At 31.2% G+C, this 144,179-nt stretch overlaps 6 protein-coding genes and 1 long non-coding RNA gene across 8 annotated transcripts; 4 read left to right on the forward strand and 3 right to left on the reverse strand.

Moving 5' to 3' along the window:
* Positions 1–13,399: 13,399 nt before the first annotated feature.
* On the reverse strand, positions 13,400–89,536 carry LOC111684959 (dynein axonemal heavy chain 7-like). Of its 2 annotated transcripts, XM_046950123.1 has the most exons (30): positions 89,171–89,536; positions 87,255–87,557; positions 86,742–86,997; positions 86,419–86,634; positions 71,657–71,819; positions 70,995–71,228; positions 69,641–70,930; positions 69,291–69,580; positions 69,096–69,218; positions 67,515–67,668; positions 67,323–67,454; positions 66,627–67,262; positions 66,046–66,573; positions 65,536–65,982; positions 65,354–65,467; positions 62,608–64,124; positions 60,304–61,090; positions 59,979–60,161; positions 59,577–59,923; positions 57,648–58,383; positions 57,486–57,589; positions 54,105–54,470; positions 38,030–38,317; positions 37,556–37,971; positions 34,266–34,444; positions 17,376–18,752; positions 17,248–17,256; positions 17,159–17,176; positions 16,683–17,058; positions 13,400–13,442 (listed from the first exon to the last, which is right to left on the reverse strand). In XM_046950123.1, exons 1-30 carry the CDS (start codon positions 89,190–89,192, stop codon positions 13,438–13,440), a joined length of 11,616 nt encoding a protein of 3,871 aa, XP_046806079.1. In that variant the 5' UTR covers positions 89,193–89,536; the 3' UTR covers positions 13,400–13,437. The 2 variants fall into 2 exon arrangements, with proteins under 2 accessions (XP_046806079.1, XP_046806086.1); XM_046950130.1 differs by lacking the exons at positions 17,159–17,176; positions 17,248–17,256 and having other exon boundaries at positions 16,683–16,938.
* Positions 89,008–90,816, forward strand: LOC111684956 (elongation factor Ts, mitochondrial). The gene is made up of 4 exons (XM_046950133.1): positions 89,008–89,090; positions 89,436–89,709; positions 89,768–90,016; positions 90,082–90,816. Exons 2-4 carry the CDS (start codon positions 89,554–89,556, stop codon positions 90,592–90,594), a joined length of 918 nt encoding a protein of 305 aa, XP_046806089.1. The 5' UTR covers positions 89,008–89,090; positions 89,436–89,553; the 3' UTR covers positions 90,595–90,816.
* A 3,723-nt stretch (positions 90,817–94,539) lies between these two features.
* Positions 94,540–127,314, forward strand: LOC111689331 (villin-like protein quail). Its single transcript, XM_046953700.1, has 8 exons — positions 94,540–95,174; positions 120,717–120,926; positions 121,657–121,859; positions 121,920–122,505; positions 122,566–122,889; positions 122,956–123,975; positions 124,037–124,261; positions 127,105–127,314. Exons 1-8 carry the CDS (start codon positions 95,136–95,138, stop codon positions 127,216–127,218), a joined length of 2,721 nt encoding a protein of 906 aa, XP_046809656.1. The 5' UTR covers positions 94,540–95,135; the 3' UTR covers positions 127,219–127,314.
* Positions 127,315–127,372: 58 nt separating this feature from the next.
* On the reverse strand, positions 127,373–128,122 carry LOC124418507. The gene is made up of 4 exons (XR_006940039.1): positions 127,930–128,122; positions 127,787–127,865; positions 127,603–127,710; positions 127,373–127,530 (listed from the first exon to the last, which is right to left on the reverse strand). It is a non-coding gene; the product is annotated as an uncharacterized LOC124418507 (long non-coding RNA).
* A 4,884-nt stretch (positions 128,123–133,006) lies between these two features.
* LOC111689334 (enolase) lies at positions 133,007–138,161 on the reverse strand. Its single transcript, XM_023451806.2, has 2 exons — positions 138,006–138,161; positions 133,007–134,832 (listed from the first exon to the last, which is right to left on the reverse strand). Exons 1-2 carry the CDS (start codon positions 138,152–138,154, stop codon positions 133,524–133,526), a joined length of 1,458 nt encoding a protein of 485 aa, XP_023307574.2. The 5' UTR covers positions 138,155–138,161; the 3' UTR covers positions 133,007–133,523.
* A 1,506-nt stretch (positions 138,162–139,667) lies between these two features.
* On the forward strand, positions 139,668–140,519 carry LOC111689333 (exosome complex component RRP40). The gene has a single exon (XM_023451804.2). The coding sequence runs from the start codon at positions 139,803–139,805 to the stop codon at positions 140,490–140,492; it is 690 nt and encodes a 229-aa protein (XP_023307572.1). The 5' UTR covers positions 139,668–139,802; the 3' UTR covers positions 140,493–140,519.
* Positions 140,520–140,849: 330 nt separating this feature from the next.
* LOC111689332 (dehydrogenase/reductase SDR family member 7) lies at positions 140,850–142,515 on the forward strand. The gene has a single exon (XM_023451803.2). The coding sequence runs from the start codon at positions 141,004–141,006 to the stop codon at positions 141,967–141,969; it is 966 nt and encodes a 321-aa protein (XP_023307571.2). The 5' UTR covers positions 140,850–141,003; the 3' UTR covers positions 141,970–142,515.
* Positions 142,516–144,179: the final 1,664 nt, after the last annotated feature.

A 144,179-nucleotide genomic window follows, 5' to 3' on the forward strand; every position in this document is an offset into this window, starting at 1 on the left:
TTCTACAAAAGGTACTTTTTATGAGAATCTATAAAAGGGGACTTTTTGGTATTTTTTCGTTCTTCAAAAGGTACTTTTTGAATTTTCTATAATATTGAACCTAGAAACATGAAATTAAGCATGTAGAGCCCGGAGTAAATGAGAATCTATAAATGGGGACTTTTGGTACTTTTTCGTTCTTTAAAAGGTACTTTTTGAATTTCCTATAATATTGAACCTAGAAACATGAAATTAAGTATGTAGAGGATGGATTAAGTGAGAACCTATAAAAGGGGACTTTTGGTACTTTTTCGTTCTTCAAAAGGTACTTTTTGGATTTTTATATAATATTGAACCTAGAAACATGAAATTAAGCATGTAGAGCCCGGAGTAAATAAGAATCTATAAAAGGGGACTTTTTGGTACTTTTTCGTTCTTCAAAAGGTACTTTTTGAATTTCCTATAATATTGAACCTAGAAACATGATATTAAGTATGTAGAGCCCGGAGTAAATGTGAATCTATAAAAGGGGACTTTTTGGTACTTTTTCGTTCTTCAAAAGGTACTTTTTTAATTTCCTATAATATTGAACATAGAAACATGAAATTAAGTATGTAGAGGATGGATTAAGTGAGAACCTATAAAAGGGGATTTTTGGTACTTTTCCGTTCTTCAAAAGGTACTTTTTGGATTTTTCTATAATATTGAACCTAGAAACATGAAATTAAGCATGTAGAGCCCGGAGTAAATGAGAATCTATAAAAGGAGACTTTTTGGTACTGTTTCGTTCTACAAAAGGTACTTTTTGAGTTTTCTATAACCTAGAAACATGAAATTAAGCATGTAGAACCTGGAGTAAATGAGAATCTATAAAAGAGGACTTTTCGTTCATCAAAAGGTACTTTTTGAATTTTTTATAATATTGAACCTAGAAACATGAAATTAAGTATGTAGAGTATGGATTAAGTGAGAACATATAAAAGGGGACTTTTTGAAACTTTTTCGTTCTTCAAAAGGTACTTTTTGGATTTTTGTATAATATTGAACCTAGAAACGTGAATTAAGCATATAGAGCCTGGATTAAGTGAGGACCTATAAAAGGGGACTTTTTGGTACTTTTCCGTTCTTTAAAAGGTACATTTTGAATTTTCTATAGTATTGAACCTAGAAACATGAAATTAAGCGTTTAGAGCCTGGATTAAGTGAGAACCTATAAACGGTACTTTTTCGTTCTTCAAAAGGAACTTTTTGTGTTTTTTATAATATTGATCCTAAAAACATGAAATTAAGCATGTGGAGCCCGGAGTTAATTAGAATCTCTAAAAGCAATCAGGGACTTGAGTAAATGAAAATTTAAACTGGAATATTTTCTGGTACTTTTTGAATTTTCTATAATATGTATTGAACTTAGGAACATGAAATTAAATAAAATAGGTCCTTTGGTACTTTTTCGTAATTCACTGGTACTGGTACTTTTAGAGCTTTCTAAAATATTGAATATATAAACATAAAATTAAACACGCAGTATCCCAATTGAACGAAAATTGAAAAAGCATACTCTGGTACTTTTTTGTTCTTTTACTAATACTTTTCCAATTTTGCATAATATTGAACCTAAAAACATTAAATTGGACATGTAGCTTCCTGATTGTATAAAAATCTTTATGCGATTTTTTTGGTTTCTGGTTGAAAATTAAACATGCGTCATCCTGATTTAATGAAAATATATAAAAAGGCACTGTCTGGTACTTTTTCGTTCTTCAACTGTTTTTTCTAATTTTCTGTAATATTGAGACTAGAATCATAAAATCAAACTTAAAGAGTTCTCTAAAAGAGGAATTTTTGATATTGCAGATATATATACATTTACAATAATGATATTTATTTTATTCCATTACGATGAGGGTAGCGAAGCACACTGGGTATAGCTAGTATAGTATATATAATAGTCTATAGTCTAGTCAATAGTATAGTCTATAGTGTAGTCTATAGACTAGTCTATAGTATAGATTATAATCTAGTCTATAGTACAGTCTATAGTCTAGTCTATAGTCTAGTCTATAGTCTAGTTTATACTCTAGTCTATAGTCTAGTCTATAGTCTAGTCTAGTCTATAGTCTAGTCTATAGTCTAGTCTATAGTCTAGTCTATAGTCTAGTCTATAGTCTAGTCTATAGTCACTGCACCAGCCGGCTCTTATGTTGTCTGACTGACTTAAACCTGAAACCTGAAATACTACTCTTGAGGCTGGTGCATTTTTATCTTGCGGTATTTTGATTTTTGACCTTTAAACTGAACAAACGCATGTCTTCCACAAAGATAGTTAACTATCCAGCGTTTGACATCATTGGGGAGTGTTGAGTTAGTTATGTTTTTTAATAGCATCGAGTGATCAACCGTATCAAAGGCCTTGGATAAATCCAGGGCGGCGACGATGGTACGCTGACACGGCCGTTGCTGATTGAGGCCATTGGCGATCTGTGAGGTTATCTGTGTTTGAGCTGTTGTGGTGCTATGCGCTTCCCTGAATCCATCATTATTACATCAAAAGCTGAACAAAAAGAACAACAACGCTAAACGAAATAAAACACAAAATACACAAGGCATCTAAACCAACAGACATCTAAACATACATAACGAAAAACACAGAAAAACAAAAATAACAACGCAATGACGCCAACAGCATCCAAACCGTTGGTGGCCAAACACTACCCCGGGGTAGTTATGTTGTTCTCACTAATACATTCGCAATACGAATACTGTGAGTAAAAACACAAAGTAAACACAAAACAAAAACAAGTTTATTCAGTTGCTTGTTGCTTACAATATTATAAAAAACTAAATATGTGGAATATTGAGTGGGAGAAGGATTTTTTTATTCTGTTTAAATATATTTAAGGAAGCTGAGTGTATTGTATGTGGCCAAAAGTTAAAAAAAACCCATTCAAGTACACTTAAGCGTCATTATGCCAGTTGTCATTCCAATTTACATGAAGTAGTCGGAATTGCGAGAAATCAATTGATTTCAAAATTAAAATCTGATTTCAAAGCAAAGTACAATGGAATATTCAGCAATTATTATAATGAACGACTTTTTTCAGAAAATAGTCATGCGAAAGCAACATACGCGATTGCTTTGGCATTGGCGAAAAAGGTCGTCCATTTGAGGATGGGGTTTTATTTAAAGAAATATGTTCCGCAATTTTTCCTTTTTTTGGAGAAATAGGGACGCAAATGGAAAATATTATTAACGAATTGCCGTTGTCCCGCCAAACTATTGCTAGGCGCACAGAAAAAAAAACAAAAGAGAGAATTAAGCAATCAAAATATTTTTCTATATGTTTTGATGAAAGTGTCGATATTTCAGATACTAGTCAGATGATTATATGTGTCCGAACTGTCGACAATTTCTTTAATTCATTTGACGAAATATTAAAATTGGAATCATTTTATGGGAATGTCAACGGTAAAACCATATATGATTCGTTCGATCGGAATGTTTTATCTGTCGTAGAGAGTAGCAAATTGTCTGCAATCTGTACAGATGGTGCTGCTGTTATGGTTGGGCGTAAACAAGGATTTGTTGGTCATCTGTTAAGAGCCGGGATACAAGTGCCAACTTTCCACTGTATTATTCATCAACAAGCTCTGTTTGCCAAATCTATAGGCTTTACTGATGCTATGAAAACTGCAGTAAAGATAATCAATCGATTAAAAGGCGGTCATAATGCTCTCACAGAAAGTTAGTTGCGTTTTTAGAGGATATTAATGCGGAATATGGTGATATTTTATTATATACGGAAGTAAGATGGCTAAGCAGAGGGAAAAGTCTCGAACGTCTCTTTGAATTAAGAGAAGAAATAGCACAATTTTTACAGATCGAATCTTCTCCAAAAGACGCAGATCTTCTTCTTGCAATTAACTCTCCTGATTTTTTATTTAATTTAGCTTTCCTTGCTGATATTACTATACATATAAATAATTTAAACCTTATTTTACAGGGGAGAAATAAAAACATTGCTGATTTATATTATTCTATATGTGAATTTTCCAAAAAACTCCTTATATGGAAAAATCAAATTGCTCAGGAAAATTTGACGAATTTTCCAAGAGTAGCAAACATTTTTTCAAAATATCGGAACGTAGATAAACTTAACGAATTCAATGAAGAAATTAATAAACTCATAGAGAATTTTAATAATAGGTTTAAAGATATTTTCACCATAAATTGGGCTATTAATATTTTTAATAACCCCCATTCATGCCCACTTGAAAAATACCAGAAAATATTCAACAAGAACTAATTAATATGAGAGAAGATTTATCCATTCCAATGGATACTGGAATATCTTTCTGGAGTAACATTTGTCCCAATAAATATATAGCCTGTAGAGATTTAATGCTAAGATTATTTTCAATGTTTTCAACGACTTATATATGCGAGTCTACTTTCTCAGCAATGTCTCAAATCAAAAATAAATATCGGAACCAACTCACTGATAGTCACTTAGAGGCATTGCTAAAAATAAAATGTTACGATAAAGAAATTGATATTGAAAAATTGATTGAATATCATAATTCAAATATATAATAGAATTTTTAGTTTTTAAAAATTAAAGTTAAATAATTGCGATAAAAAATTTAATTTTATATTATAAAAATAATTTTTTATGTTAACTAATTTAATGAATTGCTGCAATATTTTTTTTTATTTTTAAGTACAATTAAATTAACCCATGTGATATTAAAAATCCGACTTCTTTATTATGAATATATATATATATATATTTTTTTTTTGCCCAAATATTTTTTTTGCACATATTTACATCAACACATACATCACACAATTTTAAAATCAACACATATATCAATACATACTTACACCAACACATACATCAGTACATATTTACATCAACACATACATCAGTACATATTTACATCAACACATACTTCAATACACACTTACTTCATCACATATATCGGTACATATTTACATCAACACACCAATACATACATACATCAATACATACTGACATCAATGCATACATACATCAATCCATACATACATACATACATATATACCTACATATATACATACATACATGCATACATACATCAATACATACTTACATGAACACATACCTCAAAATACATACCTTCCGTTATTCATTAAAATACAAATATGTTATATGAATAACACAAAATAAATACAAACAAATAATTTGTTTCAGTGCAAATCACACGTATTTTCATTTGTGTACTCTTTTATTTTTTCACTACAACATATGCGTTTTAAGCACTCTCTCGCTGGCCACCACTGATCCAAACCAAGGGTGCCCAAGCCCTATGCGCTTGGTACTCTTTTGTTTTTGTAAATGCGCTTAGCTATAGACAGTGTGTTTTCTATACACTTATATGCGTTTAACACTAGCAATACGTTGTTGTTGTTCTTAACAGTATACAAGCAAGAGTAAAACAACAACACTTTCGTATTCATTGCTAGTAAACATTGACGAGACGTAGACTTTGTTTTTGTTTATCGTTAAAAAATTGTTTTAAAAAGCACTTGGAAAAAATTTGTGTTAGTTTTAAATTTACTTACATTATTCGCATAAAAATTATTGTACAATAACTCACAATCTACTCTCATATAATTGAAAACGTTTTAAATACTTTTTTCTATTCATTAAAAAATATATTTTTTGTATGTTTGGATTCCAAACATACAATAAAATACACAGCTGAATAAAACCAAATACATCTACACACACGTGTACATCTTTTTCTATATACAGTGTTGTTGTTTACATTTGTTGATAAAATTTTCAGAGGTTGCCTCAGATTTGTCTCATTAATGTATTTAAAAACAATACATTAATGATCTTTTTATTTCTTATGTGCTAAAATTTAATGTATACTTTTATTCACAAAAAATAATTCTTATTCTAATGCCTTGGGATATACAATATTTTTTGTTTTACCCTCTAGTATAAATAAAAAACCCACATAACTATTTTCTAAACACAATAGTTTCCAGGATTAACAATATGTTACATATGAGAGATGCCAAGCAAATTATTGCAAGTTAGCCAACTTCTATCTATCTAAGAAAATTTGAAATTCTGCCCGTTATTTTCTAAAGTTATTCATATAAAATTTTAAGATTCTAGCTCTAATAGTTTCTTGGATATAAGATTTCTTCTATTTAAATCATGTGGGGGCTTCAAGCTCTCCAGATGAAAGTCCTCCAAATAGATAGATAGATAGATAGATAGATAGATAGATAGATAGATAGATAGATAGATAGATAGATAGATAGATAGATAGACAAACATAACGCCAACAATTTAGAATTGGTCTTAAAATAAAAATCTTAATATAAAATTATCACATTGCTCTTTCAATTTCAAACATACCTCCTGACAATCTTCTTCCGTAATACAAATAATCATTATCATCATTGCTCATACAATAATCGCCTCCCCTATCATTAAAGTATTGCGGAGTGGCCTGTTGGGTGGTAGTGGTAGTACTTGAAATTTTCTTATCAACTTGGGGACCATCATCGTCAGCGACAAACATGTTATTAAAATTTACACACATTTTTGCTGATTTTGCTGAAGAGCTTGATGACGACGTCAACGTTTTAGTTTTGTCTGATTGTCCATTGCCATTACTGCTACTTAAAGCAATTTTATTATTCCTTATTTGAACTGTACCACCATGGGGAGTTGTTGAATAATTGGTATCCCTTAATGGTCTATTTCGTTGAGTTCCTAAATTCATTGTTGCTGCTATTTTAGTTGTTATTTCTTCTTTTGATTTTGCTACTTATCTGGTATCTTTTTTCTTCGTTAACCTTTATAAGCCAATGAGTATTTTGCTTCTTTTTTCGTAACATTCACAGAAAAAGGTTTGCATTGACCTTAATTTTGTAAAAACGTTTGCAGTTTGTTGCCTTTACTTCACTTTATTAGTTTATAAAACCAATATATTGTATAGATTATTGGTCCAAAATAAATTATTTAAATTTCAATTTGTTTTAATGTCATTTTTTTAGTCTGTTTGCTTTCTCCCTTTTAAATGTCAATTTCACTTTTAGTTTGTTAATTTAGAAAATGTTTATGTTTTCCTTTAATCTCTTCTTATCGTAAATAATATTTATTTATGTTACTTTTCGTTTGCAGGTTTAGTTGTAATGTCTGCTGCTTATGAATCGGTTTACAAATCGATTTTAATCAGTAAAATTCCTGCTATGTGGGCTTCCAAATCCTATCCCAGTCTTAAGCCTTTAGGTGCTTACATCACTGATTTCCTGCGTCGTTTAGCATTTTTACAGGTAAGTTAATATATTTTCCTATTGTATTAAAAAAGAACTTTTTGCCTGTAACTAGGCAACATTTTATTTAGAAAGTGGGTTAGGATTGGTAGGATAAAATATTAAATGTTTATAGATACATGACCTTTCGTATAATGAAATATATTTGGGGTAATCATGTAGTTTGAAGAAAAAGAAAAAAAAGAGTTATACAAAAAGGAAATAAACACATTTGTGCTAGTTGTAAAATACTAAAGGGATAATACACTAAAAGAAAATGTGGGATTATGTATATATGTATATGCAAAGCTCTGAAAGAATTCATTCCCTAATTCTTTATTTAAAATTGAGTTATATTTTTAAGAATTAACAATTCTTTAAACTCATTCCCTTTGATTTAATTCCTAGAATTAATTCTTAAAGCATTCGATGTAGTTGAATTAATTCTCTAATGAATTAATTCCTATAGAATATTAAATTCCTTCTGAATGAATTAATTTTGTTCGCATTCAATTTGTTACAAATTGAATTTAAATTAATTTCAACAATTCCTATTGATTTTTAAATTCCCTCTGAATGATATAAATTTTGTTTGAATTCAATCTATTACAAATTGAATTTAAAAATTTTTCAACCATTCAATTTGAAATAGATTGAATGAAAGTTTTGTTTTATAATTCAAAAGCATTCTGTATATTAAAAATTGAATTAATTGCTTTTTCGTTCATTCAATTTTTAATAGAAGGAATTAAACAAATATGAATGATCATTCCATTGAATTCATTCCTATAAAGAATGAATTCTCTTACGAATTAATTCAATAGAAAATAAAGCCTAGGAATTCAGCTTTAGAATTTAAATTCAAAGAATGATTTTAAAGAATGATACATTCAAAAATTTAAAGCCGAATTAAAAATATAAGGGAATTAATTCCAAATATAATTCATTCTTTCCAAGCTTTAAGTATATGTATGTGTTTGCCAAGAAAATTATTACTGCTTTACTGTAGATAATTTTTTATAGAAAAATGTTTTTATATACCAAATTATATGACTGTTTGATCTATCTATCTATCTATCTATCTATCTATCTATCTATCTATCTATCTATCTATCTATCTATCTATCTATCTATCTATCTATCTATCTATCTATCTATCTATCTATCTATCTATCTATCTATCTATCTATCTATCTATCTATCTATCTATCTATCTATCTATCTATCTATCTATCTATCTATCTATCTATCTATCTATCTATCTATCTATCTATCTATCTATCTATCTATCTATCTATCTATCTATCTACCTATCTTCGTTTTGAAAACTGCAAAATTTTCATTATACTACTTTCGACAAAAAGTTCGTCTTGCTAAAGCCGGATAAACAGGCGTAATTCAAATATATTTTGGTAAATTGTAATGTGTATAGTTTAAAAATTATTTGAATCACGCAACTAAATTGCATAAATTTTAATCATTAAATACATAAATATTTTTCTTTTTAAATTTTTATCAACTTTCTTCCAACTCACTTCCTAACAGGTACCCACCAGCACAAAGTCGATAAATTAATTTTATCACCAAGTCAATGTAAACTACAACCCGCTGGCTTCGAATTCTTTGATCCCAAGAAACAAGTTAATGTCATCAACTTGCAACTGAACGATAATCAAATAAAAGCAAATGGCGATTGTCAGATGTTGATGCTGCCACAACGACGCAATGTTAAAAGCAGAACACGTGCCACACAGACACTGTTTCGGTGAGTTTATTATTCAAATTCAAAAAGATTAAAAACAAAAGCAAAATTGTATAAGAATACATAAAAACACAATCAATTTGAAGTAAATGCACACGGATATGAACAAATATGTGGCAGGATGATGTTGTATGATGTATGATTTGCTGAGAATTTCTTCCTAATGCTTTTAACAAATTTGAAATATATAATCTGTCGATGATAGATATAGAATGTATTATTTTATTTTTAGTAATAACTCAACAGGGTGTGGAATGGGGTGGTGGGTACGACGGAAACTTCACCAGATGTCGTCAAGATAATAACTTTAGCAACACATGTGTAGGTTAAATTGCGTTTTAAAATATTTTAAAAATTGTTAAAAAATTTAAATAACAAGGATTTTACAAGGAACATTTTTAAATATAGAAAATCTAGTCTTTAGTCTTAAAAATGACGTACGATTTAAGATAATTTAGATATTCTTTAAGGCTTAAATTATTTTAGTTCTGTTTAGAAAAATATCTATAGATCTATATATAGGAATATATACTTTTGAAGTGATCTGATCTTCTGTAAATAAATATAAGTTTTATTTTTTTAACCACCTATGATGGAAGCAGATATAACTCTTTATTAGGTCTACAAATATATATAATTCAAAGCTTATACAGGTCTGAATATAGACCTACATTTCAATAGATTGTTGCATTTGTAATTAATCGTAATCAAGTGATATACAAAAATACAGACTATCAATCCTAACAATCTCTTAGGAGCATCGTCTTCCATACCACCAATATTTTACAAACAAAATGATAATATTACCAACCATGTTTTCTTGATAGCGAGCATAAAAATTACAAACTATTTATTAAATCCTGTCAGGTTTGAGCTTAAAAGTTAAAAAAGGAAATATTTTATAATCCCCATTTAAAAATCCCTGAAAATAACATCAACCTACGCATTTCACTTTGACACCCTATAAAAACTACAAAAAACACTATACAATGTAGCAGGGATGGACAATATAATACAATTGTAGTTTTTATAAGTACTTTTTCACAACGAAAGACACAATGCTACGAGAATATGTTTAATGGAAAAAGGCCGTAGAACATTTATTTTAATCAAAAGACTCTTTTAATAGAAAAGTCTGTGGACTAACAAAAAAAATCTGATCCATAAAATGGTTAAAAGAGCTGTAGTCAAAAGTCAATAAACTAGTAAGATTAACGATACTTCTTAGTCCATCGACCATTCAATAAACTATTGTATAGACAAATCCATGGACTGGGCTATAAATTTATTTATAGAATATTCAACGAATTTTTAGTGGACTTATCAATAAAAAAAATGTATAGACTAGTCTGTCGAAATAGTTAACTATATACTGGTCAAAAGAAAGCTCGAAATACCACATAATTCACTAGTAAACAGACTAAGTAGTATGTTGTATTAATTTATAGATTAATGTTAATTAAATGTTACATTATACTTGCCCATAAAATAGTAGATAATTTATAGACCATTTAGTACTTTTTATTCGAAATACCCAGAAAAAAAATGAGGAAAAAATGTAGAATTTTCACCACAAATAACATACTTGAAGTATGTACTTCAATTTTGATGAAAAACCTATGAATTTTAACTAGCGTGTCAAATGGGATGTTGTTCATTTTTATACCCTTCACCTTCGTGAGAAGGGTATATATAAGTTTGTCATTCCGTTTGTAATTTCTATAATATAATTTTTCGACCCTATAAAGTATGTATATTCTGGATCCTTATAGATAGCGGAGACGATTAAGCCATGTCCGTCTGTCTGTCTGTCTGTCTGTTGAAATCAGTTTTTAGAAGACCCAAGATATCGGCGAGATCCGAATCTTTAATAATTCTGTTAGACATGCTTTCGAGAAGATCGCTATTTAAAATCAGCAAAATCGGTCGGTAAATAATGGAGATATGAGCAAAAATCCGAGACAACCTTTGAAAATTTCATCAAAAAATGTCATATTTTTTCATGCTTTGTTAAATAAGCAACAACAACACTATATTAGAAACAGATGTACACGAGTGTGTAGATGTATTTGGTTTTATTCAGCTGTGTATTTCGTTTTGTATGTTTGGAATCCAAACTTTGGATGTTGTTGGCGTCATTGAGTTGTGGATTTTGTATTTGTTTCGTTCTTGTGAATTCTCGTCGTGTATTTAGATATAGGTTGGTTTTATTGCGTTGTTAATTTTGTTTTTCTGTGTTTTTCGTTATGTATGTTTAGATGTCTATTGGTTTAGATGCCTTGTGTATTTTGTTTTTTATTTCGTTTAGCGTTGTTGTTCATTTTGTTTTGCTTTTGGTGTAATATTAATGTAGTCGGAAAAAATTTTAGAAAAACTAATATGTTTAAAATACACTATGGTGAAGGGTATATAAGATTCGGCACAGCCGAATATAGCACTCTTACTTGTTGACAACTATTTTTGACACGTTAAAACTAAGCTAAGTATATCAACCAAATTCATTGAAAATATTTATTGCTATTATAAGCACTTTGCTGTTGAAAATCAAAAAAATCGGTTTACGACGTAAAAAGTTATGAGTAAAAATTTCGGACTACCTCGAAAAAAATTAAGAGTTTTTCGTTATTTCTTTAGCATTTATCACAGAAACTACAAAAGATCATTCCATGAATTCTATCACTCATTATTTTGTTTCTGCCATGAATCAAGTATGTTGAAAATCATAACAATTGATTCAAAATTTCCCATAGTCCCCATACAAAGGCACATATTCCTATTCGTTAATAACTTCCTCAAATATATCAGTACAAGTACAAAATTTTCCCCATGTAAATATAATACGAAAATAAATCATACCACCAATGAAGTTTTGTATCGGTCCACAATTGGTCAAAGCTTCCATATAAGGTCCACTTCCAAACATATTTTAACGAGCATATTTCTTTGAATTGTACATTTATCGCAATAAAATTGGACTTGAATATGTTTTGTGTATATGTAAACCATTCTACCAAGATTTTTTGTGTATATGTAAACCATTCTACGAAATTTTTTTCTGATAGGTCCATTATTGGTCATAGCTCCAATATAAGGTCCAACTTCGAAAATCACTTAAAAGCTTATATTTCATTAATTAATAAAGCAAATGAGGTAAAATTTGACTTGAATTTATTATGTATGCACAGAAATCATTATACGAAATTTTTTCAATTGCTCCATAATTGGTCGCAATATATCAAACCTAATCAAAAATAGTTCCACACATGCATAAATGTTAGTACCCTCATTACGGAAATACATTTTTATCGAATTATCTTAAAATTAGATAGTTAAATGGGTTTTAAAAAACAAGCTTGATGGTGGAGGGTATTTAAGATTCGGAACAGCCGAATAAAGCACTCACTTGTTATTTATACCCTTCACCACTATAGTGGGTTTTTAAGTATACCGATCGACTCAGAATCACATTTTCAGTCACATGAGAATCACATGTCGTCCGTCCGTCTGTCTATCCAGCCGGCTGGCTGTCCATGTAAACCTTGTCGCAATTTTCAAGAAAATTTGATGAAATTTGAACCAAACTTGTTTTTTCGCACAAGGACGAAGCCTATTAAAAATGGTTGAAATCGATCCATTATTTCACCTAGCCCCATACAACCGTACCTCCCGATTTGGGCTTTTTATGCTATAATTATGTCAAATATACTATTATCTCTCTAAAAATTGCCACAAATAAGTCTTATATAAGTATAAATGACACTTATTTGACCCTAGCCCCCATACAAACCCCCCTTCAAAAAATTTATTGGTTTTTATCAATAAATTGCTTAAATACTATGAAATTAAGGTACAATTCAACATAAAAGTTTCTTTATAAAAAATTTTAAAAATGTACTCATGGTGTAGGGTATTATATGGTCGGTCATGCCCGACTATACTTTCCAACTTGTTTTTGATATATTTTTTAGTACCATTTAAAAAATTTCAAGTTTCCATACCTGCAACAAAGTCTTTGTTTAACTTTAAATTATCCTTAGAAAACTTCATCATTATGCCGATAATAATAATGATGGTCGGCACAGTCATCTACAACAGTCTTTTGATAACAAGGGCCATTAAGTTAAAAAAGAAATAACAACAACTGCAGTAAATAAGATAAATGTTAAATGAAGCTCTATAATTACCCTGATAAAAAAAATATATAAAATATAATACCGCCTTGTAGCTAATGTTATTGTTGTAACTCATCATCATCAACATCATCCTGTCTGTCCCTCTGCTTCGTTTTTCATTCCAACGTAATTATAATCATGATTTCTATGATAATGATGAAGTTGATGGTTAATGTTACAAGCAAAAATATCCAGTCAAGTGGAAATTATGCTTTAAATATAAAAGGAAAATTTTTAAATCACAAAGAGCCATTAAAAATAGATAGACGACGTATGAACATAAATTCATTTAGATTAATATTAATAACACAAAAAGCTTTTTCCGTTTTATACAAAAGAATCTTTTTTCTTCTTTGTTTTATTAATTAATATAGCGAATCATCAGCTCAAACTTTGCCCTATTTACCGGGTGTTTCTAATCATTCTGAAGAATTGGAAAATTTAGAAATATTCAAATTACCCACCATTTTAGCAGGCGATGGCCCTCCCGGTCTATATGAAGTGGAAGTTTTAGAAAGAGCACGCAAACGTTGGTCATTTGCTAAAGCTTTAAAAGAGAACTTTCGCAAGCAACTGCAGGAATCTAAAGAACAAGCTAAACTGCAAAAGCATGAACATATATTGGAAGCTTTTGAGTGGGAGCACTGGATTGAGCGAGAGGAATACATACAAGAATGTCAAATGTTAAGATTGGAATTACTGATACGTATGTTTGATAGAAGGGAACGTGAAATGCAGACAGCTTCCCAAGCTAGAATACAAAAAAGCTGCGAGGTAATAGAAGCCAAAAGAAAGGCAGCTCTTAAGAAAAATGAAATTGAGTATAATAGAGCTTTAAGACGTCTGGAGAGTAAACACAACAAACAACCTAGAGTATGGCGTAAAGAACATATTACCCAGGAACTGGGAGATCCTAGTTCCGAATTTTATGCCCCCAAAATGCGTTATGGTGCAAATCCAAGCCGTAGACATTTTACTGCTTCTAAAAAAGGTTTCAATATGCGTATGGATGATTTGGAGAAGAGAGCCATTAAAATGGATGCTAAAAACCTAAAGTGTCCCTTTGCCAAGCTCAGGGAATGGTCTAAGCCCAAAGAGGTCTTGCAAGAGGTGGAACAAAACTTTTGTTCGGAAACGAATCTGAAAAAGTTATACGAAAGCTTAAGGGTTAGTATTAAATAAACAAAATGAACAATTTTGGATCGATCCTTTCGAAATTTATGAGATTTAAAGTAAATATCCATATTAGGATTTAATACTTTCGGAAGAGTACATTTCATAAAAACTAATTAGTTAGTTATCTGAAATAACATAATAATTTTCTTTCCATTTCAGAATCTCAGAGAATCTTCTCGAATACAGAAATACACACCATTATGCTTAAAAGCCAAGCCCTCGGTTCAAGCAATAAAAGAAACAGTGGAAAAATCAATAAAACAAACAGAAGAAAATTCCCAGCAAGCTCTACTAATACACATACCAAAAGACAGCGATTCAATAACTAGTGCCAGCTCTATAGCTACAGATACGAAATTTTCTTGGAAGGAAATGGAACATATCGAATCTATGGAAATATTACGCCGACAAAAACAAACCGAACGTCGGCACATGGAAATGGTGCAAAAGGAAATGCGTAGCGAAGAGTTAGAAAATTTAATAAACTCTTATGAGGGCAATACCATTGGTTGGCTAATGCGTTTTTTGTCCGAGGAAATGTGTCGCTTAAAGGAGCAACGAAAATTACACTTTTTCACAATGCTGGCTAAAAGAGAGCGTTGGCGTCGTGAGGCGGCCGAGGCGGGTTTAAGGCAAAAAGAGAATTACATGCGTGAGGAATATGAGAAACTGTATGAGGAATGTGAGCAAATAAATAAAGAAACAACAGATAAATTTTTGGAGTCTATACTCGAGGTAGATATTAAAGATTATGCTGAGCAGAAAGCCGATCAGCAAATTACAGCAATTGCCCGAGAAATGGATAAAGAAATTGCCGGTTGGCTAGAGTCTTTAAAAGAAGTTCAAAACCCTTTGAACTATCATGCTCTCAGACATGCTTTAAAAGATATTGTTATGCCCGATGTGGAAAAAATTATGTATCGTTTGGAAAGAGATGACTGCATAGACTATATCATCAATGATGTTTTATTATGCAATGTTTATCGTTCTTTAGAATCTTATGATGTGTCATTTGGTATAGCCAATGAATTTGTAGATCGCCTTATAGACAATGATCTTTATCTCAACTCCCCCGATTGTAGTTCGGATTGTGAGTGCACAGACTATTGCTGTTGCTCTAGATCTCAACAGGAAGCTGCAGCTATTATAAGAAAAATCATACGCTATGCAGTACCCGGAAGACGTTGGCGCACTGAAGACGAACGTATCGCTTTTGAAAATGTTCGCGATTTATTGGATGATATTTTTGAACAGGTCATACCTAAAGGTTCCATTATTTCTCTGGATATGCCAAAACCTTGCAGTTTTCTACAGCATCAAGCTCACACTAATTTAGTGTGTTCAGAAAAAGATATGATCATTGAAGATCTTTCCGATGACAAAATATCTTTGGAATGTTGTCAAGAGGTAAAAATTAAACGTTTATGCTCTTTGCGTAAATCTATGTCTGCCGAAGTTACCAAATGCTTAAAGAGTGGCGAAAAGTTATTGCTAGTAGATCCCGATCAGTTATCAGCTGATCGTTCATTATTGCATATGGATGAATTAATAGAACCTGAACCTCAGCCGGAGCCACGTAAAGTTCATACTGTACCCAGTACCCATTTTATTTCGAGTGATTTGAAGTTTAATAAAACTCCAATATTTGCACAAACCTCTTCGGAAGAACTTTTAGAAAGAATGCAATTAGAGCAGGAAGATGTATGTGAGGAGGAGTTGATAGGTGAATCTTCTGCTCTTTCCTATGAAGTTTACGAAGAGCAATCGGAGAGTTTAGAGGCAATGGAAGATTTTGAAGAAATGAAAATTGAAGAAAAAGAAATAGTTATGGAAGAAGAACTTCAAGAACCGTTAGAGCCAACTAATATTACTTTAATTACACCAACTGTAAGTTTTATTGAGGAGCCAGAAAAGAAAATCATAGAGGTTGAATCCATACAAGAAAAAGCAGTTGAAAGTGCTGCGCCTTCGGGTGTACATTTTATGAAACAGCCAGAAGAGAAAATCATTGAGGAGGAGCTCATACAAGAAGATGATGCAGGTGGTGTAATAGAAGTAGCTTTCTCCTATGATCCCACTGTTAAATATTCAGTACCAGTGCCCTCTACTTATGATAATACGCCAAACGAAGAAACGTTTACAAATTCTGGATCAGATAATGAAAATAATTAGACAACATTCGATATATATATTTTTAGTATTTCATTAATTTTATAATTGATTATTTCTTAAATAAATATTTTTTTAATCTTTTAAATTACTTAACCCCACTTACCTTTAATAGCCTTGCGTAATGTAACCAAACTGGAACGTATTGTCGATAAGAGGACATTAAAACGTACCATTTCCTGAACCAATACTGTATTCATGCTCTGATGATAACTGGTCGGATAACGATAGAGTGCAGCATCACGATCAAAATCTTTGGGTAAACGTTGCAAAATATCAGTTGCTACATTTATGACAACCTCTTCGGGTGACAAACGTTCTCCGCCGCCCTCGGCATCATCGTTAGCATCGGCCGCTGTATCCTTGTGAGAGTAATAGAGGGAAATAAATTCAGGGCAAGTAGGACAGGTGGGTAGGAACATGTTTTCTGGATAACGTTTCGCTAGTGTTTCTTGGTAATAGGGTTGGGATTTTTTAATTAACTGTGTGTATGTGTGTGTACAAGGCCAGATTAGGTAGCATGTAAAGAAGCATTAAAACATTAGTTAAAGCTTTATTACTAAAAACTTTAATCAAACTTACTCGTTTTTCATGTAAATCCTGAGAGTGTTTTAAAATAGAAAAGGATTAAATGTTTAAAAATTCAAATTAAAAACTAAGCTAAAACTTACCACACGATCCTGGAGAGCAGTGAAAATAATTAAGTAGAAATTTAACAATAACAATAAAATAACCAAAGCTTCTTTTATAACTTGTAAGTGTTGGGGAAGGCTAAAGTAACCAAAAAAGGTCCACTTACCTGTGTTAATAGAGTATGACTTAACAACATATCCGTTTCCTGTTGATCCTTCATAATATCCGCATTAGCATGAAAACCAAATATGGCCGGTACAGTCTGTTGCGGTAATTCCTTGGTATAATTGATATAATTTTCCACTTCCTTAAACACTGGTATATAATATATCTGTTTATCGTCAAAATAAAATGGCTTTTCTAGATCCAAAACTTCCGGACAATAATATCTATTGAGTATAGTCTTCAAGGTACGACGATCCCAATCATCGGTAACGCGACCACCATAATTACATTCTCCCGTTAAATATCTCAAGGCATCATAGTTAACACCCTCATATTGATCCAAAAACATTTTCAGTTGCATTAAACTTATACGCAAATCGGTTTCATTGAATTCGTAGGGTATATTCCAACCTATAGGACCGAAGTAGCGGCGCTCTTGTATAACCGCATGGAAGAAACACAAGGAATATATCAGCTGCTTAAAAGTTTGATTTTGTTTACAAGACTCATACCACTCCGGATCTGAAATAGGATCCGATAGCATGGAACGCACAACATTGGATCTTAAACCTTTGGGTGGTTCATTGGTCATTTTTATGCCATTTTGCAATACCACCACCGGAAAATGTTCGGCCGGATAGGAAGTTAACCATAAACGAAAATCGGGATGTGTGGAATCGGGTACCATGCCCTCACAAATCTTTTCCAGTTGAGGCATAAAGCTTTTGGCTAAATGGCAATTTTGTAAAACTACCCAATTACCCAATTTTACACCTTCATCTATCATTTTAACTGCTATGGGTCCCTGACCTTGGCCCAATGATAAAGAAAACAAACGATTACTGCCAAAGCCCTGCTCATCAGCAAATTTCAATAAAGTAGCAGTAGGATCTGAACCAGGAGTCAATATAAATATCAGAGGTATACAGCAATGAGAATCAGCAAATGAGGCCGCCAAATCAAACTGGGGAGGATCTACAAACTTTTCACCCATTTCCGAGGCCACAAAACCCAATATAGCCGGCACTAATTTGTCAGGTCTAAAAACTCTCAGCAGCAATAATTTCTGAAATAAAGTCAAACGCTTTTGCCATGACAAAGGAATGGCCTCATTATCTTGCGGTGTGGACGAGTCAAATAACAACTTCCATTGCTCCAAATTAGCTACCACATCTTCACGTAATCCTTTGAAATTACTCAACTCCGATAAACGACATATTTCATTCCAACTTTGTATGCCCAACCATTTGGCTGGATTTTTGTGTGGGTTGTCCAAACCTATGCCGCCCGTTAGCAGAAACATCCATTCGGCATTATCGATTTTACCCTCTGATTTCATAAGATTTATATTCAAAATTAATGAAAATAGTAGTTTATCCTAAAAGGAAATGAAGCAAACAAAAGGAAGTAAAAAAGGAACAAAACTAGGATGTGTAAAAATACAAACATACACGCACTCCCTGTATGTTTAGCTATATTCTAGATATAAAGGCAAAGTAAAGGAAATAAACGTTTTTAACAAAAAAAAAAAAAGAAACTGTAAAGCCAATAGGGATTATTTTCGACTAGTAAATGATAAACATTTTAAATCCCAACAGCTGTTGCCGTACTAATATACTTATGTAAAATTATACAACGCATCCCATCTTGTTAAGACGAATTTAAAAATGGACATTATTAAATTGTATACTTTGTACGTATTTACGTTTAATAAGACGCTTAAAGTATTAATACCAAAATAGAGAGAAATAAATAAAGTTGCATTGATGATATTAGTATAGTAAAATTTTAAGAAAATAAACTACAAGAAATCTGATATGGCCAATTATAGAATAAGTAGTTATTAGATCTTATTGCAAAGTAGTATTTTTCTATTTATTATAGATTATTACAGAAAATAATTATTTACACTGCTACTTATCTGTAAAATTAATCGAAATTAAAACAAGTAGGTGTACTATATTCGGCTGCGCCGAAACTTAAATAACCTCCACCAGCAAGCTTTTTCTTGTTAAAACCCATTTAACTGTCTAATACTTAGAAAACTCAACAAAAGTTTTGTTTCCGTAATGAGGTTACTAACATTTATTCATGTGTTGAACTAATTTTGATTAAGTCCAGAAAAAGTTATATTAAGTTTAGGTTTTGGACCTCGTACGAATGTCATACAGATGCCAAAGGATTAGGAGAATGATTTGTGAATTTACAAATATATTCCTGTCGACTATTTTTCGTAGGATTCTATAGTTGTAACGAAAAGTCGGCTTTTCGACTTTTTTTGATTTAGATAAAAGTCGACTTTTCGACTTTTTGCATTTTATGAAAAGTTGATTTTTCGACATTTTTCATTTAAGTAAAAGTCGACTTTTAGACTTTTCAACTATAAGTATTTTATAAATAGTCGACTTTTTCCGACTTTTCGACTTTTTCCGACTTTTTGACAATTTTTGACTTCTTTTGACTTTTTTCCACCTATTTTTTGACTTTTTCGAATTTTTCCGACTATTTTAGAGTTTTTGACTTTTTTCCACTTTTTTAAATTTTCTACTATTTTTGACTTGTTTCTACAATTTTCGAGTTTTCGACTTTTTTCGGATTTATTCGACTTTTTTGGATTTATTCGACTTTTTTCGACTCATTGACCTTTTTTGACTTATCGACTTTCAGACTTTTCAGACTTTTTTTGACTTTTATTAACAAAGTCGACTTTTTGACTTTTTTCACAGACGATAGTCGAGTTATCGACTTTTTTGGAACAAAATAGTCGACTTCGACTTTTCGACTTTTTTCGACAAAAAGTCGATTGTTTGATTATTCGAAAGTCGAATTATAGAACCCTAATTTTTCCGACATCAGTATTTATAATGAACTAAATTTATTTGAGTGATTTTTGAAACGATTTTAATGTCTCTAAATCAGAAGTATGATCTATATTAGGTCAGTTTGAAAACATTTTATCAGAATGATCTATCTACACACAGAACATACTCATGTCATGGGACAAAAATTGGGCGGGCAAGTGTTAGGGTGCGTATCACCCCCATATAAATTAAATACAAAAATTCGTTTATCTGGGAAACCATTATAGTTACAATCTTAATTTTAACATCCATGTAAACCTTTTGGGTATTAAGTTGGCGGACTACCTATGAGGGGAGCAGCACCTCCCATATTAATTTAATACAAAAATTCGTTTATCTAGGAAACTAATAGAAATAAATTCTTAAAATTTTGTGAGAAGAACTTTAATATTAATTTGAACATTTTTAAGGAAAAATAGCGGATTCATTTTTCATACAAAATATACAAATGAAAAAAAGGAAAATAGAAAATAAGTGAAAAGTACTGATACATGGTAAAATATATAATTCAGGATAAGTTCAGTGGCGTTGCCAAGACTTAATATTTCTAGGTTCAATATCATAGAAATTTAAAAAAAGTACCTGGTTCCCACTTAATCCAGGCTCTACATAATGTTTCTAGGTTCAATATTAAAGAAAATTCAAAAAGTACCTTTTGTAGAACGAAAAAGTACCAAAAAGTCCCTTTTTATAGGTTATTACCTAGTCAAGGCCCTACATGGTAAATTTCATGTTTCTAGGTTCAATATTATAGAAAATTCAAAAAGTACGTTTTGTAGAACAAAAAAGTACCAAAATGCCCCCTTTTATGTGTTCTGGACTAATCCGGGCCCTACATACTTAATATCATGTTTCTAGGTTCAACATTTTAGAAAATTCAGAAAGTACCTTTTGTAGAAAGAAAAAGTACCAAAAAGTCCCTTTTGCGAGTTCTTACCTAGTCAAGGCCCTACATGCTAAATTTCATGTTTCTAGGTTCAATATTATAGAAAATTCAAAAAAGTACCTTTTGTAGAACGAAAAAGTACCAAAAGGTCTACATACTTAATTTCATGTTTCTATGTTCAAAACTATAGAAAATTCAAAAAGTACCTTTTGTAGAACGAAAAAGTACCAAAGAGTCCCCTAACCCGGGCTCTACATACTTAATTTCATGTTTCTAGGTTCAATATTAGAGAAAATTCAAAAAGTACATTTTATATAACAAAGAAATACCAAAAAGTCCCCTTTTATAGGTTCTTACCTAGTCAAAGCACTATATGCTACATTTCATATAATTCGATCGTATTTCCAATAGAATTATTGAAAATTCGGATCTCGCAGATATCTGGGGTCTTCTGAAAACTGATTTCAACATACACACAGACAGACATGGACATGGCTAAATCAACTTCGCTATCTATAAGGATCCAGAATATATATACTTTATAGGGTCGGAAAATTATATTATAGAAATTACAAACGGAATGACAAACTTATATATACCCTTCTCACGAAGGTGAAGGGTATAAAAATGAGTATGATGGATGTACTGTTTTTCGATCAGGATATCGGATAAATGTGAAGTGTTTAAGTTTTCCTTTTCCGGGTATGTTCAGGTTGTGTTCACGTTAAGGGACTTGTTTGGCAGATAGGTGAAATCGTTTACCGAAATTGTTTATATAAAAGAAGAAAATTTATGGAAAATTTTCTGTGTGAAGTCCAGTGTTGTTTTGAGTAAGATAGCGAACTAACGAACAAGAAGCCAAGGTTCGTATTCTGTGTGGACAATTTTGTGTTTTTAAAGCGAAAGAATTTTTTACATATTTCTTTGTGTTAAAATAATGAGTTTAAATGCTAGTTAATAAGTAGTGAAAAGCGGCTCTTTCAATATGTATATGTGTTGCAAACGGAATGACAAAATCAATATACCTCAATATTAAGATCTAAATTAAAAAGGAACAATATTTCTTATATAAACTTAATAATTCCTTCAAATATTTGCTTCTCAAAAATTACAAAATTCCACATCACCCTCATCATGTCTTCGTTAAAGATAGAATGCCACAAGAAAAATTTACATATGTATGTGTTTCTTTTTTTCTCTCCGACATAATACCTCCCAAATAAATATGTACAATTAAAATTCTTTTGAAAGGTATTTTCCATTTCATAAATCTCAAACAATAAATGAAGCAAGCAAAGAATATAAAAATAGAAACCCAAAAAGGTAAGAAAATACACAAATTGATAGTAAATTTGGGTAAAAGATGGAATGATTACATACTTCAATGCCTTCCTTTGGCTGTTGCCATTTTTTCTACCGTTCAAAGGTAGAAAAACTTTTTCCTTATTAAAAACACTTATTTATACTCAAATAAATAGGATTTTTTTTTTTCTTAACTATAGGTATCTGCAAATATTGGCATATTGAAGGAATGAATAATAGAATAAAATAAAAAAACACCTCCTTCGTATCTTTATAATATCAATCATTAAGTTCTTTATTTCGCTTTTATATCTTATAGATATATAAATGAAAAGACATTTATCTTATTACTCGTATATATAATAATAAATCTCATTAATTTTCTGCTTTTTTAACACAACTACACTTCTTTTGATTTACGTAGAAAAACACTCAAATGAAGCGTTTTCAGTGTATGTCACTTAGACCGATGTATATACGTAGTAGTAAGTATTTATTTAAATAAGTTGGAATCTTATTTCAACTTCTTAACACTCTAGATTAATTGATTGAAGAGAAATAAGTGTTTAAGTTCAAATAGTTAAAAAAACGAAAATTAAAATCGAATCATTCTCTTCATAGATATTTATATAGATCCATAAAATTATATAAATTCAGAGTCCATATAGTAAGATGATATAGATAGTTTCCAATCAAAAAGTTATGAAAGTTTCCAAAAAGGTAAAGTTTTTCAAATTAAATATAGACAATATCGGTTCACGTTTCCATATAGTCCCCACACAGAAGTTTTATACCAAATCTCACTTCCAATCTTTATAAGGATCGTTCTAAAAACAATCCTACCCTTCATATAAGATTAAGAACTTAAGAGTCATAAAAATCGAAATTTCTCTTACTCGCAGACTAAAAACATGGTTGTGGTAACCATGTTCGAAGAGCAACATATTATGGTTAAAATTATGATTGTAGTCTAAATATATTATGGTTATTGTAACAATTTGAAAATATCATGTTATGATTAATTGCAGTTGAAATATTTGATCATAATAAATTTTATTTACCATAATATTGTTTGTTATACATGCCAATAATATGATCCAGAGCTGCAAATTATTCATTTTTAAATTAATTCGTGAATTATTTGTGAATTGAATTAGCAAATTTTGAATTGACTCTATTTATATAAAAAACGAATTGAATTAAATTTGAGTCAATTCAAATGAATTGCAATTCGTTTTCAATTCAAATGAATTTGTCAAATGAACTGCAATTCGTTTCTAATTCAAATGAATTTGTCAAATGATTAATTTCCAATTAATTGTTATTTAAAGCTTTGATTAATAATTGTTGTTTGTGACTGAAAGTCAATATATTGTTCAAAGTTTCTTAGAGTGATCAAAAGGTCATTATTGTTTTGTGTAAAGATGTCTTCATCAAGTGATGATAAGTCGATGGATCCTACATCTTCTGTTTCACAAAAAACACGCGAAAACGATTGTTTAGTGATACAAATGAAGACAGGCCATCTTCCTCTAAAATCTCGCTCGAGTCTCTTTGTTGTAGGAATTTCCATTTTTTATTTCTTCTAGACCTGCTTTTGAATTTAATTGATTACAACTCATTTTTGATTTCATTCGCCAATTCCTTTTTCTAATTCGTTTGAATAAATTCAATACAAATATATTGAAAATGAATTGCAATTCATTTTACAAATTCATTTGAATTGGAAACGAATTGCAATTCATTAATTTTCATTCAATTCTCATTTTTGGGAAAGGAATTAATTCACAATTAAGCCAATTCGTAAACGAATTAAATCAGAAATGAATAATTCATTTACAGCTCTGATTTGATCCAATGTGATCAAAATGTTGTTAAAAAATATGTGTTGAAAAAAAAGTTTCCAAAAAAAGTAAAAACCTACAATAAATGTCACGATTTACAAATTTCAATAACATAACTACATTATTCTATACAAAGTGAAATATTTATAAATCTATTATTATAAACCAAATGAGAATTATTATACCCTCCACCTTTGTCATTCCGTGTGTAACACCAAGAAATATTCATCTGAGACCCAACAATGTATATATATTCTGGGTCCTTATGAAATTCTGAGTCGATTTAGCTATGTCCGTCTGTCTGCCTAAAACACACTCACGTTAAAACTAAGCCAAGGACATTAACCAAATTCAACAGTTTGGTATTGAAAATGGGAAAAAAATCGGGAAAAGTTATGAATCAAAATTTAAAACAACCTCGAAAAAAATAAGCATTTTTTACACATTCTGATGCAATTTTCTCGAAAACTATGCAAGATAATTCCATAAAAATCAGCATATATTTGTTTCTATATAAGAGCTTAATATCTGCTGAAAATCGCCAGAATCGGTCCAAAATTTCATATACCTCCCATATAAAAGTACATATTCCCGGAAAATAGGTTTTTTGTTAATAACTTCCGTCGCAATGTCGATATCTTCACAAAATTTTACAAATTAAAATCTTATGCTAATAGAATTCATTCAGAGTAAAATTTTTTTGGATGGGTCCATAATAAGGCAAAGCTCCCATACAAGGTCCCCTCCCGAAAATCACTTAAACACACATAATTCATTACCAAATTATGATATCCATATAAAATTTGGTACAAGTATTGCTCTCACATAAGGAAACATTATTATGAAATTTGTTTCCGATTGGTCCATAATTGGTCATAGCTCCCATACAAAGTCCCCTCCCGAAAATCAGTTAAACGCGCATAACTCATTACTAAATTAAGATATCGACATAAAATTTGGTACAAGTATTGCCCCATATGCATATAAATATTCCCGAAAATCACTTAAATGCGTATAATTCATTATTAAAGTTAGATATCCATATAAAATTCGGTACAAGTGTTTTTCTTATATACATAAATATTACCATGAAGTTTTTTTTAGATCGGTCCATAATAGGTCATAGCTCCCATACAATGTCTCCTCCCGAAAATCACGTGCGAAACTCATTATTAAATCAAGATATCCATATACAATTTCGCACAAGTATTACTCATATATAGAGAAATAATATTGTGAAATTTTTTTTCCTATCGGTCCATAACTGATCATAGCTCCCATTCATGTTCACTTTTGGAAAAACACTTAAAGGCACATAATTCATCACCAAATAGTGATACCCATAAAATATTTGGTATAAATACTATTTTTGTACACATAAACTTTATTTAAAAAATTGTTCATGATCGGTCCATCTTTGGTCGTAGCTCCCATACAAGATTCCCTCCCGAAAATCAGAGAAAACGCACATAACTCATAACTTAATACATATTGATATCCATACATTTAGCAAAAATATTGCTCTTATATAAATAAATTCATTATAAAATTGTTTTACGATCGGTTCATATTGGACATAGCTCCCTTACATAGTCGTTTTATAAAAATATCTTAAAAGCACATAATATATTTTCATAGTTACCTTCACTTAGTTTTTGAAAAAATAATTATTATTCAGTAAATCATACTTAAATTTATAATTCTCATAAACATGAAAATGATTACAGTAACAATAATATTCTTTAAATTGAATTAAAATAACTATTATATGTTTTTGATAACAATATATTGTTACAGTAAACATAGTTTAGTTTTAGTAACCATGTCGAACTATGTTTTTTCTCGGTGTGTACAAGTTTTATGACGGTGAGTTCATAATTAACTCTACCTCTTATATAAGGCTCTCATTCAAAAAAATTACTTTAACGCACATTAATGGCTTAAAATTATGAGAACAGCAACGAAATTCGATATTTAATGAGGATCGGACACTGTCAAAGTCTTAGTTCTTTATATAGTTCAATGATTCTACATACGGAAATGATTGTATCTACTATGGAAACAATTTTAAGCGATTTGTGCTTACCAAAATTCTAACATAATAAAATAAATTCAATTCTTTATATATTGCTTTAACTTTTAAAAAGATAAAGGAAATTTTTCCACTTATAACATTTTATCCAAATGTGTCCTTGGTTAAATGCTCCTAACTGTAACATCTTTGAAAATAGAATAATAAATAATATAGTGTAACGAGAAAATAGAAAACAAAACTTAATTTATACTTCTGTACAATCAGATCTTTAAAACCTTGTATGTTTCATATAATTTTTCCCCTTTTTAACTTAGCAAACTTTAGAGAAAATAAAACATCGTTATATCTTCACACTTTATAAATATTTGGCAAAACTAATTTAATCACTATTTTTGGTAAATATTTTTTTCAAGTTAATTTTACAAGAATTTTATAATTGCTAGAGTGGTTTAAATGTTACTTTTTTTGTTAACATAGTTTTTCTTTAACTTAAGCTACGTTCACACCTATCAAATATTTGACGAAAATGACGTGACCCTAATATAAAGTAATGTATTTTTGACGACATCAGTTAAAAATTTATTTATACAATTTAATAGAATGATTTATGTGTGCACTAAACATATGATAGTCAAATTTTATCCCGTTAAATTTAAAATTTAATGAAATATGATCGTTTAAGTGATTTTTGGAAGTGGATCTTATATGGAAGCTATGACTTATAATGGACCAATCCGGTAAAAATTTAGTAGAATGATTGATGTGTGCACAAAACATATTTAAATCGAATTTTATCCCGATAAATTTATAATTCAAAGAAATATGTGCGTTTAAATGATTTTCGGAAGTGAACTTTATATAGGAACTATGACTAATAATGAACCGATCCGGGAAAAAATTGGCAGAATGGTAGATATACACATAAAACATATTCAAGTCGAATTTTATCCTGATGAATTTATAATTCACTGAAATATTTGCGTTTAAGTGATTTTTGGAAGTCGACCTTATATGGGAGCTATGACTATTTGTGGATCGAGATACAAATCTTCTTTGGTAGAATGATTTATTTTCTTATAACATTCACATGTGCAAAATTTTGTAATTTCCGGAAATATATACCCTTGTATGGGGGCTATGGGAAATTTTTAATTAGTTGTTATGATTTTTAACATACTTGATCCCTGGCAGAAAAAATAATGTGTGACAAAATTCATCAAATTATCTTGTGTAGTTTCTGAGAAAAATGAGGAAGTCCGAAATTTTTACTCATAACATTTTACATCGGCAACTGATGTTTCCGATTTTCAATACCAAACTGCTTAGTGTAACAATAAACCTTATAATATAAAACCTTAGTTTTCGCGTGAGCGTGTTTTAAACAGACGGACATAGCTAAATCAACTCAGAAAACGATTCTGAGTTGATTGGTATACTTCAAGGTGTGTATAGGACCAATATTATTATAGAGCTGACGTTATTTTCATCGAATATTTGATGCTCTGAATATAGAAAAAGTTAATACAGATTTTTGTAGATTTTAAAATATCTTTAGGAAATCCTATAAAAATTTTACAAAACATTAATTCAATTGAGTAGCTGACAATAAAACGTAATTCCCATTTTATAGTCTACCCCGAAATGGGTTAAAAATATTGATTTTATTTTTGGGTCTTGGGTTCATTTGCAATTTGAAACATTTGTTTCTTTTCGTGGTTAGTGGAATCATATGTGTGTATTTTCTTTTCATTTTCTTATTTAAACGCGTGAATGCGTAATATTGAGTTCTGTCAAATTAACTTTATATGCCAAATGAAAAGAAATACATATGAAGAGAAATGAAATGTTCATGCGTATGAAAGTATTTCGGAATAAATTTTTGTTTATACGAAGGGACATAGAAATTTAAATCAAAATTTAAATTTTATTTAATATTGTTTCGATGAATGAAAATTTAAAACTTTGCAGTGTATTTTAGAAGACGTGTCTAACTAACTTACTAACTAACTACCTAACTAACTACCTACCTAACTAACTAACTAACTAACTAACTAACTAACTAACTAACTAACTAACTAACTAACTACCTAACTATGTACCTAACTAACTATCTAACTAACTAACTAACAGACTGACTGACTCACTGACTGACTAACTAACTAACTAAATAAATAACTAAATAACTAACTAAAGCTTTTCTGTTAAAAATATATTCAAAAATTTCCTCCATGAACAACTTATTTAAATCAGTCATAGACATTTAGAGTAACAATATGAAAAATATACAAACTTTCCATCTGTCGAATGTACTAAAAAACAAATAACTACATAATAATGTAAAACTTGCAACATTTTGTATACTCATAATGTTTCCATTAAAACCACTTATATACCAAAGTAACCGTTAACATCATTTGCTGCAATTAAGACTTTAAAGTGCATAAAATGGCGCACATCCGTTTTAAACGCCCATCCTAATGTGCAAATGTAGAGAAGATGAATAAATACACAGCAGCAGCAACAAAACAACAACAAAAAACAGTTAAATAAAACACAACGAACAAAAATAAAAAGATACAAAATAAAACTACACATCATACTCCTAAAGTATGGAGTTAAACAAAAACACATCATTACTAATGGTACTCGGAACTAACGCACAATGGGACAAAATACATATATTATTAAAAAATATAAACATTAAGTGTTCTGAGAAAAACTCTGGAATCTTGATAATATGATCCTGCCTGGTTTATGTTTTATGATTTGTTCCCGCTGTGCATAAAAGTGAAACATTTTACAATATATTTTTATTGTGAGTTGAGTGTTAATTGAAAAAATGATTGAAGTATATGATTTAGGTAACTCCAAAACTATTCCCTTGTAAACATTACTGGTGTACATGATCCGTTTAATAGTCCTGTGTAATGATGACATGGATGATGTTTAGTATAAGCTACACCGTTAAAGTGTGGAGGATGCGTTTGAGCTAATGTTTGTAATGTACAAAAAGTTTAGTCGCAGTTAGTTAGTTAGTTAGGTAGTAAGTTAGGTACATAGTTAGGTAGTTAGTTAGTTAGTTAGTTAGTTAGTTAGTTAGTTAGTTAGGTAGTTAGTTAGGTAGTTAGTTTGTTAGTTTGTTAGTTTGTTAGTTTGTTAGTTTGTTAGTTTGTTAGTTTGTTAGTTTGTTAGTTTGTTAGTTTGTTAGTTTGTTAGTTTGTTAGTTTGTTAGTTTGTTAGTTTGTTAGTTTGTTAGTTTGTTAGTTTGTTAGTTTGTTAGTTTGTTAGTTTGTTAGTTTGTTAGTTTGTTAGTTTGTTAGTTTGTTAGTTTGTTGGTTTGTTAGTTTGTTAGTTTGTTAGTTAGTTAGTTAGTTAGTTAGTTAGTTAGTTAGTTAGTTAGTTAGTTAGTTAGTTAGTTTGTTAGTTAGTTAATGAACCTTATATGGAGTTGTAAAAAATTATGTACCAAATAGAAAAAATTTCTTATAATGATTTATGTGCATACCTAAAAAATTCAAGTAAAATTTTACTCTAATTACTTTATTAATTAATTAAATAATGAAATATTTGCGTTAAATATATGGGAGCTATGACCAATAATGGACCGATCCAGAAAAAAATGGTTTACATATACACAAAACATTTTTGTGTTGAATTTTATCTCGATAACTTAATAATTCAATAAAATATATGGTTTAAAGTGAATTTCGGAAGTGGACCTTATATGGGATCTATGACCAGCTATGACCGTATCCGGAAAACATTTTGTAGGCTGATTTATATATAGAGAAAATGTTTTTGTGTCAAATTTAATTCAAATAGCTTAATTAATCTATGAAATATGTGCGTTTAAGTAACTTTCGGAAGTGGGCCTTATATGGCAGCTATGACCAATACTGGACCGATCCAGAAAAAAATTGGTAGAATGGTTAATATGTACATAAGACATAATTATAATTCAATGAAAAATGTGAGTTTAAGATATTTTCGGGCCTTATATGGGAGCTATAACTAACAAAGGACCAATCCGGCAAAAATTTGGTAGAATGATTAGTGTGTACATTTGCATATGTTTTATGTACACACTAATCATTCTACCAAATTTTTGCCGGATTGGTCCATTGTTGAATTTTATGAAGATAAATTAATAATTCATAAAAATATGTGTGTTTAAGTGAATTTCCGAAGTGGACCTTATATGGGAGCTATGACCAATTATGGACCAATACAAATCTTCTTTGGTAGTATGATTTCTTTTTGTATTATATTGACATGTAAAAAATGTTGCATTTTTATTGATATATTTGAGGGAATTATTAACGATAAACTAATTTCCGGGAATATGTACCTTTTTATGAGGGCTATAGAAAATTTTACATCAATTGTCATGATTTTTAACATACTTGATCCTTGGTAGAAAAAAATAATGTGTGAAAAAATTCATCAGAATTATCTTTTGTAGTTGTTGAGAAAAGAACTGAAGAATTACGAAAAAAACATAATATTTTTCGATGTAGTCCGAAATTTTTACTCATAACTTTTTATGTCGTGAGTCGATTTTGCTCATTCTCAATACCAAACTGCTTAGGATACCAAAAAATATTTTCGTTGAATTTGGTTGATGTCCTTGGCTTAGTTTTAACGTGAGCGTGTTTTACACAGACTGATATAGCTAAATCGATTTTCACAAGGAACCAGAATATACATATGTATGTTGGGTCTTAGATGAATAATTTTTTATACGACAAATTTATATATCACCACTGATGGTGGTGGAGGGTATACAAATTACAATTGTGTAAAAATAAATTTGTCCAACATATACCTCATTCACATAACACCAATGTGTTTTAAACATATCTGTGTACGCCAGGATGGTGGTTGTTTGGTTATTGTTTCTGACTTAGAGACAAAATTCTCTCCTGCTTCAGTTCCTGGTATACTAGTTGGTATTTAATGCGCCAAATGGGTATGAAATAAACATATTCGAAATGAACGAATGTGTTTGACTGCCAAAGCCACGTTAATATTTTGGTTCAAACAGCATTTGTCTGAATTCATTCAATATTCAATTTATCCATGTTTGGTTTCATGGAAAGTTTGTTTATTTATAGTGAACTCTTAACAAACGCGAAAAGTGCCTTTTTGGCGTTAATACAATTTGAATTTCTTTAATAAATCGAAATGTATAAGTTACGTGTAAATTAAATTAATTAAAAAATAATTAATTTAAACACATCGGTAGCTATTGATTTCAGCATAAACGATATGAGAAGCAGTTCGATAATGTTTTTTTGGTTTAGAAAATGAAAAATATCGATCCACACAAAGTCCTTTTCAAATTTACTTTAAAAGGTCATTCAAGTCGTTAGCACTTCAGATATTATTTTTACATTCATATGAATTTTGCTGACATTGATGCAAATTGAGTTTTGTTTAAAATACATACAATAATTTAAATTTTTGTACAACAAAACACTCTGCATGAAAGTGATTGCTTTTTGTATTTCAAAAAAATAAAAAAATAGAAATATTCCACAAAAAAATAATTTCTTTTTAAACAAGATTTTTTCGAAAATCCTTAGCGTATTGACATTTCAACACGGGCTACAGTTTCTATTAAACAGTAGCAGTTGTTTTTAGCATTGTTTTCAATAATTAAATTTCGTTAGAAAAGTACTTTTCATGCACATATTAAATAAAGTGTAGCGAAATACGAAAGCAAACTACAAATTTATATGAATAACAACTTGATATGTGTGCTAAGAGCATTTCAAAATAAAAATAACAAATTTCATGAAAATTTCATTATTTTAACTCTCTACACAGAGACAACTATCATTAATATCAATTCAATGTTAATTAACTTCATTTAAATGAAAAAACGAAAAAGTATTCATTCATATTCTATAATCTCTCTTCCCTAAACGTTACCCGTTACGAATACTAATGAAAACAAAAAACTAAAGCATGTATGAAAGTATAGTAGGGCATAGTCGACCATATGATGTAGACAAGATTATAGACTAGACTATAGACTAGACTAGACTATAGACTAGACTATAGACTAGACTAGACTATAGACTAGACTAGACTAGACTAGACTAGACTAGACTAGACTAGACTAGCTAGGTTCTATATTATAGGAAATTCAAAAAGTACCTTTTGAAGAACGAAAAAATACCAAAAAGTCCCCTTTTATAGATTCTTATTTACTCCGGGCTCTACATGCTTAATTTCATGTTTCTAGGTTTAATGTTATAGGAAATTCAAAAAGTACCTTTTGAAGAACGAAAAAGTACCAAAAAGTCCCCTTTATAGATTCTCATTTTCTACGTGCTCTACATGCTTAATTTCATGTTTCTAGGATCAATATTATAAAAAACACAAAAAGTACCTTTTGAAGACCGAAAAAGTACCAAAAAGTGCCCTTTTATAGTTTCTCACTTAATCCAGGCTCTAAACGCTTAATTTCATGTTTCTAGGTTGAATATTATAGAAAATTCAAAATGTACCTTTTAAAGAACGGAAAAGTACCAAAAAGTCCCCTTTTATAGGACCTCACTTAATCCGGGCTCTACATGCTTAATTTCACGTTTCTAGGTTCAATATTATACAAAAATCCAAAAAGTACCTTTTGAAGAACGAAAAGGTTTCAAAAAGTCCCCTTTTATATGTTCTCACTTAATCCAGGCTCTACATACTTAATTTCATGTTTCTAGGTTCAATATTATAAAAAATTCAAAAAGTACCTTTTGATGAACGAAAAATCCCCTTTTATAGATTCTCATTTACTCCGGGCTCTACATGCTTAGTTTCATGTTTCTAGGTTAAATTTTATAGAAAACTCAAAAAGTATCTTTTGTAGAACGAAACAGTACCAAAAAGTCTCCTTTTATAGATTCTCATTTACTCTGGGCTCTACATGATTAATTTAATGTTTCTAGGTTCAATATTATACAAAAATCCAAAAAGTACCTTTTGAAGAACGAAAAAGTACCAAAAGTCCCCTTTTATGCTTAATTTCATGTTTCTAGGTTCAATATTATACAAAAATCCAAAAAGTACCTTTTGAAGAACGAAAAAGTACCAAAAGTCCCCTTTTATAGGTTCTCACTTAATCCGGGCTCTACATACTTAACTTCATGTTTCTAGGTTCATTATTATAGGAAATTCAAAAAGTGAAGGAGTAAAAAATATCTACATACTTAATTTCATGTTTCTAGGTTCAATATTATAGGAAATTAAAAAAGTACCTTTTGAAGAACGAAAAAGTACCAAAAAGTCCCCTTTTATAGATTCTCATTTACTCCGGGCTCTACATACTTAACTTCATGTTTCTAGGTTCATTATTATAGGAAATTCAAAAAGTGAATGAGTAAAAAATATTGTTTGAATGTTCACTGGTTTAAAAGATATATGGGGTGCAAAAAAAGTACCAAAATACAGTTTTTACCCGTTTATTCCCTAAAGGGGCTGAAATTGAAAAAAGTACCAGACACCTGTCCGCTTATTTTTTAAATGAACGACGATAAGCTTTAAACTATTTTTGTATCTTTTCTAGTTTAGGAGATATGAGGTTACCGATTTTACCCGTTTTTACCCTTTTTTTATCCCCTAAACATTCGAATTTCCAAAAATCCCGTTTTAGTGGATCTATTTGGTGGGAGACCAACCTCCTGTCCAAATTTCAGCTCTTTAGCTTTAACCGTTTAGGCTGTGCGATGATGAATCAGTCAATCAGTCAGTCTGTCAGTCAGTCAGTCAGTAACGTTAGAATTTTATATATATAGATAGATAGAAGATAGATTATAGACTAGACAATACTCAGTTTATAATTGTGATCCGATTGTTAAATTTTTAATTTTGAGTGTTACAATTAATAGGCACAAATTTCAGAGTGTAGGGTGTTAAAAAATACTAGTGCGGTATAAACATATGAATGTACATTTCTGGTACTTACTCTCTCAAACAAACTGCGACATATATTCACGTACAGACTATATGTAAAATGTCCCCGTAAATCGTTTAGACGCTCCGTTATGTCATCAACTTTTTCCGTATTATCAATGGATGCTGTGAACAGTGAGACAAACCATGCTAAACTGTACTGATACATTGGATCAATATTGGCCAATTCAACTGTAATGAAAATTAATGAGATTTTGTTAGTTTTTACTATTTATGCTTTTTTCCTTTAGTCTTTGTTTGTTTTCAACATTTTTATAATTAAAAAAAAAAACAAAACAAAACTATTTAGTAAAAGGATTGTTTAAAATCTGTATAACATACATTTGTATGTATGTATGTATGTATGTATGTATGTATGTATGTATGTATGTATGTATGTATGTATGTATATATGTGCAAGTGAATATGTGAGCCATATTTGGTTTTGTTTTTGTTATTTAGCATAAATGGTCGGATGGATGGATTCAATCATGTCATTGACATGTTATTTAAATTATAGAAACCGCAGATATACAGATATTTGTTCTTTATTTGCATGTATGTATGTATGTATGTATGTATGTATGTATGTATGTATGTATGTATGTATGTATGTAATAATGTGTACATAAAATAAATTGGAGATTATACGTTATTAAGCTGCTCTCTATTGCTATTTTTAGCTAAATGTAAATTTTAGATATTTCTTTTGTGCAAAAATTTAAATGTGTTAAAAATAATATAATAAGCTTTAAAATTGTATAACTTGTAACAAAGTGAAATGTTAAAACCTGTATTAGTAGGGAATTAGCATTTATTTTTGCTATGGTTTATATTTAAAATGTTGTAATAGTTTTAAATTATTAAAAATATGTTTTTTTAGACACTCAAAATTAGACACGAACCGGATGATATACGTCTGAAACTACAAATTTAATGGAGAAAACTGTGAGATCCTGTGTCCTTTTTAAAGGACTTCAAAGTTATAGAAGTACATTTTTCAAAAAATATGTTAAAATAGTTCTACTGATCAAACAAAAAGAGTTTTAAAATATTTTAGTTATTTGTAGTTTATTCTGCCAGTATCAAAAGATGTAAAAAAAATCATATTTTTGAAAAATTAATATTGAAAATTTTAATAGATTTTTAAGGGTAAAAATTTTAAAAGACATTTTTGATAGATTTTCATCCTAATAGTATAAAATAAAAATAATAAAAAATATTTCCCAACTTGACATTAAATTTGACATTGTTTAATCAGTAGAAGTATTTAAAAATATTTTTTGGATAAATGTACTTTATAAAACTTTGAAGTCCTTTGGCCTAAATCATTTATAATTCAGAAATTTAATTGGGATTGTATTTTCTTTACTTTCATGAGTAAAAGAGCTTCGATGGCCCAATGAGGGCATTGCATTCGTCGTTATAAGATGGAAAATTTATATACATAACTTCTTTCGATATCAACGATAAGGCAAATATCTCGCATTCCATAAGATTTAGGGCAACCGACTTAAATCGTTATGATGACTATATCCCACAAGTGATCAGTTTCCCATTAGGCTACCGTATAGATATCAGCACCTTTAGTGAATTGTTAGCTCGAAGATTTTGTATTCACTTGAACGCTTCCGAGACTATAACGATCTAGTCATACTTGGCCAAAAATTGTCAATCTCAGTTGCAGATCGTCGCAGATCGTACTTCCCATATATCGTTATTAATTTTTTAAAATGTAGTTAAGATGAGATGTATATAACACTTTCCATAAGATTTTGCACTCAGACCGAGGGCAACCGAATAAAATCTTTATAATTACTATATTCCCATTGGACTATCGTATAGTATCAGGTACCTAATTAACGGTTATATGAGTCTGGTCTTGGGGACTTGTCGACTCACAAATAGCGTTGACATTCGAATCTATTGAAAACAAAAAAATGTGTGTAATAATTTAAGATTCCGCTGTGCTAGCTCTTCAGGCGAAAATTAGCGGTTCTTGGTCAAACATCAGTGAGATCTAGTGAATGGTTATCTCGGAGATTGTTTCTTTAATATGTGTATATCCTAAATTATCAGCAGCGAAATCTAAAACAGCACTTGGACGCTTCCAAGACTAAAACGACAGAGACCAAAAGTTGTCACTCAACTCAGCGACGAAATATTTTTTCCAAGAAAATAACTATCGGCCGCATTCGAACTGTTACAATCAATGACACTTGGAAATTCACATTTTTTCCAATAAAAGAACTATCGGTCGCAACCGAACTGTTACAAAAAAATGACACTTTGAAAAGTCAAATTAGTTTCATACCGACAGTAAACCACCAGATCCTAATGGTTATTACCCCTAATGGTTATTACCAGCGAAAATTTCAGCACTTGAAAGAAGGCTAACTTTAAAATTGGCGTCGTAGACCATTAGGTGCAAAATTTTGACTTTGAACTATTCCAGCAGCTAGACAATTAGCTAGTTAATGATCAGTGAATAGAGTAACGAGTTTAATGCCCCTAAGTCCTGCTTAATAAATTGCTTAGACATACAGATTTATATTAGCTAGTTGGTTACCTACATGATAATTGGTCGGTTAGAGAAACAACATGCTTAACGTCGGTTGGTGTCTCATATATCATACTGCTTGTAATATATGCCCAACATGAAGTCAGGTTCCACTATCTCCTACATAACCCATCCCGTAAGAGAAGCATAGAATCGAATTTTACGGTTCTCTATGTTAAAACAAACATTTAAAACGCCTACGTCATCTAATATATACCATCCTTTATACGATTTTTTTAATTTAAAGTATTAGTTTACCTCCGCATATTAGAAACACACTTGGTATACCTTTTTATCCGGCGGTGAAATGTTAAAAAAAAATAAATTTTTTATGACCACAATATTAAACGGAAATTAAAACTATAAACTCCTTTACAAAAACTGTTTTGGTTTTTATTTTGGTACAGATTGAATTAAAATACAATAACCAAACAGAAAAGTGCAATAAATCCGGATATTAGTTTGTGTATACAAATTCTCACACACTCGACCATGTATACGCAAGAGGCCCAGCAATTCTTTATAATCTCTCCGGATAAGATCAATATAGAAACTGAAGGGACGTGAAATTTAAAAATTAAAAATTTTGTATTGTGTCTGTTAACAACAATTTAATTACATTATTGGTGTTAGGTTATAAAACAACAATACAAACAGTTAATAAAATACCTATAATATTAAACTGAAAAGACTTAACAACCATCATTCTATCAAATTCTATTATTAATATTAAAATAACTTACCAATAGTAAAAAATAATATTGTTGAATGCTCTGCTATTGGTACATAACTCAAGCGGGCAATATCAATTTGTTTTTCTGTGGCTTCGGTTATAATCTGTTTCTCATTGATGTCATTGGCCAAGGCCTTCGAAGAGCTTAGAATTTGTACAGCAGTTTCATCCTCCAAAATATTTTCAGCAGACGAAAGTACTTCCAAAATTTGATCTTCAGTTTCTTTAAGCATACGTTTATTTTCAGCACCCTGTACAATAAGTGTATTCTTTTCGGCCTCCAAATCAGGTCGTTCTCTAGCGACTGTTATGCCCAATAGCTGATCTTGTAAACCTTGTGTGGTAATCATGAAATTAAGTAGCGTTACTTTGACCGCGACTTCTGGTAAATAGTGAGGATTGCGTAATTTGGTAGTCATATAGAATCTGAAAGTTAAAATTATTATATTATATTTAAAGGATTCTATATTCGACTTATACTTACTTAAAACTGTGATTATATTCTATAACCGAGTCGCCCAGTTTAATGCACAATGTACCGCCTTGCTTGAATAGTTGCTTAAGTAAAATTGATTCCAGTAAAGGATCTAATTCTTCTCCTATATTCTCTAGTAGTACGGGTAAACCGAATTGTATAGCATTTTCCAGAACTCTGGTATAATCGGGTTGATTAAGGCGTATTACACAAAGACGATTATTCTTTTCGAGATTTTTAATCCATTTATTGGCTTGTCCTTGCGGATCTATCATAAGAGGCCAACGGCGGGCGTTTCTGAAAGAAAAAAAATATATAATAAACAAGTAAGAGTTCTATATTCGGCTGTGCCGAATCTTATATACCCTTCACCATGATGTGTTTAAAGCCTTTTGTACCTTTTGAAGAACGAAAAAGTACCATTACCCTATCCGTCACATGTATATGGTGCCTTATTAAGTCTTATTATAAGCCAGTATACTGGCTTAAAAATACGAGTTTAGCTCTGAAATTCGATATAAGTTAGCTTTTTACGAGCAAATATCTACATATATAACGAATTTTATGAGAATCGGTCCATAATTAACCCCACCCAAATATAAGGTCTTCCTTAGAAAATAACTTTAACGCTCACTACTGGACATAAGCAAGTTTTTTATGACCAAAAATCCCCGTATCAAGTTTTATGAAAATCGGCCTACAGAAATTACAGTAATTACATTACTGTGAGCATTCTATTTACGGCATACGGTTTGATGGCGTAGTCGACTTTAACACTTTTATTTGTTCGTTATTCAAAAGGGACTTTTTGAATATCATATAATAATATAGAATCTAGAGACATGAAATTAAGCCAAGAGTAATAACCAGGTCAAGGATTTATATGCAAATGCCGTCTTTAGTCAGTAACTCAAAATAACTTTTAACTTGTTTTTTCCGAATCAAAGAATTTGCTACAAAATGCATAGATTTGTTGTTGCATACTTTGCTTTAAATTGCATATATTTAGCATATTTCCAACATTTTTATAGCATATTTTTTAATTTTTCTGAAACAAAAACAAATGCGGAAGGTAATTTTGAATTTGTGCTGCTAATTGTAACGTTCAAAATATCGGTCCTTAAAGTATCGATTAAGTATTAATTTCTGAGCCTGTCCATCTGTGCGTCCTTATAATAAGATGAAATTCTTGATGAAATTCTGTTCTAACATCTCTCAATATATATAATATTTCTATAATAATATATATAATATTTAATTTATATAAAAATTCATCAAATTTTATTAGAATTGCCATATATATATTATATATATATATATATTATATATATATATATTATATATATATATATATATTATATATATATATATATATATATATATATATATATATATATATTATATATATATATATATATATATATATATATATATATAAATATATATATATATATATTATATATATATATATATATATATATATATATATATATATACACGGAGCTCACAGTCAACGTAAAATTGGACTAGGGATTGGATAAGAGTATCAGTGTGCTCGGTAATAAATCCGCATACCGTCAGTGTATACTAGGGATCCCAAACGGGAATTCCCGATTTTCGGGATTTGAAAGTACTAAAAACCGGGATTTTTAAAATTTAATTCCCAGAGATTTTCGGGATTTTAAACTCCCGAAGTTTAAGTGCTTTTCCGCTAAATTTATACATTATAAAATATTAAATAAGACAATTTTAATAGTTTTTGATTAAAAATAAGCAGGATCATAAAATTTTAAACATTTCGGCCTATTTTTTATTCGAATTACATTATTCATTGAGTAATTTTTTAGACTTAATATGACTCTACTAACTTACAAGCTGAAATATCAAAAATAACAAGTAAGAGTTCTATATTCGACTGTGCCGAATCTTATATACCCTTCACCATGATGTGTTTAAAGCCTTTTGTACCTTTTGAAGAACGAAAAAGTACCAAAAAGTCCCCATCTATGGGTCCTCAGTTAATCCGGGCCATACAAACTTAATTACATGTTCCTAGGTTCAATATTGTAGAAATTGTAAAAAGTACCTTTTGAAGAACGAAAAAGTACCAAGAAGTCCCCTTTTACTGGTTCTCACTTAATCCGGGATATACGAACTTAATAACATGTTTCTAGGTTCAATATTATAGAAATTTCAAAAAGTACCTTTTGAAGAATGAAAAAGTACCAAAAAGTACCCTTTCATGGGTCCTCACTTAATCCTGGCCATACATACTTAATTACATGTTTTTAGGTTTAATATCGTAGAAATTGCAAAAAGTACCTTTTGAAAAACGAAAAAGTACCAAAAAGTCCCCTTTTATGGGTCCTTACTTAATCCGGGCCATACATACATAATTACATGTTTTTTAGGTTTAATATCGTAGGAATTGCAAAAAGTACCTTTTGAAAAACGAAAAAGTACCAAAAAGTCCCCTTGTATGGGTCCTCACTTAATCCGGGCCATACATACTTAATTACATGTTTCTAGGTTCAATATTGTAGAAATTGCAAAAAGTACCTTTTGAAGAACGAAAAAGTACCAAAAAGTCCCCTTTTATGGGTCCTCACTTAATCCGGGCCATACATACTTAATTACATGTTTCTAGGTTCAATATTGTAGAAATTGCAAAAAGTACCTTTTGAACAACGAAAAAATACCAAAAAGTCCCCTTTTATGGGTCCTCACTTAATCCGGGCCATACATACTTAATTACATGTTTCTAGGTTCAATATTGTAGAAATTGCAAAAAGTACCTTTTGAAAAACGAAAAAGTACCAAAAAGTCCCCTTGTATGGGTCCTCACTTTATCCGGGCCATACATACTTAATTACATGTTTCTAGGTTCAATATTGTAGAAATTGCAAAAAGTACCTTTTGAAGAACGAAAAAGTACCAAAAAGTCCCCTTTTATGGGTCCTCACTTAATCCGGGCCATACATACTTAATTAAATGTTTCTAGGTTCAATAATGTAGAAATTGCAAAAAGTACCTTTTGAACAACGAAAAAGTCCCCTTTTATGGGTCCTCACTTAATCCGGGCCATACATACTTAATTACATGTTTCTAGGTTCAATATTGTAGAAATTGCAAAAAGTACCTTTTGAAAAACGAAAAAGTACCAAAAACTCCCCTTGTTTGGGTCCTCACTTAATCCGGGCCATGCAATCTTAATTTCATGTTTCTAGGTTTAATATTATAGAAATTTAAAAAAATACCTTTTGAAGAACGAAAAAGTACCAGAAAGTCCCTTTTATAGGTTCTCACTTAATCCAGGCTCTACATACTTAATTTCATATTTCTAGCCAATAACAAAACATTAGTGCTGCTCTCGCTCTGCTGCTCTTGCTCTGCTTTGCTTTTATAAACAAATTACAATAACAATATTTACCGTATTGTTATGTATTTTGTTTTTTGCAGTTTCTGTCTGAGCATGAATAAAAAATCTAAATTTTATATGAAATTTTCAGAGGTTGTCTCGGTTTTTTGCTCATATCTCCGTTATTTATGGACCGATTTTGCTGATTTTAAATAGCGTTCTTGCCGGTCGTATGTCTGATAGAATTATGGAAGATTCGGATCTCGCAGATATCTGGGGTCTTCTAAAAACTGATTTCAACAAACATACAGACAGACAGACGGACAGACAGACAGACGGACAGACAGACAGACGGACATGGCTTAATCATCTCCGCTACCTATAAGGATCCAGAATATATATACTTTATAGGGTCGGAAAATTATATTATAGAAATTACAAACGGAATGACAAACTTTTATATACCCTTCTCACGAAGGTGAAGGGTATAAAAAGACGAAATTCAAATATCTATCTATCTATCTATCTATCTATCTATCTATCTATCTATCTATCTATCTATCTATCTATCTATCTATCTATCTATCTATCTACATATATATTTATATATCTTACATACCACTTAAATAACAATCTCTACAACTACCTCTAGAGCAATTAAGTTCAACATATCCTTTACAAATATTTATGCCTTGGGACTTTTTAAATGAAATTACATAAAACGACATAAGGTATAAATCCATCAGCCAATTTAAATTAGTTACATTAAACAATAAATAAAGAGGAAAAAAATAAAATTAAAGCAGCATTCATTTGCTGACAATAGCGACGTGGTGAGTTTTAATAAATTTGATGTGGCATTAGTAAAATAAAATAAAACTTTGCAATAAACAGCAACAGCAGCACCAACAATAATTCCAATCAATATAAAAAACGATTACGGTAATTTGGTTCGACAAAAACATAATTTGTTCCGCATGCATTAGTAATGGGAAACCAAAGTAATAATAAATTATAGGATGTGCTTGCTCAGCGCAGCACATTGCTTTGGTGTAGAACGCACCCTACAACCATGCACAGTTACAATTTAATCGAAAATCCTTACGGCCATGAGGAGATTACTGTGGCAAATGTAAAACGAAGGAAAAATAATGAATAAAATAAAATTGTTATTAAAAAGGAACTAATTTACTCGATATAATCCAAAGAAAAGAACGCACATGTTACCTATACACACACGAACATGAGCTTATATAGTGTATGTATGTAGATCGAATCATACACTCGTAGTTACAAATTCCATTAGCAATTCCAAATGTAAAGACATGGCATTGTGGGAGTATGTTTGGGTTAAAGCAACCATATGATAAAATTCCCAAATTTTCTACACATTAATATATGTACATATAAACATTCAGAAATACAAACGAGGGCGCTTTAAAATGTATCTTTTGCCAAAAATATTCACCTAGTCCTAGTCTAGTCCTAGTCTAGTCCTAGTCTAGTCCTAGTCTAGTCCTAGTCTAGTCCTAGTCTAGTCCTAGTCTAGTCCTAGTCTAGTCCTAGTCTAGTCCTAGTCTAGTCCTAGTCTAGTCCTAGTCTAGTCATAGTCTAGTCATAACATTAAAGGAAGAAGCATTAAAAGGATAAAAAAAGTGGATTTATTGATATCATCACAATTACTAATTTTAATAACCTTTAAAACTACCCATGCTTACACACACACATGACGCAACAAAAAAATAAAAGAAGAAAATCATTATTAAATTGAAATTGAAATGAATTTAATCGTATCTACAGTAAACGACAGACAACAACCGATGCTGCTGATGAAAACGAATAAATGACTGAATGCATGACTGCATGCATAAATGAACGTTCAAATGAATGATAGACTGCTGGCCTGCCTGGCTGTGTGGTTGAATGAAAAATAAATGATGCTGTTCTATGCGAATGTTTGTGTATTTATAAAGTGAACATTTTGATGGATGAATAAATATGTACTATGTATCTATTCATAACTCAAAGTTAGAGTTATGAATTGGTCGTTGGTTCTAATGAGAAATTGAACACAATTCTAACTATAAGTTTTACTGTTATTTTGTTTGTATGTTGTTTCAATGCTGCTACCCATAAGTTATTCATGGTCATTTTCAAACTTTATTATTTGTTTTTAATTTTTTGCACGCATATTTATTTATATCAAATTGACACATACTAAATAGAAACACTGAGGGAAATTTATGGTACAAAATCGGCTAAAGGAAACGCTGTACAAACGTATCACAAAGCTAATTTCCTTTTGTAAAAGTAATATTTGTTAATGCTAAATATTATTTATATTTTAAATCCCCAACCAAATGCAAATATTGAAGAATATACATATACCTTCTGAGTCCTTTAAATATTACAGAAAAAGCCATCCCACAAAGCAGATAAGTCATAGGGTCTGAACACAAGCAGAAACTTAACAGAAGTATTTATATCGGGCCATAGACTAGACTATATAATAGACTATAAAATATAGACTAGGAAGTAGCCCAGGACTAGTTCTTTCCAAAAAAATATAGTTTATATGCAATTCCAGCTCTGGATAATTTTTAAGATTTTTTGAAAAAACAAAAAATTTTGCCAAAAACTCAGAAATTTTTAAGTGTCTCCAACGGGTATTTGGAGAATACATGAATCGGGGTACCGGACAACAACAAACATACAGACAGACAGACAGACGGACAGACAGACGGACATGGCTTAATCATCTCCGCTACCTATAAGGATCCAGAATATATATACTTTATAGGGTCGGAAAATTATATTATAGAAATTACAAACGGAATGACAAACTTATATATACCCTTCTCACGAAGGTGAAGGGTATAAGGTATTTTGGAATTTATTTTTTTATTTTTATTTATTTATTTTTTTAACAAAATATCGATAGTGGCGTATTGTTTGAAAGGGGTTTTTAAAGCCGCTGGATGTATTATGTATTAATCATAAATAATCGTTTGCTCATAACTGACATATTTCAAAATATTAAAAATTATTATATTTTTTACTAATACAAAATAAAATGTATGTACCATTTTGCAAACTTTGCGCACCACTAGACTTGGCTTCAAAAAACATTTCAAATGATACCACATATTGTATATTTTGTTTAAGAAATACAATAAAATTTTAAAACATAACTAACTAAAAATGTACTTTTTTGTAAGCGGTCTAGCTCGCGAACGACTAGAAATATTTTTGGAACTATTATAAAACATAACAAAGTTTATTTGAAGCTGGGTAAAATATTGAATTTAACATGAAAAATCATGTCCCCCATAATATATTTTTTTGAAAACTGTCCAGCTTTCAAATGGACAACTCTTTACACACAATTTTTCTCAACAATAAATGGCTAAAGTAAATATGAGGCAAGGTACATTTCAACTTAAATGATTTATTATGAAAACTAAATCACGTTTTATTTTTGTAACAGGTGTAGGGTCGAGCCTCGCCCGACTAAAATTTCTTACTTGTGTTAAGCTATGCTGTGCTGTGAATTGAAGAACAAGTATATTTATGCAGATGTTTACTACAAGCCATTTTTTTCAGGATAATAAAAATATCATATGCAATAACAGACGCTCGTGGTCAATTGATATTTTTTTCCCCAAATCCCCAATGATTTTACAAAGTGCAAAAGAGTATATCATCAACTGAAATAACAGGACACTGGTTACTAGGCAGACATGATAAGATATCTGTGTTCCAGCTTAATGACACCCTGAGATTTCTTGCAGTTAGTTAGTTAGTTAGTTTGAAAGGAGTATGTATATTGTACATATATACATCAAATTCGAAGAAATATACCTAGGCCTCTATCGGACCTGTTCTACGCATTGATTAAGGAGCGCACACCACCTCCGGTCTACCAGACTACCTTCTCCTGAACAGAATTTTCACCAGAACCCAGAATAGCGAAAAGAAATTTATAAATTTACAATTTTTTTTTTTTCACTCGAATAGTCGATTATATATCAAAAATTTTTTGATTATTCAAACGAACGACGAATAAATGCTTTATTTGAATCTTCTATCTTCTAGATATATGAAAATGACCAAACAAAAAATTTACATATAGTTAATATAAAGAAATTTCTTCATATTTACTATATCCTATCGTTGTTTAGGGGTGGTAAATATCAAGACTATAGACTAGACTATAGACTAGACTATAGACTAGGCTATAGACTAGACTATAGACTAGGCTATAGACTAGACTATAGACTAGGCTATAGACTAGACTATAGACTGGACCAAAGATAAGACTATAGACTGGACTATAGACTTCACTATATACTGCACTTTAGGCTGAACATTATTCAAGACTATAGGCGTGACAATAGCCTACACTGGGACTAGACTTAACACTAGAATATTTTACCTTTCATTTTTTTTTGCAAGTGTCAGTGCACAATTTCACCAATTTCATTTTTTTTTTTTTTTGTTCTACAATCTGTCTCCATCACATGTGAATGTGTTCAATGAAAAATGAGGAATTTTTAATAAAAGAAAATCCCTTAAAGTTATAGCAAACACCGATCACTTCACATGTGTTTATTTACGACGATATCATTCCATATACGTATGTAACTAAAAGGAATTATAAGTCCCTCCAACCAATTGCAACAACATTCCCATTTCATAAAGCGTAAAAGTAAAATTGCAAATTACAGCAGTAGTTGTGTAGTAGATGTTGGCTCTGTGCCTTATAATACATTGTTTATATGGATCTTAAAATCAGTGGTCGGCACAAAGAATACAGGACCATAATTTTTAAAAAATAATCAAACAAATACGATGGTTTATGAAACTCTAAAGCAAGTATTTACAATTATTTTTAAATTATTTCCCGCCTCCTGTTTGCTAGGGTAGCCCATCACTGTTTTAGATGTCTGTTTGTGTGGGTTGTATGTTTTAATAGCAAATGTGCTTTAATCTAGCGTAGAACACATTAATCAATTTTTTGTTGTTGTTGTTGTTGTTGTTATTATTCCCGTTTATACGTTATCCTGATATGTGTATATGTATGTATGTCTGTTGGTGATTGTTCGCTATAAAGGCTGCTGCGACTAATGACTGTGTTATGTTGGAAGGTAGTTTGCCTATGTGATGGCAATAGTGGTAGTGGCAGAGTAGACATTGTTGACGTTGAGGTTGGATATGGAACAAAATAACATGGAACAACAAATAACTGTATTTACCACCTTACGGGAAAATTGGTACAGCACAACAGATGCGTTCTCTTCATTTATTTACATTTTTTTTTGCCTTTAATGTGTGTTTGCAAGACTTATGGTGGCATAACCCAGTAAACCTAATAGAAGAAAGTTGTATATTAATAACACTCTCTGACAGTCATATAAGTATCGATATGTATGCTAAATGCCGACTCACTTGGGTCCATGAGCTAGCCCCACCCAGGATGTTCATGTTCGAATCCGATATGAAATCAACTACTCTACATTATTAGTATTATTACTTACTAAATCGTCTAGATCTAGGTTTTCAGTTCAATTACCTATTAACTACTAAAGAAGTCATTAATGATAATTGGTCCCTAGCGTGTGCTTAATTTAATAATAGCTACCAACTAAAGAAGCCTCTCCCGCAAAAGCAGCAAAAGTCGTCTATATACACGCAGAGAAAAAATATAGTTGTGGTAACCATAATCTAAGAGCAACATATTACGGTTAGAATTATGGTTAAAGTTAAAACATATTATGATCGTATTTATTTATTTATTTATTTATTTATTTATTTATTTATTTATTTATTTATTTATTACCATAACCTAGCCTTTATAAGGCCATAGACGGTTACAAATTTCTACAAAAAAATACAACAAGATATTTACTATCAGAAACATCATATTATGATTAAATATAGTCCAAATATTTCATCATAATATAGTTTTATTAATCATAATGTGATGTTGTAGCATCATATTGTAGTTTCAAGCAACCACGTTATGGTTTCATGTAGTCATATAATGGCTTCAAGTAATCATATTATTGTTTCAAGTAACCATATTATGGTTACAAGTAGTCACATGTCTTCAAGTAACCATGTTATGGTTACATATTAAACATAATATGGTTAATTGAATGTGCTCGGCGTAAAATGTAATTATTTCTTAATTTTCTTTTAAACAAACACAAAACTTCCAAGCACTGATACTCCCATAAAAATATATATCCACACTTTAATTTTTCACAATTATTTTAACACTACATTTGATTAACAATTTATTTAATTTATTTACGGATAAACCATACAAATTTTACTTATATCTTAAACATTATATGGATAAACGTGTAAAATCCTACCATTTAATGGTTATTTGATAGATTAAATGATTATAAAAAATATAATATGTTTACATAATTATCATTATTTATTTGTTGTAAAAATAATTATTTTTCAGAGAATCTTTCTCAAATTTATAATTGTCATAAACATATAAATGTTTTCAGTAACTAAAATATTGATGAAGTTCAATAAAAGTAACAATTGTTTGGTTATGACAACAAAATATTGTTACAAAAAACATAGAATAGTTGTCCTAACCATGCCGAATTATGTTTTTTTCTCTGCGTCTAGTAAAGATCAATGTAAAGCAATGCTTTAGGGATGACGTTCCTATAGAATGAATATAATTTTTATTGTAAATTGTTCACTGGGTTTTAGTAAACGCATTTTCTACAGATTTGGTATGCGAGAAGGTCTGTAACGTGCGTATATGTTTTTGTTCGTAATAATACGTGGGCATTACAAACAAATTTTAATGCTTCAAGCGATCTATGTTTGTCCGTTTGTATGTATTATTTAACGCTCACCCCATACGCACTAACGCTTCTAAAGGTTTTACCTTAAAGCAAAATACAAGAAAAAAAAATCATGTTCAAAATATAACACTATATATCGCAGCGATTAAGCGTAGTTTTTGTGTTCAAATAGTTCAGATTTGGATATGTTGAATAGATATTGAGTTATTTTAGATATAATTTTAGCGCTACCATCACATTATGTGAAACAGTTATAATAACAAAAATTTAAACCCATTTATATCAAATTTAAGAAATCTAATTCAAATTTCGTAAATTTAAATTAATTTGGTACGGTCAAAATCGTATTAAAGTGATCGAAGATTTCAAAGTTTATAAAAATTTATTAATGCGAGATAACACCCAAAGTTAAACTTCTCAGAAATTTTTCTACAACGACATGTATTCCACAACTAATACTTGTCGCCTTGACGCCGCTTATGTGTTTCAGCATATAATCGTTTAATTTCAAAAGTGTGAGTGTGCGTTTGTTCAAAAATAACAAAAAATAAATAATAATAGTAGAAAATGTAAAAGTCACCCTTCTATTAAACGAATTTCACTAACAGGCATCAGCAGCTCTACGAACACACGCACACACACAGCATCCGTTTTCTTTAATTTCGTTTTTTATATTTTCTTCCTGTGTTCAATTTAATATCAAACGAACACATCAACATCAGATGCATGAAATTTCAAACATATATTTGATATTTTAGCTCAAACTACACTTACACAATCCACCTACATTTCTACCAATATTCCTAACATACCCACCGCCACTACCCCCGTTTAAATATTGGTGTAACATATAAAAGTGACATTTAATAAAATAAACCAGTAAACATTTTGTGTCGATTGCGAAAATCTATGATCAATTAACTTTCTTACAAAAAAAAATTTAGTTGAAAATCTTTAATCACTTAGTGAAAACATAAAAGTCCATTTATCTTGGAAAATATAAGAGATAGAGGCAAAACAGCAAAAATCTGTGAATATATGTATATTTCTCACCAAAAATCTATATTTTGAAAGAAAAAACAAGTATGAATGTATAGTCGGGCGTAGCCGACCGTATGTATGTTAAAAATGGGGATTATTAAAAAAATAAAGCTTTTGGTTTGTTTTTATACCCTACACCACTTTAGTGGGGAGGGTATATTGGGTTTGTGCTGATGTTTGTAACATACGAAAATATTCGTCCTATACCCACCTTAAAGTATACCAATCGGCTTAGAATCATTGTCTGAGTCGATTAAGCTATGTCCGTCCGTCTGGCTGGCTGTCCATGTATACCTTGTGCGCAAGGTACAGGTAATTGGATGAAATTTGGCACACTCCTTTTGGCCCAAGGACGAAGCCTATTGAAAATGGTTAAAATCGGTCCATTATTTCGACTAGCCCCCATACAAACGTACCCCCTAAATAGGGCCTTTTGGCTTATCATTAATTTAAATGATCTATTATGTTAACAAAAGTCGACAAAACTTAGTTTTATAGAACTTTAAATGACATATTTCGGAATATTTTTACTTTTTTTTTTTGGCAAAAAACAGATTTTTTACAAGAGGGCTCAAAGGAGAGTAGGGCAAAATATGGTCCTATCCTTAAAAATGTTGGTAGGGGAAGTTAAGTCTTCTTCAATATTATTTATGTAGAATTTAAAAGTGTTATTAGTGTTTGTAAGTGAATTTTGACCTTTAATTCATTTTCTGAAGGGGAGTTTGTATGAGGGATGGGGTCAAATGAAGCCCGATCATTACAAAAATCGGTAGCGTCATTTAAAGTTGTTTAAAACTAAGTTTTGTCGACTTTTCTTAACACGATAGATTATTTAAATTAATTATAAGCCAAAAGGCCCTATTTTGGGGGTACGGTTGTATGGGGGCTAGACGAAATCATGGACCGATTTTAACCAATGAATAGGCTTCGTCCTTGGGCCAAAAGAAGCGTGTGTGCCAAATTTCATCCAATTATCTTGAAATTTGCGACATGTACCTTGCGCACAAGGTTTACATGGACAGCCAGCCAGACGGACGGACATAGATTAATCGACTCAGAAAATGATTCTAAGCCGATTGGTATACTTTAAGGTGGGTATAGGACGAATATTTTTGTATCAGCACAAACCCAATATACCCTCCCTACTAAAGTGGTGTAGGGTATAATTAAAGACCATGGAAACTCTAAGAGTTAGAGCCAAAACCGTGCAAATCTGTGATCAATTATATTTCTCACCAAAAATCGACATTATGAGTGAAAACATAAAAGTTTTTTATCTTGGAAACTATAAGAGAACGAGTCAAAAACAGATAATATAAAAATCTATTTATCTTTTAGAAAGATAAGAGATAGAGAAAAAAGCATGAAAATCTATGATTACGTATATTTTTCACCAATATAAAGTCCGTTTATCTTGGAAACTAAAAGAGATAGATCGAAAACAATAAAAATCTGTGATCACTTATATTTCCCACCAATATAAAGTCCGTGTATCTTGAAAACAATAAGAGATACATCGATAACAATAAAAATCTATGATCACTTTTATTTCTTACTCAAATTCTATATTTTGAGTGAAAACATAAAATACCATTTATCTTGGACACTATAAGAGAAAGCGCCAAAAAAGAGGAAACATAAAAGTCCATTTATCTTGGAAACTATAAGAAATAGAGTTTAAACAGCGAAAGTCTGTGATCACTTATATTGCTCACCAAAAATCGATATTTTGAGTGATAAGTCTTTGTATGGGAGCTATGTCAAATTATGTACATAAAGACAAAATTTCAGAATTCTATATCTATATCATTACTTGGTAATAAATATTGTGGACCGGTCGTAAAACAATTTTATAGTGAATTTATGTATATAAGAGCAATATTTTTGCTAAATGTATAGATTTTAATATTTGGTTATGAGTTATGTGCGTTTTTTCTGATTTTCCGAAGGGAAGCTTGTATGTGTGTTTTTTTAAAGGGACCTTATATGGGAGCTATGATCAGTTATGGACCGATCGGAAAAACATTTCACAGTATTATTTCTTTTTATATGATCAACACTTGTGCAAAACTTTATATGGATATCTTAATTTAGTAATGAGTTATGTGCGTTTAAGTGATTTTCGGGAGGGGACCTTGTATGGGAGCTATGACCAATTATGGACCGATCTAAAAAAGCTTTCATTGTAATATTTATGTATATAAGAGCAATACTTGTACCAAATTTTATATCGATATCTTAATTTATAATGAGTTATAGGAGGGGACCTTGTATGGGAACTATTACCAATTATGCCCTATCCAAAAAAAAAATTAATCTGAATAAATTCTATTATCATAGAATTTTAATTTCTAAAATTTTGTGAAGATATCGACATTATGACGGTAGTTATTAACAAAAAACCAAATTTCCGGGAATATGTTCTTTTGTATGGGAGGTATATGAAATTGTGGACCGATTCAGGCGATTTAACGCAGAGATTAAGCTCTTGTTTGGAAACGAATGTATGCCGATTTTTATGGAATTATCTTGCATAGTTTTCGAGAAAATTACATCAGAATGTGTAAAAAATGCTTATTTTTTTCGAGGTTGTTTCAAATTTTGATTCATAAATTTTCCCGATGTGAACCGATTTTGCCCATTTTCAATACCAAATAACTTAGGAAAACGAAAAACATTTTGTGTGAATTTGGTTATATTCTATTACTTCGTTTTATCGTAAGCGCGTTTTACACAGACAGACGGACAGACGGAGAGATGGACAAAGATAAATCGACTCAGATTTTGATAAGGAAACAGAAATATATACTTTGCTGGGTCTCAGATGGTGTTACACACGGAATGACAAAGTTATATATACCCTCTATCACCACTGATGGTGGTGGAGGGTATAAAAAGAGAACATCTCTGATTACTGAAACATAAATGACTTAAGACATAAAATCAATCTCTAATCGAATTCACCAAAAAATGTTCAGTGGTTTGAACGACACCAACTGTGTATTGAAGTTGTAATTTTCATCTTTTCCATACGCATAGTTACAATGAAAGCTGCTGCTGAACTGAACATTACATCCTTTCGAACATTAGTTCTATTGTTGATATAAATGTTGTTTTTACTTTTTTTCTTGTTTTTGCTGTAATTAAATGAAATTTTCGACAAATACTTATATTTTACACATTGTTGTTGGTTGGTTACATTATGCCAAAGGCATCACAAAAATACATGGAGAACAAAAAAGAAGTAGGAAAACCTCCGTCTTTCCTAATTGTCCTACAACCTTGTTTCTTAAAACTCTTAAAATACATTTTATACTGTTTTCAATGTTTTTAGCCATAATTACCGTTACGCGTTTAATTTAAGTGTTATTTTATATTCGTCTAATGCTACGTGTTTACAGTGGAACTGCGTGTGGTTTGTATTAAGTTCTCTTTTAAAACAGGATAATTAGGATCAATATTTAAGGTGAGAATTAAGGTAAGTGACACTAAGTAAGACTAAGGCCAATTACATATTCACCTACAAAATGGTAAGAAACTATGTTTATATTTCTTTTAGTTCCACTGTATCACCTACATTTTGTTTTGAATGTTATTAGTTTTTTACATAATACTAATATTAACAAGTAATATTTCTATATTCGGCTGTGCCGAATCTTATATACCCTTCACCAAGTATGTTTTAAAAAACAGTTTTTATTTATTTTGTATCCTGCACACATGTCACACATAACATACACACAAACAAATATAAACTGTAGCAAAAAGAAATATTAACCGTTGTACTGTAATACCACCGTCAAACTGTATTACCAACCTCAAACAAATATGAGCTGTATAACCAACATATTACTGCTTTATCTGCTTGTTCTTGTTATACCCAACACCTTCGTGAGAACAATACAACATCCAAACATACAAAAAAATACACATAATATAAAACCAAATACATCTCCACACGCACATGTACATCTTTATCCAATTCACAGTGTTGTTGTTGCTTTTTTAACAAAGCATGAAAAAAATGTGGCTTTTTTATGAAATTTTCAGAGGCTGTCTCGGATTTATGCTCATATCTCCGTTATTTATAGACCGATTTTGCTGATTTTAAATAGCGATCTTCTCGAAAGCATGTCTAACTGAATTATTGAGGATTCGGATCTCGCCGATATTTGGGGACCTCTAAAAACTGATTTTAACAGACAGACAGACGGACATGGCTTAATCGACTCCGCTATCTACAAGGATCCAGAATATATATACTTAATAGAGTCGGAAAATTATATTATAGAAATTACAAACGGAATAACAAACTTATATTTACCCTTCTCACCAAGGTGAAGGGTATAAAAACACTTTTTTTGTCTGTACTATTAGAGGGATACAAAAAAGGACTAAAGGGAATAATAAGCATGACAACAGCGGAAGCAGAAACAACAGAAACACAGTAAAACACATCAGCAACATAAACTGATGCGTTTGTTGTGCTTGTAATAATAAAAAAAGTTTTGAAGCTTCGTGTTATTAAAGAAGCTTTGTAATTAAAATATCTTGTAATGTAAATGTAATTAATTTCATTTAATGCAAAAAGCGTACGAAGTATGTGGAAAAAAACTCTTTACTTTTTAATTAAGTGAATTACATCCCCCATTTAAGCAGCGTTTTTTTTTTCATATTACATTAATAGTTATACATAAAATACAATATATGTATGTATTTACATATATGTGTATATGTGTGTAATAACGTTGTAATCAAACGTTTTTGTGTAATTTTAATTTAATTATTTATAGTAAGAGTAAGAAATAAATATGTAAAAAAAATGAAAATGAAATTTAATACTCACTGCATCATTATGGCACTTTCAATGGAAAATGCATCAGTGGGTAGACCACATATATTCCAGTTACGTATCTCTACCGGTTCACCCAAAACATTGACCAACTGAAAATCTTGACTGCAGACTATACCAAACGAAGCACACTTCTCGGCCCATTTGCGAACTTGTTCAACGCGATAGTCTATGGTAAAGGGTCCCAGATAGGCCACCACCCCAGAAGAGATCAGTACATCTCCAGTTAAAGTGTTATAGGTGCGTCCCAATTGTTTAGCCGTTTCCGACCATCTGGTGCGTTCACCACCTAAACCGGAGATTAATTCCTGGGCTCTTTGTAACTTTTTCGTGCAAGCTTCGTGCTCAGCTTGTAGAACGCTATAAGACAGAAACAATTAAGAAATTATAGTCGGGCGAGGCCGACCATATGATATCCTACACCTTTTACAAGAAAAAAGAGTGATTTAGTTCTCATAATAAAGGATTTAAATTGAATTACCTCAGATATACTTAAGGCATTTATTTTTGGGCATTTAAGTCAAATTTTTATTGGGGGCCTTTTTATACGGGCTAGGGTCAAATGAGGCTCTATAATTATAAAGTTCATGAGGGTCACCAAGTCTAGTATATAACTTGGTTTTGCAGCTTTTCGTAGAGATACGTGTATATTAACCATAATTATGAACTTAAAAGTCCTATTCGGCGGGTTCAGTTGTATATTGACTAAGTGAAATAATGGACCGATGTTTATTGAATTATTTTCAAAATTGTAAACTGAAGTTTGATTATAAGGTTTACATGGACGGACGGACGGACAGACGGGCGGACACAGCTAAAACGACTCAGAAAATTATTCTTGTGTATGGTATAACAATTACTAATAAAAGCCACAAAAATTTTAAAAATCTTAATCCTGAGACCAAGTTATACTGTTCTAAAGGATTGTGCTGACAAATGTGTACGTTTTGAAAGGATTGAGCTGCTCTGAATTTAAATCCGAACTTAGATGTTCTTCATCAGATCGTGGATATGAGATATCATGTCCTTAAGTTGTTCAAATATTGTGAATATTACAAAAATTAAATTAAAACAAGTTAGAGTACTATATTCGACTGGGCCGAATCTTAAATATCCTCCACCAGCTACTTTTATATTTATACATTTCTATTTTATCGAGTATTTGTAGAAATAAGAAAAATCCCAAGTCTTAAATCTATTACAATTCTAAGATTTATTGAACATTACAAACGCCTTTTTCTTTACATTTTAATAGCCAAATTGATAATGCAAGTAGTTAAATACAATTAAAGCGTTTTTAGCGGCTGGACCTAGTATGGGAGATATGATCAATTATAGACCGATCGTAAAAGATTCTTTAAGCTACATTTCTGTACATAAAATCTATACTTCAGTCAAATTTTGTATCGTGATTTAGTAACAAGTAATGTGTGTTTGTGAACCGATCGTGAAAAAATCTTTCAATAGCTTTATTTGGTAATGAGTAATATGCTTTCAAGAGATTTTTGTAAAATGACTTTGTATGGGAGCTATGTCCAATTATGTATATAAGGATACAATTTTTAAAATTCTGTATCTATATCATTATTTGGTATTGAATAATGTGAATTTAAGTGATTTTCTGAAGGGGACCGAGTATGAGAGTTATGAGGAAATATGGACCGATCGTAAAACAATTTTATAATGTTATTTATGTATGTATATAAGAGCAATGAGTTATGTACGTTTAAACAATTTTCGGGAGGGAACCTCCCGGAAAAAATTCTCAGTAATATTTCAAGCGCGTTTATGTTATTTTCGGAAGGGAACCATGTATGGGAGCTATAACCAATTAAGGACCGATCGAAAAAAAAATTACAGTATTATTTTTGTGCATATGAGCAATACTTTTACCCAATTTTAAATGGATTTCTTAATTTAGTATTGAGTTACGCGCGTTTAATTGATTATTGGGAGGGCCCTAGTATGGGAGCTATGACCAATTATGGACCTACAGAAAAAAAGTGATTTTCGGGAAAGGACCTTGTATGGGAGCCATGACCAATTATCGACCGATCAAAAAACCTTTCACTGTAATATTTATATGCATATGAGCAATACTTTTACCCAATTTTATGTCGATATCCTAATTTAGTAATGAGTTATGCGCGTTAAAGTGATTTTCTAGAGGGTACAATTATGGACCGACCGGAAAAAAGTTTTAAGTAATATTTCTTCATGTGAGAGCAATACTTATGCCAAATTTTGTATGGCTATTTTTGTATGGGAGCTATGACCAATTATGTACCAACCGGAAAAAAATTCATAGTAATATTTCTTCATGTGAGAGCAATACTTCTGCCAAATTTTATATGGATATCTTAATTAAGTAATGAGTTATGAGCGTTTAAGTGATTTTCGGGAGGGGACTTTGTATGGGAACTATGAGCAATTATTTACCAAGCGGAAAAAATTGCATAGTAATATTTCTTTATGTGAGAGCAATACTTGATATCTTAATTTAGTAATGAATTATGTGCGCTTAAGTGATTTTCGGGAGGGGACCTTGTATGGAATCTATGTCCAATTATGAACACATCCAAAAAATTTTTCCTCTGAATGAATTCTATTGACATAAGATTTTAATTTGTAAAATTTTGTGAAGATATCGGCATTGCGACGGAAGTTATTAACAAAAACCCCATTTTCCGGGAATATGTACTTTTGTATGGGAGGTATATGAAATTGTGGACCGATGCTGGCAATTTTCAGCAGGGGTCAGGCTCTTATGCAGAAACGAATTTATGGTGATTTTAATGGAATTACCTTGCATAGTTTTCGAGAAAATTACATCAGAATGTGTAAAAAATGCTTATTTTTTTTAGGTAGTTTTATTTATAACTTTTCCCCGTTGAACTGATTTTGCCCATTTTCAATACCAAACTGCTTAAGATAATAATGAATATTATCAGTGAATTTGGTCTATTATGTTTGGCTTAGTTTTAACGTGAGCGTGTTTTAACCAGACAGACGGACATCTAAATCGACTCAGAATTTTATAAGGATCCAGAATATATATACTTTGTTGGGTGAATATTTCTTGGTGTTACACACGGAATGATAAACGTATATATACCGTCTATTACCACTGATGGTGGTGGAGGATATAAAAAGAATTATTTATTGTTGCGTCAGAACATGTTATTAACAATGTTGTGTAGACACTGTTACAACGTCCCAAAGTCCAATATCTTAAATCTCAGATTCGATAGGAAAAATCTGATTTCAGATTCTCTTTCAGCGCAGCTCATTCCTTTTAAAAAGTATACATTGGTCTCTGGGTTAAAAAAAAATGATCACCCTGTGTAATTTAATAAGAGTTACATCTCAACCTACCCATATTCTTTTAATTGTTTATCCAAAACTTTTTGTATTGCCGCCAAATTTGCCTCCACACGAGCTAATTGGGCCAATTTTTCATTTAAAGTTTTTTGGGCAGCCTATAACTCAAAGAAAGTTTCTATTTAAAAGGAATTTTTTTATTAAAATCCAACTCACATTATAGGTGGCTTGAGCCTCTGCTAATGCTATTTTCTTGGGAGCCACTACCTTAGCCACCACATCATATTTCGTTAAAGCTATAACCCATCGACACAAACCCTCGCAGGCTGTGGAAGCAGAACGTATTTTGTCGGGATCAAAGGCTTCATTACTTAAGACACGTTCTTGTAATTTCTTTATAACCGCCGGTGGTATATTATCCTTATCAAAGTTTAATAAACTATCCAGGAATTTAATATCACTTAATACGCGCTTCGAAGGACCCCAATAATCTTCGATCATACCGACACCACTAGGATTGGCTATACGTTCCGGTTTAACTTCCTTCAAAATACACACTGCTTCCATAACAATACGCACTCCTATAGGAGGACTTTTCATGGTTTTAACTACCGCTATATCGGCTGTGGTTAGGGTGTTTAAGGCTGCTAAAGCATCATTTAATATGGGCAAAGCTTCACCTAATTTAGCATCACACTCATCTTTAATGGCTTGTGCTACTTTGGCCTGCTCAGTTGCAAGGGTTTCATCCTTTTTAACCATTTCTCGTTGTTCTTCTGCCGCTTTACTATCCTCCGTTACTTTGGCTACTTGTATGGCCACAGTTTCTGAGGCTGCTTTTAATTTAGGCTCCAGAGCAACTAATTGTTCTTGCATAACGCCTACTTGTTGCGCTGCTATGTCCAGTTGGGAGATACCGGTAAGATAACGGTTTTTATTGGTCATAATGGAACTAAGGCGAGAAAAAAGGGGAAATTTTTAAAACAAATTGAACAACATAGGTCTTAATGTTAAAAGTCGGTATTAATTTAAATCAGAATTTCCTAAATCAAGAACAAGTAATATTTCTATATTCGGCTGTGCCGAATCTTATATACCCTTCACCAAGTATGTTTTAAAAAACTGTTTTTATTTATTTTGTATCTCTGCACACATGTCACACATAACATACACAAAACAAACTGTAGCAGAAAGAAATATTAACCGTTGTACTGTAATACCACCGTCAAACTGTATTACCACCTTCAAACAAATATCAGATGTAATTCCAACATATTACTGCTTTATCTCCTTGTTCTTGTTATACCCACTTACCTTCGTGAGAACAGAACAGCATTCAAACATACAAAAAAATATACAACTGAATAAAACCAAATACATCTCCACACACACATGCACATCTTTATCCAATTCACAGTGTTGTTGTTGCTTTTTTAACGAAGCATGAAAAAAATGTGGCTTTTTTGATAAAATTTTCAGAGGTTGTCTCGGATTTTTGCTCATATCTCCATTATTTATAGACCGATTTTGCTGATTTTAAATAGCGATCTCCTCGAAAGCATGTCTAACTGAATTATTGAAGATTCGGATCTCGCCGATATCTGGGGACCTCTAAAAACCGATTTCAACAGACAGACAGACAGACAGACAGACGGACATGGCTTAATCGACTCCGCTGTCTATAAAGATCCAGAATGTATATACTTTGTAGGGTCGGAAAATTATATTATGGAAATTACAAACGGAATGACAAACTTATATTTACCCTTCTCACGAAGGTGAAGGGTACAAAAAGACACAAAACTTAAAGAAGAATGATTTGTTAAAATTCCTGTGTTCCTATGTGTTCAAAAGCCATATTTAGGGGGTACTGTTGTATGGGGGCTAGTTGAAATAATGAACCGATTTAAACCATTTCCAATATTCGTCATTCTTAAACATGTTGAAAATTGCAAACTGCAGGTTGATTAAAAGATTTGCAAGGACGGATGGAAATAAACTAAATTTATTCAGAAAATGATTCTGAGCCGATTAGTATACTTCAAGGGTATAAAATTAATATTTCAATGCGTTACATACATCAGCACAAACCCAATATACCTTCCCAACTCAAGTGTTGTAGGGTATAAAAACAATGCTACTTACGTCCGCTTTTTATTCAGCAATGTCTTAAAGGTCTGTATCAATTCCAAATAAGAAGTAGGCGTAACATAATTATGTCTTTTCAATCTCAAATAGAATGCTTCCGATAATAATTGCGTTGAAGTATGAAACTCCATACACATATCAATAGAAGCCTTACGCTCCAAATCGGTTAAATCTTCTTGAGCTAAAAATCGTGTGGACACTGCTAGGAGAGCATCTTCAGGCCAAGCCTGAAACCAATCAATGGTGCAGCAATTAACTATGGAAGGGAATTTACGTATGCGCACACGCAAGGCTTCGCCAATGGGAGACATGGCCAGGACTATGTGTAATTGATCTTTGCAGGTCTAAAGGTTAAAGAAAAAATTAATAAATCATAGAAGATTATGATTAATAGCTTACTGTCACAAAGAAGTTGAATAAAGCCACTGGACTGCCATCGGTTTGTACGGCCTTATCACGTTGCTTATCAATTTGAGCCATTTTCTCCACTACTTCCACCTTCTCTTCATTCGAAAATAGATTTGGTACTTCGCCGGAGTTGAGTAAGTTATTTATATCCTCCAAAAACGATTCATCTTTGATCTAGAAAGAAAAAATTATTAGAAATATTGCAAAACGTTTGAAATATTACCAATATTTTCCTAACAACAACAATTAAGATACTCCATTCATTTTAAAATAATTAATTTTTAGAACCACCCTTCTCATTCAGACCACACTTTACCTGTACATCGGTAAACAAAAATACTCCATGCATTTCGGAGGAACTTATTTTACGTAATATAACCTTGATATCTTCATGCCATTCATTCGGTCCATATAATCGAGATATTTCCACTTGAAACAACTCATAATCACATATATGCGAAGCCAAACGTGTTAAGCTCTGACGTCCGGAGCCACCGACCCCAATCAGTAGAGCATGACTACGTGGCTGCTTTATAATGCGACAGATTCTCGATAAATGTTCCACGGCAAAACGAAAGAGTACCAAGTTCATGGGTTTCTTTGACATATTATTATACTCCACCAAATAGGCCTCAACCACATTACGCAACTCCTCCAGATCTTGAACTTCTATATAATTTTTGGTATCCGCTTTGGGATTAGTAAAATCACAATAGATTAAACGTCTAAAATCGGCTTCTGTTAGCTTTTGGCCTTTTTGCACCAAACGTTCAAAAAGCACCTCCGGTGATGTGGTAAAACTTTCTTGCATTTGTTCGCACAAAGCCTGGAATAACCAGGAACGATCTGCATCTTCTACCAAACGATCACCGTAGACTCGTTGTACTTCATGAACCCAGAGACGTCTCATGGAATTCATATCTTCAGTGGCTTCGGGTACCGATAGTAAAACACCTTGTATAACTCTTGCAAAGTCTCGTAAATTGAAGAGATAATGTGATTTAGCTGGTGTGGGTAAGAGATTAAGTTTAGCTTTATTATAGATTTTCAAAGTGGCATCTACAATTTCATCAATACAAGGATCAAATTCTTTGGAAAAACCTCTGTAAAACAAGAAAAGTAAAATATAAAAATTTTATTATTGAATATTTGATAAACTGAAATAAAGCCGCCAGCTGAACATTTTTATCTTCTTCGAAAAGAAGTTCTAGTTCGGTTCTAGTTCAGTTCTAGTTCAGTTCTTGTTCAGGTCTAGTTCAGTTTTAGTTCTAGTTCGGTTCTAGTTCAGTTCTAGTTCAGTTCTAGTTCAGATCTACTTCAGTTCTAGTTCAGTTCAGTTCAGTTCTAGTTCAGTTCAGTTCTAGTTCAGTTCTAGTTCAGTTCAGTTCAGTTCAAGTTCAGTTCTAGTTCAGTTCTAGTTCAGTTCTAGTTCAGTTCTAGTTCAGTTCTAGTTCAGTTCTAGTTCAGTTCTAGTTCAGTTCTAGTTCAGTTCTAGTTCAGTTCTAGTTCAGTTCTAGTTCAGTTCTAGTTCAGTTCTAGTTCAGTTCTAGTTCAGTTCTAGTTCAGTTCTAGTTCAGTTCTAGTTCAGTTCTAGTTCAGTTTCAGTTCAGTTCTAGTTCAGTTCTAGTTTACTTATAGTTCAGTTCTTGTTCAGTTTTAGTTCAGTTCTAGTTCAGTTCTAGTTCAGTTCTAGTTCAGTTCTAGTTCAGTTCTAGTTCAGTTCTAGTTCAGTTCTAGTTCAGTTCTAGTTCAGTTCTAGTTCAGTTCTAGTTCAGTTCTAGTTCAGTTCTAGTTCAGTTCTAGTTCAGTTCTAGTTCAGTTCTAGTTCAGTTCTAGTTCAGTTCTAGTTCAGTTCTAGTTCAGTTCTAGTTCAGTTCTAGTTCAGTTCTAGTTCAGTTCTAGTTCAGTTCTAGTTCAGTTCTAGTTCAGTTCTAGTTCAATTCTAGTTCAGTTCTAGTTCAGTTCTAGTTCAGTTCTTGTTCACTTGTAGTTCAGTTCTAGTTCAGATCTAGTTCAATTCTAGTTCAGTTCTAGTTCAGTTCTAGTTCAGTTCCAGTTCAGTTCTAGTTCAGTTCTAGTTCAGTTATAGTTCAGTTCTAGTTTAGTTCTGGTTAGTTCAGACTATAGTGCAGTCAATAGTGCAGACTAATTCCATATCATTTATAATACTAATCAAAAGTATGCATTAAAAAGAAAATCCCAATATATTTCTTGTCCCTAGAAATATTACCTGATAAAACATCAATATTTTATTTACTAAATTAAACCATAGCCAGTGACTAATAGTAATTTTTTCTTTAGAATTTTTCAGTTATACAACTATGAAATAACATGTAATAGTAATAACATTTTCCGAAAACAATTCTAGTCACATCAAAATAAATACTCCCAAATGATTTTGTGTTTCTATTCATATTGCGTCTTAAAGAAAATACGTGATGTAACGTTACACAATTAACTGTGTAGCGTAATAATAGACAGTCAGCCAACCAACTACATTTACTTCCCCAAGCACTTATAAATATTATTAGATTGAAAAAAGACCACTACGTGATGTTACACTTTCTCGCAATTTTACTGAACACCTTAGAAAAAGTAAAGATGATTTGGCATAACTTACCTGGTGTCCAAATGCCATAAAACAATTTTACTAAAAATGGTCTTTAAGATGTCATCATTAAATTCATCAATGGACAAAACGTTGAAGTGTCTCTGGAAACGAGGCGTTACAGTATTACCCGTTGAGGGTGGTCCCATGGCACAAATCATTTGCAGATCGATTAATTTCATGGGTAATATGGATTTGCGATCATACCACATCCAATGATCCAACATCATACGCAACAGTTCTATAGGAGGTTGGGCGCCATAGTTCTCCTTCAGAGGCATGGAAACGTCATCTACAAATATTACGAATTTTTTATTTAAGGGTGGTCCAAAAACCCCCTTGCGCCTTTTATCTAATTTAGACATAACAATATCTTGTGTCTGATTTGCCGAAGTCTGGGCCGAGAAATTTACGAGTAAAGGTTTGTAGACATTCAAATCCATTTTCTTGAGCATGTAATCGATAATATAACAACTTTTGCCTGTTCCCGTAGGGCCCACAAACATAACCGGTTTCGAATGTCTTACCAATAGATCCAAAAGCATAGTCATGCGTACATTTTCATTGGTAGTAATAATAATTTGATTAACGGGTATATCTCGTGGTATAGGAGCCGCAGCGGTGACATCATCCTGCCAGGCGCGCCATTTTCCTTTGCCTTCTTTAATAAATCTATAATCGAAGACAGAACCCTGTTTGGGTATGGGGAATATAAAAGGTTTTGCTAATACGGGTACATGCAACGCCTCCGGTATACCGAAGTCTTCATAAAGACTCTCAGGAAAATTCTTTTCCATTAAAGCACGAAATACTAGATTAAATTTATCTCTGCTATTCGCATCCAAAGAACCACCAATAGACCATATGCATGAAAATAAAAATACACCTTCAATCTGAGCTCTCATATCTAAATCCGATATATTTTGCACATATTTCTCATCTTTAAAATCATCCAGAAAGCAATCGAATATATTCATTAGTGACGTCATCAAATTGGCATCTGAAGTGGGGGCAATTTCAAAAAGATTCGCTTTTCTCACTATATACAGGAGTATAGGACAAAAACGATTGACCAGCGAAGTTATTAACTGCTTAGCTACTGTATGAAAACTTGCAGGTAATTTATTTTTCCAAGAAGTCACCAAAGGTTCCCAACCCAATGATGTGGGTTCTAAATAAATCATACCACAACGCGATACGGTTGCGGGAGAAGCTACCTCCAAATCCATGGGTTCAAATATTAAATTCGTTGTTGGAGAGAGTTGTATAATTTCACCAGACATTAGACATAGTTTCTTGTTGTCATCTAACACTGTGTTCATGTTTTCAATCCATATAGCATCCACAGGACCATCAAAAATCAACCATTTACGATCTGGTGTTTCGGAGACGGCAAATTGTCTATAGCTAACCGCCAAAACGCCATCACTCCATTCATGTGAAACCATATCGAATTGACCATACAGTTGACCCATTGTAATGGCTTTGGGATTGATTACCGTGAAAATTGCACGATTTTCACCAGCATTCTGAAAGGAAAACGAAGAAGGTTTTTAAATTTTCTAATCTTTTACGTCAATTATAAAAAAAATTATATCTTGTTAATCAACCATGTGCTCTACAGTTTCTAAGAATCGTTTAATTTTAAATATAATTCAGTATCTCACAAACTCTTGGAATTTCATAAAGAATTTTAGTCGGATTCAACTTTTCCGTGAACTTATAAACTACATTACTGAAAGCTGCATTATGAACTATAATCAAATCTAGAAGTGAACTAGAACAGAACAAGAACTAAACTAGAACTGAACTAGAACTATAACAGAACTAGAACTGAATTAGAAGTGAACTAGAACTGAACTAGAACTGAACTAGAACTGAACTAGAACTGAACTAGAACTGAACTAGAACTGAACTAGAACTGAACTAGAACTGAACTAGAACTGAACTAGAACTGAACTAGAACTGAACTATAACTGAACTATAACTGAACTATAACTGAACTATAACTGAACTATAACTGAACTAGAACTGAACTAGAACTGAACTAGAACTGAACTAGAACTGAACTAGAACTGAACTAGAACTGAACTAGAACTGAACTAGAACTGAACTAGAACTGAACTAGAACTGAACTAGAACTGAACTAGAACTGAACTATAACTGAACTATAACTGAACTATAACTGAACTATAACTGAACTATAACTGAACTAGAACTGAACTAGAACTGAACTAGAACTGAACTAGAACTGAACTAGAACTGAACTAGAACTGAACTAGAACTGAACTAGAACTGAACTAGAATTGAATTAGAACTGAACTAGAACTGAACTAGAACTGAACTAGAACTGAACTAGAACTGAACTAGAACTGAACTAGAACTGAACTAGAACTGAACTAGAACTGAACTAGAACTGAACTAGAACTGAACTAGTACTGAACTAGTACTGAACTAGAACTGAACTAGAACTGTACTAGAACTGAACTGAACTAGAACTGAACTAGAACTGAACTAGAACTAAACTAGAACTGAACTAGAACTGAACTAGAACTGAACTAGAACTGAACCAGAACTGAACTAGAACTGAACTAGAACTGAACTAGAGCTGAACTAGAGCTGAACTAGAACTGAACTAGAACTGAATTAGAACTGACCTAGAACTGAACTAGAACTGAACTAGAACTGACCTAGAACTGAACTAGAACTGAACTAGAACTGAAGTAAAACTAAACTAGAACTGAAAAGCATTCCTTACCCTCTTTTCCATACACTCCAAAGTTTCGGCCAGTATTCTGTAACAGGTTGTCTTGCCACCAAAAGGCAAACCCACTAACATCAAACCATGTCTTACCACTATCATTTCATACAACTAAAAAAGAAAGATAAAAACTTAATGAAAATCCTCTTTTTAAGAGCAAAATCCATTATTCAGTCAACCTGTTGAACTTTTTCCAAAAAGAAATCAGTACATTGTTTATTATTCTTTTCGCAAGCCAGCTGGCAACATTCATTTAACACCACATAATCTGACTCTGGCAAAACAGTACCCGGAAACAAATCTGAAGTAATGCCATGAAAGAGTGGAACATCTTGACTAAGAAACTTCGGTAAATTAACATCTTTGATAGAGCGTAAAACTAGAATATCTTCGTTTTCATCTCGATAGCGTAGCTTTAACGCACCAGCAGCTTTAAGAACGGATTTAACAGCACGCATGCCATAATCATAATGACACTGTGTGCTCAACTGTTCAGAACACAAGCGGTAAGTGGCCACAATTTTAACGGATAGAGGTTTAGCGCTTAAGAAACCGCAGGAATATAATTCAATTTCCGAGATAAGAGCATAATCTGGCACCATCATCGCTACCGAACGGAATAAGGCCTTTTAAAATAAAGAAGATAACTATAAACTAAAAGAATCTAACTTCTTAATTGGGTTTTATACCTTTAAATTATCGGGTAATTCCGATCTGCCAGCATAGCCGGGATTCATTGTAATAAATACCGCACAAGTGGGATCCAAAGTCAGAGTAGTGCCTTCAAATACCAAGGTTGGACTGCCAGAATTTATGCCACGTTGTATGGTTAGAATTTGCTGAGCTACCACAGATAATACCTCCAAATCTATGCGATTGAATTCGTCAAAACAGGACCAAGCACCACAAGAAGCTAAACCTTTGAAGAATTTACCCAGAGCCAAATAATCTAAACCATCTGAGCAATTGAAAACCACACATTGTTTAGCCACTGCCTTGGCCAAATCTTTAGTAGTCTCTGTTTTACCGGTGCCAGCTGGTCCTTCGGGAGCACCACCTAAATGTAAATGTAAGGCACTAAACAAAGTGCGGTAGCAACGATCGGTGAGAGGAGTGACCACCAAGCGTGTGGTATTGCCTAAATACTCATAGCCATATTTTAAAGAACAGTTAATCATGCGCGTATCCAAATTATTTTCTTCCCAATAATAACGCAGCTACAATAAGGAAATTTTTAAAATTTAAAATATTCAAATAGAAAACTCTTTACCTGACACAACCATTGAAAATCATTTAACTCCGAAACTTCTTTCTCTACAATCTCAGCCAAAACATCTCGAGCATGTACATCCAACACTACCAAGGCTCCCAAAGTAATACGATTTTGACCACTCAAATCTCCTCTTACCAAATCAACAATTTTACCTATTTGCTCTATATTTTTTTGTAAATAGTTTTGTAAACTTTTCCGAGGATTATCAGACATAAAACTCTCCGTAATATAAAAAGTCCAATAGGTTAACGATATCGATTGTACACATTGTCCCGGCCATACTAAAACCCATTCGTGTCTTACACTTTGAGGATAACTATAAAATGCTTCACTCATTTTCTTATGGATACTCTTTTTCATATCAATTTCCAGTTCCAGCAACCATTTCTCCACTTGACCTCTAGCTTTAGCGGTGGATATAATATCCACCAATTCCACCTCTTCACGTTCTGAGGAACGCATTACTGTAACCTCCAATTCTTCGGTGAATTTTAATGTAGCAATACCCTCAAAGCATTTCTTCAAATGAGGTTGTACTCTTGTAGGATCTTTTGTTTCGGAAAGAATTTCCAACAGTTCGTCGTTGGAAAGGAAAAAGAAACGTGGAAAATATAAACGTTTCTTTTCGAGATACTAAAATTGTATATTTAATTTAGTATTAAGTTTAAAATATTTACTTATTTCTTAACATACCGCATTTAAGCCTTTCTGTATTATCTCTAAAAGATTATAGGCCTTTTTAAGATTCTCAGACATTTTATTTATTTCCACAACTGTCATTACCCTCGAATCACTGTTGACTTGCTTCATTAATTCTTTCCAAATCTTTAATGAAAGGAATATTTTTATTCGAAAACTTAATAAATTTGAAATTTCAATTTATACCTTATCCACTGCACTAAAACGTCTTCCTTCTTCGGGCATTTGTTGTTGTATATCTGGACTTGAAAATATTGGTTCGAGATACATCCAAGTTGCTTGTACTTTCAACCAGTCATCCAATATATCTTGCAAAAGTATTAATTTGGCTTCCCATTTTCTGAAAAATGAAGTAAAACATGTTACATTACTTAACCAATAAAAACAAAAGCAAAGCGAATCTATATAAAAGTATAGACCAAGCGATCACTGAGTTGAATTAGGTGACCAGTACATTGTTTAATAAAAAGGGAATTCTGATTGTGGATAACAGAGCCTGCTTATAAGACATCACAATAGAGAACTCTAAGATTAAAACGTTTATAATCGTTTGTGTGATCAACCTTCTGAGAATTTACTATAATGTGCACGAACAAGTGGCGATGCTAGAAGATGAACGATGTGACATATAAAGTACCACGACTCTAGATCCACGAATCTTTCATGTCACTGAGGATATCAATATATTAGTTGATAAGTGTCAACCTTAAATGATGCTCCTGCAAGTCTATGCTTTTTATTGAGCCTTCGGAATATTATAAAAGGAAAAAGAATTGGGAATGGAATGTCAGGCCTGTGATTAAGATACTTTATACTTGGGAGAATGGAGAAAAAGGGAGCTCGAGGTAGTGAGAGAATCTTATAAGGCCTCTTGGAATAATGAAACAGTGAGTACAACCACGAAGATACTATGGATTGACCCTGATGAAAGCAAGACGAAAAATCTTCTCAAAATAAGCAAGTCTGAAGTTAGTATGATGGTACGTATTTTAAGTGGACACACAGGATTATGAGCACATCTATGTAAAATTGGACGTGCGGATTCAGACGAATGTAGAGCATGAGGAGAGAACAGTGAAACTCTGTAACACTTTCTTTACAACTGCCATTCATTCGTCGAAGTTAGATCCAAGTATCTTGGAAGTGATGTTATTCCGGAAATAACATTCCTGTCTAACAATGTTTGGAAGATTCTTGGGAATAACGATCAAGAAACTGAGTATATTTCCTTGAATTTGATGTAGTATACTCCTCCTATCAACCTAACCTTATCCAACCTTAAACAGTGATCGTGTGTGTGCTTGTCTATTATGGGACACTCTGAGATCTCTCCCTTTTGTTCGCAAACTTTACCACCAATCAGTCTTCAACCCAATGAAACAATAAAGCAGTGTTGTACTTAAACTTTACAAATATTCAGACTCCAACGATTCAAATGAACCAGGGTATTCGAAGATGATGAAATTGCTAGCTAAAATTAAGCTAGCTTGATCTAGATCTAGTCCACAGTTCTATTTTCAACCAGTTGAAGAAAGATAAGGTAATAGCTATTATGCATCCAATAGCAATTCTGATTAGTGGTAGCGTTTCATAGAGAATTCGGTGTATCTATTGTTAATTTCACAACCATAAGCAAAATATATAAGGTATATGGATGGTATCGACGATATATACCTGCTGTAAGTATATCCCTAATTCAAACTTAAGTACTCGGAAGCTTAATCACTCTCAAATGTTATAAATAATGATATTATAATTTCTACTTACAATATATCCTTTTCGAATGGCTTAATATATGGGGAACTCTTCATAGTTTGTGTTTTAATAATTTGGTCATCCAGAAGAATCTGTATGTCATCAACAGCAGCTAACTTATAAGTTCCCGAATCCCTTAAATATTTCAAAAATTGTTACATAATAACATTTCCTTTTGCGACATTCTTTTTTTCTGAAATCACTTACCTATAGGGCGATACAGAAAACGATATATCTTCCCATTCTAAAACCATTTTTGACATAGCTCTTTCTAAATTATTTTCTTTGGTAGCACTCTCCGAAATAGCCTCAAACTTGGGCACATAATCCTCTAAACCATATTCGATGATGCGAGCTAAAGTTAAATCCGGTGAGACTTTAATGGGAAAGCCAATAATTTCCGAAACTAATTCCCAATGACGGGCCTTCATGCCGGGATTGCCTAAGGTGCTAATGGTGGGCATATGCTCACGGAAGGCTTCTATTTGATCTTTAATCTATAAGAATTTGATTTAAATAGGTAAACCTTTTTTATTGAAAAATTTAAAAAAACTTACATCTTTTATCAATATCATGGTGGTGGGATGATCACCCATTTGTTTTTCCAATTTTTGTATGATGCGATATATATTCGCCACATCATTATCTATTTCATCAGGATCGAAACTTCCCACTTGTGAGTTCATCCATAAATCATATTTATCCATAAATTCTTGACCAGCATCGAAGAGAGTTTTATAGGGTTTCAATTGATCGTGTGCTTTTTTTCTTATAATATACTGAGACAGTTCCCAGCCATACGAAGTCTCTTCCTCATTTATACGATCTATGGTATCCATTGCAGTAACCAAACGATTATCTAACAGCTGAGCTTTACGTTTATATTTCGATAATTGTTTTATATCACCCCATTCATCATAGGTTTGCACTTGATCGTAATAAGTTTGTAATTCTCGGCGAAAAGCTTCTATACGTTTCTTAAGTAACTCTTGATATTCAATAGTTTTATCGGCTATTATAAGGCGATGTTCTTCGAATATGGAGGGGAGTTTTAAGTACCATTGAAAGGTGTTGCTATTATTTTTAATTTGCAAAGGAGAATAAAGTGTATGATCCATTAGCCATAATATATGGCCCATATTTACGCGCAGTCTTTGCTCCATTTCGGGCACTACGTTCTCTTCGGTATTTATGACATAGGCTTTCAAACTCATTAGCTCCGCAGTATCTTTGGGTATAGTTAAAGCTTTTTTAGCTATAGATTCATATTCCTTGCCCAATTTGGAGATCTTCGCCTGCTGATCATTCACCATGCGTGTTAGTAATTGCTCCTGCATATAACGTCCAAAAGTTTCCAAATTTGAAATGAATTTCTCACGATGAAACTCATAGAGGCCCATGCGTATAACACCCCAAACATCTTTAGCTATTTGATTTTCCTTATCCCGATATTGATAGACCATATCGCAAAATGCCTCAAATGGTGGATCACCTTGCATGAAACGTGCTATTCTTTCGGAGTCCTTGCCATTCATTAGATCAATATATTTATCAAAATCTTGTAATCTCAACTCAGGACCAATTCTTTGCTCCTCCAACAAAGCACAAATGCGATTGCGTGTTTCGGCTATTATGGATTCGGGTATGGCAGGTGTCAAACAAATTTTATCTGTAATACGTAAATCCGTATAAAGTTTGCCCTCAATACGTGGCAGATTCTGTATGGCCAAGACTATGGAATCAATAATGCGTGTCATTTCACTTTGTATTTTCGAAAAGTTTGGATTAAAGACTATAACATCTTCATCTTCCAGCATTAATGAGATTTTAAAACCGGGATTGGTTTTCTTGTTAATAAAATTAATTTCAAATTTAGTTTAAAATCCGATTTTTTGGTATTTCAATACTTACTCCATAATCACATATAAAATCGGCAAATGTATTTAAACTTCTTATACACATATCCTCCAGTTGTTGCGTCATAAGAGCGGCCACACAATTATAGAAACGTTGTATTAATCTTAACTTTCGGACATCTGGTAAAATACCTTTTAAACTGGCCTTAAGTAAAATGCTATGAATTTCTCCATACCATTGATTTTCCAAGAGACCTTTGGTAGTTTCAATGTGTTTGCCCACTGTATACTATAGTTGAAAATAGATAACAGATAGTCTTGTCTACGGTTGTAATATAGTCCAGAAATATAGACAAAGTCATGTTTATGGTCTGGTCTATAGTCTGGTATATGATCTGATATGTTCTATGGTTTGGTGTATGATTTACACTATGATCTAGTCTATGGTCTGGTCTATAGTCTGGTCTATGGTCTGATCTACGGTCTGGTCTATGGTGTGGTCTATGGCCTGGTCTATGGTCTGGTCCATAGTCTGGTCTATGGTCTGATCTATTCTATGGTCTATGCTCTGATCTATTCTATGGTCTGGTCTATGGCCTGGTCTAGTCTATGGTCTGGTCTATCGGTTTTCATGATTGACAAATGATTCGGTATGGTCTTATTCTCGAACCAGTTGTTTTTAATAAGTTTAAAATCAAGGAAATAAATTTTCTTTACCGCAAATTCAAATATTTCAAAAGGTGTTTCAACTTTTGACAATTCCTTAGCATCAACCAAAGTAAGTTCCTTATATTTGGTATTCCAAAGTTCTAAAATACTGGCCACCGAACGATGTATACAAAAGAGAGTTTTCTTAAGACGACAACGATTTTCATCAAACCTTCAAAAAGCAAAATAAAATAAAGTTCAAAATAAAATATTTCTAGTATAATGCTCAATATAATTTAAAAACTTAACAATAGTTTTGCATATCATCAACGATTTTATCATTTTTTTAAATAATTTTCACAAAAAAAACAACTTTCAATTTCCTTTAAAATTTATCTAAAAACATTTTACGTTTTTTGTTTTAATCTATGTTTAACCCAACTATAGTAACCACTTAAAACAAGCTGTCAAATCTAAAATAACATCTGCTTTAAAAATTCTTACTTAAAACTTTAATTCCCAAACTTTTAAATATGTATTTTCTTCCATACAGTCGAATTTTCTTCCTCCTCTTAACCAGTGCTTTCCCAGCATGCCCACCCGAAACGAAATTTAAACCACCTTTCATCATCCTTAAACGTTAGTTAGTCTTTAGTTAAATTTCTTTCTTCTATTTTTCCTTTTTTGAGATTTTAAATTTGTAACGGTATGTGAAATTTTATTATGCTTTTAGAGAATGGACCTTTTTCCCCATATTCAGTACTAAAAAGGCGAAAACGAATATAGGCGAATATTAAGTCACAAAGGAAGGTGGCAGATTTAAATTATGCATATTTGTACGTAGCGTAAGAAGTATGTAAATTCAAATGGATTCATGAATGTATGAAAAGTAGACTGTTCCAAATTTATATGGAGAAACAATATTGCTACAAATAACTACTATATCTTTCATATACAGACTGGAGTATAATCTAGTCTTTGGTGGGGTCCAAAGTCTGTTCTATGGTGTGATCTATAGTCTAATCTGTATTCTGGTCCTTAGTCTAGTCTGAAGTCTGATTTATTGTCTGGTCTGGTCTCTATTCCGGTCTATAGTTTGGTCAATAGTCTGCTCTAAAGTCTGGTATATAGTCAGGTCAATAGTTTGATCTGTAGCTTGGGTTATGGTCTGGTCTTTATACTGGCCTGTCTATATTCTGGTTTTGCCTGATCTATAATTTTGATTTATAGTCTGGTCTATAGTTTGACCTATAGACTAGTCTATAGTCTGATCTATAGATGGTCCACAGTCTGATCTATAGCATGGTCTATAACCTTATCTATAGTATTGTGCAGTCTATAGTTTGACTATGGTCTGGTCTTTATACTGGTCTGTATACATTCTGATTTTGCCTATAGTCGGATCTATAGCATTGTCCGGTCTAAAATCTGGTCTATAGCCTGATCAATGGTCTTGTATATATGCTGGTCTGTCTATATTTTGATTTTGTGGTCTACAATCTGATTTTGCCTATAGTCGGATCTATAGCATTGTCCGGTCTAAAGTCTGGTCTATAGCCTGATCAATGGTCTTGTATATATGCTGGTCTGTCTATATTTTGATTTTGTGGTCTACAATCTGGTCTATATTCTATGTAATAGTCTGATCTATATTCTGGTATATAGTCTGGTCTAGAGTCAGATTCACAGTATTTTCCTGGTCTATAATCTGATCTATAGAGTAGACTAAAGTATGTATAATAGTCTAGCCTATAGCAAGATTTATATTCTGGTCTATAATCTGTTTTACATTCTGCTGTGTGGTCTATAGTCAGGTCTATAGTTTGGTATATAGTCTTCTCACGTCTATGGTCTGTTTATGTTATCATGGTCTGGTCTATGGTCTGGTATATATCATTATCAATGGACTGGGGTGTGGTAAGGTCTTTAGACTGGTCTGTTCGTTGTATGAAGTTTACCAATTTGGACCAGTCTAATGCATACAATTGCAAAAGCACAGACTAAAATATTTACATGTATTGTAATTTTGAATGTATATGATGATTTGTTTAGGTAAGTGTCAAAAACAAGTCCTGCAAACAAATGACTTTTGTTCAGCTAAAAAAGTTATTTTTTATTCTTTTCTAAATTAACTCAAACCTAGTTTGTTGCCTTTATTTTTTATTTATTTGTTAAATTTTTACCCTCAGCTGTATAAATATTAATAATAAAAAACAAATAATATTTCTATATTCGGCTGTGCCGAATCTTATATACCCTTCACCAAGTAAGTTTTAAAAAACAATTTTTAATTATTTTGTATCTCTGCCTACATGTCACACATAACATACACACAAACAAATATAAACTGTAGCAGAAAGAAATATTAACCGTTGTACTGTAATACCACCTTCAAACTGTATTACCACTCTCAAACAAATATGAGCTGTATTACCAACATATTACTGCTTTATCTCCCTGTTCTTGTTATACCCACTTACCTTCGTGAGAACAGAACAGCATGCAAACATACAAAAAAATACACAGCTGAATAAAACCAAATACATATCCACACGCACATGTACGTCTTTATCCAATTCACAGTGTTGTTGTTGCTTTTTTAACAAAGCATGAAAAAATGTGGCTTTTTTGATTAAATTTTCAGAGGTTGTCTCGGATTTTTGCTCATATCTCCGTTATTTATAGACAGATTTTGCTGATCTCGAAAGCATGTCTAACTGAATTATTGAAGATTCGGATCTCGCCGATATCTGGAGACCTCTAAAAACTGATTTCAACAGACAGATGGACATGGCTTAATCGACTCCGCTATCTATAAGGATCAATAATATATGTATATACTTTATAGGGTCGGAAAATTATATTATAGAAATTACAAACGGAATGACAAACTTATATGTATATGCACTTCTCACGAAGGTGAAGGGTACAAAAAATGGCAAGGTTTTCAAGCACCCTACATTACAGATTTTTGTCATTTTAAGTGAAAGTATTTCAATCAAAAAATGAAAAAAAGATGTATGATATTTAAAATAAATTTCAAAACTATGATTAAAATTTAAAAGATTAAAAACACAAAATCGTTTATTATTTATTACATCACAAGGGACCTTAGGACCACTTGCTAAATTAAAATTTTAAATTTATGCATTTTTGATCATGTAGGAATATGTGGGATTCCTCTAATGCCATTTAAATTATAATTTTAACTAAAATGTACATCGGAAATAAAGCTCTTTTGGTATTAAGTCAATGTGCGGTTAACTTTTTTTACGTTTAAATTTATATTCTACGCTTTATGCTTCCTTAGCTATTCTCAAAAGTTATTTCTTATATGGATATATGTACATATGTATGTATGTGTGTAATTCTCTGTTTCTTACAATTTATGTTTTTATATTTTTTGTTCATAAATATTTATGTATATTTTATAAAAATATTTTCCATTTTCTTTTTTTTATTGTTATTGTTGTCATCATACCTCCACCTATTATGTTTAGATTACTTTGCCAACCTAAAAATTGAAGAATTCCCTTTTATGTTAAAGAATATGCAAAAAAAATGGAAGCAAGGAACTCAATACAATATTTTTTATACGCTGTACATTTCGTTTAGTTTTAGAAAAAGGTATTTTAGAAACGAGTGTTAAAGTTGATATCAGCTGAGTACAGTCCGTTTTAGTGGGTCTAAACTTGGAATATATTACTCTGCTCGTAAAAGAAGAGGTTATGATTAAAGATACTTAAATGATTTCTAGTCCTAACAAAAGTGAACAATCGCAGTTTCCATGGATAGCATAGCCTTTTGGCATCCGTTAAAGTAGAAACCATTTAAGGAATTCCTGGAATATGTTTTTTTTCACTAATAACACCCACTGATTTAACACCATATAGATTTTACATACAATGAACTTTATTTTCGTATTATTCTCATGCGGGCATATACACAGGGAATTCGATTATTCGAGTATTGTTAAACGAATCGAAAATTTAATTTTCAAAATTTCTAAAGAAGAAAATGTTACTCTTTTTAGGTTAGTATCGGTTAAAAGAAGAAGGATGTTTATTACATGATTTTTTAAAAGGTCCTTAGGCCTTATATAGAAACTGAGTTCTAGTTTTCTAAGTGTGAACCATACTAGGAAACTTTTTTGGGAAACTTTTAATTTTTGTGTGTGAGAGAAAGAGAAAGAAATTAAAACCATCTCTTTCTCTCACACACAAAATCAAAAGTTTCTCAACAAGAGTTTCCCAGTGTAAACCAGGTCTATTCGTACATAATTCCATAGAATTTAGTTGGCTTCACCTAAGAGGATTTCAGTTGTCCATTGCATTACTTCCAGTGGCCGAATATATTGATCTAGCCATTAAAACGTTTTGCATTCGTTAGATTAGCTTCTTTAAGTTCCTATTCCTAGTATCCCTAAGGGACCTAATACCCATATTATACTTATTTTATCATTTAAGCAATATTCGGTTAGAGCTATCTTACAGTCGAATACGGTCCTAGAATAAACGTGCTCAAATGATATCGCCTTTTAGCAGTCGGAGGATATATTAACCACTATTGGTACTATAGTCAATCCAATCCATTTAGTTCATTCCGTGATAGCATGCACTTTCTTGATAGCATGCACTTCTGCCTGAAACCTAATGATTGACAAGACTGTGGTATATCACGGTTTCCGAACTTTCGAAATGATATGTGAAAACGAATACTTTCTCGTTTGTCTGCCCTGATTACGATTACCATCCTGACCACAATTTCTTATATCCATGTTTCACAGTTCTCCACAATTTCTGTTTGTGGTATGTGATCAGGCACGTTTAATGTTTGTGTTGTATAACCGTCAAGCAGGGATGGCAAAATTGGTACGATGGTCTCGTCAAAGATAGATCCAAGTATCTTGGAAGTGATGTTATTCCGGAAATAACATTCCTGACTAACATTGATTGGAATAATTCATTCAGTTACTTTTTTCATGATAAAGAGCGCACAACAGGCCCGATTGTGGCCTAGGTGCATTTTTTCGGTTTTGATGTAGTACACATCCTTCTATCAACCTAACCTAAGTACTTTGAGATCCAAAAAAGTACTCTTTGAAATATTTTTTGATACTGAAACAAAATCTCTTTTTCCATCCCTGCCGTCAAGTATGTCCACTATATATTGATGACATGTCCCAAACATATTGTACATAACGTCCTGAATATTTCTGTAGATTTTGTCAAAAAAATCAAGAAATTTTTAAACTGAATTTAATTCTTTCTCTAAAGAGTTTTGTATTCTTATCAGCTTCAAGCTGAACACTAGAACATAGAAATAAGGGATCATCTTATAATGTCTGGTCCACGATATAGAATGAAAACGTCGTCGATCCCTTGATGCAGAAGATGTTGATTCTAGAGTCGTTTCTGAAGAATTTTGAATTCAAGGAAAGAACTCCTACGGAGACTTGAAAATTGTATGTATATTTTATATTGAACATCGTATCGAATGAGTGTCTACTGCAAGATAGTAAATATTGCTAAATTTTCTCGGGCTAGTTCTAGATTTATTTCTTGATAAAATTGAATCTTAGAGTTTAATCTAAAATTTAGAATAAAAGTGCAGTTTATTTTTTGTTTATAAAAATCAGAAATACCGGAACATGCGAACGAGTGATCATATTTTGTTTATCTGTTTCAGGATATATAATTAAAGGACATACTTTTAATTCTAGAGAGTTTGACCAAGGAATTTTGAATTGACAGAAGTTTGAAGTAAAGAATTTCTTTGGACTCTCTTAGTATACTTGAGGAGTCTAAAACTAAGAGTTTGTTTCACGATATCGAAAGGAAACAATATTTTCACGGAGTATTTCTGAGACAATAATAAAGTCAAACCTTTGGCCTAGAAAGTTATACCAATAAGACAATTCCATGATACATTCAGTGGATTCCGTGATTCATTTCTAGAACCAACTTTTTCATTATAAACTAAACGAATAATCTAACTTCTGAAATCCCTATGAAGCGCACCTCTTAGAAAAACAAAAAGCCTTCATAACTTATGCATGGTTTATTTTATAAGACGAAAATTTGATTGAGTCAAATTCGTTTCCTTTTGCTTTCTTTCATTCTTTATAAAAAGTAGAAAAACTTTTCACAGCATACTTGATTTTTATCTACTCAGCTTTTTAATGCTCCAAGGATGATACAAAAATATTATTCATAAAAAGGGAAAAAAGTCATATTTCAGTTATCATATAAAAAATATGCGTGTATTATTCTGCTTTCAGTTTATGGGAGTAACTGAAAATATGAAAGTAACAAGAATATAATATTTTTATGATGGAATTTTAAGTTTTTTTCTTTCATTCTTAAATTACAATGTTGATGTAAGTATTATAGAAAATTATAATAATAATACGAATTCTAACACATACTTTAATCCTGGTTGCTGCGCTCCTAACGTTGTTTATTGTGCCAACAAAAAAATGTGTTTAACTTTTATGTATGGAGTTTTAATGCGCTGTGGCTTTCTTTGTAGGGAATTTTTAAAATAAATCTTTGGTTATTTATTAATAATAAATGTTGCGTGGAGTTAAGGAAAATATTAAGGTACAAGGGAGATTTTTTATACCCTTCACCTTCGTGAGAAGGGTATATATAAGTTTGTCATTCCGTTTTAATAATTTCTATAATATAATTTTCCGACCCTATAAAGTATATATATTCTGGATCCTTATAGATAGCGGAGTCGATTAAGCCAGACGGTCATGGCTGTCCGTCTGTCTGTTGAAATCAGTTTTTAGAGGACCCCAGATATTGGCGAGATCCTTATCTTCAATAATTCAGTTAGACATGCTTTTGAGAAGGTCGCTATTTAAAATCAGCAAAATCGGTCTATAAATAACGGAGATATGAGCAAAAATCCGAGACAACCTCTGAGAATTTCATCAAAAAAGCCACATTTTTTTCATGCTTTGTTAAAAAAGCAACAACAACATTGGATAAATATGTACATATGCGTGTGGAGATGTATTTGGTTTTATTCAGCTGTGTATTTTTTTGTATGTTTGCATTCTGTTCTGTTCTTACGAAGGCAAGTGGGTATAACAAGAACAAGGAGATAAAGCAGTAATAGGTTGGTATACAGCTATATTTGTTTGAGGGTGGTAATACAGTTTGACGGTGGTATTACAGTACAGTATCTTAAAAAGTGAAAGGTATTGAATTAAAATGTAATTCGGCAGCGAAAAAAATGATATGCACTCATATTGATGTAGGGTGACAACTATCAATATTATAGGTTGAATTTCAACAAAACATCATCAACCAGTCCTGTAATAGTAGAATGGATGGCAAAATATCAAGGTCCTTATGGCAAATACTTGATGTGAGGGCCACAAAAAAACTTATAGGACGTTATAGGAGCGGTCTAAAGATTTTGAAGAGAGTCTTAATGGGGCATTACTCAATCAGAGCTTTTGTCAGTAAGTGGAATTGTATGCTAATGAACAAGAGACAATGAGTTCATAATTTGTCCTAGAATACAGAATAACTGGTAGAAATAGCAGGGAAACAGGTTCTATGACGACCTAAAGGGAAGCTGAGATTATCTTACAATTCATACTTAGGGAAACGACCCGGCATAATTTGCAAGATGTAAAATATTAGAAATAGTGCCGTTATTATTACTCTCTTTTCTCTACTTACGATTTTTTCTATTTTCTGATAGTGTTTTGGTTTTCTATCTATCTTTAGACATTCATATTCTACTAAAGAAATTATAATGGATTTTATGATTTCCGAGTGTAACTTTTTATGGTCCATAACCCTCAACATATCAAAACCATTAATTTGGGATCCTCAAAAAAAGCTTTAAACTGTACAACTGAGCTTGACAACGAATACTTTGTTCAACTAGGTGCTTTATGATCTCATGACTCGACTATTTATGTTAAAATAGGCGGAGAAACTTCAGACATTTGGAAGTTTAGTTATACGTGAGACTTTCGCAGTTTAATAGAACACTCGTAACATGGAAAATAAAAATAATAAGATAAAAGTTACGGTGCTGATCCTAAATAATCCAGTACCGGCGGCAAGTATTTATCTACTCGCGAGTCAAGTGTCGATGTCATTCTGCAATTGTGAACAAAATACTACTGCAGAGATGGGTACCTTGGCCTCCGAGACGGGCAATGCGTCATGTGTACAGCATGCCAAAAACATAGGGGTGAAAGAGAAGGATGTACTCAGGAGAGCTCCAAGTTACCTCAGCCTTTAAATATAGGTGAGGATTCCGCATATGAATCCTCATATATTAATAACAACACCATTATAGCAAATCCCCAAAAGGTTGTAGTAGAGCAAATAGTGAAACAGGTGAGTGGTAGCATAGCTAAACTACTTTTTACTAAGAAAAGAGTTTCTGGTGCACAGAGGAGAAAGTTGAAAAAGTTGCTTCAAGAAACAATAATTTGTCAATCTTACGTCACTTCAAAGGAAAAATCCGACTCTCTCACAAGATCTGAGACAAAGAGGATCAGGTCTCCCGAAGAGTTAAAACTCAGAATAAACCTAAGAAGAAAAAGAGCTCGCTGTCTTCTAATACAGTCGAAGGCAAGCCACTCAAAGAAACCTCAAGTCAGAATCCTGTGAGTTTAGGTGACAACGCCAAGCCAATGCCAAAGACTATCACGTCGGCGAAATCAACCTCAAGCCCCGAAAAACGAGAAAGTGGAAACTAGACATTGAAAAAGGAAGTCTGGAAGACTTGGTCAACAATAATATTGTGGACCACGCAATCGCTTCAAAGGGCAAACAACCAATAGAGAGCGTGAGCTGCGAGTTCAGCATGGGCGTGAACTTGGAACTTAGTGGAAAGTATACCACTTCCCTGGGACGGCGCTTACCTGAGACAGGCAAAAAAGAGCGAGCTTCGGTGCTCCTAAAATCATCTGTCTAAATAAAAGGATGAGGCAGTAAACTTACTTCGCATATAAAGCTGTCATATTCAAAATTGGGAAGCTGCCGATTGGAAGGGCTGTTACAAGTCCTGCATACATATATCCTAAATAAAAGGATGAGGCAGTAAACTGGCTAATTGCCAAGAATAAAGGTAGGGCTTGTAGAACAAAATACTTTGTTTATAATTTAACTTGTGTTTTTATAAAATATGATTGTAAGCTTTGAATAATTTGTATAACGAAAAGAAAATTTTATTATTCTAAAAATAAAAACTTAAACAAGAAACATCAATTACAATAGGTTATGGGCCATTGTTGTTTCGTTAAGGAATTTATTTAAGAGGATCAATAAAGGGTTACATTCAAGATTAAAGGAATTCAAGATTCAAAAAAGATTTAAGAAATAATCAAGATGAGCGACACCAAGTTTTATGGTATAGAAAAGCTCAAGCAAGACAATTATTATAATTGGAAATTTAAGATGAAGATGTATCTGGTAAAGGAAGATCTGTGGTCCGTGATTCAAGAGCCAGCTCAGGACACAGATGCTTGGAGAAAGAAAGATTTGGAAACGTTTGCCGTTTTAAGTTTATGTGTTGAAGATTCTCAACTCATCCATATAAGGAATGAAACCTCTGCCAGGAATGCTTGGAATAAGCTGCAAAATCAACATGAACGAGTTACTCTAAGCTCAAAGGTACATTTAATGCGAAAAATATGCAGCATGCGGTTAGGCGAAGGTGAGAATATGGAAGATCATATAAATTCCATGATGGAATTATTTGATAAACTCCGAGCCATTGGAAATCAAAATTTTACTGAAGATTGGCAAGTCTCCATGGTTCTTAGCAGTTTACCAACAAGCTATGATGGTTTAATCACTGCTCTAGAGGTAAGACCGGATAAAGATTTGACAATGGAAACTGTTAAAGGAAAGTTAATGGAAGAATATTCAAAAAAGATGTCTCGTGATGACAGTTCGAATATTTCCGCATTGAAATCAAAAGCCATGAAGAAAATTGAAGGAAAAACCTGCTTCTTTTGTAAAAAATCCGGTCACCTCAAGAAAGAGTGCCATAAATATCAAGTTTGGTTAAAAAAAAATAATAAGAAATCTGCAAATATAGTTGAAGAAGTTAAAGTCAAGGATGATTGTGAATTCGTATTGATGACAACTTCGATGAAGGGAATCAAGCTTCGTGGATAATAGATTCGGGTGCAAGTTGCCATATTGCCCGTGATAAGGAATTGTTCAGTGAAATCAACTACAACGATAAAGGTCAGTCTATTTGTGTAGCAAATGGAAACAGTTCTCAAGCCAAGGTAAGGGAGTGCAAAATCAAGATTGGTGATGTATCCCTAATTGTGAATGACGTTTACTATGTCCCGGATTTCAATTCAAATTTTGTTATCGGTTAGGAAAATCACTGAGAAAGGGTATTCTGTAAGTTTTATTAAAAATGTATGTATTTTAAAGAAAAAATGTAATGATATTTGTAAAGCTTATCTTAAAAAATGGTTTGTACACACTTAATGCAACTTCTGAAAAAGTTTTTTCGGTTCATAATTGTTATAAAGGTTGTATACATTACTGGCATAGAGTTCTGGTCATCATAATGAAGAAGGTATTAAACGGTTATTGAAAATAAATTGGCAACAGACATAAAGATAAATGAATGCAAAAAGTATAATGAAACGTGTGAAATTTGTTTGCAAGGAAAATTTGCTAGAATTCCATTTCCGAAAGAAAGTTTTTCGAGGTCTACAAATTGTTTTGAACTTATTCATTCTGACGTCTGTGGTGCTATATCTCCAGCACTTGTAGTGGTTACAAATATTTCGTTACATTATCGATGATCATAGCAGATATTGTACATTATATCTATTGAAGACTAAAGATGAAGTTTACAGCAAATTAATTGAATTTGGAATTTAGTTAAAAATCAAGTCGGCCATTATCCAAAACCATTAGATCCGATAGAGGTGGTGAATATATAGGTGAAAAAGTTAAGAAATTTTTATCAGAATGTGGAACAAATATTCAATATACAGTTCCATATAGTCCACAACAAAATGGAGTCGCAGAACGAAAGAATCGAACTTTAGTGGAAATGGTTAAATGTATGATAATTGATTCAGGGTTAAAGAAAACTTTCTGGGGTGAAGCTTTAATGATGGCATGTTATATTCAAAATCGTCTACCGTCAAGAAGTATAACAAAAACACCTTACGAATTGATGTATGGAAAGAAACCATCATTAAAAGATTTTCATACATTTGGATCATTATGCTATGTACATGTTCCAAAAGAAAAAAGGAAGAAGCTCGATTTAAAGGCGATTCGAAAAGTTTTTATTGCTATGACTTTAATTCCAAAGGATTCAGAGTTTTTGATCCGAAAACAAATAAGGTCCAAATTTCTCGTGATGTTGTTTTCATAGACTCTAAAGAAATTGATAATAACAGTTCACATAATGAAAACTTAGATGGAAAAAAGAATGTTGTTTATTTTCCTATGAATAGTCGTAAAGATAATCAAGAAGCGGCTGTAAACGTTGATGAAATCGAAAATGAAGTTGAAGATCAAGAATCTGAAATTGAAGATCAAGAAAGTTTAATAGAAAATCTTGATGAAAGCAATAATTTCGATGAAACTGATGACATTTCAGAAAGTACCATAGTAAGTGTGGAAAGTTCTACATCTAATAACCAATTTTCTGATTCTCAATGGTCTGGTGCTGGTGAAACATTTGAAGATGCGATTCAAAGTCCAGATGTAGTTAGACGTGTCTCCAGTAGAGTAAATAAAGGAGTTCTGCCTAGTCGATACCAGATAAATTCAGCCACTTTGACACAGATCCAGGTAATTTCAATGATGCTATTTCAATTAAGGAGGAGAAGTCACAGTGGATTTGCGCCATGCAGGAGGAGCTGAAATCAATAAAGGAGAACAATACCTGGGTTCTGTTGATCTTCCTCCTGATCGTAAAGCAATTGGTTGCAAATGGGTATTTAAGAAAAAGTTAAACGAAAAAGGAGAAGTTGAACGTTTTAAAGCTAGACTTGTGGCTCAAGGATATAATCAGAAATTTGGAGTCGATTATGATGCAGTCTTTGCTCCAGTGGTTAAGCAAACGACAACAAGAATTTTGTTCTCGATAGCTGGAAAAGAGAAAATGAATCTTTATCATTTTGATGTAAAGACGGCATTCTTGAACGGAGATTTGCAAGAGACGATATATATGAAGCAGCCTCCAGGTTTATATCAAAAGAAAATCCGAATAAAGTATGTTACTTAAAAAGAGTTTATATGGATTAAAACAAGCTGCTCGTTCCTGGAATCAATGTATTCATAAAGCATTAATTGAATTTAAATTAAGCAAAGTTTAATGGACCCATGTTTATATGTAAGAAAATCTAAAGAAAGTATAGATTAATTTTGGTATATGTCGATGACATGATTGTTGCAAGTAAAGATGTAAAATTTATTGATGACATTTTTAATATGTTAAGTACCAAATTTACTATGTCTAATTTAGGACCAGTTAAACATTATCTCGGAATGGAAGTAACTAAAGATAAAGATGGTCATTATTTATTTAATCAAGAACTTTATATTAAGAAAATTATAAATGAATTTGGACTTCAAGACTCAAAAATTTCAGAAATTCCTTTGATACCTTCCTATAACAAAATTGAAGAATCTGAAAAACTGTTAGATAACAAGCAATATCAAAAGGCTATTGGATCACTATTATATTATCTGTAAATACAAGACCAGATATTACCGCAAGTGTTGCAATATTAGCTCAGAAAACTCAAGCACCTACTAAAGAAGACTGGAACGAAGTAAAAAGAGTTATGAAATATCTTAAAGGTTCTGCAAAATTATCGTTAAAACTAAGTAGTGTGTCGGAAAATAACGAATTGTTTGGGTATGTCGATGCAGACTGGGCCGAAAACAAAACTGATAGAAAGTCTCATAGTGGATATGTGTTTTATTTAAATGGTGGAGTTATCAACTGGTCATGCCGAAAACAAAGCTGTGTTTCACTCTCTACAGCTGAAGCAGAATTCATAGCATTATCAGAAGCCTGTAAAGAAGCAAAATGGATACATGGACTACTTCAAGAAATGCATTACAAATTAAATACGCCTATTACAATTATGGAAGATAATCAGAGTTGCATTAAGATGGTTTTAAATGAAAAATTTAATGCTAGGTCAAAACATATTGATATTAAATATCATTTTGTAAAAGATTATTGTTCTAATAATTTTATAAGTCTTAAGTACTGTCCTACCGAAAAAATGATAGCAGATATATTAACAAAACCACTTGCTAAAACACGATTGTTAATGTTAAGAACACTTTTAGGACTTATGTAATTTGTAAACAAAGAGGAGGAGTGTAGAACAAAATACTTTGTTTATAATTTAACTTGTGTTTTTATAAAATATGATTGTAAGCTTTGAATAATTTGTATAACGAAAAGAAAATTTTATTATTCTAAAAATAAAAACTTAAACAAGAAACATCAATTACAATAGGGCTTACTTCGCATTTAAAGCTGTCATATTCAAAATTGGGAAGCTGCAGATTGGAAGGGCTGTTACAAGTCCTGCATACATATATCCGTTTTTATACCCTCCATCACCATCAGTGGTGATAGAGGGTATATATAACTTTGTCATTCCGTGTGTAACACGGAATGTTCTTCGTTTTCCTAAGTTATTTGTAAATGTTCTTCGTTTTCCTAAGTTATTTGGTATTGAAAATGGGCAAAATCGGTTCACATCGGGAAAAGTTATGAATCAAAATTTGAAACAACCTCGAAAAAATAAGCATTTTTTACAAATTCTGATGTAATTTTCTCGAAAACTATGCAAGATAATTCCATAAAAATCGGTATACAGTCATTTCCGCACAAGAACTTAATTTCTGTGGAAAATCGCCAGTATCGGTACACAATTTCATATACCTCCCATACAAAAGTACATATTCCCGGAAATTTTTTTGTTAATAACTTCCGTCGTAATGTCGATATCTTCACAAAATTTTAGAAGTTAAAATCTTATGTCAATATAATTTATTCAGAGGAAAACTTTTTTGGATGGGTCCATAATTGGTCATAGCTCTCATAAAAGGTCCCCTTCCGAAAATCACTTAAACGCGCATAAATCATTGCTAAATTAAGATATCGATATAAAATTTGGTACAAGTCTTGCTCATATATACAGAAGTAATACAATGAAAGAGTTTTTTGATAGGTCCATATTTGGTCATAGCTCACATACAAGGTCCCTTCCCGAAAATCACTTAAACGCACATAACTCATTACTAAATTAAGATATCGATATAAAATTTGGTACAAGTATTGCCCTTATATACAGGAATAATACAATGAAAGATTTTTTTGATCGGTCCATATTTGGTCATAGCTCCCATACAAGGATTTTTCTATTTAAGACATGAGAAAACTTATTTCTACAAATATTTGATCAATTAGAAAAGTTATAACATAGAAGTAGTTGGTGGAGGGTATTTAAGATTCGGCACAGTCGAATATAGCACTCTAACTTGTTTGAAATAAATTATCTTTCTGCGAATTTAGGTTTAAACCATAATAAACGCACATCCCGAAGAGACCTCTTCAAAGTCCTGTATATGACCTATGAACCCATATATAAAACTAACAAATACTTGTCTAAATTAAAACCTGAGATTAACTACTTTCATAAGCTTTCCATTAGCCGCTATTTTTACGATTTCCTATAACTGCTTATCAACTCCACCCATTTTACGGTTTTTATGAATATTAAATTATCATAAACATATTTCAAATACACAAAGTAGATCTTCTATCTCACTTACCGATAACGCCATCTATTAAACATTCTATTCGCCTCCTTTCGTTCTGCCGTTAATTCTAATTGCGCATCTTTTTTCAAATTTATTAAAGAGTTTTGTAGAACAAAATCAATAACTGCCTTTTTCATGGCAAACACATAATCAGATTTTATCTCATCGATATTTTCATTAAGAGCAATGGCCCATTTATTTAAAACAGGTGGTATTTGACTTTTAATTCTAAAAATTAATGGAACAAAATGAAGGAGCAATTAAATGTAGATAAACTTTCTAGAGTACAAATAATCGAAGAGTAAAACAAAAACAAAAAGACATTGGAATCTTACCTGTTTAACACTTTTTTGCTCATGGGTGAAACGTGTATTGTATCGATGCCATGTTTAATGTAATAGTAATAACGTAAAACTTCCTTTTCTTCTTTATTGGGAAATTCAGCTTCCAAATCAATGGCATTAGCTGGAGAACCTCCAGCAGTAGCATTTACAACATCATCATCATCATCCTCTTTACGGGCAATTAATTCGACTAACTTTTTGCGAAAGTTTTCTCGTTCCAAACGCATTTGCATGTAAGAAGGTCGCTCTATTTTATTTATATTAAATGGGGCCAACAATTTTAAGGAGTTGGGTTGTAGAAAGTGTTGTTGCAAAGGAACAGCGTTGTGCATGAAACAAAATAACATGAATTGCCATTAATGTGTAATCATGTGTAACAATTTGTAGCCATAATATACAAGAAAGTGGCACATCTAACTTTTTGCCACCCACTTCATACCCACTAAATACATATACATAAACACATTTACATGGTTGTAAGTAACTAACATCTCCTTAACTTACTTTCTTTCTTTTTGGTTTGTATCCTACGTTTACAACGCATTTCTTTGGTATGACATAGCAGCCTGTCAGGTATGCTGGTTGATAGCATTCTTCCATCTAATATTTCACTTGTACATTCTGGCATATTCAATTCATACCAGAGACGTCGTGAATTGTATTCGGGATTAGCCTTTGAACGTAATATACTTTGCAGTGTATCGGGTTTGGGGCGATTATAAACGAACTTTTGTTTTGAACATGGTCTTTTGACATTACTGACTCCACTGCTACAGCTGAAATGGCTGGGTTGTGATTTGCGATAAGCTGAAATAAAAGAAGAGGATTAGAGGTTTATTGATGAAATGGATTTTTAAAATAAAGTTATTGCACAGTGGGTGCAATTGCAATAAACTTTTATTAATGATGTAATCTAATGATCATCAGATGTCCGTAGTTAGATGCACAAATAAGATATGCTCTGTATCAAATGACTACGAGATGACACAAAAACAATGGAAAACGAAAAATCGAATTCTTTCTTAGAATGAAAAGTCCCTTGAAGGAGTGAAACCCACAAACGCAAAACCGAAGGAAAGAGTAGAATGTTGGGTAGGACATCAAAGGTCTTATGGGCTGATTTTGTTTGAGAATTGTTATTAGTTTTTATAGAAACGTTAGTTAGTTTGTTAGTTAATTAGCTATTTAGTTAGTTAGGGCGAGTTTTTCTGATAAAGATAATCTTCGTTCTTTGGTTAAACCTGGTTTAATATATGTTTCATGTTTTTCAGTTATCAGTAAAGTTACATATTGTCTTAGTTTAACGAGTGTAATTGGCCAATTAAACTCAAGTTATAAGTGAGAAAACACAATTAACAAAAATAATAAAACAATGATTCCAGAAGAACAAAAACATAATATTTTAAGTAAATTGCAATTTTCTGATTTGTTTAGTTTTATTAATTATTGTTTTAAATGTTTATTTAACATTTTTCCAAAATTTTTCATTTTACAAAAGCATTGTTTGCAAAAAAAGCTGTTCATTGTTTATGTTTGGAGTGAAAACTTGGCAATACTAACAAAGTTAACTGAGCTTAAATCTAAAACTGAAAAACACAATCATCGGTTAAAGTCCGCCTAAATTTGTTCCGAGTTTAATCTAACAGCAAGTTAAGCCTAGTTTAACTGAAGAGTAAGAAACCCGCCCTTAGTCAGTTAGTTAGTTAGTTTGTTAGCTAGTTATTTAGTTAGTTAGTTAGTTAGTTAGTTAGTTAGTTAGTTAGTTAGTTAGTTAGTTAGTTAGTTAGTTAGTTAGTTAGTTAATTAGTTAATTAGTTAGTTAATTAGTTAGTTAGTTAGTTAGTTAGTTAGTTAGTTAGTTAGTTAGTCTGTTAGTTAGATAGTTAGTTATTCAGTTACTTAGTTAGTTAGTTAGTTACTTAGTTAGTTACTTAGTTAGTTACTTAGTTAGTTAGTTAGTAATTTCTATTTTTCTATTAATATCACATTTAAAATCAACGTGTTTAAAATATATTAAACAGAAAAACAGCTGATAAGTACTGTATTCTACAAATTATAATCCAAAACACTTTGCAACACTGCAACGCTGTTTAAAAATAACAAACAGTAGTCCAACAGCTGATAAGTACTGTATACAGTGTACCCTGCTGTATACCACAAATTATAATCAAAAACCATTTTGAAACACTGCCGAATATGGGACGACGTTATTTTTTTACACTGACTTTGTTATTTTCAAAATTCTTTATTTCTCTCTTTTTGCTCTCAACGTGCTTTATGTCAAAAAAAGATTCTTTGACATATTGTGCAACTGATTTCTTCCCATTCATCGCGTAAAAAGTAAATTTTCTTTCTTTTAACTTTTAATTTAATATAAAATTTTCAATTAAAGTTATTCAAAAATTGTCAAAAAACTTTACCTTCTTCCGAGCAACGTTTCATTGTTGTTAAAACATCCAAAATATATATAAAACTATTAACAAATTGTTATTTATTTTAACCGAAAATTGTGTGTAATAAACTTTTTCGTCCTTTCTTTGTGACTATTAGTTAGAAATTGATTTTTCTTGCCGGTTTGCTAGACAGTTGGAAAACTTTTTTTTTTCATTTTTCTTGCTGTTGAAATTTCTATTGTCATTTAATAAACAAAAACATAATTGGAAAAATATACATTTGGTTTCCTAGGTGTTGAGGGAAAATTTTCACATACCTTCAGAGCTGCATTTAAGGGAAACAAAACCAGCAACAAGTTAAGTGTGTGCGTGTGTGTCACCAGGAGTAACCAGCCTAACAAATTAGTAAAATGATTTTCCAACAATTCACCAGATTCTTGCACACCACCCGCATTGTTTATGCCGGCGCAGAGAAAAGTGCATTAGCAGCATTAAGGAAAAAGACCGGCTACACATTTGCCAACTGCAAAAAGGCACTGGAAATGCACAATAATGATATTAATTTGGTAAGTATTGAGTTAAAACAAATTTAGAATATTTCTAATAAAAAGTTATTTATTCTAGGCTGAAAAATGGTTGAATGAACAGGCCCAAAGTCTTGGCTGGTCTAAGGCTACTAAGTTGGCCGAAAGAGCTACTGCTCAGGGTTTAGTTGGTGTTTTAATTAAGGGCAATATCGGTGCCATGGTGGAAGTTAATTGCGAAACTGATTTTGTGGCCCGCAATGAAAATTTTAAAAATTTTGTAGACCATGTGTCCAGAGTATGTGCTCAGTATAAAGAATTAACCCAATTTGATGGTGACTTATGGAAGGTAATTTAAAATTTTAAAATATATTAATATTAAAACCTATATTAATATTTCATCTCCCTAAACAGTCTGGTTTTGAGGCCGATGCTTTGAAAAATCTTAAAACATCCGATGGCAAAACTTTGGCCGATCATTTGGCCTTATTAATTGGCACAGTAGGTGAAAACGCCTCTATTAAGCGTGCCATTTGTTTCAAGGTCAACAATGATTTGAAACTTTCGGGTTATGCTCATCCTCAGGCCACTACACAAGAATCAACACAAAATATTACACAAGTTGGTAAATATGGTGCCATTGTAGCATTCCGCGGCAATAACGTTGATGAGGATTTACAAAAGAACCTCTGTCAACATATTGTCGGTATGAATCCCAAAAAAGTGGGTGAAGCTGATAAGGATAAACCCATGGCCAATAAAGACGATGAAACATGTCTTATTCATCAGGAATATTTAATTGATGATGACAAGACTGTCGGTGAGGTTTTACAAGAAAACAATCTTTCTATTATTGACTATCAACGTTATGAATGTGGTGAGGCTGCTGCTAATGAGGAATTGGAAAAGGCCAAACTCAGTAATTGACAAATGCGCAAAAGTAGAGATGGCAAAGATTAGTAGTTATATTAATGTGGGTGAAAACATTTTTATTTAGTTTTAATAAATGTTGGACATGTTTTTGAATGAAACATAGCAATTAAAATAAAAGTTTGCTTTGATTGTTAAATGTAGAACATAAGAAAGCAAATAAGTTAACTAATTAATTAATAAATATGTTGTTATTTAAAATAGCTTATTGAAATTTAATGCAAATGTTTTCGATTTAATGCATAAAAGAAATAGACAGTTTAGGAAAATAACTATTTAAAAACAAAGAAATATAATCGATCTTTTTCTTAATTCTAAAAATCTCTCTATTTAAATAAATCTTTCTGTCTATCCTTCTGTCTATCTATCTATCTATCTATCTATCTATCTATCTATCTATCTATCTATCTATCTATCTATCTATCTATCTATCTATCTATATATCTATCTATTTATCTATATATCTATCTATCTATATATCTATCTATCTATATGTCTATCTATCTACCTATCTATCTATATATCTATCTATCTATTTATCTATCTATCTATATATCTATCTATCTATCTATCTATCTATCCATCTTTCTATCTATCTAATCGATCTTTTTCTTAATTCTAAAAATCTCTCTATTTAAATAAATCTTTCTGTCTATCCTTCTGTCTATCTATCTATCTATCTATCTATCTATCTATCTATCTATCTATCTATATATCTATCTATCTATCTATCTATCTATCTATCTATCTATCTATCTATCTATCTATCTATCTATCTATCTATCTATCTATCTATCTATCTATCTACATATCTATCTATCTATATGTCTATCTATATATCTATCTATATATCTATCTATATGTCTATCTATCTATTTATCTATCTATTTATCTGTCTATCTATCTATATATATATCTATCTATCCATCTTTCTATCTATCTATCTATCTATCTATCTATCTATCTATCTATCTATCTATCTATCTATCTATCTATCTATCTATCTATCTGTCTGTCTGTCTGTCTGTCTGTCTGTCTGTCTGTCTATCTTTCTATCTATCTATCTATATATGTATCTATCTGTCTATCCATCTATCTATTTATCTATCTATTTATCTATCTATCTATCTATCTATCTATCTATCTATCTATCCATCTATCTATCTATCTATCCATCTATCTATCTATCCATCTTTCTATTTATCTATCTATTTATCTATCTATCTTTCTATCTAACTATCTATCTCTCTCTCTCTCTCTATCTGTCTATCTATCTAGCTATCTATCTATATATCTATTTATCTATCTATCTATCTGTCTATCTATCTATCTACCTATCTATCTATCTATCTATCTATCTATCTATCTATCTATCTATCTATATATCTATCTATATATCTATTTATCTATCTATCTATCTATCTATCTATCTATCTATCTATCTATCTATCTATCTATCTATCTATCTATCTATCAACCTATCCATCTATCTAGCTATCTATCTATTAAATAAAAATCTGCTTAACCATGGATAAAAGTTTACTTAAGCGATGAAATTTAATAAACAATTTCATTGAACTTTAAACCAAACTATTAAGAATTCGACAAAAAAGGTCACCTGTTGCTGCTGTTGTATATTATATCTGTTTGTACTAACTTCAGAAAAAAGAATAGGGGATTTACGCATGAGTAACTTACACCTGCATGTAAAATATAATTTTAAAATAAAAACCATTCGTCACTCTTATTTCAAACTAAATTCAATGTAAATTATTAGGGTTGCAAGCAACGAAAACTGGATTTAAGCCAAATTCTTTTTTTGTTGAATAAAATGTATAAACAATAATTTGTTTTTTTTTACTCCAAAAAGATAAGCCAACAAAAAAAGAAGCAAACGGAAGAGTGAAGTCATAGTATGAGGCAAGAATCAAACAAATGGACAGACATGCAGATAGATAGTAAAATAGGCAGACAGACGTTTAGATATAGACACAATAAGAACAGCATGCAATGTCAATGAGTTTTAATTGTGTTTTTATGTTGTGTTTTTACTATTTTTAGTCTTTCATTTTTTTTTGATCACACTCTTAAATCATGTACTTGTAATAAGACAAACTACTAACTAACCAAAGCCAAATACTGTCTGTTCATCCGTCCAACTGTCATTCTTCTTTTAGTTTGTCGTATTTGAACGTACGTTTTTATTTGTACGTGATATTTTTAGTTAAAGTTTATGAATGGTTCAAAAAAAAAACTTATAATGGCAAAATAATTATTTTTCCGGAGAAAGATTTAATTATATTTTAGCACAGAACTAAATACAATTTAAAACATTGGTCAAAACAATATCGACCAGCAGGCACACTCTCAAATATACATGAAATGTGATCAGATATAGATATACACATGTATGTATGTTTAACAATGGCATAATAATTTGAAACTTCAAAAAGGTTTTATGTGTTAGTTATGGTCGACTTTATAGAAACTATTAGTCAAATAGTCATGACTATAGATCAGTTTATAATACTGATAATATGCTGGTCTATATTTATAGCTATGGTTTAAATTGTGGTATTTTCTATAGATCATTAAATGATTTTGACTATAGATCAGTCTAAAGTATTGATTGTAGAATAGTTATGGTCTAGTATAGAATAAAATACGCCATAGAGGTGACTATAGATCAGTCCAATGTATCTTGATTACACATGTATATTTTTCTATAGCCTTGACTATAGAAAAATAGGAATGAACTCAATCCTGCATTTCGGTTTCTTTTGTTTCATATTCTCAACATCTCAAGTTCATTCAAACTGATGGAACCATAGTCACTGTAACAATCTAGATTTTAAATCAGATTAAAGTAAATTATATACTATAGGTAAGATTACAGTCTTAACTATAGACCAAAGTAAAATCAGATCAAAATAGTATATAGACTAGACTATAAACTAGACTGAAGACTAGACTATAGACTAGAATATAGACTAGACTATAGAGACTGGACTATAGACTAGACTTTGGACTAGACTATGGACTAGACTATAGACTAGACTACAGACTAGACTATAGACAAGACTATAGATTAGACTATAGACTAGACTAAAGACTAGACTTTAGCCTAGACTATAGACTAGATTAAAGACTAGACTATAGACTAGACTATAGACTAGACTATAGACTAGACTATAGACTAGACTATAGACTAGACTATAGACTAGACTATAGACTAGACTATAGACTAGACTATAGACTAGACTATAGACTATAAACTAGACTATAGACTAGACTATAGACTTAACTATAGACTAGGCTATAAACTAGACTATAGAATAGACTATAGACTTGACTATAGAACAAGCTTATAGTCATGATTATAGATTGATCTATAGACCAAAGAATTGTGTGTAAACATGGCTATAGAATAGTATATAGTGTTGACTATAAAATAGTCTATATTCTTGATTCTATAGTCCTATAGTCTGATTATAGAATGAGTAATAGTAGTAATGATAGAATCTACAGACAAGATCAATATAAAGTCTTCACTATGATATGGACCCAACTGTAGGGTGTACAAAATATGCAAAATTATATTCAAACATACATACATTAAATGGCAAAAGAAAAGCACATACAGAGCAAAAAAAACATCTAATTTTGGTCATCCCCACACCGTATTACACTAAATGGCAACAACAACAACAATGACAAAATTACCACAACAACAAATACATATATAAACAATAACAACAAAAACTAACTAACTAACAATACAAAGTCGGACAGAGTGATTATTTAACATGAAGTTGGAAAAGTAAGAAGAAAAAAAAACAATAAAAAAAGAGAAAAATAAATTAAACAACAACAATAAAATACCTTTGGACAAACCATCAACAACAAACTTTGTTTTCGACAATTTAGTTTTAAATACAAATTGAAACGTAGCGGTCATATTCTACAATAGAAACAAATAAATTAAGAAATAAAACGATTTAAACTAAAATAAATTTCGAAATTACAAAAGGAAGTTCAGAAAATAGAATCAACAAGTGGCAGCATATTAAAGTGTCTAAAATAAAACTGCCCTCTCTATTTGGCGTCAGTTTAAAATTGCAAACAGAAACAAATTATTTTTAAACCATTGACATTTTCGTTGGCCCCAAATAATTTACATAAATACATTAATTACATTAAATCCGTGTAAACCCTCCTCTTTCCAAAGTGTAAACATTTAAGAGAGTTGTCAAAAAAAAAGTGTTAAAATTTATGTTTTGAGTAGTTAATTATGTTGTTGTTATTACGTTTTTAAACTATAACGGTTTTGAGTTTAAATTTTAAAAAAATTCCTTTTTGTCTCTTTTATTATCCATTTCTCTCTATTGGAAATACTTAATTTGAAAACCAAAGAGGAATTCTAAGAAAGGGAAACAAACAAACAAATCGGTTGTATTAATTAACATAATTTTAATATTTATATGAAAAGAATATTTAATTAAATTATTTATTAACAATTAAAGTTTGTCTACGCAAATATGGCCACAAAAGCATTACAATTTAATTTTATTCAACAGGTAAGATATTTGCAAAAATTATTAATATTTTTTATTACTTTTTTGGCATTAAATGAGTGATTGATCTTTTTTCAAGCATTTAACCCAAAGCTAAAGAGAATTTATTAGTAGATATCACCAAATGGCGTTACATTATCTTAAAATGACTTTATTATACCCTTCACCTTCGTGAGAAGGGTATATATAAGTTTGTCATTCCGTTTGTAATTTCTATAATATAATTTTCCGACCCTATAAAGTATATATATTCTGGATCCTTATAGATAACGGAATTGATTAAGCCATGTCCGTCTGTCTGTCTAATTTTCTATAATATAATTTTCCGACCCTATAAAGTATATATATTCTGGATCCTTATAGATAGCGGAATTGATTAAGCCATGTCCGTCTGTCTGTCTATTGAAATCAGTTTTTAGAGTTCCCCAGATATCGGCGAGATACGAATCTTTAATAATTCACTTAGACATGCTTTCGAGAACATCGCTATTTAAAATCAGCAAAATCGGTCTATAAATAACGGAGATATGAGCAAAAAATCCGAGACAACCTCTGCAAATTTCATCAAAAAAGCCACATTTTTTCATGCTTTGTTAAAAAAGCAACAACAACACTATAAATTGGATAAAGATGTACATGTGCGTGTGGATATGTATTTGGTTTTATTCAGCTGTGTATTTTTGTGTATGTTTGGATGCTGTTCTGTTCTCACGAAGGTAAGTGGGTATAACAAAAACAAGGAGATAAAGCAGTAATATGTTGGTAATACAGCTAATATTTGTTAGAGGGTGGTAATACAGTTTGACGGTGGTATTACAGTACAACGGTTAATATTTCTTTCTGCTACAGTTTATATTTGTTTGTGTGTATGTTATGTGTGACATGTGTGCAGAGATTTAGGAAATTGTCTGTAATATTGAATAAAGATCAGGTAGATTATGTAGTCTTAACTTCAGATAAGGCTGTAGCCCTAATGAGTCTATTATTTTCCTATTGATCAGTTTTTAGTATTTTCTATTTACCATCATGAGTGTCGATGAGTCTAGAGTCTTAACAAGAGATGAGTTAAAAATCTTGATTATAGATCAGTCTACAGTCTTGACTGTTATATACAATAATTTATAAACAACTGAATTACTTTGAATAAGTGTGGATATAGTATTATCTATTTATCAGTTTATAGTCTTAACTAATGATCAGTCTATAAGATTACAGATCAGTCCACAGTCTTGACAATAGATCACTCTACAGTCTTAAATATAGTCCTGAATATAGCTCTCCCTATTAGGGTTCTATAGTTGAAACGAAAAGTCGACTTTAAGGACTTTTTATACCCTATACCACTATAGTGGGGAGGGTATTATACGTTTGTGCTGATGTTTGTAACATACAAAAATATTGGTCCAATACCCACATTTAAGTATACCGATCGATTAAGAATCATTTTTTGAGTCAATTAAGACATGTCCGTCCGTCCGTCTTTCCGGCTGGCTGTCCATGTAAACCTTGTGCGCAAGGTACAGACCGCAATTTTTAATATAATTTGATGAAATTTGGACCAAGCATGTTTTTTGGCAAAGGGAAAACGGTTGAAATCGGTCCATTATTTCACCTAGCCTCCATACAACCGTCCCTCCCGATTTGAACTTTTTATGCCATAATTACGTCAAATATCCTACTATCTCTCTAAAAATTGGCACAAATAAGTTTTATATAAGTATAAATGACACTGCAGATTTTCGTAAGGATCGGCCCTTATTTGACCCTAGCCCCCATACAAAACCCCTTTCAAAAAATGTCAAAACCCCCTTAAAAATGACTTGTAACCATTTGTATCGCAATGAAACTCAACAAAACTAACTGTTATTTAAAAATATATCCTTTTCCCAAATTTACCGAGGATCTGCCCATATTTGACCTATATAAAGCCTCATTTAGAAATTTTAGTTTTTTTATCAATAAATTGCTTAAATATTTTGGATTTATGGTAATATTCAACATAAAAGTTTCTTTATAAAAAATAAAAATGTTAAAAATATACTCATGGTGTAGGGTATTATATGGTCGGCCATGCCCGACTATACTTTCCTACTTGTTTCATATAGTTAAAAGTTGACTTTTCGACTTTTTCATTTAATTAAGAGTCGACTTTTAGACTATAAGTATTTTATAATTAGTCGACTTTTCGAAATTTTCCGACTTTTCGACTTGTTCGATTATTCGAAAGTCGATTTATAGAACCCCACTCCCTATAGTCCTAACAGTAGATCAGTCTGTAGTTCTTAACTATAGATTCGTCTATACTCTTGACTATAAACCTAACTTATAATATTAACGACAGATCAGTCTATAGTCTTAGCTATAGATCAGTCTATAGCCTTGACTATATATCAATATATAGACTTGACTATAGCTCACTCTATAGTCTTTACTATAGATTAGTCTATAGTCTTGACGACAGATCAGACTACAGTCTTGACTATAGATCAGTATACAGTCTTGACCAAAGTATAACAAGTAGTCCGACTCTTTGACAGCAGTACCTAACTCTAAGCATGTGTTAGTGAAAAAGTACCTAACACTAAATATATAACTATATGTAACTAACATATGTTAGTAACAAAAATGTATTTGTATTGGTGCATTCTAAACACACAGAGTTTTATAAAAAATTACAATTTTAAATTTGTTTGAATTTTCAATACCAAAAATTGAAACTCTGTTTGTAAAACAAGATTCAACAACAACAAAAATGAAATGTCAATAAATTAATAATTTTTTTTCCAGAACATAAAAATTAAACAAAATTTTAAATGAAAAGTGCATTAAAACTATTTAAAAAAAATTGCAGTTATTTCGTGGATAACTGCAATTTCGCGTTCGATCATTAAAAATGGCCAAAAAAGTAAGTTAAACATTTGAGTGTTTTGACAAGTTTTAAGTTCTCACAAGAGAGTCGATTTTACACGGCACTCGTAGGTGTGAGAGAGTAATTTCCTATATGTGAGAGTTGGACTACTTGTTATACTTTGGTCTTGACTATAGAACAGTCTACAGTCTTGACTATAGATCAGTCCACAGTCTTGACTGTAGATCAGTCTACAGTCTTGAGCGTAGATCAGTCTATAGTCATTGTATAATATTGCCTATAGATCAGTCTAAAATTTTGAATCTAGTTCAGTCTACAGTCTTAACTCTATATGAGTCTATAGTCTTGAAGATATATCAATATATAGTCTTGACTATAGATTAGACTATAGTCAATCTATAGTCTTAACGATAGTCCAATCTACAGTCTTGAATATAGTTTAGTATTGACAATAGATCATTCTATATTCTTTACTAAAGACTAGGTAATAGTTTTGACGTTACATATTCATGACATCAGATCAATATACGTAAAGTCTTGACCATAGAAATATATATGAACTTGCCTGTATATTAGCTCGTTTTGGCAATTATAAGTAAATGCATTTATTACATTTTTTTTAAATTATAATTTCAATTTTGCGCAACATTAGTTTAAATTGTAAATGTGGTTTTATTTAAATATTTTTAAATATCTTCCGCATTTTAAATTATAAAAAATTTTGCTGCTGTAATATAAATTATAATTATTAAACATAATTTGCATAAAATTAAAAAAAAATAAATTACTATTAAAATTAAAAAAATAACAATTTAATATAGATCATGCAAATATTTCGTTATGATGATAATGATGAGAAAAAAATAACAAATTTAGTGAGAGAGAGAGTTCGTTAGTTAGTAATTGTTTTGTGATTTGAAAATTACAGAAAAAATATTTTTGTAGTTTTACGTTTAAAAAAGTTAAATGAACTTGAGGTGCTAAAATTGGCCATAATTATCATGATGTAACCTTTTAACTAAAGTTTCCATGGTAGATATTCATATAAATGTATTCAAGCCAAAACTATTACCACAATAACAACAATTTATTGCTGTTGTAGAGATATTACGACAAAGAAATTAAATGTTTTTTTTCGTTAGCCGTTTAAAAACCAAAAAAAAATGAAATGTTTGTTTTAAACAAAAAGAAGACGTTTGTTGAAATCCCCAAAAATAACACCAAAACACAAAATCCCACACTGTCAGTTGTGGAAAATAATGTAAAGGGAACAAATAATTTTATTGTTTTGTTTTTGTTTTTTTCCAGCTTGTGAAATAGGAAAATTTGTACATAATTTAAATTCATAAAGAAGAGTTGTTGTGAATTAAGAAACAAATGAAAATAAACGTATAATTTAAATATCAAACTACCGTTAGAGGAGTCTTAAATCAAGCAAATGATGAAGATGCTTTTGTGGGTTTACATAAATTATAGAAGCTATTACAATTTCCTCTCAGAGGGGGGTAATGGCTTTGCTAGCTATTTTAAAACTATGCATTTTCCGCTTTTACATCGTTAATAAGTATCTAAAATAAACTGATCTAAAGTTAAGATTATAGTCTGATCTATAGTCATGACTATAGACTGATCTATAGTCATGACTCATGACTATAGACTGCTCTATAGTCAATATTTTAGACTGATCTAAAGTCAAGACTATAGGATGATCTTTAGTCTAGACTAATCAATAGTAAAGGTCTATTTTCAATATTATAGAGTAATCTTTAGTCAAGATTATAGATTGATATATTGTCAACTATATATAGCAATCAATAGTCAAGGACATTAATTGGTATGGACTGATATGTAGTCAAGTCTATATACTGACCTAAAGTCAAGACTATATACTGTTTTATAGGCTAGACTGATAATATTGATAATAATCTAAAGACTAGACTATAGACTAGTCTAAAGTCAAGACAATTAATTGAACTTTAGGCTAGACTTATATATTGTCAAGACTAATCTATAGTCAAGACAATAGACTAATCTATATCTAAGTATGGACTGATCAATAGTAAAGACTATGGACTGATATATAGTCAACTCCATAGGCTGACCTATAGTCGTGAATATAGACTGAAATATATTCACTATTGATTTATCTATAGTCTACAATATGGACTGATCTATAATCAATACTATAGACTGATCTACAGTCCAGACTATGTATGACTGATCTATACTATAAACTGATCATTAGTTAAGACTATAGACTTATCTTCGGTTAACTATAAATCAGTTGATCACTTTTAATAAAGACATAACAAATGTATAATGTGATCATTATGATTATATAACAAGTAATATTTCTATATTCGGCTGTGCCGAATCTTATGTATGTTTTAAAAAAACAGTTTTTATTTATTTTGTTTCTCTGCACACATGACACACATAACATACACACAAACAAATATGAACTGTAGCTGAAAGAAATATTAACCGTTGTACTGTAATACCACCGTCAAACTGTATTACCACCCTCAAACAAATATGAGCTGTATTACCAACATAATACTGCTTTATCTCCTTGTTCTTGTTATACCCTTCACCTTCGTGAGAACAGAACAGCATCCAAACATACAAAAAAATACACAGCTGAATAAAACCAAATACATCTCCACATGCACATGTACATCTTTATCCAATTCACAGTGTTGTTGTTGCTTTTTTAACAAAGCATGAAAAAATGTGGCTTTTTTATGAAATTTTCAGAGGTTGTCTCGGATTTTTGCTCATAACTCCGTTATTTATAGACCTCTTTTGCTGATTTTAAATAACGATCTTCTCGAAAGCTTGTCTAACTGAATTATTGAAGAATCGGATCTCGCCGATATTTGGAGACCTCTAAAAACTGATTTCAACAGACAGATGGACAGACAGACGGACATGGCTTAATCGACTCCGCCATCTATAAGGATCCAGAATATATATACTTTATAGGGTCGGAAAATTATATTATAGAAATTACAAACGGAATAACAAACTTATATATACCCTTCTCACGAAGGTGAAGGGTATAAAAATCGAACTTTTCAAGACTACCACGAAACTAAATACCTTGGGAAACCCTGATCTAGAAAGTGTTTTACTTATAGTTATAAAACATATTAAAAATTAAAAAAAAAAAAAAAAACGATGAAAAATTAAAAAAAACATATCTTACTTTTAGAGCGATCGTAAAAAATCTTTTAGTACATTTCTAAAAACAAAAGTTGTGTTCAAACATGAATGTTGGTATTTTTAACCAAACAATGCATTTACTATTTCGGGATTTGTAAGCATTATAAATCCACCAAAAATTTTGAAAAAGAAATAATTAAGTTGTAATTCTTAAAACAAAATAGAAAAAAATCTTATCTTAATTAAGGTATTTTTCTAAGATTTCTTACAATGTTAAAGTGTGATGGTCATAAAATGTACATTAAATAGCAACTCTTACTAGATCTTATGGGAAGAACCACTAGGGAAGCCTTTCTAAATACAAATAAAGTGGAAGTAAGTTAGTAAAAAAAAATTTACACACGCAAGCGGTAGAGAATAAAGAAAACTCAAAGAGGGAGCAAAGTATTAACTTTAAAACACACAAAATTAATCATTAAAACTCTACATCTGTGTTATTTTAAAATATATATTTACTTTTTTAAGTTACTTTACAAACCCAATGCCCTCAATTTACTTTCAAATCTTAAAGAAATAAAATAAAAATAAGAAGCTTGAATGCTTTCAACCACTTCCTCTAAGAGTTGTTCTTGACCAAAAACTAAATGGAAGTTATTTAACCAAATGAATCATTTCAAGACCCAACATTCTTTAACCCTAACTTAATTATGCATAATGACAGGAAATAAACCAAACTAACCAAATAAACAAGAAATTGAACCTCTTCATATTTCCCATTGAACTTTCTTTTTTTTTCTCTCCAAAGATACAATTTCTGAAAAAGGGTGTTTTGTATCTAGACAGTAAAATTGATGTTAAAAACCATAATTGTAGGAAAACAAACTTAACATCAAATGATCACGTCTGACATTGAAATTAATCTATTTTAAATGTGTTATGTTCGGGTTACAAAAAAATCATATTTATCTATTAATACTTCTTATGTTCTTTATTTCTTTCTTGTGATTTTTCTTTTTTTATAAGATTTTTTTTAATTTCTTCGGAACTGAATAGGTAAATAGTGTATGATTAACATGTTCTTGAAGATTGTTTTGCGTTACAAATTAATAATGAAATATTTGTTTAGAAGTTGTTTAATGAAATAGTGGTTAAAACGACATAATGGCACCCTATTTGTCTGTTATCCCCATTTCAATTTGGTGTAGACTTATGACTAGATTATAGTCAGGACTACACTATAGGTGAGACCAGACTATAGACTAGACTATAGACTAGACTATAGACTAGACTATAGAATAGACTATAGACTAGACTATAGACTAGACTATAGACTAGACTAAAAACTAGACTATAGGCTGAACTATAGACTAGACTTTAGACTAGACTATAGACTAGACTATAGACTAGACTATAGACTAGACTATAGACTAGACTATAGACTAGACTATAGACTAGACTATAGACTAGACTATAGACTAGACTATAGACTAGACTATAGACTAGACTACAGACTAGACTATAGACTAGACTATAGACTAGACTATAGACTAGACTACAGACTAGACTATAGACTAGACTATAATCTAGGCTATAGACTAGTCTATAATCTAGGCTATATACTAGAATAGACTATAGACTAGTCAATAATCTAGGCTATAGACTAGACTTCAGACCAGACTTTAGTCTATGTACTATAGACTAGTTTATAGTCTGGATTATATACTAACCTATAGTCTGGAATATAGACTAGACCATATCAGGGTCTATAGTCATGACTATAGCATGGACTATGATTAGTTTCTTTCAGGGACCTAACATCACAAAATGCAAAAGCTGTCAATTAAAATGTACCAGATCCTCTTTATCCACCGTGTTGTACCCCTTTCGCTTTTAGAAATGCCACATTTATTTGCAAACAAAATTTAACTTTGACAGTAGGGCAATTGTGAATTGACGTAATTTGTGTATGAATAGTAGAGTACTCAGTTTAGTTAGTACGCTTTGATATTCAAAACATTATTTTAATTAATTTCTATTTATGATCATGTCATAAACATTGCGTTTAGAGATAAGTTAATAAATTTCATTTCATACATATGTACACATTTTAATTAAGATAAAAATTCTTAATTAGAGCATTTCATTTGCTTAGTAATATGCATATATTGATTTTCTAGAAACATTAAGCTACAAAGGTTAATTAATTTTTTATAAGACCAAAAAATTGTATTTTTTTAAGATTGAACACATTCAATTCGGTTATTTCGAATTTTAAATATTAAAACAAATTCGAATAGAATTTTATGCCGATAATATAATTTAGAAATAATTTATTTACGATTAAGTGAAGTTTAGAAGAGAGCTTTGTACGGGAGCTATGACCAATTATGATTCGATCCAGAAGAAATTAATCACAAAATAAGTTATAAACATAAAAATTTTATTCATGAATTATTCTCGATTATGTGATAATCGGAAGAAGACTTTATATGGAGCTATAGTGATTTATGGATCGATCCGGAAAAAGTTTCCCCAATTTTTCCGGATCATAAATTATTACTAAGCAATGAGTTATTTACGGTTTATAGTGCTTTATATGGGAGCTACAACGAATTATTGGCTGATCCGGAAAATTTTTCGCAGAATGTTTTAGAACAATTTTATCCCGATTAATTCTTGAAACTATTGCTAATTTTGGATCCACTAAGCAAAAAATTTCTCTGAATGATATTTGTATGTACATATGTACAAAATACTTTAATATTTTACGAACTGATTGCAAACAAATTTCACAGAACGATTTTAATATATATATAAAATATATTCGAGTCTAATTTTATCCCGATATTGATATATTACGATTAATTAAATTTCGGATAAAATCTTCCAGGTTGAAAGTTGGTTTATATGATTATTAAAGATTAAAGTCTCGCAAACGTTAAATCGCCTCGGCTATCTTTAAGAATTCGGAATATATATATATACTTTATTGGGAGCACAAATTATATTGTAGAAATCAGCAAACGGTGTAATTACAATCCTGGGGGAAAAGAGGTGCTACCAGTATCTCTAGAGTGGCAAGACTATAAACAGGTGGTTTTTAATCCCGACCTTTCCTTAGAATGATTTAACCTGGGTCTGAAACAAATAACATATCGAATCTAGCACCACGGCAACCGGTAGTTCAGAGAGTAGATTTTCGGATTATCTCATTACCCATTTATTGGAGAATTCCTTTGCCAGAAAAGAATGTTAGTTAATGGACTAATGCACGGTGAAGTCTATACATATTTAATAAAAACGATGGTGCTATCGAGGCAACGGATATCCCGCTGAGTAGTGACTATGTGACTAAGCGTTGGAAATCGGGTTTCAAGTGTAGGCATAATCCACTGGATGGATGCAGGAGTATACCCATATACCTAGAGAAGTGTGATAACTTGAATGATAATGAATGTAAGGAATCTATCATCCAGTGGTTCGCACAATGATCGCGTCAAAACTTTTTCACGAAGGTTATCTTTTATTCTTTCACTGAATTGTCGATAAAATAAGTTAATCATTTGAATTTCTTTCAATAAAACAATTAAAAATATTCACATAAAAGTTCAAAAACTATAATTAAAACTTTCTCAAGAAATTCACCCAAGAATTGTAGATGATTTATAAGTAGTTCAAAATATTTAATAAAAATTTAAAAAATTACTAACACAGGTTTCCAAAGACTACTTTCATTTTCCAGAAAAAAAAGTAATAAAACAAATAGAAATTTAAAGAAAAATATTTAGTTTTTCTTCCCACTAGTATTACTTTCAATTAAATCTTGAAAAGTTAATGAATATGAAAAAACAAGACTTTATAACGTGCAAAAAAGTGAAGAAAGATGTTAAAGGCAACATCATTATAATTTGAATGAAATTCAAATGAAAATATCGTAAGGTATGCAAAAATTATTCAATAATCCAACAAAAGAGAAAAAGAAAAACATATTTTAAGAAAAACTATTGCATGATTTGTAAAGATGAATTTAAAAATTTATATGCATACATCTCTGCTTCAAATCTTCACTTTGAATCATAAATTTTAAGAAATTTTTAAGAGGCTTTTAGCCTTTATCATGTTATGGTAGCAATGAGCATATGTAATTAGTTGTGGTTACAAAGTTAAAAAAAATATTACTTTTTTTATAGAAATATGAATACATTAAAAATTTACCTTTCATATGGATTTTACAAAAGAAAAAAAAAAACGCTAATTTAAAAATGAAAATAATTAAATTGTTTAAATGTTGAAAGCTGTTTCTTTTACGTTTAATTTAAGGTGAAATGTTTCTCATAAATATAATATTTATCTTGAGTTTTTAGTAATGACTTTTATTTATTTGTTCAAGAAAAAAGTTGTTATATACATTTTAAATCTAAGTCAAACCACATTTATAGTCGTAAAATGTGATTTTTTTAAGTAACCATGTATGAAATTAAATATGTTTGGTTTTTTATGTTTTAACGTAAAAAAATATGATTTAATTATCTGGTAAGGAAAGTATTCTTTCTTCTACTTTGTCCATTGGACATGTTTTATGTGACAGCTCTTGGTAAAGATCTACAAATATTAAGGATATTCACAATTTGCTTTTTATATATAGAATAATAACAATTGTGAGTGAAAGTCCTATTAAAAGAGTACATAATAATAAACTTTCAATAAAAGAGTATAGGTGGATTTGTTACTACCTTTGCAATGTTCCAATAATAATATCAAAATCCTCCCTAGTTCCTCCAATTACCGAAACGGTTACGTTAGGTTGAAAGTATTATTTCTAATGTTCAGAAATTCAGTTTCCTAAAACTGATATCAGAATCCTCCCTAGTTCCTCTAATTACCGAAACGGTTACGTTAGGTTGATAGAAAGATGTATACTACAGCAAATCCGAAAAAATACACTATCGGGTACCTTTTCATGAAAACGAATAAAAGTGTTCACTAAATATATTATTTTTAATGTTCAGAAATTCAGTTTCCTAAAACGAAATTTCTAAGAATTTTCCAATCATTGTTAGTGAGGAATGTTATTTTCCGAATAACATCACTTCCAAGGAACTTGGATCTAACTTCGACTAATGACAGACCGTGGTGAAGAAAGTGCCACAGAATTTCACTATCCTCTACGTATGCTCTAAATTCGTCTGAATCCGCAAGTCCAATTGTGTATAGATGTGGTCGTAATCTAACCTAAGACTTGCTTATTTTGAAGAGATTTCTCGTCTTGCTCACATCAGGGTCACCCTATAAGATCTTTGTGGTTCTACCCACAAAGGAGGGATTCTCTCCTTTCTTTGGCTTGGTACTCATATGACGCTAACCTTACTTTTGGAGGTATTCAGTTAAATCTTTAACAATACTGTCTTAGATTTAAACATTTCTAGGTCTTCAAAATATCCCAAAATATTCTGTGTCTGGTATGCAATCAAACAAGTCCGATGATTTTGTGTACACTTCCAATGTGACCACTTTTATAAAGCGCCATATTCTAACCCAGTTTACACATTATGTTATTGTTCGGACTTCTGCCTAGAAGCTTGTGTAATGATTAGTTAAACGGTTTGTGTTTGTGTCTGGTAGCCGATCAGACACGTTCGATGATTGTGTATAGCCTTCCTATGTGCCCAGTATACACTGATGACGTCAATTTGCCATAGTTGGACTAAGATCTCATTATAAGCCTATAGTTTTCCTATATATCGGCCAGAACCGAAGTGCCTTTTTGATCCTATCCTCTATATGGTGTCTCCACTATAATTTCCGGTCAAGGATTATTCTAATAATGAAAGTCATAACCAATGTTACCAGATTTGTTATTTAGCCTCGAAACTAATAAATATCGATCATTTTAAACAACTGGGTCCATGCTCATATGAACTATTATGGAAAAGAACAGACTAATGAGGCAGCTAGATAGAGATTTACTAGACTGTTTGAGCTTGAACTTCATACTTTACAATTCATGAACTACGGACAAGATTAACCTATATCGGTGACAGTTTAGTGGCTTTACCTTCTCAAGGTAAAGATTACAATTTTATGTATCAGGTTCGTTAGCTTCTTTAATTTTCTATACATTGCAGTGTACTCGTATCTCTTAGAACATTTCTACAGATCGATATAATTCGATGTAAGTTCCGTAGCATTCCATATCTCTAGCATCTCTGCTTGATAGGCAATACAAGGATATCAGATTTCAAAAAAGTAATTAATTTCTGAGAACATATCATTTCTTTGTAATTTCTCTTAATAATTTGATTTTTAAACAATTTTTTGAAAATAGATTGATATTCTGAGATTATATGAGAACAGGGTCAAATATGGAGCGAATCTTATTCAATTTTATTGAGCCTTTTTTCATAAGAGGCTTGTTTATGTCAAATTGTATCAAACTACTTGTACTACCAATTAGTAATAGGATGATTTTCTGGGATTATATGGGATCAGGGTAAGATATGGATCGAATCTTATTCAATTTTATTGAGCTTTTTTTCTTAAGAAGCTAGTTTATGTCAAATTTCATCTCTCTACTCATATTCCTTAGCCAGTTATGAACAATGAAATAATTTTCTGAAGGAGACCTTGTATGGGAGCTAGGGAACATTTTTGCCTAGCTTAAATTAATAGACCGTTTAAGACCTATTGCGATTTCAATAAACACGGTTGTCTTTTAAATCCGATTTAGGGACTTCTTTATCATTTTTAGGAATCAATATCGTGATCCAACCATTTAATGTGTAATAAATTAATGTCACAAATAATTAATTTCCTAACTTTTAAATTTTCATTAAAAACAACATGTTAGTGTTTGAATTTCCTGTATTAAACCGTAAATAAATTATTTACCAAAAATCGCTTCACATTAACTTTTATCAATCTTCGTATAAACTTTAAAAATTTCAACCAACCAATGTCAAAATATTTAAATAAAATTCCTCTTTTATGTTTTATTTATTGTTAAAATAAATTGTTTTCATTTTGAAAACAATTTTAAGATGTTAACAAAAAAATCACACTTTATCACAATTAATGAAAATAAAAAAATTGAAAAAAAAAATTCACAAAAATTAGTTGTAATGAAAGCAATGTTTTCATTTCTTTCAAATTAACAATTATTCATACATACACATGTACATATTTATAAAAGACAAACACTAAGCCATTCCGACCACAAGTCAAATAACAATCAATTATCATCACCCCGGGTAAATGCCACAATAATGCCTTCAAAATTTAGTTGTGTCGAATGAATGAAAACGTTAAACATAATAATGATTTAAAGCTTGTTGCATTAAAGCCAAATATCTTGGTAGCTTCGACTTCGAACCTGAAGTTTGAACAGATTTTCCCAGATTTAATAGAAACAACACACAAAACACTTAAATATGTTAAACTGGTTGTGTAAATGTCAAATCTATTTGTTTATATTTTTCATTGTAAATATGTATGTAGTTTTAACATCTATTGTCTAATATTTTCTTTCAAAATAAAACTTTAATTTAATGCATATTTACTTGGTACAATTATTTTGTTTTATGCTGTGGCTCATCTATGCTAAATATTTACTTTCCATTTACTTATTAACACTCAAATGCTTAGGGTAGTGTAAAAGGGAAGTGATCTTCAACTGTTAGGGATCAGCTTTAAAGATCAATTATACATATGAATACTTATAATGATTAAAATAAATAATAACTCCAAGTTAAAGTTAGCAAAAGTTTATGTTTTTTTTTGGGCAGTAATTAATCGATCGCATATCTAATGATTTAAGCAACATATTCTGCTGATCAGGCCTATTTTCGACGAACAGATCTTGGAGAAATGTTAATTGTATTAATCGTCTTGAAATCGAATACGAAAACTTAGATTGGCAACATTAAAGTAGCATCGCTTCTTTTTAAAGCTATACCTTGTTTATAAGGAAACGGTCTTACCAAACTTGAACCCATACTCTTGATCGATCTTTTATTTATGTCTAGCACTTAACCGGGGGTTTCTCTTTAACGATCCCCCATTAATGATTAATATTTTCAAATAATTTTGTTCAACATGTTTTCAATTAAAAGATCATAAATCAATTAATAAAAAAAAACCAATCTGCCAATCACTGTCAGATCATCAGACAATCAGACATTTACAAAGAAAAAAATAAACCTGATAAAAACTGTAACAATTACTACAGCTCGAGAGCATAAAAATCAATAATTTTGCTTGTAGATTTCAAAAAAAGTTAATAATAATTACAAAATGTTAAACAATATAGGAAAATGATAAGAGCGAATGTTCTTTCAAACATGATTATTTCTTTTTTATTTTTGTTTGAATTTAAATTAATTTTTCACACTGTTACAAAATTGCAGAGTCTAAAAAGAATGTATTAATTTTCATTGTGATTATTTTGTCTTGATATATTCTTACACTTCATCTGCATTCTGGATTGAATTCAATATCATTATTCTGTAGCTTCACAACGGCTCATGTTATCCAGGTGATAATATAATTTTAAAGCTTTCCAGGATATATGTACAGTTTGTTCTTTGGGCATATAAATTCCACATTGGCATCAATGATATTGAAAACTTAAGGCTGATTTGGCTTCATCGCTAATTTACACAATTATTTAGCGATGAAGTTAACAAACCAAGATCGACTATAGCTGATCTACAATACATCTTAGTTAAGACTGATAAACTACTTGCCAATAGATCTTCCCTACAAATGGCAGTGGTCAAAAGTTCATATCTTAACGTATTCAATCATATATCCGCAGGGATTAAACAACACTCAGCACTTCAGAGCGCCTGCTTCATCGACAAAATCGAAGGATTTTAAAAGCGGAACCTTTCTAAGTTCTAAATATTATTTGATCAAAGTCTCAACAATGCACTACTTCAGCAAAAGCACCTGTTGGCATATTCAGTTGCGTCAGTTTTTTAACCTTTATTTTCATTCCGCAATTTATGTTTACAGACATCAGAGTACGTCACAATAACTAGACCGGGAACAGTCCAGCGTTCGAATAACTTCCGTGGTACCAGATACGAAATTGGGTCAGCAAGAAAACAACAATACTGTGGACTTTTTTATCTACTGGTTGGACTTTGTCTAACAATACAAACTCTTGAATTAATAGGCAACTGTGCTAGCCCAAATACATTTCTCCTTAAAGTCGCGCGATGTGATTCACTGTGGTTGTTGTTGTTGTAACAGCTCGACTGTGGCCGATAGTTCTTTCCTGGGGAAAAAAATTTCGGTTGATACAGCTGTTGCTGGGTTGACAATCTTTGGCCGAGTATGACTCGGGTCGTTCCGGAGCGAAGATCCAATTGTCGTGGGAACGGACTGTGGTGGCATCTTTTAGTTAGTCCTTCAGTGGCGTCAGTCTTTTAACGTGCATTCTCATTACGCAATTTGTGTTTCAATTATAAACACAAGAACTCTTTCCAATAGCCAGGACGGGGACAGTCCTTCGGTCGAATTATTTCCGTGGCATCAGATACAAACTCGGGTCAGCAAGAAATCAACAACATTGTAGACTTTTTCATCCACTGTATGGAGGTCTGCGCCCCGTATTCATAAATATGTTAATAGCTTATTTTAGGTTTATTACGCACATTTCCTATAAAAAATTCCTACAATAAACCATCAATAACTTTAAGCATTTATTAATATGGGGGCACTTCAAACTATTGTAATAGTGCACCGATAGTGTCCTCCCATTTACATTTTCTGTCCATCCATTACTTTATCTCCAAAGGTTCCTTTCCAATGACCAAAACCTGGTTTCTGCAATATCTGATATTAACTCAGGTAACATGATGTTTACGAAACAAAATATAAACTCGATTTAATAGCAAAAGCAGTATTCATCAAGTTCGAACGGAGACGTTCAAAATAACATACTTTTTGGGGAATCGCCTACTCATCTTAAACGTCAACTTGACTAATAGCTGATGATCCAATCACAGTATGTTCAAGGTTGCAAATATCTTACAACCTAGAGTAGAAGAACACATTTAACTCCGCATTCATTGGATTCTGTAAGTCTTGATTCTTAAATCACACTTATACTGAATGGCTTTCCAATCAAGACTTAATTTCGACTAGTTATCAAAAGGAATGTCAAGATTTTCTTACAGTTCCTATGAGAGAATAGAAAGTCGGGTTCATGGAACATAAAATAACAGGTTTTGAAAGAACTTTACTATCTGGTGGTGTTTTTGAAAGTTTCCTTTAATTAAATTTACCCGTGACACTCAGTAGTTAGAAGTGATGGCTCTACTCTCTGACGAAGAGCATGATATTACTGAAAAGACAGAAACTTCTACTGAGGAGACTATATGAATTCAAAATCATCGACCTTATTTGGCGAATAGCCGAGAAAAGATGCCTAGATTCGTTTGTACCTTAATCGTGACAAGAATAGACTTATTATTAAGTGATGTCTGATATATACAAATATTTCTGTTCATAGGAGAGATGTCTTCTTTGAAAGGATGAGAAAGTATGGAAGAATGTTTTCGAAAGAATTAGATGTGTACTGTCTTTTGGAGTTTTGGAAAGACTTCTCTAAGGAAACTTGTTTCACTTAAAAGTTCGCAGAGATTGTTCTGCTCTATGCCGAGGTGTATGAAGGCAGATTTATGCAATCGTACTCAAGAGATCTTGAGGATGCCAGATCGTAAAATCTTATTCAACCGATCACCATGAAGAACATGCCAACATTTTCATTTCAAAAAAAACATTAATTTAGACATTCACACTAATGAATTCATATATTATTAACTCTTTATAATGATAAAATCTAGAAAATGAAGATAAAAAACCTCCTCTGACAATGGAAAAAACAAATGAAACAATAAACAGCAGCAGCCGCAAACGACGTGAATGGTTTGATAATTTTATTCATGTTGCAACCAACATTTTGTACTCAAACTCACACTACACATAGACAAGAAGATAAAAAAAATATATGAATAGAAAAAAAAGATTTAAAACAATTACAATTTAGAAAAAAATTATGTATGAAAGAGTCAACAGCAAAGTTTTGTGCTGCTTTAATCAAATAATAGCAGATACTGTTGTCGTGGTTGCTGTTGTTGTTATTGTTGTTGGTGGTGGATATAGTGGCAGCAATGAAGAAAAGTTGTTGTTAGTTGCATACAATCGGAATTAAACAACTTTTTTAGCTGTTGTTAAAACAGTTTGATTGGAGAGTTGAAACATGCCTGACGTACGGTTTTGAAAGCGTCTTGCCATAAACTTAAAAAAAACAATTTGAATTTTGTAACTGAAAGTAACCGTTTTTATTTGGGTTTTTTTTAACATTAACTTATTTGAATAAAAAACAACCCTATAAAAAAATTATATTTCAAAAGTAAAATTTTTAGTACTTCTACTCAAAATTCAGTAAAAAACCAAAAAAATTTCAGTGTCATTAAACAAAATTTTTTTATTTTTCCTAAAAAAAATTTAACAATTTATAATAAAACACGCAAAAAACTCTTTTAAAATATAATAAACTCCTTTTAGTAAAAAAATATAAAAAAGAAAATTACAACTTTTACTTGAATTTAAAAAAAATACAAAAAGTTTCACTTAAAATAATAATTTAAAAAAATACAACAAAAATAGAAAACAGTGCAACACCTCTCAATTTGTCTACAATTTATTGCCATTGCCAACAATAACAACAACAACAATTAAACGCTAAACTTGTGACAACTTAAATTTTCAACACCCACTGGAGTTTTGGAAAGGAAATTGTGCAATTTTTTTTAACTGCAAATATCATCCATATTATTTTTTAGCAACCGATCATGGAGATCACTTCAGTGGTAATTATTTTCGTTTGTATTTATTTGAAAACTTGTTGATCGTTATAAAGTCATTGTTATTTTTCTAACTGTTTAAGTTTTTGTTTATTATTTCCAATCCTTTAGAAAGTATTGAATCTGTTGTGTTGTGGCTTTTTCATTGTATAAAATGATTAAACGTGAAGACTACAGAATGTCAAAAATAATTGTACTTGTTAGACAACTGATCTATTTATACCCTACACCACTATAGTGCGGAGGGTATTATGCGTTTATGCTGAAGTTTGTAACATACAAAAATATTGGTCCTAGACCCACCTTAAAGTATACCAATCGCCTCAGAATCACTTTCTGAGTCGATTTAGCTATGTCCGTCTGTCTGTCTGTGTATCCATGTAAACCTTGTGCGCACGCTACATGTCGCAATTTTCAAGATAATTTGATGAAATTTGACTCATACTCTTTTTTTTTGGTTCAAGAACGATCGCTATTGAAAATGGTTGAAATCTGTTCGTTATTTCTCCTAGCCCCCATACAACCGTACCCCCCGAATCGGGCCTTTAGGCTCACAATTACGTTAAATGTTTTATAATGTCAACGAAAATCAGCAAAAATTAGTTTTATAGAACAATAATTGACAATACTAATTTTTATTGTGATCGGGCCTCATTTGACCCTAGCCCCCATACAGATTCCCCTTCAGAAAATGACTTGATGGTCAAAATTAACTTATAATTACTTATAAAACGATTAAAATCTACATAAATGACTTTGTAGTAGACGTAAATTCATCTACCAAAATTTATAAGGATAGGTCCATATTTACCCCTTCTCCCCTATGAGCCCTCTTGCAGAAAATCTCTCTTTTTTGTCAACAATTAGTAAAAATATTACACAATAAAACAAATTAAATGCTTTATTTTAAAAAAAATATTCAAAATTTTAACATAAAATTTTTGAAATCAGAAGAAGGGGCATTTCACCTATTTGGGACTATGATTGTAATCATAATTATACGCAAAAAAGATCCATCCTCGATCTATCTTTCTAAACAACTGTGGGCTTAAAATATTGATAACTTCGTTCCCAGGACGAAACTATTTTTTATTCAGAACTTATTTTCCTAGAAGTAGTTGCATCGAATTTTCCCCAACAGATTCTGATTGATTTAATAATTCACATCTTTAGTTTTATGATCGTACCCTTTGTTTTATGCGAATACGAATATGCAAATACAGAAATATCGTCTTTGGTAAGATCCACTAATATTTCAGGACGTATAAAGATAAATTATTCGATCATTTCATGATCACTCTCGTTGTTACAACTCTCTCAGTAATGCATGAATAATACAATATATAGATTACGATCGTATCATTGTATCTACAATAAATCGTTTGTCTGTTATATAATTAGAGTTTTAGAATTTAAGAAAATAATTTTTGAACTATCTGAATCTACTTTAAACTCCTATTATATATGAATAATTTAATATCAATAACATGAGTACCGCATTTAACGATCGCACTACCTCTCTTACTTTAACTTTCATACTTGTTTTATTTTCATAATTATGTATTTTCTCGTCTACTTCGACAATGTTTGTTAAACAAACTCAAAGTTGTCTCAAACAGAGATGAATGTTGTTTTGTTTGACTTTTTTTGTTTTGTCTCTTTTATAACTGATCTACATGCAATTTTTCCAAATGGTTTTGTGACACATTTCAACTTGGCAGAAGGTAGACAAAACACAAAACCGTTACAGTCACATTATAGACAGACATTTATTTTCAAACTAATTAGCGTGTGTTGCCGGACGGGAATAAAGAAAAAAGTGAGTGAGAGATTGCGTGAAAAAATATGATCTTGTGAGTAAAGTGGATTATAGTTTTCAAACGGGACTAAGTTCAAACATTTTTAATCCAGCATGTTCCTTTATTAATCAAACAAACCAATTAGACTCGATGGAAGGAGAATTTTTATCATATATGTATGTATATTTCAAGACCCTTATCTTGGAGCTCTTCATGCACCTTGATTTTTGCAATCCCGGGGTAAAGCATTGTTGGGGATCTTAAATTGTACGTTTAACGTACAGATGACTGAAATTTATTATGTATTGTAGATATTGAGAGGACCATTCGGTAAATGCTGTTGTTGAAACCGTAATAACTATCATATGCATAATGTTGGTTAAGTTCTTAATGTTCAGACAAGTAGCTTAATTCGGACTGTATCTAGGTTCTTAGAAATTAAATTCTTCAAATTGGTGGCTAACCTTTGAAAAAAGTTAACAGTCAACTATTTGTGCAACAGTAGAATTGACCCTAAATTACTTTATGATCACTAGGACTAGCAGTGCTAATCTTGCAAATAATCCGATCAAGTATACAAAGATTGATTTGTAGTTTTCCTTTGACTCTACTCAAGGATTGAAAAGGACCAGAGCAAAGTTAAGACTTTGCAAACAGTTAAATACATTGAATTGAAATACGGAGTATATTTTGGAAAAATTATAAAGCCTGATTTTTTTTCGGTATCGCCGGGTTAACTTTAAGGGCGAGTTTGTCTGATAAAGATAATCTTCATTCTTTGGTTAAACCTGGTTTAATATATGCTTCGTGTTTTTCAGTTATCAGTATAGTTACTTATTATCTTAGTTTAACTGAGTGTAATTGGCCAATCAAACTCAAGTTATAAGTGAGAAAACACAATTAACAAAAACGATAAAACAATGATTTCGGAAGAACAAAAACATAATATTTTAAGTAAATTGCAATTTTCTGATTTGTTTTGTTTCATTAATTATTGTTTTAAATGTTTATTTAACATTTTTCCAAAATTTTCCATTTTACAAAAGTATTGTTTGCAAAAAACTGCTGTTTTTTTTGTTTTTGAGTGAAAACTTGGCAATACTAACAAAGTTAACTGAGCTTAAATCTAAAACTAAAAAACACATTCATTGGTTAAAGTTAAGGGAAATTTTACAACTTAAACGAGATTATTTATTGGACACTGTAGTTAAGTTGGTTCAACAGTTAGTTCTAACTAAAGCTGCACCGAGACAATATCGATCCTAATCGAATATTCTGAATACCCAAGTTGATCGAATTTGAAAAGCTTAAATTGGTTAACCTATTGACGAGATAGCACTCTTGGATTTATTTAATTTATGGTTGAAATTAGTGGAAAAGGGTATAGGGTGGACCCTATATTATATGTATATATTAGGGTGGCCCAAAAGTTGCTAATATTCCCTCCAAAATTTAGTTCATTTTAGGATATGATTTGGGGTTTTTATAGATACAAAGGTTGTGGTATCTTATGAAAAGTGTTCAAAATTCGTTTTTGATATATTTCTTGAAACAATTAAAACCCCTTTAGAAAACATCTTTAGAATTAACCAATAAACCGTAATTTTTTCACACAAACAATGTATGTGCTGGATCAAAGGATTAAAACGGGTTTTTAGGGGTTTTTATAGATACAAAGTTTTGGTATTTTATGAAAAGTCTTCGAAATTCGTTTTTTATATATTTCTTGAAACAATTGAAAACCCTTTAGAAAACATATTTACTATTAACCAATAAACCTTAATATTTTCATACAAACAGTCCTACCCTAATGCAAATACAATACCTTATCTGACCACTTTTCTTTACAATGTTAATATAACTTTTAGCCATTTAAAATACCTTCGCCCAAAATTAGAAACTTTTGCATAAACCCTATAAGGAAATTCATTTCAAAACTAACCGGTAACATAGCATCATGTTGGATTCTAATTGCAATGCTAATATCTCTTGGTTTATTCTGACACATGTTTGTACTTGCTAGTTTTACCTAAATAGGAAAAATTCTTTCAAACATTTTGGAGGGGAAGAATTAATTAGAAAACATCTGGTAACATAACTTAAATGGTCACTTGTTTTGCAATTACTGCAAAATATTGTACAATCTGTAGCAGCACATGTTTGATTTAATCTAGCAATGCATTAGTTGCAACATCTCAAGCAGCCATACAACTCAAACATCATCCGAACGAACTAAGTCTTAGGCAATAATATAATCTTGCGTCCACACACACACACATTTACTATTTCAACGTCCATTGTAAATTTTTCAAACGATAGTGAAAACTATTGAATATTTTGCGCATTTTTTTTTGTGTTTTTTTGCTGCAACTTTTTTGTTTCTTTTTTTTTAATTTTTAAGTTGAAACCTCTTCTAGAAAGTGGTGTGGCATGTTTGTTAGCATGTTGCATGTATATTTAATGTTTTATTTATATACATATTTCGTGCTTTTATTTAAGATATTTAATTTATTATGTTGTACATTAAAATAAAATTGAATTAACGAATGTTTAACCAGTTTAAACCAACGAAAAAAACTATTTAATTTAATAATTATAAGTGCATTAATCCTAAGGTGATTATAAACATTTAGTAATGCATAAATTTGGTGAACTTTTTTCTAATGAAAAACACATAAATTTAAAATTCATTTTATTATGCCCTTCACCTTCGTGAGAAGGGTATATATGTATAAGTTTGTAATTTCTATAATATAATTTTCCGACCCTATAAAGTATATATATTCCGGATCCTTATAGATAGCGGAGTCGATTAAGCCATGTCCGTCTGTCTGTTGAAATCAATTTTTAGAGGTCCCCAGATATCGGCAAGATCCGAATCTTCAACAATTCAGTTAGACATGCTTTCGAGAAGATCACTATTTAAAATCAGCAAAATCGGTCTATAAATAACGGAGATATGAGCAAAAATCCGAGACAACCTCTGAAAATTTCATCAAAAAAGCCACATAAAGCAGTAATAAACAAGTCTAACGCAATAACGATTTGAAACAAAGGGTTTATCAGTTAAATATAAAACAAGTAAGAAAGTATAGTCGGGCATGGCCGACCATATAATATTTTTGAAATTTTTATTTTTTATAAAGAAATTTTTATGTTGAATATTATTATAATTCCAAAATATTTAAGCAATTTATTGATAAAAAACTAAAATTTCTAAATGATGCTTTATATAGGTCAAATATGGGCCGATCCTCGGTAAATTTGGGAAAAGGATATATTTTTAAATAACAGTTAGTTTTGTTGAGTTTCATTGCGATACGTTTAAGACATTTTTTGAAGGGGGCTTTGTATGGGGGCTAGGGTCAAAAAAAAGCCGATCCTTACGAAAATCTGCAGTGTCATTTATACTTATATAAAACTTATTTGTGCCAATTTTTAGAGATATAGTAGAATATTTGACGTAATTATGGCATAATAAGTACAAATCGGGAGAACGGTTGTATGGGGTCTAGGTGAAATAATGCACCGATTTCAACCATTTTCAATAGGCTTCGTCCCTGTGCCAAAAACATGCTTGGTCCAAATTTCATCAAATTATCTTGAAAATTGCGGCCTGTACCTTGCGCACAAGGTTTACATGGACAGCCAGCCAGCCGGACAGACGGACATGTCTTTATCGACTCAAAAAATGATTCTGAATCGATCGGTATACTTTAAGGTGGGTATTGAACCAATATTTTTGTATGTTACAAACATCAGCACAAATGTATAATACCCTCCCCACTATAGTGGAGTAGGGTATAAAAAACAAATCTTAAAACGACATTTTAATTAATTGTTCTTTCAAGAAGCTACATAGATTATTTTATTATTCATAAAATTAAACAAATAACCAGAATATTTGAAATTAATTTAATAGTAACGTTGTAAATCAATCGCTTTGAAAATAAACTGTATATAAAATCGAATTAAAGTTATTCAAGGTATAAGACTTTAAAAGTACATTTGTTTAATGATTAAATACATTGATAATATTGTATTTAAATTAATATTATCAAGATTTATACACTTAAATGAATCACATAAAAATCACATTCAATTGCTTAATTAGATTGTTGGGTATAAAATAAATACTTAATTAGTCTTAATTAGTTAAATAATTATGATAAATTAACTATATATACAACATCGTTCAGACATCTGAAGCTAGTCTCCTAAGAAAAATCTCCTTTAGTTTAATTCATTAATACAATATGCCATTTTAAATATCTGATAAACTTATTTAATTTTATTAATAAATTTGCAACTTATTTCTTTTTGCCTTACAAATTCCTTAACATTTAATTGGAATCCCACTAAAAATTTGTTGCCATCATTTATTATAGCTAAAACCATAAAATATATTCCAACTATTTATAACCATCATCATTGTCGGTCTAACCATTTTTATATTATCATTCACCCAAAATACAAATTTCCTTTAATTCACATAAATGGTGTCGTTAAATAAAGTACAGGGTGTAACAACGAATAGTGTATTTGATTTGATCTAGTTTAATACAGTTCTAGTTCAGTCCAATTATAGTTCAGTTCTAGTTCAGTTCTAGTTCAGTTCTAGTTCAGTTCTACTTCAGTTCTAGTTCAGTTCTAGTTCAGTTCTAGTTCAGTTCTAGTTCAGTTCTACTTCAGTTCTAGTTCAGTTCTAGTTCAGTTCTAGTTCAGTTCTTGTTCACTTCTAGTTCAGCTCTAGTTCTGTTCTAATACTATTTAATATATAATTCATTTAAATTTTCACACAATTTTGTTGTAAAACAAATAACATATGTATGTACATTATACATATTCACAAACCCCTGCGTCTTTAGGGTGCATATAATCGGCAACTATGGGGCATAAACAATGAAATTGGGTTAGCTATCTAAAAAAGGATTGGTTTAGCAATTCACTTACGCTAAACATACAGGAGTAATACAATTTTCCGCGAATTATAAAGCAATGGAAACCACTGCCTTAAAAAAACCCACATATACAGTGTGTGTTACACATTTGGAAGTTCTAAACATGTTTCATTTTTAAAGAAAACAAATTAAAATGTTTAAGGTTTTAAAACCATGATCACATGGAACTACAAACGTGCTACATAATAATGTGAGTACATTTTATTTGTTATTTTGTTATGGTTTTTTTTTCAAGTTTTTATTATTCATTGTCTCTTCATTTACACGATATCAGACACACTCTCATACTAGTCTTTATTGTTACAACAAATGAAAAAGACAACAAATTCATGCTTCAAGTGACAAGCAATTAATTCCACCGTTTCATATCGTTTCGTCGGTTAAATTTTTTTTAATTTTAAACTTTGTTTTAGTGTACTTTTTTCTTATCAAACAAAACAGCATGATACAAGTATGATGATGATGATGGTGACACTGTTGCCACAGAGACATTTGTAATTAAACATTAATCAAAGTAAAAATTGTAAAAAAAGGAAAAAACAACAGTTAAACACGATCAAGATCTTGAATAACAATTATTTTATATGAATGATTATAATGTGAACAAACATTTGTGGCAACTTGCAAGTGAGAATAGTGTGATGCACATTTTGACAGCTATTATAGTTGAGTAAAAGTGGTAACTAGTAGGTAGTACATACAAAAATCATGTTTACACACCAGCTCTTAACATAATAATCGCAATAGATTAACGTAGTTATCTTATGACTTGGCAACGATTAAAATATTTCAGATTTTAAAAGAAAATTGCAGAAAATGTTTATTATTGTTTGTTGCAATTATTCACTTTTTTACATTATAATTTCTTTTCATTTTAGGAGGTTCGTCCAAATTCTATAGCCGATGTTAAGGTAGATGCATCTTTTCGACGAATACCAAAAAATGCCATCTGCTTTCATGTTTGGAAAATCGAGGAAGATCGTTTGGAGGCTGAACCTAAAGCTCAATATGGTACATTTTTGGACGATTGTGCTTATATAATATATGCATGTGGTCCAACAGGAACATTTGTAAATCAGGATACAATCGTAAGTAATTTTTTAGGTTAATTTATTTTAGAGTTATGTTCTTTGGTTACCGACTACAATGTTGATTTTCTGGTCTATGGCCATGACTATTGTCTTGTCTTTATTCTCTACTATATGATCTATATTACCGACTTAAGTATGGTTGATAATCTTGACTGTAGTCTGGTCCATTGATTCAACTATAATTTGGTCTATAGTCGAGAATACATACTATAGTCGATGGCATGTTTTCTCGACTATAGACTAAAGTCTATAATATAGTCTAGTCTATAGTCTAGTCTATAGTCTAGTCTATAGTCTAGTCTATAGTCTAGTCTATAGTCTAGTCTATAGTCTAGTCTATAGTCTAGTCTATAGTCTAGTCTATAGTCTAGTCTATAGTCTAGTCTATAGTCTAGTCTATAGTCTAGTCTATAGTCTAGTGTATAGTCTAGTCTATAGTCTAGTCTATAGTCTTGTCTATACTCTAGTCTACATTCTCCTCTATAGTCTATAGTCTACTGTATAGTCTAGTCGATAGTTTTATTTATTTAGTAGTCTATAGTCTTGATTATAGCCTGGTCTATAATCTTGACTAAAAATTGTTTATTATATCGACTATCGTCTTGCCTATAGTCTGGTTTATAGTCCTATCACCCTCGAATTGACAATAATTTAATCTATAAGCTCAACTATTGTCTCCCTCATGGCTTTCAAATGTCCTTTATTTATATTTTTTACATCTTTCCAGACCCGTGAAGTTAAACCTTCTACCAGCTTAGAACGTTTCATTCACTTTTGGTTGGGTGAGAATGTGTCCGAACAAAAACGTTCCAATGTGGCTCATAAAATACAAGAGCTGGACTCTTATTTCGGTAATGTGGCCACTGAATATCGAGAAACACAAAATAATGAAAGTGCTAGATTTCTATCGTATTTCAAAAAGGGAATTACGTAAGTTTAACATTTCTTTAAAAAAAGACTCCAATTGCTCATATTTATCTTTCTTTGCAGCATTAAATCGGGCGCCCTTTTAAATTCTAACGATCCTAATCGTTTATATCAAGTCTATGGTCGCAAATGGATGCATTGTATTGAAATGAAAAATATATCTTGGGAACATTTTGGTGCCGATTACATTATGCTCTTACATACCGCTAATCATTTATATGTTTGGATCGGCCGCTCCAGTAGTAATGTAGAAAGACGTAATGCCATAGAATTGGCCAATAAATGGCAAACGAATGCAAATAATATCACCATTGTCGACGATGGTTATGAGCAATCTTTGCCGGAAAATCGTAAAAATGAATGGAATACATTTTTACCTTTAAATCAACGAGCAGTCTCACAAAATTCCCAAATGCCGGAGAAACCAGTGTGCAATAAATTGAAAATTTATAAGTGCTGCTATCGCAACAATCGTTTGCATTTGGATCAATTGGATGTGGTCATACCGACTAAAGATGATTTTAGTGACTCCAGCACGGCTTATGTGTTAGATGGTTTTTCTCAAGGCGTTTGGTTGTGGGTGGGTAGTCAAGCCTCTCAACCGGATAAGACCAGTGCTATGGGCAACGGTCGGGCCTTTGTTAAGAAGGTAAATCATATGCAAACTATTTGTAGCAAATAATATAGATAAAATTTGAATTTTTTTTAGAAAAAATATCCCTACAGTACTCCAGTTATAAGAGTTATAGAGGGTCATGAACCCATTGAGTTTAAAAGATTATTTCCCTCTTGGCAGCAGGATAATAATGATACCACTTCCTCTGCCAAACCTATTTCAGCAATATTGGGTAAATTTGATTCCTTGACTTTATGCCAAAGACCCAAAATGGCTGCAGAAACTCAGCTAATTGATGATGGTTCGGGAGAGCGTAAAATTTATCGCATTACTAAGGATCAAGTTATAGAAATGCCAGAAACCAAAGCTGTATTCTTTACTACGCTTCAGTCCTATGTTATTCAATATACCGTAGCGGTAAGTTCGATCTTTAATTTATTACCACTTAATAACTATAAAAGGTAATTATTATTTTTTTTCCAGAGCTGCTCTATGAATCCTATAGACAGTGAAAATGTAGGCGTTAAGCAAATCATTTACCAATGGAACGGCTCAGAGGCTGCCGCGGATGTTGCCGCTAAAGCAGAGAATTTTGCCAAAACTTTATTTGAAAAATCAAATCAAAAAACCATGTTTATACAAATGATGGAATTTGATGAAACTCCTCATTTCCTGCAAATGTTTGGCGGCAAGTTAATTATTTTATTGAATGACAAAAACATGCCACACTCCCAGAATAATAATAATCACAATGGCATTAATGGTGGCGGTGCTGAAACTGATCATTTAATATTGAAAATTTATGGTGATTCTACATACAACTCCAAAGCGGTTGAAGTCTATCCACTTTCTTCTATGTCTTCCAAAGAATGTTACGTTGTAAAATCCCATCACGTTTGGGTATGGTGCGGTCAATCGTCGACAGGCGATGCTCGAGAAGTAGCCAAAAATATCGGCACACTCTTGGGAGAAAGTTCTTTGGTGCTGGAGGGTAAAGAACCCAAAGAGTTTTGGAGTTCCGTTACAAATTTTATGAATCAAAGTCTTATACCAAATGGTTTGAATAACTCTAACGGTTCTTGCTCTAATAGCAATGGCAGTTCTAATAGCACAAATGGCAGTATTTCACCACCCTCTACAAATGGCAGTAGTACACCACAGTACTCCAACAGCTCCCATAACAAACCACGTCTTCAGACTCAGCTATTTCTGGTGTGGTCTTTGCGCAACAAATTCTACAGTGAAGAAGTTTTGGGCTATGAACAAACCGATCTATCACCCGAATGTGTTTATATTCTTGATGCAGGTATTATAACATATGTCTGGTTGGGCAAACATGTTTCGGCTTACGACAAAGATAAATATCTTAGTATGGCTCAAAGTTATTTGGAAACTGTACCTATAGCTAGAAGGCCCACCACCGCTATAGGTGTAGTTAGGCAACAAGATGAACCCAATGTTTTTAAGGGTTTCTTTGAGAATTGGAATCATCAGTTGTGGAATGTAAGTTATTCTTATAGTGAAATATGTAAAGTTATGATATTCAATGTGAATTTTGTTTCAGAATTACGTGACTTATGAAAATAAGAGACAACTTTTGTCCAACACTTCCGCTTCGTCGAGTACTAATGGTAATGGCACACATTCAAATGGCGATGTTAATGGCAAAGTTCATCCTGCTTTGTTGAACAATCAAAAGGATTTTGATTGTCATCAAAAATATCCTATATCAGTTTTACAACAAGAAATCGATTTACTGCCAGCAGAAATTAATCCCTTAAAACGAGAGGTAAGTAAGAATTTAAACATCATTGATTAGAGATTTCCGGAAACAACTAGGTCTTGCTTACTGGAGTTGTCTTACCATATCATTTAGATATGTCGGGGATTGCAAAGCTGCTTTTCCACTTGCGATATGTGACATATCCTTTCTTTTAGACTGATGATTCAAATTTGCAATTCAAGCCACCGAGCGATACGATAACCTTAGTTTTCTTAGTTTCAAAGGCACCACATACATTTCGTCTCTATTTGAAGGTCGTAAGATTAGATTTCGGGTACTTTATGTGTCACTTACATTCAATTAATGACATATTGTAATGTATATGAATGTGGAGTGTTTATACTAGGGTTCTATAGTTGAAACGAAAAGTCGACTTTTCGACTTTTTTCATTTAGTTAAAATTCGACTTTTCGACTTTTTTCATTTATTTAAAAGTCGAATTTTAGACTTTTCGACTATAAGTATTTTAAAAATAGTCGACTTTTCGACTTTTTCCGATATTTCGACTTTTTTACTTTTTCCGACTTTTTTCGACTTCTTTTGACTCTTTTCCGACTATTTTAGAGTTTTTGACTTCTTTTAGACTTTTTTAAAATTTTCGACTATTTTTGACTTTTTCGACTCTTCGATTTTTTTGACTTATCGACTTTTTCGACTTTCAGACTTTTCGACTTTTATAAACAAAGTCGACTTTTCGACCTTTTTCACAGACAATAGTCGAGTTATGGACTTTTCTAACAAAATAGTCGACTTCGACTTTTTTCAACAAAAAGTCGATTGTTCGATTATTCGATAGTCGATTTATAAAACCCTAGTTTATACACAGATGAGGTAGATATGGTCTCTAGTCGTTTTAAATCAACATTATCGTCTTGATTAAGCAAGTCAATAGAAGTGTTCTTTCTAATCCTCAAAGGAATCTGGATGATTCCTTTTTAAAATTTTCGACTATTTTTGACTTTTTCGACTCTTCGATTTTTTTGACTTATCGACTTTCAGACTTTTCGACTTATATTAACAAAGTCGACTTTTCGACCTTTTTCACAGACAATAGTCGAGTTATCGACTTTTTTTAACAAAATAGTCGACTTCGACTTTTCGACTTTTTTCGACAAAAAGTCAATTGTTCGATTATTCGATAGTCGATTTATAAAACCCTAGTTTATACAGATGAGGTAGATATGGTCTCTAGTCGTTTTAAATCAACATTATCGTCTTGATTAAGCAAGTCAACAAAAGTGTTCTTTCTAATCCTCAAAGGAATCTGGATGATTGATTAAAGTGGTAGAGTCTTATGACACTGTTTTTACAAGACCACATCAGATCTACCGCAGTCAACGTCGAGTTATTACTGCTACCAACCTTAGTATATCCAGCATATTACATTTCTAGTTGAAAGCAAACCATATTAACTTCTACTTGTGTCTAGATGATTCAGTCTTTTTCCTGTTCTTTGGGAGAAATACTACTTTTGATAAATGACTACTTAATTGCTACTGAAACGTGTTCAGAGCAGATGCCGTTTTATCTAGCTAATCTGTGTGTTCATTTGCATAATAGTCCTTATGCGTTGGGACCCTAATTAGGAAAATGTCAAACAAGCGACCCAGCCTTGGCAGACTAACAGGGAAGTAGTAGATTATGAGTTTACTGAAAGAAGTGCAGTTCGGTTATCGGCCAATATATTTCCATCAATATTAGGGCCATATATTGCCCTACAGGCTGTCATTAACGTAAATATTTCCTTCCAAAAAATACTACAATGGTTAGGAAGACGTCAAGAAATACTTAAGGCAACTTCTTTATAGATGGCAGTAAAACCAACCTTTCGAAATCCTGATGTTATATTTGTTCGATAAATAATCTATACACCACTTATTCCTGGAAGTAACTCTGACTTTGAAAACTCTATCAAAGTCGGATTGGGGTCTTTAGATTTAAAATTCTACAATGTCCTGATAATAAAATTATTTATAAAAAGTAGCTCCATAACTTTTCAAATCTGGCTTAACTGTCTTGGTGTTCCTTTTATAAATGGAGAAGAAGCTTCAACTTAATGCAAACAAAAGGTGGAAGAATCCAACCAAACACACTATTTCATAGTCCAGCATTGTATGAACATAAGGTACCTGTTCTTGAAGGCGCGATTACAAACGATATCGCAATAAAATGTGATTTAAATGACAATGTTGCATAAGTGTAGTTTTCTGTTGATGTCATTTGAAAGATATTTACTTTTTATTATTCTTCAGAGTTTCTTGAAACAGTCTTCTCGACTCACGAAACATCATATGAGTATATTAGTCTCAGTTAGGTATTTCGATATAGACCATGATTTCAAATTTGAAACCCATACGTAATAGTATCGCTTTGGAAACTGAACATAAGCAGACATTGGAAAGTGTGTATTAATGATGTATAAACGTTACAAAAGCTGCTAATATGTCAAATGAATTATTAATTGATCAAATGCTTATGATCGTGGCAGAGTTTAGATACTGAACTAACACAAAGAATTCGCAAAATTGTCACAAAAGGATTTCATTCAACCTTTAGTTCATTTTTTTAAGTCTGTAGTATGTTGGCGGTGTATTAAAACCTCAAAAATATAGAGAGCCCTCCAATCGACCTATACCTTTATAGAGGAAGTTGGAGCCCCGAACAATTAATTAATCAAAAGTATTATTTGCTCTCCACTAATTTAATCAAACATAACCTCAAACCTTAAGAAATAATGGCGATGATGAGAGAGTTGTTCAACAACTCTGACATGAATTACGACTGGAGTTAATTTTTTTGAAAAATTATAAATTAATATTTCAAAAATATCCTTTTTATTTTCATTACAGGTTCACTTAACCCATGATGATTTTGTATCTCTATTCAATATGTCATTTTGGGAATTTGATGAGTTGCCCGGTTGGAAGAAACAAGAATTAAAAAAGAAATATAAATTATTTTAAATGTAATTTTTTATTTATACATTTTTATTTTACAAATTTTCACCCCAAAAAAGGAAAAATTATTAAACTTATACACTATTTTAAACATTTTTAATTTATTAACAAAAAAACGTAAAAAAAATCTTGTAAAAAGCTATTTTATTTTACAAAACAATGTATTTAAAACAAATATAATATATTTATATAAATAAAACTATATAAAAATAAATTATGAATAATATTAAATAAAATATATTGAATTTAACAATAAAATCAAACAATGTTAAGTGGAAATAATTTCAACTTCATCGGAATCGGGTTCATCGCCGGAGGCTGAAATTATCAGAAAAAAAAAAACACACATAATAAAAACAATTAAATATTAAACATATTTCCAGAACTTACTAGGTGGTTCCCTAATGACTTGGACAATTTTCGTTAGACCTCGAAAAAATAAAAATATCATTTCAAAAATATTTAACATGTTGTTGTTATTTTATTTTTAAGTGGTAACTAAAATGAGTAAAAAGGTAAAAATATTTTTAATATTTAAAAATGTATTATTCACTTGTTTTTAATAAAAACTTACTCGGGCATGACTAAAATCGTTGAGGTGTTAAATTTAAATTAGGATTCTTCAGAACCATCATCATCGTCATCACTACCACCTAAACAAAATACAGACAATTCTATATTATGTTGATTTCCTTGTTTTTCAAATAATCTACTTACCAAATGGTAATAATCCCCAAATCATATCAAATAATCCTTGCAATAGATCGAAAAACATTTTGTTTGTTTTTGTGTTTTATAGGAAAAAAAAATTTTAAACTTTTGTCGTGTGTATCGCTTGAACAATTGTTGTAATACTGAATTTTTATTTTTCAAAAAACCAATTAAAATTAAACTGCAATTGTTTTGTTTTTTTTTTTTTTTTTTTTTTTTTGATAATTTACCTTGAAAATTAATAACCATAAATGAGATTCTTAATTAATACCAAATAATACCCCCCTTCAATTAAGAACTGTATTTGTTTACATTTTAGTACATTTATGCATATCTTCGATCTGCATGATTTTATAATTGTTAAACATTTATATGGTTCATTCGAGTGTTTATTTTAAATTCCCCACATTGAGAATTTCAATCCAGATCAATATCAAATCAACTAGTATAACATTTACCCGTCGCTTATTTTGCATTTCAAAACAAACATAACTATTCATATAATATCCGGTTGCTTGCCACAATATTACAATGATTCTCAAACTGTAATGTACACTATAATAAAGTAAATGGCAATAAAGTCAATTTTAAATTTTATTGATCAAAAATCGACTTTTCAAATTCGCACCATTTTCAATCTACACAAAACGTTTTTTCGACTTTTACACATTTCAAACAGTCGATTTTTAGAGCTTTATTCTTCATCATATATTCGTGCTCAAACAGAAATTGCAAAAAAACAAAATACACAATCATATGGTAAATATTGTTATTGTACTCTTGTTTATAAAAACAAGGCAGAGTGTAAGCAGAGCAAGAGTAGCAGAGCGAGAGCAGCACTAGTGTGTTGTTATTGGCTAGAAACATGAAAATATGTATGTGGAGTCTGGCTTAAGTTAGAAACCATAAAAGGGAACTTTTTGGTACTTTTTTGTTTTTAAAAGGTACTTTTGGAATTTTGCTAATTTTTCTAGAAATATGAAATTAAGTATGTAGAGTCTGAATTAGAATTTCAAAAGAAACTTTTGGAATATTCTATAATATTAAACCAAGGGACATGAAATTTAGTACGTTGATTCGGAATTAGATGAGAACCCATAAAAGGTAACTTTTTGGTGCTTTTTCGTTTTTCAAAAGGTACTTTTTGAGTTTTCTATTATAATGAACTTATAAACATGAAAATAAGTATGTAGAGTCCGGATTAGACGAGAACACATCAAAGGGGATTTTTTGGTACTTTTTCGCTCTACAAAAGGTACTTTTTGAATTTTCTATAATATTGAACTTAGAAACATGAAATGAAGTTTGTAGAGTCCGGATTAGGTGAGAACACATAAAAGGAGACTTCTAAGTACTTTTTCGTTCTACAAAAGCTACTTTTTTGAAATTTCTATAATATTGAAACTAGGGGGCTTTTTGGTACTTTTTCGTTCTTCATAAGGTATTTTTCGAAATTTCTATAACATTGAACCTAGAAACGTGAAATTAAGTATGTAGAGTCTGGATTAAGTGAAAACCCATAAAAGGGGATTTTTTTGGTACCTTACCGCTTTGCAATTGGTATTTTTTGATTTTTTGTAATAAAATTCGTACTGACTGTTTTTTAACTCATCATGCTGAAGGGTATATAAGACTCGGCACAGCCGAATATAAAACTCCTACTTGTTTTAACTTCAAAAGGACAAAAAGTCTATATTTTGACTCTAAAAATAGATTCGACTTTCAGACCATTTGACACTTTGAACTAAGGTTCTATAAATCGACTTTCGAATAATCAAAGTCGACTATTTTGTTCCAAAAAAGTCGACAACTCGACCATTATGTGAAAAAAGTCGAAAAATCGACTTTGTAAATAAAACTTGAAAATAGTCGAAAAGTCGTAAAAAGTCAAAAACTCGAAAATAGTAGAAAAAAGTCAAAAATATTCTACAATTTAAAAAGAAGTAGAAAAAAGTCAAAAACTCTAACATATTCGGAAAAAGTCAAAAAATAGACGAAAAAAGTCGGAAATAGTCGGATATAGTCGAAAAGTCGGAAAAAGTCGAGAAGTCGGAAAAAGTCAAAAAAAACTCGAAAAATGCAAAAAGTCGACTTTCATTTTAACTATAGAACCCTACTTTAAACTTATTCGACTTTTCAAACTTTTTAGAAACTGCCTCTCAAAAACTGACTAAACTCTCTATTAAATTTGATGTCGATCAGACCAGTTGACCTCAGCCGGTATCACCTTTAACATTTGGCTAACAAAAATTTGAATCGTGATAAAGTGGAACAAAAACATGTTTTATGTGATCCATATCTTTCAAATTATATGAACACCGGTCCATAATTCACTCTACTATAAGGTATTAAAAACTAGTTAATTTGTAGAAAATTGTTTGAATAAAATTATATTAAGATAATTAATTTGTTTTAAGAAATTAATATATATTTTAATACTGCATAGTTTAGCTTATAATTGAACTAATCCCTCAAAGGAAGACCTCTTTTTATTGGATGTAAGTGTTATCAAGTTTTCTCAGAATGGATCCATTATTGGACTTATGTCATATATTAGACTTTATATTGATCACCAGTTAATGTAAAAGTTATTTTTCATGTATTAATAAAAGATATCGTTATAAAATTTAATATTTCAAAACATTCAGATGTTGAGTATATCAATGAACTTAATTTCTTTAAAATCAGTCCATATTATATGGAATTGCCTTTCCGAAATATAACATTATTATTTTAAAACACAAAAAAATATTTTAATTCCAAAATTCTGCCAAAATTGTATATAATATCTTGTTGTTACGCCCTTTCGATTGTGAGAAAAACTAATTTGTTGTTACGCCCTTTTGAATTTCGTTAATAAAGTCGGAGTTTTTGATAATAGAGTTTTGAAATTTTTTGACAATATGTATTTTTATGTTAATTTTAAATTTTTTGGTTGTTACGTCCTTTTGCATTTTAGGTGAGGATATGTATATTTTATCAAATTATTATTAAATAGAACAATAACATTAAGTAAAAATTGCAAAATTTGGCAATAAACATTATTTAAAAAATACTTTAATGACATTTTAATCTAATTAATTAGCAATAATTATATTAATCAATCATTAATTTTTTAAATAGAATAAAACAAATTTAACTTACAATTGCCAATTAAATATCAACCGGCTTATTTGCTGCATATATTTTTGTTTTTGCATACCCATGACTTAACATTTTTTTTGGTTATCCATCGACTTGATATGAGTGGGAAAGAGAAAGAACATTTGTCACTTGCCTGGTTGCAACAGGCAAGAAACTGCACTACAGTAATTTCTTTAATAAACTGACGAATATTTAACTAAATTTACAACATTTCATAGTTTAAATTATGAAGACTTGCTTTTAATTATTATAAAGAATGTAAATAACTTTTAATTTAATTAGTATTTTTTCAACATCAACTCACAAATAACACAAGCACAAATGTAAACGATTAAAGAACAACTATAGAAATGAAAATAACAGTAGTAAAAGGAGTTGCCAAAATCGAATACTAGTAAACAAGTGCTGCCAGATGGGGAATAAAGGGATATTTAGAATAATCTTTTTTCTTTTGAACAGGGGATTGGTTATTCTAAGGCGGGATTTTTTTAATGTTAAAAAACGGTTAAATTTATTAATCTCCTAAACTAAGTATGTTGGCATAACATAACTTTAATACTTTTGTGGTACTTTATTGAAATCATTGCAAAAGATTTTTTGTATTTTTTATCGTTTCTTAACTTTTGGGTTTTATAAAATATTGCACTAAACATGCAAAGTTTTGATTAAATGAGAATCTATAAACTTTTAGATACCGTTTGTAAATCTATATATATAAAAGAGCAGCGTTACTGACTGACTGATTCATCATCGCACAGCCCAAACGGCTGAGCCTGGAATATTGACAGTAGATGTGTTTTTGGTTATGTAGATCCACTAAGGAGGGATTTTTGGAAATTTGTACATTTACGGGTAAAAAGGGGAAAAAACGGGTAAAACATGTTTTCTTAATTATCTTACACAATATTAGTGATAAAAGAAAAATTTTAAATGCACCTGTATCTACTCTTAAAATGAGCAGATGGGTGTCTGGCACTTTTTTGAAATTCTTTTTTGAATACTTTTAAGGGGTAAAAATGTGTAACAAAGGTGATTTTGGTACCTTTTTGGCCATTTATAACTTTTGAAATAATTAACATAATTAAATTTTTACAAATATTTTGGATACATCTCCAAAAATTATGAGACACCTGTTTCGTACTTTTTTAAAATTCAGTCCATTTTGCGTGTAAAAGGGAGAAAACTGTATTTATGGTACTTTTTTTTAGTACATTAAGAAAACTTTTTCGGTTTATTGCATTATTTCTATTAAATTACGGACTTACACTGTAATATTTATTGTAATAAAATATATATAGAACCAAATTCGAGTAAATTGTTTGGTACCTTTTTGAAAGCACAATTTTTCTGAAACAAATCAATGCAGATTTGAATCATTTGAGTTTTATCTGTAATATATAGATTTAAATATGGAAGATTTTGTAAACTTAATTCTCGAAAAAGTATATTTCTAAGCGAAAAGGGGAAACATTGTACTCTTTTTATTAGTACTTTTCACTTAGGTAAACTTTTTTCCACTTTTGGTACTTTTTCTTCCTTCAAATGATAATTTATGTATGTTCTTTAATATGATCTATTAAACATACACAGACCTCATTAAATAAGTTTCTTTAAGAGACAACTTTTTAGTACTTTTAATCTCATAAATTGTACTTTTTTAATTTTTTAAAATATTCAACCTAGGAACATTAATTTCAACATACATGGTCTGGACTGAATAATATTCTGTAAGTGGGAACTATTTGGTACTTTTCTATTCTTCAAATGGATTCTTTATAATGGTTAACCGGAACACACGGTCCTTATTAAATGAGAATTTATAGAGAGAGGTTTTTGTATTTTTTCGTTTTTCCGATGGTACTTTTTGATATTTTTTACAATATTGAACATAATTTGGGTAGCGAAGCTCCCAGGGTCATTTATAAAAATAAAAGCAATATTTTTTGTAATTTTTTATTGTTTTTTATTAATAATTACCCATCTATTTAATTTAAGATGAAGTAATCAAATACTTAAATCTACTGATTAAAAATTAACAAATTTTATGCGTGTGTCTTATTTAAGGAACAGCCAGTAAATGCCTCCTGCTGGAAACAGTTACGACTGTTCCAAAATTTTGTTTTGTAATAATTTTGACAACAACGAACTACATATATTTATTTAATTATGTTTTGTGTAGAACTATATAGAGATAATTATTTAATAAATATTGTAGTAGTGTATTTAAATAAACATCAATAATAATTTAGAAAAGGTTTAAGATTATATACCTAGAGTTACCTCATTAAATATTAATCCTAATCCTTGTTAAATTAAAAAAAATATGAATATTTGTTTTTTTTATATAACCAAGCTCAATTTAGGTTTAGCATTTAGCGTGTTTCTTCTTTTTTAGATGTTGGAATAGATGTGTAGTGGTGGTAACAATGAATTATGCTCGCTCGATGTTAGACGATTTATTGGGGTTTTCTGAAGGATTTGCCAGCGAATTTGGCATTGGCGCCCAATTCTTCTTCGATGCGGAGAATTTGGTTGTATTTAGCCAAACGTTCAGAGCGGCAAGGAGCGCCAGTCTTAATTTGACCAGTGGACAAACCAACAACCAAATCAGCAATGAAGGAATCTTCAGTTTCGCCAGAGCGATGGGAAACCATGGTGCCCCAGCCGTTTTGCTTGGCCAACAAATGGGCCTTGATGGATTCGGTGACGGTACCGATTTGGTTGACCTTCAACAACAAGCAGTTGCAGGCCTTCTTTTCAACGGCAGTTTGGATACGCTTGGGGTTGGTGACGGTCAAATCATCACCGACAATTTGAATGCTGGTGGCGGCAGTAAGTTTGGCCCAGGCATCCCAATGATCTTGATCGAAGGGATCTTCAATGGAGACAATGGGGAAGTCCTTGATGAATTCTTGGTACAAATCGGCCAACTTTTCGGGGGCAAGCCATTGGGCCTTGTCGCTGTTGGGGTTCTTGAAGTCCAAGTCGTAAACACCATCCTTGAAGAATTCAGAAGCGGCAACATCCATGCCGATTTCAACCTTGCCGGTGTAACCGCCCAAAGCGATGGCATCGGAGATAAGGCTCAAAGCTTCCTTGTTGGATTGAATGTTGGGAGCGAAACCACCCTCATCACCGACAGCGGTGGCATCCAAACCGAATTTGTCCTTGATGACCTTCTTCAAGTGATGGTATACTTCAGAGCCAATCTTCATGGCTTCGGTGAAGCTAGAGGCACCGGTAGGCAAGATCATGAATTCTTGCATGGCCAATTTGTTGCCAGCATGACTGCCACCGTTGATGACATTGAAAGCGGGTACGGGCAAAATGATGTCCTTGTTGCCGGCCAAATCGGCAATGTGTTTGTACAATGGTACACCCTTCTTGGCGGCACCAGCCTTGCAAACGGCCAAGGAAATGCCCAAAATGGCGTTGGCACCAAATTTGCTCTTGTTCTCAGTACCGTCCAATTTCAACATGAAGTTATCGATGGCTTCTTGATCGGTAACTTCCAAATTGGCCTTGATGAGTTCGGGTGCCAAAGTCTTGTTGACATGACCGACGGCTTGCAAGACGCTCTTGCCGTGATAGCTCTTCTTGTCATTATCACGCAATTCCAAAGCTTCGTGAACACCGGTGGAGGCACCAGATGGTACGGCAGCACGGAAAAGACCCAATTCGGTGGTAAGGTCAACTTCAACGGTGGGGTTACCACGCGAGTCGAAGATTTGACGAGCGAAAATGGATTTGATTGGCATGTTGCACCTGAAAAAAAATTTATAGAAAAGAAATTGTTAGGTTGTTGATTATACTTTTTATCAAATTATTAAAAAAAAAGATAATTGCAACAAAGAGTCATTGAACTTAATTTTTAAACAAAAACAAATATTTACTGTGAGACCGAAATTATCAAAAATTAATTATTTGAATGTTTATCATACAACAATACGACTCTAGTCATGAATGCTACAATTATTTTATTATGCATTATTATATACATACATACAGTGAATCAATTAAGTAATTTGCCTATGTAAAATTTTATTAATTTTAAGAAAAAACTGTATGTGAACAATTTTTTTAGCAAAATAAAGCAATTTGTTTGTTGTATTTTTTAAAGAAAATCTTATATTTTAATTTTATACCATAAAAAGTAAAATCGTTGTATTAATTAACGAGATCTTTGATAAAATGTGAACGTATTGTTAATTTTTTGGGCCAATAAAGTATATTGCTTTTTTTATTTTTTTTTTTTTTCATTTCTTTAATATTGCTGCATTATTTTATAAAATTTAATATTTGTATTACTCCTATATATTAGAATAATATTTTTTAGATATTTTATTTAGTGGAACGACTAAATTTGGACATTTCTTAACCAATTTATTATCCTATATACCTATCAGAATTTACCAATATTTGACTTTACATGAAATCTATCGTTTCTTTCATTAAATTTCGAAAATAATAAGTAATTTTGAATTGGATACATGATACGACATGATTAGCTGAAAAATATTGCTTTTGTTGACCTTTGGGGTATGATAACCACCTATATTTTAAAATATCTAAAGTAGGTATTTTTCCTGTACTACACGACAGTTAACTTTACATTGGTCCCAAGCAACCTAAGGTCTGTTTAGAGGTCTAAATTTAAACATAGTGTTCCTCCTAGTTCGTATATGGATTTTGGAGAAGCTAAATCAAGAGTCCAATGATTTTCCTTGGATACAAGTTGCCTCCCTTTGGCTGTTAAAGGTTTTGAAGCACCACTCAGTGCGTTTTTTCTAATAATTCTATGGATCATTTCATCTATTACTCTATATTATATTTTTTAATGTTATTGATTAAACATTTTATAATTATATTTTATTGATTTACACTTGTTCTAGAAATCTAAACTAATTTTTTATATCGAAATTGCCTCATTATTATCTTTTAAACATTTTAAGACATTTTCACCCAATGAGGATATGATCTTTGCAAATCTCTTCCTTTTAACAATAAAACAATAAATTCTAAAAATAATTAAAAAATAATTTGAAAAACCCAATGAAATTAACCGGAATTCTCAATATGCAAAATACTTTATTGACATGCAAATTCTGATGAAAAATAATAAAATGCAACAACAAATGCACCAAAATTTGTATTTTAATATTTTTTCTAATATTTCCCATTTTACACGATCTCTAATTTTTTCTCTTAAAAAAAGGTAGGCAAAAAACTAAGTTGATTTACTGTACATATGTATGTAAATATTTCGTTGAGTGCGAAAAAACTCTTTAGGCTTTGTGTTTACCTATGTATATAGTCCCTATTTTTTGTTATTTCCTGTACTGCGCAAAGCCTGTTTTTATGCTTTATGTATGTATGTATGTATGTATATTTGTTTGAACTATTTGCCCTTAAAATGTCATAGAGAGATTGAGGATGTACACAAAAAATTGAATTTTTATTAATATTTTTTCTAATTTACGATTTTTTTTTGTGGGCCACAGTGCAAATGAAAGGCATACTGAAACAAGCAAATCATTTTTTAATGATCCTCTTTTTTATCTACCACTAGTGGGCAATTCAGTGTAAAATGAATAGTTTACTCTAAAAAGTATATTAGTGGCTTTCGGTAATGAGGTAAAAAGAATTATTTATAGTTAAATGACTGATGTCAGTTCGTAAGATTTGACGAAATTATTACAAATATTCAGTATTTGGAAATTTGCTAATAAAAATACAGTTATTTTTTATTACAATCTTGCATAGTTTTTAACGGAAAAGTTTGTATCACTACCGAAGAATTTCAAATATTTTTTTATGTATAACAAATTAACAATATAATTGCCCATATACATATAAAATATATGTATATAGTATATAGGTACATATGAAAGTATTCAACGTATTTATGGAAAATTTTCTTAAAATATGTATTTGGTTGACCGACGCTTATCAACATCAAAAACGGCAAATACTTATTTCTTTAAAATTTTACAACACAAATGAAGATAAGTATTGGTATTATAAAAAGTTTTAAATGAAAATATAATTTACAAAATAAATTAACATTTTAGAGATTCTAAAAGTAACATCTAAAGTCTGGCAATATGCATTAAACTATTTTGCTAGTTGCACTTTCTTTAGCTAGTTGTCAAAATGACATACACAGTGATGCAATTTTAAGTGCATTTTTATATGCTTGTTCTTTTTCTTTTGTAAAATTAGACAATAAAATAAACAGGAAATAAAATTAACTTAAGAAAAGTAAAAAGAAAGAAAATAAAAGTTTAATAAACTGTATAAAGCAGAAAACTAATAGTAAAGGAGTAAAGGGTATAAACTAAAAATAAACTTGTTTTCAAAATACTATATTTGCCAAATTGAGAAACAATTTCTAGAAAATAAAAGAATATTTAAATAAATGAGTATTATTTAATTAAAAGAACAAAAGTTTAACTTTTTTATAATACTTTCACTTTAAAATTAAATTTATAACAAAAAGACACAGCACAGTAAATTATGATGAGTAAATGAAATCTAAATCTAATGACCTCTAAGCATTAGCTAGAGGTCAAATGAATAAAACACATTTTCTAACAAAAATTAAACTTAAAACACAAAACAAATTATTAATCTTCATAAGACAAATTAAAATTTCTTTAATAATTAAAATAATTTTAGTAAAATCTTTAAAATATTGTATAAAAATTGTTATCTAATAGCACAGCACTTTTTTTGCAACACATTTGTACAAATTTGCATTTTATGATTTTGTTGTAAATTTAAAATAAAAATGCATTTGTATTTAAATTATAAAACAATATCAAATTATTTTAAAAAAAATAATATTACCGGCCGTAATAATTTTAAAAAGTACATTTCAAAAACACAATTCAAAAAAATTTTGTCCACTATTCTTTTTTTTGCTTTTTCCAACTTACTTGTATCTTTTTATTTGCAGTGAATTGACAGAACTAAACTTTAGTTGTTTTATACCCAACAACGACTCTTTAGCGACTGATAATGAGTATTTACGTGTACTAGCATACAATACATTTTTGCCCAACATTATTGTACTTGCCCCCATCATCGTCGAATGGGAGGAATTTGATTTAAGTTCTCTTTGGTTTTGCGCAAAATAATAGAAACAAATATCTCTTTCACAAGATGTGGAAAATTTATTAGTTTATTTACTCGTTAGGGGTTAAAAATTCTGTATTTAGGCCTTTTTTCCACAAGAAAAAATCAATTCAAAATTATGTTTTTTTAGCGGGCGGGGGGTTTGTTTTTATTAATGACCTTGAGCAAGGTGACAAGGGAGAATTCTACCGGCAATAACTTTTTTCTTTTGAATTTCCAGAGAGTAATTTTTATCGTTTTTGTTGTTTGTCATGGAATTTTGTCAGATGTTGTTTTTTTATTATCAAAGCTGCCATATAGTTTTTTCTTGAGGCTTCCTCTAAACAAAATAGAAAATATCCACAAAAGTACTTATTTAAAGGAACGATTTAAATATTTTTATTGTAAACATTTTAAAAAACTAAATATCTATTACATCCACGTTTAGAACATTTAGCTTGCTTGGTGGACGTTAATTTCGTTCTAAAATATTTTCCTGGTCGATCGATAAACTCTTTAGCTTTTCATGACAGATGGTTATATAAATTATACACTTTTATGTAGTAGTATTGTCGATTTCATTATCCATTTCAACAATTCCTTAAAACATTTAAATTTACCAAATCAATTTTAAAATGATAAAAAATCCATGTCACAAAATTTGTTCCTAAAAACTTTACAAATAAAGTCTGGCAAGCCCAAGCATAACTTTTGACAAAATGTTGGAGACAGAAAATAAAGTGATGCCATTATATTTATTTACAAAATAGGCCCGCCGAATAATTTCATAATCATGAATGAATGTTGATATCATAATTTATCTAATCATTAAAAAAAAATCATTACTTTTTGTACAAATTCTTTATAAAAGGTTTATTATAAATGTGTCAATTATAATCTCATATAAACAATTAAATATAATATGTACATATTTAACTATGATGGCCCACCGAATATTTGAAATCATGAAACCTTTTGAAAGTTTGGTTTATCATTTATACCTATTTTTTCTTAAATATTTAATATCTCCAAGGAAAATATTAAAATAAACTGTAATTATCAATTTATATGACGTTTCATCACTTATTTGTGTTTGGTTGAATTATTTAAACCAAAAGGTCAGTGAGTCATCAGTACTACGGCAATTTCATAATGTTCGACTAGTGTTAACAATTTGAAATGAAAGTCAAACTAGCTGGATGTTTCTTTTATGTTGTATGTATAATATATTAATACATACATAATACATACATGCATTATTGACCATATACTATATATCTATCTATCTATCTATCTATCTATCTATCTATCTATCTATCTATCTATCTATCTATCTATCTATCTATCTATCTATCTATCTATCTATCTATCTATCTATCTATCTATCTATCTATCTATCTATCTATCTATCTATCTATCTATCTATCTATCTATCTATCACACGGTGGCAGTATTACTGCTTTTCAGTTTATCTGGCAAACCCGACAACTCTTTTTGTGGTACGGCATCACAACACAAATTGTTTTGATTTTTAGTTTTTCTATTTTCACGTGTATTTAAATATATTGTCTTCTTTTTATATTACATTTAAATAAAAAAGCACAAATATATAAACAAAAATGCCAGAAATAGTAATGCCTGGTGATCGTATAACAGCCGCTGAAGAGATGGCTAAAACAAAGAAAGTAATTTTGGGACCTGGTCTACGGAGACAAGACGAGCAAGTTGTAGCATGCAAAGCTGGAACACTACAACACAAAGAACCCAACACATTTTGGGTGGAAAGTTATCAAAGGAGATACGTTCCCGTAAGAGGAGAAGCAGTCATTGGTGTAGTGACAGCCAAGGCTGGCGATATCTTTCGTGTGGATATAGGAGGCTGTGAACAAGCATCTCTTTCCTATTTGGCTTTCGAACAAGCAACCAAGAAAAATCGTCCCGATGTTAATACAGGCGATTTAGTATATGCACGACTTATAGTGGCCAGTAAAGATTTCGAACCCGAATTAGTGTGTGTTAATTCAGTGGGTAAAAAAGGCAAACTGGGCGTACTACCGGACGGATTCGTTTTTAATTGTAGTTTAAATTTGGCACGTATGATTTTGCGCGAAGATTGTCCACTATTGGCGGCGCTAACGAAGGAGATGCCATTTGAAATTGCGGTGGGTTTAAATGGGCGCATCTGGATTAAGGCAAAAACGGTGAAAGAAACTATAGCAGTGGGTAATGCTATTTTGGCGGCAGAACATGCTTCCAATGAGCAAATTGCAAAAATATGTGAAAATATTGGAAATATATTATTTACTTGATTTGATGATAAATTTTGAAAAAAGGAAGTATTTTGAGTTTTATTTAAAGATACATACATACTAACATAGATAGACTGGAGTATATCTGATTGAGATGTTTTAAAAAGACAGTACATTAAAATGTTTGAACATGAATTCATTATTTTTGTATTTATTAGATCAAAAAGGGATTCCGCAAGCCCATTGGGCCTAATTGATTAGTCTACAATGTCATTGTATCATCTGTACTAGTTTAACTGAAAATTTTTAACAGAAGAGTACCAATTTTACACGAAAAGTACTTAAAATTAGTCAAACATTTCTGCCAACACTTTTACTAAAAGCTGCCACCTGTAAGATCTCTTTGTTTTGTCCAAACAAATAAACAACTCTGTTATTATTTTTATTTATTAATTTTTTTTGTTGATTTTTCTTATCAATTAAATCTTTATTTTATAATAAACTCATTACAATAACATAGAGAGATAAAACTCAAATCATCACTTCGTTCTATACAGATTAGTTATGAACTATGAACTTTTTTGAAATTTTGGGTTTTACTGTGCTAATTTACTGCGTAATTTACTTTCTCCTATGGATCTTTTTGGACTGTAATGTGGCACTTTGGTTGAAGATACGTTTTGGTGTGCACATTTCCACTTTGCGGGGTCAAGTGGTATGGATTACTGGAGCTTCCAGTGGCATTGGTAAGGGTTTGGCTTTAAATCTAGCCCGCCATGGTGTACGATTAGTATTATCCGCCAGACGTGAGGCCCTATTAGAAGAAGTGAAAGAAGAATGTTTGGCAGAGGCTAAGGGACTATTAGCGGCCAAAGATGTATTGGTGTTGCCCATGGATATGCTTAAGTTGGAGACTCACAACCGCTGTCTGCTGGAGGTTTTAAATTACTTTGGCAAATTGGACATTTTAGTCAATAATGCTGGACGTTCCCAAAGAGCCAATTGGGAAGACATTGACATTCAAGTAGATCGTGAACTTTTTGAATTGGATGTATTCTCTGTTTTGCATCTCAGCCGTTTAGTGGTACACTATTTTCTGGAGCAGGCTGGCGGTAAGGGTCATATAGCGGCTACTTCCAGTGTGGCGGGCTTGACTACTGTACCATTTTCGGCCAGTTATTGTGGTGCCAAACATGCTCTAAATGCCTATCTACAATGTTTAGCCATGGAACATCCTTCTTTGGATATTACAATATTTAATCCGGGTCCAGTGGCTACAGATTTCCTACAGGAAGCCTTTACGGCCAAACCCAATAGCAAAGTGGGACAAAGTACTAAAAATCAAAAACGTTTAACAGCCGACAGATGTGGTTTTCTCTTTGCCACTGCTTTGGCTAATAAAATGGAATTGGTTTGGTGTGGCCTGTTTCCAGTTAATTTCCTGGCTTATGTCTCACGTTATACTTTGTTGAGTGCTATACTTAAACAATTTATGACTCAAAATACTTTAAACAAAATAAGAGAAGGTAAAATTTAAAAAGAGTTTAGATGCCATCATAAGTTCAACGTTTGTTGTATAATAAATAAAATTCCAATTTAAATCTACAAAATTTATATGTAATAATTAAGCATTTAAATTTGTGTTAAATTACAAGAAATTGTACATATATGATAAAAATGTGAGTCAGACGAAAGTTAATTTAATTAACCTAATTTGAATTGTATTAATTTTAGCAAAGTTTTCTTAAATAATAGAAAATGTAATTTATATCCTGTTTTAAAGTTGATTAATAAATAAATGTAACGAAAGATTCAAATTATTTCCAAAAAAATGAAATTTGTTTGAAATTATAAGCTAAATTTCTTGTAAATGTTTAAATTTTAGTAAAATTCATTCTTTTACAAATTATCTATTTACTTGCGTATAGATCAGTTCTAAAACCAAAACTTATTATGCAAAATTGAAATAAACACGACAATTATAGATTACTAGCATACCCTGAATTACATACAAAATTTGTTTACTTTTATAGAAAATTAAAATTGAATAAAATTATTTTTATGTTTTAGTTTTTTCCAACTACCCTTTCGTCGTTTCCATTTTCATTGTCCGCACTGTCCTCTCCTCCTTAAATTTTTCTTTGTTTTTTTCTAATTTTTTTTTTCCATTTTTGTTCCCACGATTAAGCTCGTTCAGACGGACCATCCACGCAGTGACGGCATACGTGAACTAGGCAACTAACTTTCAACAGAGCTTTGCCATGACGCTAAGGGGAATTGCTCACGACTAGTTTATTTACGTACTAACTAGCCACTCAGGACCTCGGCACAACTACCACTAACCTTGACCATAAAAGTACAATTATAACGTGCCACTCCAAACGGTAAAGCCCTTTTCAACCAAGAGCGAACCTGCGATGGGCAGTCACGTATCATCTTTGTCCTGTTATGCATTAATAGGCTAGGTACCACCTATCGATAGACATAACCCTGACAGGATGAGCAACCATTAGTTGTATAATCCTTTAGAGTCATGACCACCCGTGAGAAAGAGTAATGAAGTCTCCTAAGCCAGAGAGACCATGACCACGGAATATACGTAAGCCCTCGCATCGCAACAAGATTGTTACTCAGGCGATATAATATTATTAAAAAAATATCATAAAATTATTAAAAAAAACATCGGAAAACCGAAAAAGTTCAAAAATCTCTCTCTCAATAAATTGAATTTATTGAGAGACTGTAAATAACTGTTATTCTGAAATTTTTAACCCAAAATCGCTATGTTGGAGTCAACGAAGACCTATACTTTTATATACCAATATACTCGTAATGATGCGTTTATTCAGAATACACGGTGATTTTAAAAAAAACGATCTTAGCTCCACAAATAACAGTTAAAAAAAACTCTTTTTTAAAAGTTTCATTTGAATTTTTATTTTTAGGTTGAAAAATAACTTTTTCAGATGGATTTTTATTTTTAAAGTCACAAAATAACTGTTATAAATCAACTTTTTTGATATAACTTATAAGTGTTACGGTCCCTGATAAATTCTCATTTAATAATTGTGTTTGTTTCGGTTAACCATTATAAAAACGTACCATTTGAAGAATAGAAAAGTACCAAAAAGTCCCCGCTTACAGAATGTTATTCAGTCAAGATCATATATTTTAAAATTAATGTTCCTAGGTTGAATATTTTAGAAAATTAAAAAAAGTACAATTTATGAGATAAAATGTACTAAAAAGTTGTCTCTTAAAGAATCTTATTCCATGAGGACTGTGTATGTTTAATAATCATGTATTTTGAGTTCATATTAAAGAACATACAAAGAGTATCATTTAAAGAAAAAAAAGTACCAAAAATGGAATAAATTTTACTTAAGTAGATTAATTTTACTTTGTAGAAATATACTTTTTCGATAATTAAGTTTACAAAATGTTCCGTATTTAAATATATATATATATATATAACACAGATAAAACTCAAACGATTCAAATCTGTATTCATTTGTTCCAGAAAAAAAGTGCTTTCAAAAAGTTCCAAACAATTTACTTCAATTTGGTCCTATATAGGCCTTAGTACTCGAATTCCAAAATAATAATAATAATAATATACCAACAGCTTATTTTATGTGAGTAAATAAACTACTTTTTCATATTTTATAAAAAATGACCCAATGAGTTTGAATAAAATTAAATTTCCCGTTTTTTTCTTTTTGGTACTTTTTTTCCCCAGTGAAATAG

The sequence above is a fragment of the Lucilia cuprina genome, chromosome 2, assembly GCF_022045245.1.
Source record: "Lucilia cuprina isolate Lc7/37 chromosome 2, ASM2204524v1, whole genome shotgun sequence".
In the NCBI taxonomy this organism is placed as follows: domain Eukaryota; kingdom Metazoa; phylum Arthropoda; class Insecta; order Diptera; family Calliphoridae; genus Lucilia; species Lucilia cuprina.

What these genes read in the sequence shown, in the direction of transcription:
- LOC111689331 (XM_046953700.1), top strand. Translation starts at nt 95,136, where the DNA reads ATGGCCACAAAAGCATTACAATTTAATTTTATTCAACAG. An exon ending in TTGTAAATCAGGATACAATC is followed by an intron (nt 120,927 to 121,656) that starts GTAAGTAATTTT and finishes ACATCTTTCCAG; the next exon opens with ACCCGTGAAGTTAAACCTTC. An exon ending in TATTTCAAAAAGGGAATTAC is followed by an intron (nt 121,860 to 121,919) that starts GTAAGTTTAACA and finishes CTTTCTTTGCAG; the next exon opens with CATTAAATCGGGCGCCCTTT.
- LOC111689332 (XM_023451803.2), top strand. Translation starts at nt 141,004, where the DNA reads ATGAACTTTTTTGAAATTTTGGGTTTTACTGTGCTAATTTACTGCGTA.
- LOC111684956 (XM_046950133.1), top strand. Translation starts at nt 89,554, where the DNA reads ATGATTTTCCAACAATTCACCAGATTCTTGCACACCACCCGCATTGTT. An exon ending in ACAATAATGATATTAATTTG is followed by an intron (nt 89,710 to 89,767) that starts GTAAGTATTGAG and finishes TATTTATTCTAG; the next exon opens with GCTGAAAAATGGTTGAATGA. An exon ending in TTGATGGTGACTTATGGAAG is followed by an intron (nt 90,017 to 90,081) that starts GTAATTTAAAAT and finishes CTCCCTAAACAG; the next exon opens with TCTGGTTTTGAGGCCGATGC.
- LOC111689334 (XM_023451806.2), bottom strand. Translation starts at nt 138,154, where the DNA reads ATGATGGGGGCAAGTACAATAATGTTGGGCAAAAATGTATTGTATGCT. An exon ending in CTGCAAATAAAAAGATACAA is followed by an intron (nt 134,833 to 138,005) that starts GTAAGTTGGAAA and finishes ATTTTTTTTCAG; the next exon opens with GTGCAACATGCCAATCAAAT.
- LOC111684959 (XM_046950123.1), bottom strand. Translation starts at nt 89,192, where the DNA reads ATGAAACGTTGCTCGGAAGAAG. An exon ending in CCATTCGAAAAGGATATATT is followed by an intron (nt 67,669 to 69,095) that starts GTAAGTAGAAAT and finishes TTCATTTTTCAG; the next exon opens with AAAATGGGAAGCCAAATTAA. An exon ending in GAAAGTGCCATAATGATGCA is followed by an intron (nt 38,318 to 54,104) that starts GTGAGTATTAAA and finishes TTTTTCTTTCAG; the next exon opens with AAACGCCCGCCGTTGGCCTC.
- LOC111689333 (XM_023451804.2), top strand. Translation starts at nt 139,803, where the DNA reads ATGCCAGAAATAGTAATGCCTGGTGATCGTATAACAGCCGCTGAAGAG.